We start from the raw sequence: 144179 nt of genomic DNA, 5'->3' as shown, positions 1-144179 counted from the left end.
TGGTATGGTATGGTATGGTTTTTTTCTCTCATTTTCACATTAGACCTTTTGATATGTTGGTCGAGAATTGGCTTATCGAACTGCTTACGGAATGAAGAACCCGAAAGATTATGATTTATTCAACTTTGTTTTGTCAAAAAATATGTTTAGGCTAAGAATTAGTAGTAATTAGTCATAAGTTTTATGTCTGTACGAAGTTTGTTTATGTCGAAGATAAATAAAATAAATTAAATTAGTATGAACTACTGCAAAAAATCCGAGGCGGTCATTTGAATAATATCTATTTAAATCTTAAATGTCATAAAATTTCGCGTAAAACAAAGCCATTGCACACAAAAATCGATGGCATTTGCTGTGTTTTATCTTATATTTATTTATTGTTAAGCTCTATGCTTAAGATAAAATTGAATTCGCGTGCTATTTTTGTGTTCGTTTTGTCTGCCTCCGTCAGCCATCTGGTAATTAGTACTGTAGTTAGTTTATTTGCTGAACAGCAAGTTAAAAATGAACACAGCATCATTGAGGACTTAGTAGGACAGGTCTGTATTGCTGGTAAATGTTTTGATTTTTCCCGACGGCATTCCGGAATAGTAATATCACCCAGGAGCATGACCAAAAGACCCGTTGAAGTTCTTTCGCTTTCAACATTGAATAAAATCCAGTGAATTTGATCAAACTTATCCCACAGTCACCGGAGCGGGCTTGGAATAAATGTTGAAATAGTAAGCAAAAATCATGTACAATGAGTAGAAAAACTACATCTTTTTCAACTGATTTGACAATTTGTTTTTCAATTGTTATTTAAATAAGTTGGCGTTAAATTTTATCCTCTAACTACCTATAGGTTCAAAATTTTCTTTTATTTTCCTGTTATTTTCCAAGATCTTCTAAATTCAAAGGGACTAGCAAAACGCGTTCATTAAAAACTTGCTTTTTCTTGTAAGTCCTGAGGTGCTGCTACCTTGCTGCTTTGCTTGCTTGCTTAACAATGACCGAACGGAACAAACAAACGTCGAAATGTGCACAGAACAGACCACGTGCTTTTTTTCGCGAGATTTTTACTTCACTCTCCCGCGTCATTTGTCGAACCGAACCGCGCGCGGTGGTATTGGTAGCTTGTCAGGAAGATTGTCAATATGAAATTTTTCCTCAGTTTATTATGTGGCGAGAGTTTGTCCCAGTGGGAAAGCGCAATTTCCCCATTTTTTCTTCGAGGAAAGTTTCTCTATATACACACACAAAAAAATCCGTTTTATACTTTAGCCGGGCAAATGTATTGGTTGGCGAGCTTCTTGAGAAAGCTCGTGTTTTCTTTTGAGCAGCTTCCGATAGGAAGAGATCTGATGGGTACCCTTTCGTTTCGTTCTTGTGGCTTTGCCTGCGTCACTCTCATGTCGGAATCTCTCTTGCAGCCGAACCGACAAAACTTTTGTCGTGGGTGCCACTGTGGGCCGTGGATTGTGTGTAACTGGTTGCTGGTGGTCGTGCGGTTGCTTGTGGTGAGCGAGAACGAATGGGCTATCCAACGATTGCCGGGGTCGATGGTTTGGGTAGGACAGGTTGTGGGGTCACATTAGGTAGCATTTTTCTTCGCCGCTTACTGGTTTTCCTTAGCGGTTCCCGTGGTGAAGCTTTTGGAGCACGGTGAAACGAGAGAGCTGGTGGCCGGCCGGAGGTTTGAGGTTTGGTCGGAAGGGTATAAGCTAGAGTGTGGTACACCAGAGAAGCAACCGCTGACGACGACGATGTGGCTGGAAAAATGTACTTCTTTAGTGGTTGTTGTTAAAGACTCCGCCCTTAAATTTTTTACGTTTATTTTTTCCTGAGGCTCTTTGTTGATGGCGCTGAAGATGTTGGCGCTATAACGGGGCGACGTTGGGATTTCTTGTCACCGAAACCGGCGGGAAAGGGTTGCTACCCGAGTTGTTTGCTGGTCGAAGGTGGTTTGGTGGCAGCGGGAACTAGCGATGCCGACGGAGATTGGTAAAAAATTCATTTCTCGCTCATACTGTCTGTATACATGCTTTGGCATACATGGTTAACGTTGTGGTTGTACGGGTGAAAGTGAGAAAGACTACCAAGAAGAGTGTGTATACGTCAGCTACAGGCAGGATGCATTTTTCTAGAACGCCCACACCGCAAAATTGTGCCACAAAACAGAAGTTTTGCTTGAGGCTTGCCTTTCGATGGAAGAGATAAGGTTTTATATACTTTTGCGGAATATTTGTGCGGTAGTATATGGCGGTCGATTAACGTACATCTTCGAGCATGAACGCAATGGTTTCACAATCACTGTCCTTCAACACTCAGCGCCAATTGCAATGAGATAATGAAACTTTTTCGCTATGTTGCCTATCTTTAAATTGCACCTTGAAATTGCAGTTTTTTTTCTGAACTTAGCAACGTTACTTGAGTACTTTAAAAATGATTATGTCTCCAAAAGATTAAAATTGGCTTTTCTTGAATAAGTAAAAATTCATATTAATCGTTAGCTGAAGTTTTGTAAATAAAAAGGACATATCGACTTATTGCTATCGTTGCTTTAAGTTGTGAATACTTTGTGATGATCTGTATCCAACTTTTCACGGGCCATAATGGCGGACAGGCCAAACCGTGTTTGGCCGTAATATTTAAACAGCATTTCTGACATTTGTGTATACATCGCACCAGGTTTAGCATGCACTTTTCGCTCCGATTTTGCTCTTCTGATTACAGCATATCAGCCAAACAAAATTTGAAAAAGTGATGTATGAGGCATTTGTAGAACAAGTGATTGTAGGCAATATTACTGAAGATAGTAATGTTTTATCTTGTCTATTTACGGTGCTATAGGGCTGCAATGCCGTTGGTAGCAAAAAGAGCATAAATACAAAAGACAAAACATTACTTTCTTCAACAATATGGCAGATAATAACTAATTCTACAAATGTTCCATACATCACATTTTCGAATTCTGCTTGGTTTAGGTGCAGTAATGAAAAGAGAAAAATCGAAGCGAAAAGAGCATGCCGAGCCTGCATCGCACATTTTCTTTTCCCACTTTCTCACGGCAAAATTAAAGAAACGTACGGATTCATAAGACCAAGTTACTTCAAATCATTTTTATGGCGCAGTCCATATATCAAATCTGTGTTTTACCCAGAGGTGTCTCCGTACCACTCGGTCTCGCTGCTCGAGCATTGTCGTCACATCGTACAATTGGCTGAGTTCATCGGGCATTTTTTCTACATGACCACTGCATTGTAGTGTCACATTCCATTCTCTAGTTTACCGTCAAGAATTGATTGCACGATTTTATGCCCAAAGATACCAAGAGCTTCGCGATCATCGAGTGCCAACCGGGAGAATCAGTGCATTGTAGGTAACAAGTTTTGTGCGAACCTGCAAATTGTGCGACTTCAGCTGGTTACGCAATCCGCAAAATGCCCTGTTTGTAGCTGTCATCCGCCTCCAGTAGGTTGTAGGTCGCAACCAGTATACCAAAGTAAATAAACTCGTCGATTACTTCTAAACTATTTCTAACTATCTAGGTGGCGATACCTAAAGGGCTGGTACACTCCCTGCCAGCCATCATATACTTCGTTGTAGCAGAGTTTGTGACAAACCCAATTCTCGCAGTTTCGCAGCATGAAATAGATTCACAGTAGTCCTCGGTCTCTTATTGAGCAACTCCTATCGTTACCTACTCGTGGTACCTGCTGGAATAAAACTAAACTTAGTGGAGATCGGGTAACTAACCCCGGTGGAAACTAAGGTCATTACAGAAAGGCAGTAGCGGCCTTTGATAGCTTGGTGCTTCCTGAAACTGACGATCGTCTGCACTCCAGGTTAGGAGCGGCTCACGACAGCGTTTGATCCGGAGCGCGTGGCTGAAGTAAGAGACGTGTTGTCTCAGTACTTCCCAGTTAGCCTCGTACAACAGCAGTCTAACAAGAAAGTCGTCGTATTTTTAAATCTCGGATGGAGAGGCTTCGGCGGTAGAGTAGGGCGGGCATAGTGCGATCAAACTTCGTGATTTTAGTCATGACCTTGAAATGCGGTCAGGCATATATTAATATTTTTTTTTGAAACGATGGTTCTACAATTGATGAAGGACCGGTAAGGGAAAGTAAGGAAGAAGGATTTTTTTTGAATGGAGGGGAAAGAGTGGAAAGGAAGGGGGGGGTAATAGGTAGCTACGCTGAACAAGTTCTCGTTGTGACTCTTACCTTTTGTTCAATGCTGGAAGGTGCATGGGTCGAACCAAGCTATAATCTGAGATTATAACCGGATTCGAACCCACAACCTCGCTGGTACCAGTGTACATATGAACCACAGAGGCGCTGGACAAAAGGAGTCTGCACAACCCCCCTTATTAATGTAGCGACATGGGTTGGGCTATTTTTAGCTAACATCAGCGATTCCGACGGTGCAACAAACGGAGAAGAGGTGCCAGCCCCAACGGTAGGCGAAATTAAAGAGGCCATCATGCAGCTAAAGAATAACAAGTCAGCTGGGAAAGATGGCATCGGAGCGGAGCTTATTAAAATGGGACCAAATTGGCCGTTTGTATACACCGGCCCATTGTTTGAATTTGGGATACGGAACAGCTACCAGAGGAGTGGAAAAATGGGGTTATCTGCCCGATCTATAAAAAGTGCGACAAGTTGGACTGTGAGAACTATCGAGCGATCACCGTTCTCAATGTCACCTATAAAGTGCTGTCCCAAATCATTTTCCGCCGACTATTACCAATTGCGAACAGATTTGTGGGAACTAATCAAGTCGGCTTCGTCAAAAGTCGGTCTACAACGAATCAAATATTTACACTGCGCCAGATCCTCCAAAAGGGCCGTGAATACAGAGTTTCCACGCATCATTTGTTCGTTGACTTCAAAGCCGCATATGATACCATCGACCAGAAAGAGCTATGGAAAATCACCGCACGTAGGTTCTCCTTATAACTCTTCAGAATATTATACACTTCTGATTGGCTGTTGGCACATTTAGCACTTTAACCCTTGAGTGGGCGACGATTTTTCCCTACGTAAAAGGGCGACGGAGTATTCGTGTACCCACGCTTATTATTATGCTTAATCAACTAGATAGAACCAAGCAATGTTCGGCAAAGTTGTACATTTTGGCAAAAGGTAAAGGATGTATGGATTTGTGAACCGTCCTTTGGTTTCCCGGAAACGGCTTCCGGAAGTTACAAGGGAAGTTACATTCAAGGTTGGTTGATTGTGAAAAAAAGCAACTAATCCGGGATCCACGAAACAGTTATAGATGATTTAATTCTCTCTCTTTCGCTCTCATTCTCTCTCTCTCCCTCTCTGTCTCAGCAGACTCTGGGTTGTTATTGGTGAACATTGTTCAATTCTATTGTGTCGTTTAAGCTATGTAAAAAGCATGGGTACACGGGTACCCCGTCGCCGTTCTACGGAGTATGAATTGTATTTGACCCATGGTTATTCTATCTCTTAATCAAATTTCTCAAAATTTGCGGTAAGTTGTTCATCTTGACCCCTTAGAAGATGTCAGAAAGTTTCGTAGTGATACACATTTCCTACATCTTCTTCTTCAGCAGCATAGAGCCGGAGTGACTCGTGCTGTTTCAAGCACTCGTCTCCATTCAACTCGGTCTTGGGCCACTCGTCGCCAATTTCCTAGTCGTCTCAGAAGTCGCAAATCGCTTTCGACCTGGTCGAGCCATCGTGCACGCTGGGCCCCCTGTTCCTGGTGCCGGTGGGGTTGTTGAAGAGGACTATTTTCGTCGCACAGTCGTCCGGCATCCTTACGACGTGTCCGGCCCACCGTAGCCTGCTAACTTTCGCTAGATGTACGATGGGAGTCTCCCCAAGCAGTGCCTGTAGCTCGTGATTCATACGCCTCCGCCACTCTCCGCTTTCAGTTTGTACTCCGCCAAATATCGTCCGCAGCACTTTCGCTCAAACACGGCAAGGGCGCGTATGTCCTCCGTAAGCAGCGTCACGGCTTCAAGTCCATAAAGAACTACCGGTCTAATAATGGTTTTGTACATTGTTAGCTTCGTGCGGCGGCGTATGCTTCCTGATCGTAGCGTTTTACGAAGGGCAAAGTAGGCCCGATTTCCCGCTTGGATGCGCCGCTGGATCTCCTTACTAGTGTTGTTGTCCGCGGTCACCAGCGATCCCAAATACACGAACTCCTCTACCACTTCTAGTGCGTCGCCGTCAACGGTTACCGTCCGTGGGAGGCGCGCATTTGTTTCCTTTGAACCTCTTCCTTTCATGTATTTGGTCTTCGCCGCATTTATTTTTAGCCCAATTCTCCTAGACTCCGCTTTCAGTCTGGCGTAGTTTGCCCGCCGCCGGAACGCAAAAGTTCCTGGCAATGATATCGAAGTCATCTGCAAAGCCTAGAAGTTGGCTACTCTTGGTAAAAATCGTGCCTCTCGTTTCGATGCCCGCTCGTCGGATCACATTTCCTACATGACTTTATTATTATTTGAATATCAAAATGGGTACACGAGTACCCCGTCGCCCACATTAGGGCCAACCAACTTAGTTGCAAACCGCTCTGGATTTTACAGGTGTTTGGGCACGATTTACGTCGTTCGAGTTCTATTCTGTACTGCTCCGCAATGTGGTGGAATATTTCGTCGAAACTTGCATCAACTCGCATTCTTTATAAACACGTAAACAATGTTATGTCAAATGGTTCCGCTTTCTTCCACAAGAGGCGGTGACGCACGAGGGCGTCCAGATTTGCATTTATTCAGATTTTGATCAGATCGGATCAAAATAAGTTGGCTGTGGTGATGGTTTGGTAAGGAATTTTACAGAATGTCAATCGTTATAGAAATAATTTGTTTCATCATCAGATCACAATTCCTTGGCTTGCTTTGCATGGGAATACATGTTCAGTGAATTTGGAATACCAAAAGGATCCTCTTTGGAATCCATGAAAAACATTGTAACTGCCAGCTGCAGCGTTTTTCATGGAAGACCATTGAATGATAATTAAAGAAAAAGGAGAAGAATTCGTTGGAAGTTTGCAATTTTTAATTATTAGGATGTAAACATTGTTAAAATAAAAGTTTGATGATTTTAGACCTCTTGTTTTCATCCTGTGAGAGTCTATTTCACTGACATGCAATCTTTATCACCTTGCAGAAGAATAAAGAATGAAATATCGTGCCCAGTGACAGCACTTACAATTGAGTGAAATTGTTACACAATCAACATATTTTAAAGCTCATGGACAAACGAACCATCCCAAGCAACACAGCTTGTTATAGAACAGTATAATATTACATATATCAGAACTTATCTATTACCTGAAAAGCGCAAAAAAATTAAGTCTAATGAAACAAGTATTGAAAGAAGTATGTATCAGGTTATTTCGTACCAATTTAAAACGTTATTATAGCATAAGCTACAACTTGTTCTTCCAGTAGTTTAAATTTAGTAATGGAGACATAATAAAAACTTCGTGTTGACATGTTGACAAAACAAACATTATATATCTGATATGAGCTGTCAAATAAATTCATGTTATCCCAAAACATCTCAAAACTTTAATAATAACGACATATGTTTTCACAGTACGTTTATAGTATTCTTAAGCGACTACTTTCCACGAATATTATTTTCTAACTTGTTTTGTGTGTTACTTGGGATTATACATCAAAACCCAAAGAGAGACAACACTATAGACCAAAAGTCATTAGACAAAGATGATTAAAACTAAATCCCTGAAGAAGATCTAAACCAAAGATCGAGACGTCGGCGTAAAAGACAACAAATCGTCTACTTCATTCAAAGACTGAACAGCCAACCCCCTAATATATTATCAGAAATCACTACAGTCGAAAAAACTCCCTTCGATCTTCATCATCCATCGATTATTTGATCATTCAAAACATAACTTGTGCAAAACGTAGGCATAGTTGAAAGATCCACAGAGACAGCACTGTTAATTTATTTTTTCAGACAAAATGTTCTGTCCTATCACCATCAGTGTGCTCCACATCGGAACAAACTGATCCCCGATGGCAGCGTGCAACAATAATTCTCTACCTATACACCGCCCGCCTCCTTCCCTCGTTCGTTGGTGGCAGAAATGAGATTATTGCTGGACCAATTTGTTGGTTTTTGTTTTTCCATAAAGCAGTGAAAAATTCCATTTGCATGCAGGCAGGCTTCAACCTAATCGAGAATTCGCGTCCAGCAGCTTTAATGCGAAACGTTTTTATCTCATCGTCAAACCAGACCAAGAAACGGTGGCGACGCCAGCGGCGGTGGTGGTGATGGAGAACGGAAAATTGCTTCGAGTATCATTTGCCACATTTGCCTGCCTTCGCAGTAAATGACGGTTCTTCTCGGATGGCAATACTTTTATGTATTATTCATTATTTTCATTATTATTTCTAATGTTGCTTTCTTCTGTTTAAGGACTTGCTTTCATTGAAGATAAGAGTTTTTTTTTACTTTTTTCGCTATGACGCTTCTGCTCTAGATTCGAGATTTTCAGCGTCGTCTTTACCTACACAGAGCAAAGATTGTCGATCCATACGGAAGGGAGTTACTCGAAGCTGTCAGAGCTTTTTTCTTCGTTTGCCTTCTCGAAAGCGGTGGGTGGTGGTGGATAATTTTCCTGTGTTGCTTCGAATGGGGTCGTTTACAGAGTGTGGCGGCATAAAAATGAGCGAAGAAAAAAGGGCATATTTTTATGTACAGCCAGTGTTGGTTAGACGAGTCGGAGCAAGAGAGTGAATTACCACCACTACCGCAGAATACGGGCGACTACTTGGTTGGTATGGTTGCGCCGCGTCGTATTCTGGCGCGGAAGGACATCGGGCGCGAGCGAGAGCGAGAGTGAGTAGCGTATAGCTTGTGGGAAAGATTTTTATTTTCTTCGACTTTTCTTCGGTCTCTCGGTGATTTTTATTCTTCTTGTGGCGTGATAACCCTCGCCTTCGTTCGGGCGTACTTTTCCGCACTCCGACCGGTCGGTTGGCGGTTGACGATAGTCGCAATCGCAATACCACAGCTCGTCGGTTTGAGCGAGTTCAGAGGACACAACAACCATGGTCACGGGATGCTGCAACGTTGGCGAAGCTTGTGGAACACGTGTGTGCGTTCGGGTGCCGTGGCCGTGGCGGTGGTGTGGCGTCGCGGGAGTGGGTTGGAGTTCGTCGGTTGTTTATTTTTTTTTCGCGTTCTCTCTCGCTCGTTGCGACTCCTTCCCGGACAGCATTTTTCATCCCATCCCCTGCTATGGTGCTGGAGAAGTTATACCACGATACAACCACACACCAGACCACCACATCTCGATATGTTCCACGAAAAACGGCGGCACTGGAATCGGTACTGGGGAGGCACCAGCATCGGCAAAAGGCCACAAGGCTTTGGTTGCGTGTTTCGGTATCTCACTCATCATCATCATCGTCGGCGCGCAGTTACCGCGATCGTACACCGCAACGGCAGCCAGTTAACCGAACAACCCGACCACCGACCCGTCGCCAGGTTGTGAACCATTGCTGGTCGGAATCCGTCCGGGCGAACAGTAACCGCGCGTGGTCCTTCGAGTGTTCTTAGCATTCTTCCGCATGCCGTCCATACGGTGGACGAGAAAGCGATTCGTCCGTTGACGCGTAGCTAACGGTTAACTTTCACGGCCAAGTCCAGTGTTTGTTTGTATCCAAAAATTTCCAGAAGTATTAGAAATATGGAATGTGAGTGTTTTAGGGGTAATAATTTGCAGTTTGAAATCCCGGTGAACGGATTAATAGTCAGCAAAATATGTGATATGCAGAGTGCAGGGAATTTCTCGGATTGTAAGGATAATTCAATGTGATGTTGGTGTGATGTGTGTTCAAAATATAGAGGCTTGAAATAGTTACGATGATTTGGAAGCAAACATTGAAATGGAGTCAAAATTTCGGGTTCAACAATGACTATTGTTGTCGAAAAATTAATAGGGGCCCAATATCTGATGAAACTTAATTGAAAATGTGCTTGTGTATCTAAGGATTAATTTATGAGAAATACCGTTTATACATATAAAAAGACAAACTATTTCGGAACAACTTTGTAGAATCTCAAATATGAGTTAAGAAGAAATCTTGAGAAAAGAGGATATTTCCCGACAATTTTACGCGTTTAACTACATATTTTCTGCCGCGGAACATTTGTAAAGTGAATATTTTGTGTGCTGTAGAACTAATTGGAAGAAACTATTGTACCTACTAATATTACTTACGCATAATTTTATACAAATTTGTGATGAATACGTGAAAGTTATATTATGAATGAATATAACGTTACCGGCTCCTTTTATTTGGGACAATTGCAAAGTTAGTGCTAATACTGTGTTTTGGCTCCTAAATAATATAGCAAAGCAAGGTGCTACATTTCTATTTTTGAAACCTGGCCTTCTGTTTTTATTCGACAGATTGTTACAGTCGCTAGCTGTTACATTACAGGACAGTTGTGCGGTTAGTGGCACGATGCTGTTGACTCTAACAGCTGAAATTCGTGCATGCGACAGCTGATAAATCCTAATAAATTTCTGATAAATCCTAATATTTTTCGGAAATCTGATCTGATTTACATTCAAAAGTTATTGGATTAGCGAGAAAAATTAGGAATGTGTCCACGTAGTATTTTATTGTAACGCGATTGTTTTTAAAAATTTGAAACTTTAACTTGACAAAAAATATTGAAATTGTGCATATAGTCGTTAATGATTTATTTTGCTTTTCATTAGAATCATCAGAATTGCTCAATGCTTTAAAAAAGTTAGATATTCTTTACTATTTTGAGACGTTGGAAGAGTGATAGAATAGACTGTTTTGATAGTTTGACGTGCTTCTTTTTGAGTTTCTAAGGCAATACAGTTTTTAACTATTTTTCAAACAATTTTTATGGGGGTCTACGATTCCTTTCGATCAGAAAAAAAATTAATACCTCATCATCCGACTCCCCAAGCAGCAATGTGAGTTTTATTTTACTCTTATAGCGGTTTTTTTGGGTTTAAATGCAATCGTAAGAGTGTAATAAAACCCAAATTGTTACTTGGGTCACTTTCTTCTATTCCGTTCCTACAAAATCTATACAAGTTTACTCTGTAAATCCTTTTCGGTTATTCGGATCGGTTTTGGTTTTGGCAACTGAAATCCGTTGAGATTCCAGCACAAATATCGGAAGTGAGTTCCGGAAGCACAACATTTAACGTATTCAGAGACGACTGGATTTTTCTAGAATCTCAAAGGAAGTCGGATGGCGTAGTTCTCAGTGGGAGAAATTTTTCTAAATTGCTTAGCAAGTCATATCGCAACTAGGTACCTCCCGAAACTAAAGTTCACATTTATGGAGACACCAATCAACGCGCTGCTGCCATCGATTATGAAAAAAATACGTCTGACACCCGATCGTTGGGGACACTGGTAAAATTACTCGTTTGGGACTGAACCAAATTGCACACTACAATATTTGGACTCTTTACTGACGCAAGTTTAAAACGCGACTGGAGTCTTTGAATACAAAACTATGAAAACAAACATTGTGGTGGTTTTGTTTTAGTTTCAACTGACACTTGGGAGTCATTACAGGATGTGCGACGAATTTTTGCAGTAGGTAAATGACATGTTTTAGAAAATTAACACCAGTTAGTCATATATGCGAGGAATGTTTTGTGGTTGTGTGGAATTATTTCATTCAAAAAAATCGCCTTTCTTTTCAATGACTGTTGACAGATGCTTCCGGATACTGCCGCATGCACGTTTTACTATGTTTCGCTCCATAGACGTCATCACCTCCATGATCTTAGCTTTGAGCGACTTAAGCATGATGAGAGGCGTTCTATTGGTAATCCGCTCGACGACGCCCCACGCTAAATAATCCAAAGGATCGGGACTGCTAGGGGCTGAATTTCCTTCTCCCAAAACTTCGAAATTAATTTAGCAAGCCATTTTTGTGTTTTGTTGGCATTATTAGCTACAGAGACTGTAGATTACAGAGGCGCCGAGACACTCAAAATCCGCTAAATTTTGAAACAAAACGGAGAGTACCGTTATAAATAGAGGTAACTCTCCGCTTTCGTTCAAAATTTAGCGGATTTTGAGTGTCTCGGCGCCTCTGTAATCTACAGTCTCTGTATTATGAGCAGGTGCTCCATCTTGTTGGAAGATAAAATGACGACCAGCAGTAACCTCCTTCATCCACGAAACAACATCATTCTTAAGAAACTTCAGGTATACATCGGCTGTTACCTTTAGTCCTTGGTCAAAGAAATACGGAGGCATTAAATCCCCCTCACTGAAGCCTACGCCTAGAACCATTGCATGGGTCGGAAACTATGTTGACATGATCATAGGAACCGGCTACGATGTGCTGCAAGCCACCTGTCATTCTCTCGATTCACCCTTTTGATCCTGATAAAAGTGTTTTTCTTCAGAGAAAAAGATGACAGAATCATTATAATGAGGATGCATTAACCGACTCAGAAGTTTTTTAGCTTTATCCAATCGCCGTGATTTGGTTGCAGCATTAATTGCGCATACGACTTATAATCAAGTTTTTGGCCAATACTCGCCGGTTTGAGAAGTCAGAACAGCCGATTTCCCAAGCCATGGACCTGATTGACCTCGCTGGATTCTTTTTAATCAATCTTTCCACTTTTAACGCTGTTCCGTTCTGTGGTAATGGAACGGCACTTGTATGGCTTCCGGGTAGATGTGTACCAAGCCATCCCAAGCCTTCTTTATATAGTACATTGTTCTTTCCGACACTTTTACCGACTGAACTATTTCGTTTACGCTTGCTGCGGTGCGCAATAAAACGACGATGGCTGACTGATTTCTTGTTCCAACATCTTTCAGTTTATTCAACATTGTTCGTTTACATCTAACACCCAGCAATATAAGCTATTCGGTATGTCTGAATATTGTTACGTAAGCATGAGAAATTGCTATTTACTGCAAAAATTCGTCACGCACCCTGTATAAGTAGATATCGATAGAAATTACAAGTTTTAAAAAAGATTGGAAATATTCTTGAGAACCTTCTTTAGAGTGGGCTTCCATAGTTTTATAAGGTTTTATAGCCATATTATCACAGTTTTGTAGAATTGCGGTTTTAAGGAGTAAATGTTGAAAACCTCTTCAAGTGCACCTTAAAACTAAATTTATTACTTTGGAAGTGATCGATAAAATATAAATTCCTCATTTTTAATTCCATTTTTCGAAATTTTGGCGGTCTTTAAGAATTAATATTATTACGATCGCCTTGTAAGTGACCCTCTCCCCTTTTTGTCAATCCCCCTGCGCTGATTCTTTTATGTCAAGGAACATGTGTTTCAAGGTTGCTGAAGAGCCGTCCAGGCGTTTCGGAGTTATCGCGAAATATACTTTCATATTCAAGTTCCTCCCATCCTCCGCTGCGATGGGCTCCCTCCCAGTCAGCTCCCCTTCTGTTGCGTAGGCTATTATGCATCTGTTTGCTCTCTGAAAAACACGATAACGGAAGAGAAATAATGCTTTTTTTACATGTCCCTTAACGGACCCCTCCCCCTAGCTTCCCTACAAAACCCCTTCACCATCTTGTCTCCCAGTCACTTGCGCGGACCATCCCTCTTGGTAGGGACCATCCTTTCTTTTGTCAGCCCTCTCTGCTTATTCCCATATGTCAAGGAACCTACGCCCCAAGTTCTGTAAGAACGGTCGAAGCGTTCTGGAGTTTTGGCGGAACATGCAATCACACGTTCACCTTTATTTATTTAGAAGACAGGGTGAGGAACCAATTTATGCAGTTCAAATGGATCACTGCGTTAGTTCTTTAAGCTGTTACCGCTGAAAGTCATTATTATTACGTTAAACTTTCTATATTTTACATCAAAAATTGAAGCGTTGCAATTACTTTTAATAAGGCGGTGCTTTCTTAAGCAGTCCTGAGTTTTACTGATTTATTGCAAATTTGTCCCAAATTATCACTGTTAAAACTAGAGACCATGATGCAAGTGCTCACATGTCTACGTTGCAATATTATATACAATAATTGAGTGCTTAACTAAGTATTAGCAACGCTGTAATAAGTGCTCAAAGTAGCGAGGTGACAATTCTCTTCAGCAGCTCCCAGTGTGTAAACGAAAGTTAGCACAGAAGTTGCCATGCATATTTTGCCAGCGCTGGACAGTGCACCGTCGTCACTTACAGAGCTGCACAATGCAACGAATATCAACATTGAGACAGTTTTCAATGATATGGCAAGTGCAGTTATGCCATCTAAATCCACGGACTATTCTTTGTAACTTACGACTAGCTCGGTCGGACTCTTGGCTACAGGGTCGGCTACCCATCAATGCACTGGAGGAGACTCACTTCCCAGAAACTTACCTCGGACTATCAGGCAGACAACCCCGTAAACCACAAATCGTATATCAATATATGAAAATAATCTGAAATGTCGCTAAACAAAATCGAAATCGTACACAAAGCTTATTAAATCGCACCCCAGTTTATGTTCAATCGTACAAAATGATGACGACTCATTTAGAGTAGGGCGGGGCATAAGTGCGATGTTTGCAGTTGTCATCAATTTTCGTGAGATATAAAGAAGGACAACAACAAAATATATTTTGTAGTGATGCAGTAACTCAATATCTTCACATTCAACTATAAATCATCTGGAATAATAGTGTTATGCAAAATAAATTCTTTATTCTTCTGATCAAGTGCCGATTCGCACTTTTACCCCACTAGCGGGGCAAAAGTACGAATACCGCGGGGCAAAAGTGCGAAGCTCGAATCCATGAAATTAGCACAGCAGTAGCTAACAAAACCATCTTATCATCAATCTGCGGTATGTTTCGGTAAGGAATATTCTTAATTTGCACCTTTCCTATTTTGCGCTGGTATATTGCAGCCTCCGTCAGAACGAAACTTTTCCAAGCGTTTGTTTTTTGTTTCATCAGCGGAAAAACATTGTTTTCCTTCGGCCAACATCTGTAAAGCATACAGTTTTCTGCAGATCTTCCATTTCTAGTATCTGTAATATAGTGCTTAAAGCTGTATATAATATGCTATATATTTTTGCCTCGTTTATGAATCGCACTTTTACCCCATCCGTGAATCGAACTTTTACCCCGCTAGGCGCTTGATGAGGTTTGATTAAATTCTGGAAAAGCGAAATATATTTTGTAAATTCTTTTCACCGTATTTTCAAAACAGATATGTGAGTAATGTAAAACACTGCTACAAATTTTCAACAAGTAATATCCTCCTGTTGATATCGTATTTGCCGTATAACGAAAAATTACATCAAAACCGCCCTAAAATAACATTTGCTCATAACTCAGCAACTATGCTTCGTAAGCAACTAAAGTCTACGTTAGATTCAAGCTATCAAAGTAGTCACCCATCCATGCTAATGTAGTCAATTTACTCGGAATCTCCACCGAAAAATCATTGAATCGTACTTTTCCCCCATCGCGCTTTTACCCCTCCTTACTCTACATACGATTTTCATCACAGAATTGTATAGCATTATGGAACTAATCGTGTTGAGTCGGATCTCATCGTGAATTGTTTACGAATAATCTGCAGTGCGTATATCGCCTCCAAAATAGTACGCATATGCTGGTTTCGTGCATCTACTGCGATTTTTCAAGATATATATCGGTACATATATCTCATTTTTCACTTCGATATACGTACGAGAATGTTTACTGGGAAAACACCAAATACACATGCAAGACAGGCAGGGCTCAGTCACGAAAAAGTTATACAAAGCAAATCATTTTAATATTTATATTTATATGCGATCATGCTTCATTTAAACGGTGCGGCCGACTGGAACTGTTGGGGCCCTGATGACAGAAACATGCAGACGTAGAGGGGAAGAGAGTGTGACGTACCTTGGCTGGAACGATGTGAATCGAGCTTTCCTGGATCTTAACGGTCGCTCTATTCACGGCGCTCGTGGACATAGGAGAAACTCATTGGTTCTGGCGTCGAAGAGCGGGGGCCAGGCTCGACCAGACCTCCTCGGGCCTTCCCCTCCGAAACGTTCGTCCCTCTCAATGAACACGTGTGACTCGACGATGGCGTTACTCGCCGGCCACCAGCACCTCTGCTGCCACCGGTGACACGTGAAATCGCTTCTTACTCTGCCGGAACGGGATTCGGGATCCGAAATGGTTGTATATATAAGACCCGCCGATTTGGGCCACGCTTCTGAGAACGCTGTGGGGTACTTCAGTAAACCGTAACTGGGATTCGGGCTCCTGGCCGACGATGATCTTCTTTCCGAAGGGCGTTAACGTGACAGGGTACTAGCTTTACCAGAGGTCAGATTATGGAGCAGCTTCGGTCGAATCCAATCAGGTCATAAAATGGCGAAGATTTCCCACGATTTCACCGTAACAGAATATCACAGGGAAATGCTAGACGGTCACATCGTTTCCTCGTTAACCCTTTCCACGGCGTGCCATAGTCAAATGTGGTCGTATTTTATTCTAGAGCACTCGCGCAATTCACTAAAATCGGCAACACATTCAAGTGGATTTACTTTCAATCGTGGTTTTCCAGCACCGACAAACGTTTTCCGATCCGAGTTGGAGAACAAGCAACAACGATCCTGCTCTCTTGACCGGTCTCACAACGAATGATCTTCCGCACATCTGTCATCACTCTCGATCCCCCAGTCACACTTTCCTTCTCTCTCGAACACCGGACACGGTGGTGTTGCGTCGAATTCGCCTTCATCTGAAACTCGCCGAAGAGATGTTAGTCGTGATTTAAGGGTTGAATATTTTAATGCGGTTCTTTGCCGTCTTTTTTCTGGTCTTGTATTTTTGAGGTCGACTCCGTGCGTAGTCTTACATAACTTATTTTGGGCTGGGTGACTAATTAGCAGGGTGGTGAGTTTAGGGTTAGTACTTAACCGTTATGTGTTCGACAAAAAAAACACCTTTAAGTTCTCGACAAGGGTACCCGGGTACCCACAAATTGAAACACTTGTAACTTTGGCAATTTTTGACCGATTCGGACACTTTTACCACCAAAAGATTCAGGAACTTATCCACTTCCAGTGTGTTTATAACAGAGCCGGAAGTGGTTCATCTGGTTCCCGGAAATCCGGCAGTCCGAGGATGTGTTCCGGAATTAAAGCACTTTTTATATTTTTGGATGTAATTATAGTAATATGGGTGTCCAAAGTTCTTCCAATTACTCCGAAAGGTCAGTCTTCATTGTTTTAAAACAATACAATGATATATCCTCGGAATGGCCATTCTGCGACAAGTTCCCGTGGGCCCTCCTGTGGCCATAAAACTGTTTGGTTTGCAACACTGGCAATATGGGTGTCTAAATTCATGAAATTACTCCAGAAGGTCATTTTTCATTATTTTGATTCTATCTGATGATTTTGCCACGGCATGGCCATGCCGGAACATATTCCCGTGGGGCTTCACAGTTGCCCAAAACCAAAAATATGTGCGCATTAGAGGTTTGAATGGGAAAACTTGATTTTAGGTTTATGGAAGCTTTGGGAGAGTTTCTTGAAATTAAAAGTTCTGTCGTATGGTGAAATTCAAACTTTGGATAATCCCCCTAAAAGTGAAATAAAAAATTTATTTTTCTTCAGCTTCAATATAACACATTGATGAGTTCTGCAAAGTTTTAGAGCATATTATTACAAGAAATTTTGCTGAAGACCGTAACCTTCTATTTCTTTAGCGAAGATAGAAAAATCCTATTTCTTAGATGTGAATCGTCAAAATCAGTTTTTATATTTTAGCTTTTTTTGTAATTGTTGTATGACTTTTTCATGTTTTATAAAGTTGTACAAATAGCAAAGATACACAACTTTGCCAGATGTAGTATATCTCTATCTTTGCTTGTACAGGAACTGTAAGACTTTTGATATAAAAAATACCTAAATTTTGACCCCAAATTACGCGACTATGCGCAAACGGATACAAATAAAACTTCTTGAATTTTTGTAGTTTTTTCATTTAGTTTCTGATTCATGTAATGTAATTTGTATCTGTTTGCGCATAGTTGAGTAATTCGGGGTCAGAATTAGGGTATTTATTATAACAAAAGTTTTACAGCTCCAAAACAAGCAAAGATAGAGGTATACTGCATTCGGCAAAGTTGTGTATCTTTGCTCTTTGTACAACTTTATGAAACATGAAAAAGTCATACAACAACTACAAAAAAAGCTAAAATATAAAAACTGATTTTGACGATTCACATCTAAGAAATAGGATTTTTCTATCTTCGCTGAAGAAATAGAAGGTTACGGTCTTCAGCAAAATTTCTTGTAATAATATGCTCTAAAACTTTGCAGAGCTCATCAATGTGTTATATTGAAGCTGAAGAAAAATAAATTTTTTATTTCACTTTTAGGGGGATTATTCAAAATTTGAATTTCACCATACGATAGAACTTTTAATTTCAAGAAACTCTCCCAAAGGTTCCATAAACCTAAAATCAAGTTTTTCCACTCAAACCTCTAATGCGCACATATTTTTGGTTTTGGGCAACTGTGAAGCCCCACGGGAATATGTTCCGGAATGGCCATGCCGTGGCAAAATCATCAGATAGAATCAAAATAATGAAAAATGACCTTCTGGAGTAATTTCATGAATTTAGACACCCATATTGCCAGTGTTGCAAACCAAACAGTTTTATGGCCACAGGAGGTCCCACGGGAACTTGTCGCAGAATGGCCATTCCGAGGATATATCATTGTATTGTTTTAAAACAATGAAGAATGACCTTTCGGAGTAATTGGAAGAACTTTGGACACCCATATTACTATAATTACATCCAAAAATATAAAAAGTGCTTTAATTCCGGAACACATCCTCGGACTGCCGGATTTCCGGGAACCAGATGAACCACTTCCGGCTCTGTTGTAACCACACTGGGAGTGGATAAGTTCCTGAATCTTTTGCTGGTAAAAGTGTCCGAATCGGTCAAAAATTGCCAAAGTTACAAGTGTTTCAATTTGTGGGTACCCGGGTACCCTTTTCGAGCACTTAAAGGGTAAAAAATTTCGAAGCCCCCCCATTCCACCCCCTTAAGTGCTACATGAAAACTTATTTTATGAAAAGTTGCAATTCAGCTAGTTCTTAGATGTCACAGAGTTTCAGTATCCTTGATCAACGAAAACTTTAGAATTTCGTACTTTGAAAGCTGAAAAGGTACCCGGGTACCCTATCGAACACATAACGGTTAACTTACTTAAATCTATTACAAATAGAATGGGCCACCAAAATTTGAACAAAAAGAAACAAAAATTTATAAACAAAGAACAAATTGGAATTTAAATTAACCAAAATAAACTAAATGCATGCCTTGAATGTCCATTCAATGCCTTGTTGCCGATATCGACGGTAACATCTTCCATGCTCGATGGATTCAATGTCTCAATGACGGATGAAACGTCGCCACCGTCGGAAGTCACCATCACACATTTAAACCAACTAGCTCAGTGGTCGTTGTTGGTACCAACGTGGATGCTCCAGAAGAAGGTGCACAACTGCAGCATATTATGCCGGTTAAATTTCTTTCTTCTGAAGAAACTGCGCCCGTTCCGCTTCAGCCATGGTCCTGTATTTACCCATCGATAGCCACTCCGCTGCAAATCTCTATTCTGCTTTCAGCGTCTGATACCACCCAAGTCTCGCAACAAGGTATGTAGCATAAGCCGCCACGTCGAACTAAAAAGGTAAATTACGACAGTGATTTGCGCTGCAATACATGCTAAAGGAGTTTCGGATGCAATGGAAGCCTTAAACAGCATGTAACTGCTTACCATGTCTCCTGAGCCAGCTGAAGCTCGTCAAAGGAATCATAATTCAAAGTTTATGCCATTCTCCTGCTCGCATTGTGCGAGCCTAAAATTGACTAGCGCTTCGCTCACCGCAGAGATCTTGACTGACACGAGGTCATGAAGCATGGAACGCCGCCATATACTTGTGACCAGTGCGGAAAACGTTTCGTTCGCGAGGATCACATGAAGGCACGCAAGCAAGCGCACAAAGAGCAGGGCATGATTGAGTTTCTCAAATCTCAAATATTGGGTTTATATTTGGCGTTCATATTGTTGGTTTGGTGGAATACCTAATTTTATTTTTATTTTTTAATTGACACATTACGCACCTAAAAGAACAAAGTTAATAACAATGATAATGTTTTCGTGTCTGAACAAATCAGCTTATGTGTCATATATTTCTGGCAAATTTTGCCGAATATGGCTGTCCTAAGACTGGTTGTAGACTGTCAAAGGATTTGAACAGTTACAGACAATCCATATTATAGTTGTCTTGGATCTTGGATGTAAAAATGGTGTCAAACATTGATTTTTGAGCTCTGACCATCTTTTCCTTTCCAAGGGGGTCTATGCTGTATAACGGGTGGCCACTAAAATTTAGGAATTTTTTCGAGGCCCCTCTACTCAATAAGCTTTGAGAGAAATAGGATGTGTTAACTCTCTCTCTTCTTTTGGTCAATATTTTTTGTTTTGTTTATGCTTACCCAGTTTTGCTTAAAATGTACACTTCTACGAACTGCCACAGAAATCTCGGCAAAACGTATACGGTACTACATTTAAAAAGCGAATATGTTGCGGCTTCGACTGTTTACCATATCCTAAGATGCCCAACAACTATTCGCAAGCAAGGTAGTGGAAGACCAGCCGAAATTATGGACGCAGAAGAACAACGTTCTCTTTTTCGTGCCTTCAACAGCAAGCCCTCCGGCTTGGCTATCAATTAAGATGTGCACCAGATGAATGTTTAAGAAAATTTTGATCCCGTTTCTACAAAAATATCATGCAGATGTACAATACGTATTTTGGCCGGATAGAGCATCATCGCATTACGCCAAAAAACACAATCGTTTCTAAATGCCCATTCAATCCCATTTGTACCCAAAAACCACAACCCGACAAATCTGCCTCAGTGTCGTCCAATAGAAGGTTTTTTCGGGATTTTGAGTTCCTTGGTGTATAAAAACAACTGAAGAGTCACGAATTGCAAACGGTTGATTGGTAGAACCAAGAGATGCATTCGCAAAAGTGACATGACGGTCGTTCAACGCTCCTGCTCCGACATCAAACGGAACCTTTACCGAACAGCTGATTACGGACCGTTTTCAAATGTACACTAAGTTTTTTTCAACAATAGATAATGTATCTTTAATTTCGGTAAATCAGATCTTCTTCATGCATCTTTGTTTTTTTTCTTGACAGCTTGAAAAAAAATCCAAGATTTTAGTAGCCACCCGTTAGGGGTCATTCTATGCAAAGTTCTAATGTGTGAATCCAAATTTTGTCAGATTGTTCGTTTTAGGTCAGAACATAAAAATCGCGAGTTTGGTGCCGGTGCCTCCTATTTTAAATAGACCACATCACTGGCACGAATGTCATTCTCATACATTTTTCTTGAAGCCGTTTGAGCCAGGCTTTCTGGCTCAATTTTATGTCAAATTTGACAGCAGCTATAAGAAATACGCAATCATACGGTTGTATACTCGACTAAATTAATAAATTAATAGTGAAAGACGTTTGTTTTTTCTGTTATCGTTGATTTCAGTTATCGGTAACGGAAGATAGGAAAAACTTTGACTTTCGATACTCTTATTTTTTACGATAAATGAAAGTTGGCAAACAATGCGCTACATTCGTCATACCGCACAGCATCAATTATGTACAAGCGGTGCCCATATATACTTCGCTTCAAAACTTGTTGTCGACCTCTATTACCACCTCTATCAGAGGTGGCTTCAGCTGACAGCCTGGCTTGGCGTACACTTTTCGCTTCGATTTTGCTCTTTTGATTACTGCATCTCAGTCAAGCGAAATTTGGAAAAGTGATGTATGGGGCGTTTGTAGAATTTGTTATTATCTACAATATTGCTGAAGTAAGCATTACTGTGCATTTTGTATTTATGGCGCTATAAGGCTGCTACCCCCTTGGTAGCAAAAAGAGCGCTCTTTTTGCTACCAACGGTGTTGCTGCGCTACAGCGCCGTAAATACTAAAGATAAAACTTCACTTTCTTCAGCAATATTATAGATAATTTCTAGCTCTACAAATGCCCCATACACTACTTTTTCAAATTCTGCTTGGTTGAGGGGCAGTAATCAAAAGAGAAAATACTAAGCGAGAAGTGTATGCCAAGCCTGCTGACAGCTGTAGTGACAGCTGTCGTGATCTGAAATAGACCCGTTCAAAACCCTTTGGTTCTTTGGGTATATCTCTGAAAATATTTATTTTTGTAAAAAACTATTTTCAAATTTTCAGTCCAAGAAAACTGAAAAAATATTATTTTTTGCAGTAGAGTTGCCAATTATTTTTCAATTCGATTTGAAAACTACATTCTTGAAATAACGCAAAATCGATCGTTTTGAGTTTCGTTGATATGAATTTTTCTAGCATTGATCACAAGTTTTTTGCAACACTGAAGTAAATATTTTGATAGTCCTTTGCAGGCTTATCCTATACCTTGAAAATAATCTCAGTTTTCAGCGATTTACTAGCAAAGCGCAAAAGATTTTTGGGGATTTTGTCAAGTTTTCACGTCCCACAATTAGGTAATAAAATCATGCACAACTGTGAAAATGATAGGAAGCAATCTGAAAAAGGTGCAAATATGGAGAAGTTGAATAGTTAATATCGTTAATACCGCTTTAGAAACATTGTGAGGCTGGCCAAGGTGAAAAATATCCATTCGGCCCAATACCAACCATTCGATATTAATGACCTGTACGGATCATTCCGCGTCTAAATCCGTGATCGGGCAGAGCGCCATCGCCGCCGGGCGAGCGCCATCAAAAAGCTAGCAATAATATCAAATGGGTTTCGGTTGGTAAGTGGTGAGCGGCTTGGGGCTTAGCGCAAATGTGCGGTGAAGGTTATTACAAAATTAATTTATTTAAAATGCATGCAACGTGCACCCAATTTTGCGCCTGCATTGTGCGGTTACACACTACATACGCAGCCTGAAAACCGGACGGTCCGGATGGTCCGGTCGGCCGGCCGGGGCCAATAGAGCAGCCCGCCCGATAACGTTGTTGTTTGAATGATGTTGCAGGCTCTCGGTTCGGTTCGATGATGTTAGCGATGGTGATGATGATGCTGGGGCCGGCTGATGATGAAAAATCGACGGTTTGACTTTGCTTCGGGCAAATAGCGCAAAAATGAGATTAGATGCAAAATCATGTTAAAACAATAGATTTTAGGTTACTGCGGAAGCCAACCGCGCTCGATGGATTAGTGGGCAGTGCGGCAGAGCCTTTGTTTGCGTTGCGTTGGCTGGCTGGCTGGCTGGCCGACTGCATAGCCAACAGTGCAGCAGCTTTTTTTCCAGCCTCGTTTGGTTCGGCATCTAGGCGTGATTTTGCCGCGGAAGTTCATTAATTTTGTTATGCTCAAATATTGATTCCGGAATGGAAGCCAAATATTTTCCATCGTTTAGATGGCGTAATTAAGTGGTGGAGGTTTTTTTTACCGAACAATTTTACATGTGATTTCATAAATGCATTGTTGATCAGCTCATGTCCCGACAGTGACACTAATAAGGATTTTATTTGGAAATAAACATTAGAAATTATTGTATGATCATTGTCAGATGAGTCACATTCCGAAGAAATCTGAGTTGTTCAGAGTTGCCAAACTATAGTTCTGTTCACTCAAAAATGAGTTTGCATAGAACGCTCTAGATGGCTTACAAGATTATTGAATAGCGATAGACGCTATGAGATAAAATCAATACGTAAATCAAAGCATAAATGGACATACATGAAACATAAATCCATTTTAATTTTTGAATCATTTCACAGTACAGAGAACAGCTGAGTTAAAAGATATCAGCAGAGGAAATTTTACATACTTTTCGAAAAATTAACTAAGACTTGATCTGGTATGATGATCACTGTATGATCTTTCCTTTTCTCGTGTCTTTGTGATACCTATTTGGTTGGTTCTGTCTTTATAGCCTTGCCTTCCCCGTAGTTGGTTGGAACTCTTTTGTGGTTCAATATTTTAAGTCGATTAAATACAAAAACATCCATTAAATAGTGTTATTGTTACAGAAAGGTAACAGTACAAATTGCTGCGAATAGAAAACTATCGTCTAGTAAAGGGTATTAGTGGTGAAAATTTGTGATCTCGGGCTTTAGTGAATGGACAGTCTTAGTTGTGTAAAGATGCATCTTGCTGCTTCGGAAGTAACCTCTACAACGAATCCCACTACTATGGATCTGCACTGTAGTAATGGTAGTGGTGGTGGTGGTGGCAGCAGTGGCGTTAGCTCTGACGGAGGAGTAAACAATTCAAGTGCAAGCCTACAGGAAAGTAACAATAAACACCAACAGCTGACGGCGGAAAGTTTAGCTGAACGTACCATCGAGGGATTGTTGGCAGATCATCCGGGGGAGCTCGTTCGGACCGGTTCACCGCATGTGGTAGGTAATCGAGGGTTTCTGACGTGATAACACAAAAAATCGGCACGACGAATTCACGTGAAAACATAAACAATTCTCATGCATCGTAATTTTCATGTATATTTTTGTGAAAACTCTAAAATTTTTCAAACAGCTAAATTTCGTTTTTTTTCTTCCTGTTGAATAGGTTTGCACGGTGCTGCCGCAGCACTGGCGGTCGAACAAAACCTTACCGATGGCCTTCAAGGTGGTGGCACTGGGGGACGTCGGCGATGGCACCATGGTGACGGTGATGGCCGGCAACGACGATAACTTCTGCGGCGAGCTGCGAAACAGTACTGCAATCATGAAAAACCAGGTGGCCAAATTCAACGATCTGCGTTTCGTCGGACGAAGTGGCAGGGGTAAGTGTAAGTGTACTTTCTCCATTTATTGCATTAAGTCGGTCGGTCGGTCGGTCGAAGAAAAGAGGGTGTCAAAGGGGAATTACATGCGGCTTCGAAGCAGGGTTGTCAGTTTTAATTCACGATAGATTTTCCGTTACAGAGTCGGGGGTAAAAAATAATCATAAAACCCAACGGTCTTCTAGATGCCGGAGCAGATTATCACTTTCATTATTCCTTCCATTAACATGTTCCACTTTAAAATCGCGCCCCTTTACTGTTTGTTTTTTCTTTAATTTTTTTGGCTATCAGCATCTCATTTAAATCCGCCTGACTTTCCCTTCAGCACTCAACAAGGGATTATAAATTGTAAACAGTAGCTTCGTTGTTTTTTTCCTGCTGAGTAGATCCTACGAATCTTAATTTTAATTTCCGGGAATTAAAACTTTTTTTTTCGGTCGCTTTACTGTAGTCCAAAAAGACGATGCGCGCTCCCTTTTTTCGGGGGATTTTTTCCCTTGCGTAAGAAAACTCAAGAAAATGAGCAACTTCTTCGCGGCAATTAGACAATGAGTAATAAGTAGCTGGTTGGGACGGTTTCCTTTTTCGTGCCCTCGGCCCTCGTCCCGATTTATGCAACAGTTCCGCTGACCTCACCTGACAAGGAGGAGGATGGACGAAGGGAGTTTCAATTTTAATTATATTCTTTCCCGTGACCGTCGGTGTTGGGGAGTTTTGAAAGCATCAAGGTGAATGTTGAGTATCTCCTGTGCAACTGGATGAAAAGCGGACACTGACTTTCGATGGCAGTTTTGAATAACTAAGTCCTTTTGCATAAGCCATTTGAAAGAATGAAGTACGACTCAAAATCAGGGCCCGGCATCGTCGAAACAAATAAATGAAACTGACTTTCTCTTACCTTCGCTTCATATGTGAAGTGACTTGCTTCATTTGGTGAACTGAACGTTTCAAGCAAGCTTCAGTTGAAGTTGGTGGCTGTTTCAATTGACGACGACAGAAAGTCAAGCACGATTTGTCGACATTGACAAGGTTACCTTTAATATGCGTTGCATTGTAGGAATTGTTACTCAAATTCAATTCATTTGCATTGCATTCATAGTTGCTGGCCTTCTTCTGAATATTTGATAGAAAAGTACAAATGAAAAGTTGAAACCGATAGTCATGACGAAGTGAAACCCGTTTTGCTGACGCTGACTGAAGCTAGTTTGAACTGAAGCGGTGCTGCTTCTGTAGAAATCGAAGCTTCACTGCTCCATTGTTGAGTCACGCTATGCAATTGAAGGTGACGTTGTAGGGCCCTGCTCAAAACGGTGAATCGACAGCAATCATGCTGAACTGAACTAATAAATAAATTTTCTAGTTAAATTGTATTTTAGTAAGACTGCAGTTGTATCATCTCATAAGTGAATGAAAGTGCACGAAAAGTTTTTGATCGATTAGGGAGATTATCCTACTGAACTAACAAATTGAAAAGCTTTACGATTACCATTACAGCCAATTTTTAACTTCGGAACCGACTTGAGAGATTTCCACAGATCCTTTAATTCCACTCTACATCATTTCCTTTGGAAAGTTTACAGTGCAACAGTGATGAATGCGAACAAATACCGAATCAATTTGTAACCTTCCCAGGCAACCAAAAACGCAAAGGCGTCATCGACCAACCCCTTTTGCACGGGGAAGAAGAATTTCATAATTTTTCACTAATGAGTAGTGGAGAGGTTCTTCGACAGGAGCAGCGGCAGTCTCTGTACAGAGGGGGGCGGTGAATTCTATGACCTTTCTTCTGCTACGGATGGAATTTTGTTTTCTGTCTCGTCGTAAAGGAGAGCACTACTACCGCTTGGGTGTCATCTTCGCCAGCATCTTTGCAAAGGGCAAACAGAGTTCTTCATGTTACATGGAATTATAAATTAACCTTAAATTTCCATCCCGCACTGCGTGTCCTGGCAAACAGTAAAGGAGTAAGAAGTGCAAACATGTAAATGCGACACCATCCATCCATCCATCCACCTCTTTTGGTTTCTTCCGTGCTAGGGTGCTGGTCCCAGCTAGTCAGCCAGCCAGCGTGATCGTTAAGCCGTTGTTGTTGTCTTCGTGAATGTCTGTGAATAAGGACACCTTGCTTGGTTGATAAATAGGCGTTCGCTTTCCAGGAAGCTGGATGGTAGGCTGTGGTGCGACCTGTTAAGATACGTACATTAGATTTTTCCTATCCAGGATGACAGCTGCTATTTTCTATTTATCAACGCTAACGAGTAATCTTATTTACGCTAGGTGAGTTGTAATCATCACTGAACCGCACATATTTCAGCACCTATTGTTTTGTTTACACGACAAATGAACGCCAAACGATGATTTTGTTTCATTTTGGACGTAGATATATTATCAATTTTAGTGTAATAGCTGTGCTAGTTACCATTAGTCTTTTATTTGTAGGGGTAAACAATCTGTTGTCACTGATTGCCTGATTGATTCCCTAACTTATATCATCAAAACGGAACAAATTATTATTTTTATGCTTGCTTGTGATGGGGTTTAGCTTTCTTTGAAAGCTCTACTTTACCTACTCATTCCTCACTGCCAGTACTACCTAATCTAATTATAGCCGATTTGAGACCGTCAAATGGCAACCGGTATGCGAGGTCGTTTACGAACGGGATAAAAATAAGCGGGCTCAGTACGCTGCCTTGAGAAACTTCTGAAGCGACGTCCTTGGCGGTGACTCATTGTGTTTCGCTGACCAGTATACTTAACTATAAGCGTGATTTTTGCACCAGCAAGAGACTTGATCGGGGTAATATAGATTTCAGTATGAAGGAAGAGTAATGGAGGGCTTGAGAATAAACCCTTGCTAAAATTACATTCGATGTACTGGACTGAACGATCTCAGTCAGAGCGCGTTGCGACAGGTAGAAACGACTTTATTGCTGATGGTACAGTAGGAATCGTATCCGGAAGAAATGGCTATGTTGACATGCAATCATGGTTTAAAAGAACTTGCAAAAATACTGTAGAAAAGACTAGCTCCATTTATCAATACACTCCGCAGATCGATAGGCAAGGAGTCCCGCGCGTGAATGGCCGAATAAAGGCAGCCAAACGTGGCAGCTATGGTGTCAAATTTCCTGTAATACTTCCTCAGAAACATCGCGTCACTAATTTGATACTCGAAGACATGCATCGAAGGTTCAAACACGGAAACAATGAGACGGTTGTGAACGAAGTTCAACAACAGTTTTGCATCCCACATTTGAGAAGAGTAGTGCGAAATATTGCCAGCCGTTGTCTGACCTGCAGAATACAAAAGGCGCGATCGGCCATACCACAAATGTTCCCACTTCCCGTAGCACGATTATCTCCATTCGTCAAACCTTGTACATATGTTGGCGTAGATTATTTGGCCCAACTCTAGTGAAAAGAAGTCGTAGTTAGGTTAAACGATGGGTAGCGCTCTTCACATGTTTGAGTATACGGGCAATACATCTCGAAGTTGTCTGCAGCCTTACAACGGAAGCATTCATCCTGAGCGATCGAAGATTTGTCGGACGCCGAGGAGCACCCATAGAACTGCATAGAGACAACGGCACGAACGTTCAGGGAGCAGAAAGAATCTTATTTGTCGGGCTATCCGCTACATTTACTAACGCTTCTACGATATGGCGATTTATTCCTCCTGTTGCACCACACATGGAAGGGTGCTGGGTGCGTATGGTAAGATCGGTCAAGAACGCATTGTCATCAGGATATCATTGGGAGCTAGTAGAGGCCGAATCGATAGTTAATAGTCGTCCACTTACGTATTTACCACTACAGTCTATCGACCTATAAGCTTTGACACCGAATCACTTTTTGCTCGATAGTACATTAGGACATTTTTTGCTCGTTAGTACATCAGGACACAGTACACTCCTTTCAATGTTCTGCGCAACTTATTTCCGAGTATCAAGCTGGATTCCGACAAGGACAAGGAGTTAAAACCGCATTGCTAGGGGATATGACGATATTGCTGTTGCGGTGGACAAGAAAGACAAGACGGTTCTTCTACTGATAGATTTTAGCAAGGCGTTTGACACTATCTCTCATCATCGTCTGTGCGATAAGCTTCGAGCTCGTTTTTTCTTTGAACCGTCAGCTGTTTGCCTCGGTACAGCAAATCAGTGAAGTTCACGAGCTCAAACGATCCTGGGAAACCCTGCAAAAACAATTGGACGGGTTCTGGAAGAGATGAGTAAAAGAATATTTGCCGACACTCACGAAGCGAACTAAGTGGTTTGGCAAAACAAAAAATATCCAACCCGGAGAGTTAGTATTATCTATTGACGATACGAAACGAAACAAATGAAGCAGAGGTCGAGTTTTGAAAGTTATTACTACAGCAGATGAAACTGTAAGACAAACTATTATACAAACTTCAGGAGGAATATTACGCCGCCCATCATCAAAACTAGCGATCTTGGAAGCAGCCGGAGACCATGAGACCTCGTCAACCGAAGGTTCCATCCGGGGAAGGATGTTGCCGCCGCAAAGTATTACTGGCAACTAGAGATGGTCGGGTAGCGGAAAATTTGCCCGAAACCCGCACCCGTACCCTTACCCGCCGGGTTCGGGTCGTGTTCGGGTATAGAAAAAAAAAAATTAGCGGGCTCGGGTCGGGTACGGGTTCTTAACCGTTATGTGTTCGGCTGGGTACCCGGGTACCTTTTGAAACTTTATTGCCTCGAAAAACAAGGTTTACGACAACTCAGCCAGCTAAAACTCGAAGAATGCTCCTAACTAGTGGGAATAAACCATTTGTCATCAACAGATTGCCTGTAGCAGCAGGGGGGGTCGAAGGGGGGGCCTTCGAATTTTTTTACCCCATAAGTGTTCGGATGGGTACCCGGGTACCCACCGAAATGAAATGCTTCTAACTTTATCAATTCTTGACCGATTTTGGATCTTGAACCGTCAAAAGATTGGAAAATTTGTCTACTTTTAGAGCATGAGCCTAACCAAGCCTGGGATCACGTCTGGTTCCCGTAAATCCAGATCTCCGGGACCATGTTCCGGATCCAAAACAAATGTGTACAATTGTCAATAAAACCACACAATATTGGTATCAAAATTCATGAAATCACTCCAGGAGTTGATGTCTATTCATTTTGAGTCCATTCAACTTATAGTCTTCGGAATGGCCACTCCGGAGCAAATTCCTGTGGGGCCTTACGGGACCGCTAACATATTAGGATAGAAACCCTAGCAATATGTATATCAAAATTCACGAAATCACTCCAGGAGTTGAGTTTTATCCATTTTAAGTTCATTTGATAAGCTGTCCCCGGAATGGCCACTCCGGAGCAGGTTCCTGTGGAGACCAGTAACATGTTTGGTTAGAAACCCCAGCAATATGTATGTCAAACTTCATGAAATCACTCCAGGAGTTGATTTTTATCCACTTTGAGTCCATTTGATGAGTTGTCTCCAGAATGGCCACTCCGGAGCAGATTCCCGTGGGGTCCTCTGAGGCCACTAGCATGTTTGGATAGAAACCCTAGTAATATGTATGTCAAAATTCATGAAATCACGCCAGCAGTTCATTTTTATCCATTTTGAGTCCATCTGACAAGTTGTCCCCTGAGTGGCCATTCCGAGGACAACTCATCAAATGGACTCAAAATGGATAAAAATCAATTTCTGGAGTGTTTTCATGAAGTTTGACATACATCTTGCCGAGTTTTCTTTTTATGTCAAACAAGCTAGTGGCCATATCGGGCCCATCGGTAAGTTACTCCGGAATGGTCATTCCTAGGATAACTCGTCAAATCGGCTTAAATGGACAAAAATCAACTCCTGGAGTGATTTCATGAAGTTTGACATACATATTGCTGGGGTTTCTAACCAAACATGTTACTGGTCTCATAGGGCTCCACAGGAACCTGTTGCGGAATGGCCATTCCGAGGACACGTCATCAACTGAACTCAAAAAGAATAAATTTTAATTCCTGGAGTAATTTCACGAATTTTTATATACATACTAGCTGACCCGACAAACTTCGTATTGCCACAAATTAACATGTGTTGTACATAAATCATGAATCTCGGATGATCTTTGTCACTTCTCGAGTTTTGCAAGCCCCCCAGTGGGCGGCGCTTCCGACGGCGGGTCACCGGCAACACTCGCGACCGGCTCGTCCTGAATGATCTAGTGTTACTATAGATAGTTTTTGTGGTCTTGTTATTGATTAATGTTTTATGGAAGAGTCTCGAATTTCTCGAGTTGGATTAGTTTTTGAGTTTCGCAAAAATTTCTGTTTTATTTGTATGAGAGTCCATATCCCCCTACCACAGGGGTGAGAGGACTCTAACTATCATAAAATAAATTCAAGACTCCAAAATCTCCTACATGCTAAATTTGGTTCCATTTGCTTGATTAGTACTCAAATTATAAGGAAATTTGTATTTCATTTGTATGGGAGCCCACCCTCTTAAAAGGGAAAGGGGTCGTAATACACCACAGAAAAAAAATTCTGCCATCTAAAACTCTCACATGCCAAATTTGGTTCCATTTGCTTGATTAGTTCTAAAGTTATGAGCAAATTTGTATTTCGTTTGAATGGGAGCCCCCCCCCTCCTAAAAAGGTCCTAATTCATCATGGGAAAAATGGTTGCCTCCAAAAACACCCACATGCCAAATATGGTTCCATTTGCTTGATTAGTTCTCGAATTATGAGGAAATTTGTATTTCATTTGTGTAGAAGCCCCCCCTCTTGAAGTGTGGAAGGATCCTAATTCACCGTAGAAAATATTTTTGCCTCCAAAAACCTCCACATGCCGAATTTGGTTCTATTTGCTTGATTAGTTCTCGAGTTATGGGGAAATTTGTATTTCATTTGTATTGGAGCCCCCCTCCTAATGTGGGAAGAGGTCCTAATTCATCACAGAAAAAATTCTTGCCTCCAAAAACACCTACACGCCAAATTTGGTTCCATTTGCTGGATTAGTTCTCGAGTTATGAGGAAATTTGTATTTCGTTTGTATAGGACCCCCCTTCCTAAAGTGGGGAGGGGTCCCAATTCATCATTGAAAAAAAAATTGTCTCCAAAAACACACACATGCCAAATTTGGTTCAATTCGCTTGATTAGTTCTCGAGTTATGAGGAAATTTGTATTTCATTTGTACAGGAGCCCCTCCTCTTAAAGTGGGGAGGGGTCCTAATTCACCATAGAAAATTTTCTTGCTCTCGAAAACCTTCACATGCCAAATTTGGTTGCATTTGCTTGATTAGTTCTCGAGTTATGAGGAAATTTGTATGGTAGTCCCCCCTCTTAAAGGGGAGAGGAGTTATAATTCCTCTTATAAAGAGGGGAGGGGTCTCAATTCACCATAGAATAAATTCTTGTCACCAAAAAAAAACACCCACATGCCAAATGTTGTTCTATTTGCTTGATTAGTTCTCGAGTTAGGAGGAAATTTGTATTTCATTTGTACAGGAGCCCCCCTCTTAGAGTGGGGAGGGGTCCTAATTCACCGTAGAAAATTTTCTTGGCCTCGAAAACCTTCACATGCCAAAGTTGGTTCCATTTGCTTGATTAGTTCTAGAGTTATGAGGAAATTTGTATGGAAGCCCCCCCTCTTAAAGGGGAGAGGAGTTACAATTCCCCTTATAAAGAGGGAGGGGTCTCAATTTACCATAGAATAAATTCTTGTCACCGAAAACACCCACATGCCAAATTTGGTTCTATTTGCTTGATTAGTTCTCGAGTTATGAGGAAATTTGTATTTCATTTGTATAGGAGCCCCCCCCTCCTAAAGTGGGGAGAGGTTCTTATTCATCATAGAAAACATTCTTGCCTCCAAAAACACCTACATGCCAAATTTGGTTCCATTTGCTGGATTAGCTCTCGAGTTATAAGGAAATTTGTATTTCGTTTGTATAGGAGCCCCCCCCTCTTAAAATGGGGAGGGGTCCCAATTCATCATAGAAAAAAATTTTGTCTTCAAAAACACACACATGCCAAATTTGGTTCCATTTGCTTGATTAGTTCTCGAGTTATGAGGAAATTTGTATGGAAACCCCCCCTCTTAAAGGGGAGAGGAGTTATAATTCCCCTTATAAAGAGGGGAGGGGTCTCAAATTACCCTAGAATAAATTCTTGTCACCGAAAACACCCACATGCCAAATTTGGTTCTATTTGCTTGATTAGTTCTCGAGTTATGCAGAAATTTGTGTTTCATTTGTATGGGAGCCCCCCCTCTTAGTGGGGGGAGGGGTCTCTAACCATCACTAAAACCTTTCCTGGCCCCAAAAACCTCTACATGTAAATTTTCACGCCGATTGGTTCAGTAGTTTTTGATTCTATAAGGAACACAGGACAGACAGACAGACAGACAGACAGACAGACAGACAGACAGACAGAAATCCTTCTTTATAGGTATAGATTGCTAGGGTTTTATCCAAACATGTTACTGGTCTCATAGAGCCCCACAGGAACCTGCTCCGGAATGGCCATTGCGAAGACAACTCGTTAAATGGACTCAAAATGGATAAACATCAACTCCTGGAGTGATTTCATGAATTTTGATACCAATGGTTTTATTGAAAATTGTTCACATTTGTTTTGGATCCGGAACATGGTCCCGGAGATCCGGATTTATGGGAACCAGACGTGGTTCCAGGCTTGGGAAGTCTCATGCCCTAAAAATAGACAAATTTTCCAATCTTTTGACGGTTCAAGATCCAAAATCGGTCTAGAATTGATAAAGCTAGAAGCATTTCATTTCGGTGGGTACCCGGGTACCCATCCGAACACTTATGGGTGTTAAATTTCCCGTACACATAACGGTTAATTTTTGTTTTTGAAACCGGGTACGGGTCGGGTCGGGTATCTTTATTGACCACACTTAACACTAAAGATGGTCGGGTACCCGGGCCCGTCGCGTACCCGACGGGTTGCGGTCGGGTTCGGGTATCAAAAATAATAAACTTGCGGGTTCGGGTCGGGTACGGGTTTTTAATTTTTTTCTTAATCGGGTACGGGTCGGGTTCGGGTATTTAGATTTCCATACCCGACCATCTCTACTGGCAACCTGAACAACGTAAATGACCCTGCACCATGATATTACCCGATGATGTCATTTGTGGATGCTAAGATCGGGCTGTCATCACCATAAAACTGCTTCATCATTAAGCAACCAAAGATAACCTGTTGTAATGATCTCGTCAGATGAATTGCCTAATTATCAGTTAAAACATTTAAGCTTTTGCACAGACTTTCCGGGCCTGCTTGAAAGGCTCCACGCCTTCCTTACAACGTCTATTCCAGGCTTTCCTGCATCGTTTCTTTAGTTCCCCGAGATGAGAGTTCCACCATGGTGTTCGTCTAGTCGTTTTAATAGTTTTTAGCAGGCAAGCTACTTTAAAAGCTTTCGCAACTAAAGATGGTGTGACAACTACAGCAACATCCAACTCGATCGATGACTCAATCGTCGGTTCGAATCCTTGGGTGTGTTTTGTTGAAAATTTTTGAAAAGCTGTTAACAATGCAAATTAACTCTTTTCTATGTTCTGCGCAACTTATTTCCGAGTATCAAGCTGGATTCCGACAAGGACAAGCAGTTAAAACCGCATTGCTAAGGGTATATGACGATATTACTGTTGCGGTGGACAAGAAAGACAAGGCGGTTCTTCTACTGATAGATTTTAGCAAGGCGTTTGACACAATCTCTCATCACCGTCTGTGCGATAAGCTTCGAGCTCGTTTTTTCTTTGAACCGTCAGCTGTTTGCCTAGTTCAATAGTATTTAACTGGTAGGAAGCAAGCTGTATACTGTAATGGAGCAATGTCTGGAGTCTGTAGTCGTTACTTCCGGCGTCCCTCAAGGATCCGTTCTTGGTCCTTAACTTTTTTCCCTGTATATTGACAATCTTCCGGGAGTGCTTAGACATGTTTGCTGATGATGTCCAATTGTACTGCATCCATCCCGATTCCTCCACAGCTGTTACTCAACTAAATGATGATCTACAACGCGTCTCTGGGTGGGCATCTAGAAACTCACTCAGTATAAATTATGTGAAGACAAAAGCCATGCTGTTTGGAACACGTCAGCATATAGACTCAATGGAAATGTCAGTTTTGCTCGAAGCACAACAAATCGAATTCACCGATCATGCGAAAAATTTAGGTATCATCTTCCAAAGCAATCTGCATTGGGATAAAGCAGTATCGTACCAGTGTGGGAAAATTTATGCTGGACTTCGTACTCTGAGAGCTACTACGTCTGATCTTCCACTGTGCATCAAACTCAGATTATTCAAAACGCTGTTACTACCCCACTTTATTTATGGGGATGTCATCCATCTTAGCAGGCGAGGTAGCTCTTAATGATTGCGCCCGCTATGTATACAACCTGAATCGTTACACGTTATTTCGTCATCTCCAGAAGAACCTACTCGGATGCACCTTTCGCAGATTTAATGAGCTGAGGGCGTGCCTCTATCTACATAGGATAGTCCAACGACAGGGTCCATCATACCAAACTTACAGCTCTACAAAGATCTCGAGCGCGGAATTTGATGGTTCCTACACACCAAACTACATTATATCACTTTCACTTCGTGAGAGGTGTGGTTTTTTGGAATGCGCAACCTACTGAATTAAAACGAATAGTCTCGGAAGCAATATATAAAAAAGCTGCAAAAAGTTATTTTGAGTTTGTAGATTGTTTGTGGATACATAAGAAATGACTAGTTGCTAGAACTATTAACACTAGATATACCAGACCAGTCATTTTGACTGGTCATGCAATTTCAATTTGAAATTTCTACAACATATAACATTTGCTTTCAGAAACGATGTTATGACTTTTGTAGCTATAAGTAGAGAATACATTTTATGAACTTAATGTTACTTAATATATATTAGTAACAAATATAATTTTTGCTTTTGCCATTTATACCAGCACCAGTCAAAATGACTGGTGCAAGATTCTATGTAGAAATGTAGCATTTCGAGAGAACGGTGAGTCCGAAGCATGAAATTATTGAGTGCAGAGCCATTCCTAATGGTTCTTGGTCATTTTTGTAGAGTTTTGTCAAGCGTCGGTCCTTTTCGGCGGTTCTATTCTTCAGCTGACCGATTTCTCGCCGGATCTCTTTGAGATCGGAAGCCGAAACGCCTATAGGCTCTCCTACGTTGACTTTTGCTCCATTTCCTTTTGCTATATCGCAATTGAGAACCCTATCAAAGAACTGCCTCCACTCACCAACCACCTCGCGCTCGTTTGTGGCAGGTTTCCCAGCTCGTTCCTACACATGTCAGGCCTCGGTGTGTATCCTTTACGAAATCGGTTCACCTTCTCATAGAACTTGTGCATCTCACTACCCTGAAATAGTGGTGCTAGCTCTCCTTCTGGCGTTTTGCAGCCTCACTGATTGCCGAACGTATCCTGCTCCATTTATCTTCGAGGATCGAAGCACCTGGCCACAGAGGAAAGCGCGTAGTACGCGCGTAGTTCTCAGCACCTTGCGGATTGTCTAATTACCGAATGTTTAACCGAGGAGGGTGGCTTACTCGCAAGGTATATACCGTTGATAATTTTGAGCGCACGTGTACTGCTACTAGGTAATGATTTGAGTCGATATCCATACCCCGTAGGAAGCGTACGTTGGTGATGTTCCAGAAAGCCCGGCCTTCGATGAGAATATGATCGATTAGTTTCAATGTCAGTTAGTCAGGTGATCTACTGGTGGTTTTGTTGATCTATGCAGGGAAAGAACGTGTTTCTGATCCTCAGGCCTCGGAAAGCTGCAAAGTTGATGCATTGCTGACCGTTATCACCATACATTGCTTCCCTGTCGATCTGAGCGTTCATGTCCCCAATGACGATGATATCCCTTGGCGAGCAGCTATAGTATGTTGCCTCCAGCTGGACATCGTACACTTTTTTCTCGTCGTCGGGTCTACCTTCGTGTGGCCAGTGCACGTTTATGATGGTGTGGTTGAAGAAACGGCTTATTATCCTCAACACACACACATCCTCTCGCGGTCCTGCATTCTGCCCATCACTACGAAGCCCGTTCCCAGTTCGTTGGTTGCTACACCGTTCTGGCAAAATTGGGCCTTGCCGCCACGGATCCCTCACACCTTCCCGCCTTTGCGACAGATCTCCTGTAGTGCCACAATGCCAAACTTTTCGGTTCTAACTGAACCATCTACGAAATTTAGTGATTTACAGTTCCAAGTAAGAAGCATCCATTCCAAATCCTTGTTTCATCGCTTTTGTCCATGCTAAATGTTCCGAGTTGAATTTTCTTGATGTTTCGTAATATTTTAGATATAAAAAGGTTGCCTTACTAGGGCTATGCTACCGAGTCACATGATGGGGCTGCCATCGTATAGTGCGGAGACAAGACAGTGCTTCCTTGCCTGTCGGTATACGGCCTTAGTTTCCACCAGGGTTGGTTACCACATCTCCGCTAAGGTTGCTCGTATTCCGGCTGGTAGGGTAATCAACCTATTTTGGACCCCATCTGTAGCTGTAGACAATTTGGACACTTACAGCCAAATCAAATGGAAGTGTCCAAATTATGTACAGCTGCAGATGGGGGCCAAAACAGGTTGGTTACCCTACCACGAGAAGGTGGAGATAGAAGCTGCTGGATAAGAGGCTAAGGACCACTATACGGTCTGTGTTGCCATTATTCAGTCGTTCACCAACCATTTCTTATCCACCAGTCATTTTGACTGGTTTTGGTATAAATAGGTATATTCAAAATGCTGGTATATCTAGTGTTAAAATTCTTATAATTATAAAATAGTTTTATCTGCTAATGACACAAAAAAAGACTTGTCTTACGTCATGTATTAAATAAACAAACAAACAAATTTCGTCGCCAGTTCCTCTTCAAAGAATTCCCAGACGGAAAATCTCGGATTGTGAATTGTTGCAGCGTTCAAGGAGACGATGGATGATGGACGATGGACACGACCGAGGATGGACACTATGAACGATTGACGATGGACACAATGGGAGATGGACACTATGAATAATGGAAACGATGGATAGTGGACACGATGGGCGATGGATACGATGGATGAGGGACACGATGGACATGATAGACACAGTGCACTGATAATAAAACTTGGTTTATAGTACGAAAACGAACGTATGCTTTACGAATTCTTTCGTTGTTTTCTACCACGAAGTAGATTCACAAAATCAGTGCTGAATGTTTCGTACATATGAACAAAGCAATATTCGTACGAATTATTGCATTTTACAAAGTGATTCGTAGATTTTACGAATGCATGAAAAAGCTCACGGTAAAAATAATACTAGATTTCACTATTTTCCGATAGGTGTCAGTATTCTACATTACCGATACCTATCGAAAAATAGCGAAATCTCTTTTATCTCCGAAAAAAAGCTGATTTCATCGGGAATCGAACTGAGCTCGTTTGTCATACTTCTTTACGAACAGCCGGTGACGCCGCAAACCACAGAACTACAGCTACTGCACACCAAGCAGGCCATAATTGCAAAAGTCTACTTTCTCTTCATACAATATTCGCAACCCGTTTTCGTCGATAACAATGGCGGACAGGAACCACCCAAGGAACATTGAAGGTTTTATTACACTCTTATGATGGTTTTGCTGATCAAAATTAGTCATATCATTATAAGAGGATAATGAAAGGTAAATTGTGACTTGGGCGTGCATCAAATGCAAGACAGCTTCGAATGTGCTCTCGTAGAAAATACGAACCATTCGCAATAACAACATTTGCGGTAGACAATAAGCCTACGAATTTGTTTTAAATGGTATGAAATTATTTTTATCAGCTACGAAAATAGTTTTACGAATGTTTTTTCAAAAATATACGAAATTATATTCTCAGTGTGGGAGATAGACTCTACACTGATAATAAAACTTGGTTTATAGTACGAAAACGAGCGTTTGCTGTACGAATTCTTTCGTTGTTTTCTACCACGAACTAGATTCGCAAAATCAATCCTGAATGTTTTGTACATAGTAACAAAGCTATATTCGTACGAATCATTGCAATTTACAAAATGGTTTGTAGATTTTACGAATGCACGAAAAGGCTGTCGATAAAAATAATACTAGATTTCACTATTTTCCGATAGGTGTCAGAATGCTACATTACCGACACCTATCGAAAAATAGCGAAATCTTTATTATCTCTGAAAAAAGCTGATTTTATCGGGAATCGAACTTAGCTCGTTTTGTCATACTTCTTTACAAACAGCCGACGACGCCGCAAACCACAGAGCCACAGCTACTGCGTACCAAGAAGGACATAATTGCACAAGTCTATTTTCTCTTCATACAATCTTCGCATCCCGTTTTCGTCGATAATGATGCCAGACAACAACCGTGCATCAAATGGGTCTTGATGCAAGACAGCTACGAATGTGCTCTCGTAAAAAATACGCGGTAAACAATAAGCCTACGAAAGTTTTTAAATGGTATGAAATTATTTGTACTAGCTACGAATATAGTTTTACGAATGAAAAGCTTTGACTTTTATTTACATGGTATGTGTCTTTAGCAAGTATTTTCAATTATGTTTCATGAAAAAATATTAAAATGCCTAAATTATTTACCGAAAGTTACAAAAAATGCATCAAAGTATGATGTATCGGTGCACCTAATTCCGATCATCAAATTTAAGGGGTGATTCTAATTCCGATCACGTCATGATAAGCTGTTAAAGTATGAAACTATCAACTTGTACCAAATGGATCGGAAATGTTTTGAGTTTTTATTTTCTGAAGACAATCCCCCTACCAGTCCTCTTTTGCTTGCGTTAATGATCGTTATTATCATTAGATTAATATTCATAAAATTTGTGTACCCGAGCGCTCGACAAGAGGATTATGAAACTTTTCCCTATTTTATCTTCGTTCAACTGTTACAATTACAATAAAATTAGGTCACTTTCAACGTTTTCATAAAGTTTTGATCAAAACTAATAGTGACATGACCGCGTAGTTGGCGTAGAACTACGTTAGGCTGGTTTTCGCGAAGAAACCTCGAATATTAAAGAAAACTTTTTACACCACATTGGTATATATGCAGCATAAAATAGCGTAAATTGAGAAAAAACAAACAGCATAATAATAATAATAATATTTTGCTTAATAAATTGTATCGTATTTTTGGTGGGTGAGCTATTTTATGATATCAAAAACGAATATTTTTACCAGTTCCAAAATCGGAGTATTTCAGTATAGAAATCTACCTCACGCATCCAGCTATTAACAAAGTTCGAGGACAAAACTTAAGTCCTCAAAATAATATATTATTGTTACAATAAGCCATTAATAAAATAGTCCATAACTGCACTGTCGCTGTCGCTTGTTTGTAGCGTTAGAAAAGCAAAAAATCTGAGCCTCGCAGGCCTCGTGGTACGGCACTAGTCCAATAAGCCAGACGTCACGTGTTTCAATCTCGACTGAAAGAGGCTGAAGAGTCAAAGGATTTGTAGCACTAGTCCTACAATTGTCCCGTACTCTTACAGCCGGCTGCGAAGACTGTGCTATGCTTTGACAGTGAGCAAAAAAACCCCTTAAGTTTATATTGCTCCTTTGTCTTCAAACAGGTGCAGCCACAAGCTTGGTGTGTGTAATGGTCGTCCGTGCATGGGAAGAAAGACTATCATACGGAAAATGTATGGAAAAAATTTAGCTTGAAAGTTTTCGATAATTTTCACTATTTGGCGATTGGCAAACAATCTTTTCAAGAAAATTACACAATTGGTGTATCATTTATGATCTATATCCATTTTAAATTGGAAGAGCTATTAGCGTTCAAAACCTTTCATTCTTTCCGCAATTCCGCAAATTCAGCCTATTTTCAACCAAGTTTGATATAGAACGGTTATATATGCTTGTATCTACATGTTATCATAGAATACTGAAGAAGGTAATATGTTTCCACACTGCTATGATCTTAGCGAATTTTATCGTGCGCTTAGCACTTCGGCTAAGAAAATACATTTTGATGACATTTTTTGCTACTGTCTGCCGAATTTAATTTATTGTGAAGTGCATGGTGCCCCAAAGGCAGTCATTTTTCAAGAACTGACACATAAATACATAACACAATAACTGAGCATGCTCATTTACTACATACTTTGGCTCAATTTTCTAAAAATTAACTATTTAGGTTGAGTGATCGGAATTAGGAGCTGATCGCAATTATGTGTGGTCACGGTAGTTTCAGAGAAAAAAATCCTACGTTGTTTTATTTAAATTTTACAAAACTCTATGCCACACGGGCCTCTATGCCATTACACCGCCTAAGTATTGAGGAGCAGTTCAAGTGCAAAAACTTGGAGGATAAACTTGTGTTACGAACTTGTTCGCGAACTAATTTTCAAGTAATTGCCCCAGCAAAAGCTGCCAAACATGATTTGATAAACAAGTTTGGAAATTAATTTACAGCGCGTGAAAAGGATTACCACTTTTCTCCATCACGACACTGTTCGATAGCGAAATTAGGGCTGGCCTGGCTGTACTACCGCTGTTGGCCTAGAAAATTTTAATTAATTTCTTTATCAAGCCCAACTAGATTGCTCATCGTGAACAGCGAAGCCGCCTTCCGACTGTGAGTGAGTGTGAATAAATGATTCGATTAATCGACTTTGATAATTTTGCCTGTTATCGGGGAAGTGGCATTTCCACTCAACATCAACGCCGTCTCTGTGTGCTGGAAGATGGAGGTTAATAGAAGCAAGCTGTCAACCAGAGCAGCTTCGCTGCTGTATCGTCACCAGAACAAACGACGTAAATCAAGCATATTGTGTACCGAGACATACCGATGACGACGACATCACAATGCGCAATCCTATACCCAACCCTGCAGATGGGGATAAATTAAAAGGAATCGCAACGGAAACACTTGATTCAAACGGTATCAGATTTCCGTCAGATGAAGGCAATCAGAAGAAAATTGGAATTAGAAATGTTCCATGATTAGTACCTAGTGTTTCGCCTGCTTTGAATCCGATTCGCACTGTTCACATAATGCATTAGCGTAAGTAAATTGGAAATCGGAGGTCGTTTTCCCGATATCTTCGTTTGATGTGACTGATATTGAGATTGATTCAATCTGTAGGGTTAGAAAAAAATCCCTTTTCGTTACTTACAAATCCACTACTTTTCAATTGAAAAAATATGTTAAACTTTATCTTGCATCCTTGAAAGGGTAATTTTTTCACCCCTTGGAAGGGAATCAGTTGAGCATCCAGCGCGGTTGCAACGGTTGATTTGATTTTCTTTCTCTTAAATGGTTTGGTTGGACCATAAATATTCTCCCACCATCATCATCATTCGTCGCGGACCCACGAACGTGAAAGAATTTTTGGGGACACATTTTTTTCTGTATCCATTCGTTCTGGACTCAAAACCCATAATAGCGCTTTTCGGTGAATCCTTTCTTCGCGTTCAGACACCATGTTTTTTTCACTGATGTACATTTTTGCGCGGAATGAACAAAAATGTAATTAAGGCTTCCGGTTGTCAGTGTACAGAAGAAGGCTGCGGATAGAAAATTTAAATCCCCTGACCGAGACCAATCTGTTTCGCTTGGAAGGATTTTCTTTTTTTTTCTGTGTACAACGCCAAATCTTTCACTCATTCGGGTGCCTAATGGGCTGTGGAGAGGAAGTGGAAGCCGTCTGTTTCGAAATGGGTCGGGGACGGATGTTTCTTACCCGGATGCTGCAGCGTACATTCACCGAAGCGATACCGTACGCGTGGTGGATGGTGGTATCCTGCAAGCAGCACTGTAGCTAAATAATTAATTAAAGGAAAACATGCCGGAATCCATCACAGTCGAAGGAAAATCCCGACGAGAAGAATGTCTTGGATCTTTCTTGAATCTTTTCGTTCCCGGACAGCTTGATAAAGGATCACATGTGCGAGTCTGAAACGTCATTATCGCATCATATTAATTTTTAATCGTATCAAATTAATCTCGCCTTTCTTCTGTTGGCGTGGGTGTTTGTGACACGTAGGTATGTCAAGCTTTTCCAGTTTTTCGAGCAGACAAGCGAAAAAGGATTACGTTACTTACAAGTGAGCGATGGTAGCTGTTTGTTCAGGATAGTCGGTGGGTTTTTCGAAGATTGCGATTCATTGTATATATGATTGTATTCAAGCAATATGGCGAAATTAAATGTTTAATAGGAATATAGAGAAATTTAACTCAAACAAAAATATTTCCATTACTTGCTCTAGTCAATTGCAATTTGTAGTTATTTCTTTCATCATAAAATTTGCGTGGAAGAAAAGTTGTCTGTTCCTTTTCATAAAATACAAATTGGAAAAACTCATTCAACTCATCTCAAAAAGCTGACAAATGTGAATTCCGGTCTAATGTAAAGCACCGGTTGATGTGTGCCTAATACCGAGCAAACAACTCGGGATTAGTTTACCTTTCCATTCGGTTTCAGCATCGAAACCTTTTCCCCTATTGGTGAAAAGAACGGAAGTAGGTGCTCTTTCGAGGGTTGATTTTAATATACGTAATTTGTGTAACTTCCGTGAACAGAAGAATGCTCTTTTTGTAGAACCTTGAAAGGGTTGTAGAACCGAGTGTGAATACTTCAAAGAAATGAAAGATGTGTCATCCTTCTCGTAATGTAAACGTAAAAGTTAAGTTCGGCATTCATCGTATTCATACATAGGTTTCTTGTCAGTTTCAACTTGAAAACTAGAAGTGAAAAACTTACTCTCACGATCGGCTAACCTTGAATGTGCTCAATTCAAATTACCCATCAGTATTTATTCACCTCAGGTACGAGCAAACTTTGAAGAAGCCTAACAATTTACGAGGGGTTATTAATTATCCCTATTTGTGGAAGAAACCTCGTTCTTACAGCTAGCCGACCTACGACGGATTCCGAGCAGCTAAATTAAGAGGCAGCTAAATAAACCCGCACTGTTTCGCACCGTTCGGGACTGACTGGGATATTAATCCAAGCTTATGAAAAGGTAAAAAAGATACACACACTTCCGGGGACTTTGCCTGCCGTTTGAGTGGCATGGAGGATAAACTTCCTCTCTCCTGGTGCCGCACTAAAAGGCCTAGACAGCACCCACCGGCGGATGATGGTGCGGAACTGCAAAGTCGCTCGTACTGCGGTACTGGGCTACACTTTGCTGGCTGTTTACTGGAAGAAGATAAATTAGAGTATGTTTTATGAATTTTAATGAATATAACGTTTTTGCTCTAGCCATTCAACCGTACATACACGAAGCATCCGAAATCCATCCCATTTCGGAAGAACCACTTCCATCTCAAACGATTTCATCTTACTAATTATCTTGTGCATTACCTGTGTGATGCCGATTTGTAATATTTGAGGTTATCGGTGGGAAGTTAGTATCTGAGTACTGGAAAAATGAACATATTGTAAATTTTGTCGAATGTCTGTCTAATAAACTTAGAATAGAATGCTCAAGAAATCGATTTCTTTTACGATTTCCTAAGCAGCACGCACCTCATAAGAAATATTATTTCACGTCCAGATGGCGAAGTTTAACACACAAGTGAATTAAAACGTCACTTTTCCGAACGGAATAATATTCGGCGCAATAATTACCACAAGAAAAAATGACAGGTGGTTGCTTGTATTGGAGTTGTCAAAATTTCTTCGGTAAATAGCAAGATATTTTTTTTGAGCTGTTTTCTTTCCAGTAGAGTACCCCGCTTTAGCCAGAAAGCGGATAGCAATACTCGCCGTGATTGTACAACATTTCACCGAATACCATTTCACGAAAAACCTAAAGCGGAATGTACCATTTCACGGAAAACTCTTTCGTGGAAAGTATCATTTCGCAGGGGTGATCCTCTTCTTCCTCGCTGTATTCAGAAGCTGACTTGCCGCCCAGGGTAAAAGTTCATTTATGCTAGAAGATCTTTACGCACGTCACTTGTTGACAGGATATTCAAAAGGTAACAAGAATGGAAAAGTGATGACTGTGCCCAAGTAACCAAAAGTTCGAATAATGGTGTCTAACAAGGGTTAAACAGCTTTATGTATATCAATCTATAACTTGCTAAGCAGCGTCACTTTTAAGTAATTAACCGAACTTTCAAGCTGTCTTGGGTCCACTGCATAGAACGCTAAGCAGCTTCGAAATAAACTGTCAAAAACTAAGAAAAAACAAATTTAGCAGCACTTCTATGTTCTATTTTTATATTTCTACCTAACTTCTATATTCGTTGCATTTGCCTGCTGTTGGGTTTGAACCCGGGTGTTCCGCGTTGCAAACCTATACCGATCCACTGCGTCACCTTTGCCGTATACAAGCGATGTGAATTTTGCCAATGAGTTGTTAAGTAAAAGTTCGTTTTAGAACTTGCAGCAGCTTTATGCAGCGCGAGTTAATTATAGAACATAAAGTTTGGAACCAGGCAATTAACTATAGTAGTGAGATACCGACAGCATATGCTACACAACACAATACAATAATGAAGAGCATGTCATTCTAATTTATATTTGTAATTAGAAATGTGCGAGGATTAAATTTATTCAAGTGAAATAAAAATAATTAATCTCCAATAGTTTCAGGTTCTGCTGGTTTGATCACCAGAAATATAAACAAAAAAGCAGCACGCAGAACTTGTTAGCAACTAAAGTTACTTCAGAACTTCATGTAGCATCCTAATAGCTTTGAAGTATCTACGAAGTACTCGCAGCACTTCTTAAAGCATTTAGTTCCACGTATACTTGATATACACTACTAATCAGCAAGAAAGTTCCACGGAACTGAATCTGAACTAATTATGAACTTTCGAGTTCGCGTGTCAAGTAATAATCGAACTTTTGGTTGCTTGGGATGGTCTTCCACTCACCTGTCGGAGTTGAATCCACCCTTAATATCACTCTCGCCAACATTGCGGAAGCTTGCCCTAAAAATTAGGTTTGCTATGCCCTCCGCAACACATTTCGGTCCAGGAGCATTTCCCATCGTACCACAATGGACGGAAAATTGCGATTTTTGGCCAAAATTATTTTTTAGTTTCTAATTAATTCTAGATTATGTTTGTTACAAAAGAAATGATTTAAACTTATAATAACTCATATTTAGGGTGATTAGGGGAAAAATTATCAAATGTTCCTGATATAAATATTTGCTTGACAAAAACAAATTTTCTTTCTCGCGGGGATGCTCCCATTTTCTCATTAAAACTCTCTTCAGGTACTAAATAAATTTAGTAACAAAGTTAATCAAATTTGTTGAAAGAGTACTTAAAATTTTAAAGACTTGCTAAAATATGACAATTTTAAATTTATTTCTTTTCGGAAAACGTTAAATTAAAGCAAACTTCTAATTCATGTTTTGATTCAACATACTTCAAGCTTTCAGACGCACTGTAAAAAACTGCGGCGACGAGAGGCAACAAGAGTTGTTTTTATTGATTAAAGTTTATGAGAATTTCATTTTTATTATAAGTAGCCTATGGCGCACCTCATTGAGTATAAATTTGTTTTCATTTCATTGTTAATAGGCTAAGATATCAGTTTTAAAATGATGTATAACAATAATATTTACATCCGCGCTAACTATTTAATTTTTTGATTTTTTTAAAATAACTTATTTTTCAAAATTTGGAATGGGCAATTTGACGGCTTATTTCTACATGATATTATTTTTCTATCAAAATTTTATTCGCGAATCATAAAAATATAGACAATCTATACCTATAAAAATGGATTTCTGTCCGTCTGCCGGTATGTTCCTTATAGAATCGAAAACTACTGAACCGATCGGCGCGAAAATTTTCGTATAGGGGTTTTTAGGGCCAGGGAAGGTTCTTATGATGGTTAGAGACCCCTCCCCCCACTAAGATGGGGGGCGCCCATACAAATGAAACACAAATTTCTGCATAACTCGAGAACTAATCAAGCAAATGAAACAAAATTTGACATATGGGTGTTTTTGGAGACAAGATTTTTTTCTATGGTGAATTGAGACCCTTCCCCACTTTAGGAGGGGGGCTCCCATACAAATGAAATACAAATTTCCTCATAACTCGAGAACTAATCAAGCAAATGGAACCAAATTTGGCATGTGGGTGGTTTTGGAGGCAGGAATTTTTTGAATGATGGTTTGAGATCCCTCACCCCTGTGGTAGGGGTATAAGGACTCTAATACAAATCAAACAGAAATTTTTGCATAACTCAAAAACTAATCGAACTCGAGAACTTTTAGATTCTCATAAAACATTAGTCAATAGGAAGATCACCAAAATCTATCAATAGTAACATTAGATAATTCAGGGCGAGACGGCCCGAGCCGCGAGTGTTGCCGGCGTCCTGCCGTCGGAAACGCCGGCTACTGCGGCGGACAGCCCCCCGTAGAGATCACCTCTATCTAGGGTTATTTATTTTCCTAGATCTACTGACCTCTATTACTTTCCTTCAGTTGGATCACCCCTGCGAAACGGTACTTTCTACGAAAAGATTTTCCGTGAAATGGTACATCCCGCGTAAGGTTTTTCGCGAAATGGTATTCTGCGAAACTCTATATTCCGCGTAATGGTCAACCGAGAATTCGTGTTCCGCAAAATGGTATTCGGCGAAATGGTTTGTAATGATGGCGAATATTTAAATGCTATCCGCTTTATTTTATCATGCTAAGCAATGGGGGGAGTTGTTTTCTACTTTGCTGTGAGGAAAATTTGTATATTAAACATCCATGAACTCCCCAGAAACTTGCAAAACTCAAGATTGTGACAAAGGTCATCCGAGATTCACGATTTATGTACAACCCAGTTTAATTTGGGGCAATACAAAGTTTGTCGGGTCAGCTAGTTTACTATAAAACCGCGTTTAAGCATGTGGTAAAATGTGAAATTTTACATTCGGCAATTTTGGCCGCTACTTTATATGGAGCCCTTCTTATGTGCGTGCGTATGAAGAAAATCGAGTGTCTACAGTGGACTGGCCGCGTCGCAAGGATGCCAGACAACAAGGCGGTGAAATCTGCTCTCTTCAAGCACCCCACTGGTATTAGAAGTAAAGAAGTCTAATGTGCTAGTGCTACACTAGATCAAAGATGATTTCTCAAGCAGCAACTTAAGTTTTATTACGTTCCTCTAGTGCTTTTCATGACCGATTTCATAAAACCACTAATAAAACTATGAGCTCTATTAGAATCTTCTGATATTTAACCACTATAAAACTGCCTTCCGACCAAGTGATTCACTCTTCAGAAAGTTTTTATTACCTCCTTAAGAATCAGGCCATAAGGTCAAGTAGTCTTATAACGCTCTACTGAAAGCAGCAATAAAATCGATTACGCTTTTCGCTAGTTGGCAGTTTCCGCCATAATTTAGTGAAGCTTTTCGTTTTGTTTGACAAAACTATTAAGCAAAAAGCTTGTTGCTTGGCAAAGAAGCTAAATTAGTCAATCAGCTTTGTTAAGTTGAAAATATATTACTGTGAGAAGAAAAGTTTTACTGTCAGATCATCCTGATCGATTTAGGTTAAAAGTGACCCTAATAAAATATCCGATAGAATAAATAATAAATTTTCGGTAGTTTCCGTTGTTGTGCTGCATATGCGCATTAAATTTTATCGTACAAATTGATATGATAGGTGAGTAAAAACAACGCGCCATCGAAATTTTGCAATTTTCGAAAAATAAATTATTAATACTCGATTAGTCTATCGCAATTTCTAGTACAATCATTCTAGGGGCTTCCTGTGACATGAAAACCGATTGATAATAACTTTTTTTCTGCAACTTATGCTGCTTTCATAGTGTTTTGTTTGTGAATTAAAAAATACTAGAATATGGCCTTGCTTGAAAAATGCTTTCGGTATATAACTCAAATGTTCTTCCAAATAGCAGCAATATATCTGTTTGGTCAGGGTATTACCATATTAATAGCACTATAATACTAATAATTTTCTTGCGGTTTGACAAGTAACTGCAATAAAATCTATTTTGTATTGCTACGCCCCACTTATAGGAAGTTCCTCCTCTTCTTTTGGGTACTCTTACCACTGCGTCCACTATTGAACTATTGTGGTATGCTCCGTTTTATAATTTTTACTGTACGCTTCAAGCTAACCTATCACTTATTGAGGAAGTGACAGACTGGTAACTGGAGCGAGACATGTACCAATCAGGGATGACTAGATTTATGAACCTAGTTACCCTAATCGGCGACGCCAACCAGATCTCAACTTTTCGAGATACTGCAGTCTACGTACTATTTGTGCTCCACAATTGCGGAGCAAGTGTTCCGAAGTTAAATATCATCTTGTACGAAACCGAGATTCCGAAGATGATATTTACTCGGACAATGTCCTGTCGCAAGACCGGTAAGCATGCTGGGATCTCTCTTATTGAGACTTAACGACTTTTGAGTAACCCTCATACTCGACTCGTTCGAAAACAGACACTGAGGAAGCCTGCAAGTCGTAGGCGAAATACGTATCTGTCGTGAATAAAATACACATAGTAGAATTAAATTGGATAAGTTTTCTTATTTTTTATTTTTAGGTTTCGTATTCTACTAAGACGCTCCAAAAACTTCAGTCGCTCATACTCGACGTTAAATATTTTTGGACTATTTGAGTGATTGTACAGCCATCCTACTGGCAATGACTGTTTGGCTCTCCTTTTGTTTTAGCCCACCCTCCAGCACACAGTCAGAGATCAGGCAAAATGAATCTCGACCCGTGAGTAGAGAGCTGGAGCCACATTTTCGTTTGTCGACTCACAACGAGTCGGCGTGTTGAGGATAGCCGAGGATCAGGACTGAACCTCTGCTAGCGCATCGTTCAAATTCTGTTCAAGTCCGCTTCCTCCCCTATTCTCCACTCCACCTCCTTCGTTTCTTTGTTTTTCGGCAGAGAGAGCATGCACGGTAAGAAATCGTCTACTGCATCAGTGACCGGCTTGATGCAGCAAGGGAAAATTACTGTGGAGGGCGCCCTGGTACTCCACAGGCTCCGTTGCGGCGAGAGAATTTGTAGAACCCCCTCCACCATTCATCCCTCGGCACGGGTCGCGTCACACCTTGGATTAGGGGTTTATCCATTCAAGTCTTTACATAATAGCCTGAATAACAGCTATTAAAACCATTCTCCTTGCTTGGAGCTTTGGACCCTCTGCTTTGGTTCTTAGTAGTCATACCTTCTACAAGAACCGTCTTGCAGGCGGAGAGTTTACACTCAGCATTCGCATGAGTGCCTCCTTCTTTGTCCGCATACGACCCTAGTTTCCACCGGTTGTCCGATTTCCGCTAAGGAACGTATCCCGGATGGTACCACGAGGAGGTAGAGATAGGAGGTGCTGAATAAGAGGCTATAGACCTTCGTGGTGGTTCTGGAGCGCATTATTCAACCATTTACAATGGGAAGTTTATTAGAGGTGTGTCGTGCACCTCAGTCAACCACAATCAGTTTGCTTTATTAACAGTTTTGTTATGGTTTTATAGTTTTCTTTAAGTGTGTTTTGACTTGTATCACCTTGGTATTGCGTACCTAATACCATAATGAAACCAAAGGGTAATAATTAATACCGCAATCAATCCTTTATAAAATCGAAGTAAAACCCAGTGACTTTAGAATTGGTAAGGGTAAGCGGGGCAAGACCGCCCGCTTAAGCAAAACCACCTGTAGGGTAACTGGTGGTAAAATGCCCAGTCGGGGCAAAATGCGCCGCTGTAATATTTCACGAAGTATTCACTTTTAAACTGTAATTAAGGTGCCAATCGCTTCTATTTTACATTTCAAACTTGTGTTGAGCATATAAGCTTTCTAAATTACATAAATCCTATGAAAAAACGAAAAAATTATTTGCAGGCTTATTTCTTACAATTTTCGCAACTTTTTTCGTAAGACATTACGCCACCAATAAACAATATTACGTATCTGTAAATGGCTCTTGTTTTGAACAATGGTCTCGGTATCCAGCAGGCAATGTAAAATTGCTTAATTGAATTATTATTTATGTGATTTAAACGATTTTTTTCAAACAAGTTCTAGCGGGGCAAAATGCGCCGTGAGAAGCATGAATTCACTTGCAGTGCAACCACACGTTAATCGATCTAGTAGCCCATACACTTTTAGGCAAACGTCAAAACGTTCGTAAAAGGCAAAGTGTTGTTTTAATTCTGATTCGCTCCGAAAAACCCGGTTAAGATGTCGCGAAGCTACATAAGAAAAACCCACCGTCGGTCTTGGCCGGAGTCTGCCACTTGCGGCGGTAGTGAAAACCAGTGAAAAACAGTGAAAGACGCGTTGCCGGCAAGGTGCCAAGAAAAACCCTTGTGTGATATGTTAGCATCGACCGCTGCAGCGAAGATGGACCTGGCGATTGTAAAAGCGCGATCCGGAATAACAGATTTAACAAGTAGGTAGGTTCTCACACTGTTCTGAGTCGTGCCGGGTTTGCATTAAAATAAAACAGACAGCGCATTTTGCCAATTTGTTGTGGTGCATTTTGACCCTTTGTTGTGGTTCGTTTTGTACACACCTATGCGCATTTTACCCCTAACGAATCTGAAAACAAATTTCAAATGCCTTATATAATTTCATGATTTAAACGTGTTTTATTGATTTTTATGCTTCGGGACGAGAATGTTAGGTAAAAAACTGTTCTACTTTAGGGTTTATAGTCTAGTTTCTGGAAATGCATTCCGCATTGATGAATAATATGATATTCTTCTTAACGTGGGCATTATACCCCCAGTCCCCCTATAAAAAAAAGTTGTAGCTCAATTTCTAATTTATCTGCTTTAAATGAACAATTGATCTATTACCTACATACAAAAAATAAAAACATAAATATCTGTAATGATTTTCTATTTTCTATTGCGATTTGGAAACACGTCCAAAAAATAGAGTATTTTTTCCATGCGGGGTGAAACACGCCCACTAACGGGGTAAAACCGCCATAGCGTATAACTTTAACAATATTCAACCGATTTTAATGAAACTGGTGGCATTGGATTCATGAATTTATCTAATTTAAACAAATTGAATCAGTTTGCTATCAAACAATACATAGTTCCCCGAGATTCGCAAGTTCGAAAGAGTGTCCGGCAACCACTCGTATTGGAAGAATATCAGTAATATAGGTACCAACAGTCTTGAAATTGATACCGTGTAGTTTCCTTAGACAACAAGATGGATCGGGTTAGGCATCCTGGAGTCAATCTTTAAGGAATAGAGAGGATCTAAGATAAAATATAACACTATGAGTATTAAAGTTCCTGCAATTGATCCGGTAGGTCATTTTTTGACATTTCAAATTGTTCTGATTGATAGAGCAGATACATATTACTTTTCCTTTGCTAAGATAATTTGCTTTATTTTCATAAAAAATATGTTTATTCCATGTTATTTGTTCCAAGAGGGAGGAATTATTAAAAAAGCTATATCCGAGAAAACAAGAAAATGTCCATAGCGCCCGCAGGGAAAATTTGCGATTTAGATTTTTCCAAACAGTCCACCAGCTATAAACTAAGCACATTTATATTGTTTTATGTAAATCTGAGATTCTTTGGTCCAAACTATGCAATTATTTTAAAAATCTCCTTATCGCACTAGCATTATACACGACGGTCTTGCGCCGTTCATTGTGGGCGGTTTTACCCCCAAATGACCGATATACACATTTCACTATTTATTTCAACAAAATTGCATGAACAGTTACCTAATTTAGGTACTGTCGGATGAAGACAGGATCAGAGAAGCGATGTGGGTTGGATTTACTGAAAGTTTTAACGTTTTGAATAAAATAAACCCTAAGTTCTGCGGGAACAAAGTTATAAAAAACGAAACGATTATAACGAAAAATCTATTTTTATTTATTTCTCCGATAGTTTATACGATATTGCTGTACAAGGTATTGTAAAATATTGCGTACGCATTCAGTAATATGACTGTCATCAACATTTAACACCAATTTGAGCAAGGCCCTGTAAAACCATGGTGGGCGGTTTTACCCCGGCGGGCGTTGTTACCCCGTTTACCCTTACTTGGGATTACATCCGTCAAGAAACCGAATTCCATTTTCCAACATTTTGTGGTGTCGCAGCTGCTGTCGAGATATTAGTTTCTTAGATGTTTTCGAGGTACGACACTGCTATAACAAACCAGCCGTTGTATGTACGAATCTCGACTGTAAGAGACTGTTAGCCCCCAGACTGTTCAAAAATCGAAAAGTCGATAAATAAGAAAATCGAAAAATCGAAAAACCATAAAGTTCGGGGAACGTTTGTCGACAACTACAAAGTCTGGATCGCAGCTCGCAGGAAGTCGAAAGACGGAAACCACAATGATGACAAACTGTGATGCCAACACTTCCAGGCAGAACCCAAACCTTTGTATCCGAGAGGTGGCAAACAAGTTGGAAATATCATCTACAACTGTGCATCGTGCTAAAAAACGAGCCGCACTGTCAACTTTTAAGAAGGCAGTGACTTCAAATCGCGACGATAAACAAAACACGATCTCGGAACCTGTACACGAAATTTACGTTAAGGCAGACTTCAAGCAGGGTTCTGGACAATTATTTTGTAAGACATTTTGTTTGGCGAGGTAGAATACATTCTAACGGGTGACAACTAAAATTTGGAATTTTTTTCTCAAGCTGTCAAAAAAAGACAAATATACATGAAGATCTGATTTACCGAAATTAAAGATACATTATCCATTGTTGAAAAAAAATTAGTGTACATTTGAAAACGGTCCGTAATCGGCTGTTCGGCGAAGCTTCCGTTTGATGTCCGAACAGGAGCGTTGTACGGCCGTCGTGTCAACTTTGCGAATGCATCTCTTGATTCTACCAATCAACTCTTTGCAATTCGTGACTCTCCAGTTATTTTTGTACACCAAGGAACTCAAAATCCCGGAAAAATCTTCGATTGGGCGCACTGAGACAGATTTGTCGGGTTGTGGTTCTTGGGTACAAATCGCATCGAGTAGGTATTCAGGAACGATTGTGTTTTTTTGGCGTAATGCGATGATGCTCTATCCAGCCAAAACACGTATTGTCCATCTGCATGATGCTTTTGTAGAAACGGGATCAAAATTTTCTTCAAACATTCGACTGGTGAATCTTAATTGATAGCCAAACCAGAGGGTTTGTTGTTGAAGAAACGAGAAAGAGAACGATGTCCTTCTGCGCCCATAATTTTTGCTGGTCTTCCACTACCTGGCTTGTGAATAGTTGTTAGGCATCTTAGGATATGGTAAACAGTCGATGCCGCAACATATTCGCTTTTAAAATGTAGTACCGTACACTTTTTGCCGAGATTTCTGTCGTAGAAGTGTACAACGCGCTCCAGAAACGCTTCTTGTTTCGATGCCGTTTTTAGCTAAACTGGGCAAGCATAAACAAAACAAAAAATATTAACAAAACGAGGACGGAGAGAGAGAGCTAACACTTACATACTCTCATTTTTCTCTGAGCTCGTTTGTTGTTGAGCATAGGGGCCTCGAAAAAATTCCAAAATTTTAATTATCACCCGTTATTGGTGAGCTGCAAAGGAGGTTTACAACAAGAGTGGTATTGATATGAAGAGTTTTTATGAGGAAAGACTGAACAGCTAAAAATATATTCTTCACTTGTACAGATTAACAGTCCAGTCTTACAGTGCGTAATAAATATTGATAGGATATATGGATTGCCTTTAAATATCGTGGAAGAAATTCTATTTGATAGCAATCAAACAAAAGTTTGCAACGTTACCGTTCATATTTACCTATCAAAAGGCTGTACAAACAGAAGGAAACAATTTGATCTTCGGATGTCAACTAGTCACCCTTTGAGAGACGTGACTTCTCTGCATTAACCGAGTCAAAGAAGCCGGTATCGTCCGTCCATCTTCTGCTACCTGACCGTCCTGTCGACCCTATAGGGACAAATTCTCTTCGCACCTTTACCCGAAGTTTATCGAATATACCTTCTGGAACAGATGGCGCGTAGTTGCTGCTTTGTAATGACTTCCCCGCTACCCCAATTTCCGCCTTTAAAATCGAAGCACAACCCGGGTTTAGCCTAGACAAGCAGACACTTGCCTGTGCAAACAATAAGTACAACAGTCAAACCAACAACGCCGTAAGCCTTTCTGAACCAGAACCGGGCGCCTACCTTACTGTAGGGATTCACACCTTGCCTTACATTCGGCTGCCGGCTTTCCAAGCTTGACGGAGCACACAAAAAGCGCCCTCAATCTTATTAGGTTCACCTGCCACACGCAGGCGACGCCAACAAATCGTTCTCGAGTTTGCCACTTTGGAAGACGACGACGGCAGCAGCAATAAATAATGTAGCAAATATTTATTCTATTAAAATCAATCATTTGCTGATATTTATTTAAGATAAATATTTGATCTCGTGTACAACAGGAATTGTACGGACACGCAGTGCAATCAGCGGACTCCGAAGCTGGGTGGTAAGCAGGGATTCTCATTTTCTGCACGAACAAACAATCGAAGACCGACACGATTTGAAACGAGCTGATATTATCCAATATATCCATACACACCGGTTGTTGGACGAAAAGGGGGATTTGTTAGACTAATCCCACCTTTAGGCGATAAGTAGCTAAACAATGCAGTATGTCGGTATGTGTCTGGATGGGCTTGAATGTTCTTCCGCCAATGCAGTATCCTTATGGCACGGGGCAGTTACCGATGCGTATAATCGCCGATTGCCAGGAGAAAGATGCCGGATGTACTGGCGGAAATCTTCTCACTGCATTGAATGTCACCTTACGGAAGGTGGGAATATTGAGTAAGATCGACGACGTGATTGATTAGCATGGTGACCAAAGCTGGTTCGTATTTTGCACTGTTCGATTATGGTTGTGCTCAGTAGGTAGGTTGTTGATTTCCAAATAGAACAAACCGGGGGACACAAGCCACGGACGGTTCTCTACTCCGACAACCAGAGGGGGGAAATGTCAAATTGTGACTACCTGTCGATGCGGGGAGCTTGTACTTCCCGACATACTCGATTGGCGTCGCTGGTGGCAGAATCTGATGCTCTTTTGACACGTAATTACAATAGCTGGGGTGACATTTGTTTGTTCACATCGGTGCTTTGACAGACGCACATGTGTTGCTGTCATGTCTTACGGGTACTTTCGTACTTTCCACTCTGCTACTTCCGCTGCGTTTGGTGTCTATTTTCTGCGGCTTGAGCCGATTGCTGCAGAGAATCGCAATATTTGTACTGATAATATTTTTTTTCAAATCAAACTTTCGCTCCTGGAAATGACGAAAAACAGCTCAAGTTTTCAATTCTAATATTTTATCCAGGTAGATGTTTATAAAAAGCCGAAACAGTTAATATACTTTGGTTAAATTGTCGGTTTTTCCTACTTATGAGGTATCTATAATATGCAAAACCCTTAGAATATAACGTGATCTCTGTAATAGCTCCATAATGTAAGTACAGCTAGACCTGATCAAAATACTTTCTGATCAAAATATGCAATAGAGTTGTTTCAACTGACTCCCGAATCAGTCATAAAGAATTTATACTGAACCGGCGACAATAAAAGACAACCGTAGAAGCTACTTAAATAGAATCCCTACCAAATCGCCTAGCTTGGTCGTAGAACTGAATATATTCACTAACCTTCGCGCTGTCGCCCAACCATTGCATTGTCAGGAGCGTCGTCATCCGCTGCCAACGTATCCGTGCTAATCTCAAGTACTTTTTGCCGTTCTGTGTTTGCCTGTTTGTCTCCAGCAAACAAGCAAACAAAGCTCACGCGGAAAACGGAAATCAAGGTACCGACAGCTTCCACTTGTTCGGGCACACCGAACAGTACGGAAGACATTGCTTTTGAGACAAAGACGACAACGACGACGACGACGACGACGCCGACGAAACCAATTCCAGGCCGGCCGGGAATGTATGCAGCCGGTTTCCGACTTCAACTTCATCCGGCTGAGCAGAGGAACCGACAGATATTAACGCCTCGAGCTACAATTTAGAGAAGGACAACCGACCATACAAGTCGGCAAACACCGAAGCACACTGTGCCAGCAGCCTCCCGGTCGGTATAACCGGCATTTGGAAATCCGCAGCGATTTGTAGCACATCGCAGCAGCATGCAACAAAGGGTGAAAAACGGGGCAAATATTAAACACTTGCTTCCTCCGATGCCAGTGCCTTCCGGCAGTCGGCTTCCTTCGTTACGGAGCCGTTCCACGTTTGCCGAGATTCTTTAATATTGAATAGTCATAAAGTTATGAAATATGTAGACCGATTTTTTTACATTCTTTCATTCCTTTTCACCACCCATCGCCTGACGGTTTTTGTGAGTGGAAGAAATACACGCTTTCCTAACAATGAAATCGTGTGCGAGAGTTCCTACTGGCAACGACGACGACGGTGCCGATGCTGCGGCGGAAGTCGGAATGGAATTCCGGCCGCTTCGAATCGATAAACTACCGGGCCCGTGTGCCTTGTTGATGAACTGACAAATCCCCCAAGAAACTGCGTTCGGAATAGGTACTACCAACATACCAACCTGGGATGAAAATTGCAAGCGTCTTAATTACGCATTCTACCAGAGCTACGTGTAAACATATCCGATAATGAAAAACAGGAAGACTGGTTTTTGTTCTGGCGAGCCTCCTGCTGATTTGAAATGGATAAAGATTTCGAAGAAGGAATCACTGGGTGGTGGGGTGGTGGTCCAGGAAGGTGGGTCATCATGTAAAACAACATGTTATTTGCATCACTTTGGACCGCTTGTGGTAATTGCATGGAGAAGTACAGTGGAGGGAGTGTTGCTTTACTGCAAGTTAATAAAACAATACAACGTTACGATCGTTAACGCAGACGGAATGTTATTGGGGAGAATTGGAGGATGCAGTAGAGCGAATACGGTAAAAGGAGGGACATGCTTTACGTGGTTAGGAAACCATGCTCATTGTACCTTTGCTTAGGAATGCATGAATTTATTTTAGAATATCTTTAGATTTGTTAGGATAAAAATAAATACGATTTATGTTAAACTACAGCCTTTTCAAGCACTTTAGTTCCGTTTTACTACATAAGAAATTTAACTCACATTGATGAAGTAAACAATAACAATTTTGCCAATTGTTGAGGTAAATAATAATGGGGCTAACTGGGAGGCAAAAGAGCGAATCTCTACTCTCTACTAATAAAAAAAAATATTTTTCAGTTTTTTATCGAGTTCAAGATAGAATTAAAACACCGCACGAAAACATTTTTTCTGGTGCCATATTTTCCCGATGCTTGAGATTTAGCATTCAAGTTTAGATTACTGATTTTCGACTTCAACTATTCGATATTTGATTTTCAACTGTCACTATTCGAACTTAGCCTTTTGACTTCCGTCATTAAAATTGCCTCCTTTGACTTTCGACTCTCAACTTTCGAATTCCAAAAAAACTCCCATCTGTCGACTCTCGGTTTTTAGCATTCAAAGATTTGACTGTAGACTGTTGGACTTTTAGACATTTTCGTTATTTGACATTTTTTTCAATTTCTCGGTTTTCGATTTTACGACTTTTGGATTTTTGAACTTTTCCACGTTTCGACGCTTTGACTTTACGATTTTTCGGCTTTTTTACTATTCGAACCTTCGACTTTTCGACTTTCGACTTTTCGGTTTTTCGGTTTGCCGAATTTTGGATATTTGGACTTTTCGTCCTTTCAACTTTCCATCTTTTCAACCCTTTGACTTTTCGACTTTTTAACTTTTCCACTGTTTTACCTTACGGCTTTTCGCTTTGTCTTTTCGATTTTTCAACTTTTTGTCTTTTCGCCTTTTTGTTTTTTCAACTTTTTAACTTTTTCTCTGGTCTACAATTCGAATCTTCGACTTTTGGAATTTACGAGGCTTTGACTTTATGATTTTGCACTTTTTCGACTTTTCGCACCTTCGACTTTTCGTTTTAACGACTTTTAGATTTTTAGGGATTCTTTTCAACTCTTCGAATTTTGACTTTTCGATGTTTTAACATTTCCACTGTTTTACTTTTCGACTTTTGCACATTTCGATGCTTCGACTTTTCGCTTTTTCGACTTTTCGGCTTTTCGATTTTTCGACTTTTTGTCTTTTCAACTTTTTAACTTTTTCTGTATTCTACCTTTCGACTTTTGAAATTTTCGACGCTTTGATTTTACGATTTTTCACGCTTTCGGTTTTTCGACTATTCGAACCTTCGACATTTCGATCTTTTAGCTTTTCGGTTTTTCGATTTTACGACTTTTGTATTTTTGTACTTTGTGTTTTTCAACTTTTTAACTTCAGGACTTGTCGATTTTTTGACTTTTCGATGTTTTAACTTGTCCACTGTTTTACCTTTCGACTTTTGGACTTTTCGACGCTTCGACTTTTCGCTTTTTCGACTTTCGACTTTTCGATATTTAGTCTTTTCGACTTTTCGGCTTTACGATATTTCGACTTATTGACTTTTCGACTGATTTTTCGACGTTTTGTCTTTTCAACTTTTTAACTTTTCCTCTGTTCTGCCATTCGACTTTTCGACTTTTGGAATTTACGAGGCTTTGACTTCACGATTTTTCAGTTTTTTGACTTTTCGACTATTCGATCCTTCGACTTTTCGTTTTTACGACTTTTAGGCTTTTCGTCTTTTCAATTTTTTAACCCTTCGACTTTTGACTTGTCGGCTTTTCAATTTTTCGACTTTTCGATGTTTTAACATTTCCACTGTTTTACTTTTCGACTTTTGGACTTTTCGATGCTTCGACTTTCCGCTTTTTCGACTTTTCGACCCTTCGAGTTCTCGAGTTCTCGACTTTTCAATATTTTGTCGTTTCGACTTTTCGACTTTTTGTCTTTTCAACTTTTTAACTTTTCCTGTGTTCTACCTTTCGACTCTTCGACTTTTGGAATTTTCGACGCTTTGACTTTACGATTTTTCACGTTTTCGGCTTTTCGACTATTCGAACCTTCGACTTTTCGGTTTTTCGATTTTACGACTTTTCGATTTTTGGACTTTTCGCCTCTTCAACTTTTCAACTCTTCGACTTTTCAGCTTCTGGACTTGTAGACTTTTGATTTTTCGACTTTTCGATGTTTTAACTTTTCCACTGTTTTACCTTTTGACTTTTGGATTTTTCGACGCTTCGACTTTTCGCTTTTACGAGTTTTCGACTTTCCACTTTTCGATATTTTGTCTTTTCGGCTTTTCGATTTTTCGACTTTCGATTGACTTTTCGACTGATTTTTCAACTTTTCGTCTTTTCAACTTTTTAACTTTTCCTCTGTTCTACCTTTCGACTTTTCGACTTTTGGAGTTTTCGAGGCTTTGACTTTACGATTTTTCGCTTTTTCGACTTTTCGGATCCTTCGATTTTTCGATCCTTTGATTTTTCGACTTTCCGTCTTTTCGACTCTTAGATCTTTGGGCTTTTCGTTTTTCCAACTTTTCAACCCTTCGGCTTATCGACTACTTGACTTGTCGACTTTTCGACTTTTTGAATTTTTGCCTTTTTAACTTTTTCGCTGTTTTACCTTTCGTTTTTTGGACTATTAGATGCTTCGACTTTTGGATTTTTTGACCTTACGACCCTTCTACTTTACGGCTTGCGACCTTTCGATATTTTGTCTTTTCGGGCCTTCCCTATACAACGTGGACAGTTTAGAGAGGGGTGGGGGATATGAAAATGTCCACGCTAATTCATAGAAGGGAGCAGGTAGTATGGAAAAGGTCCACGTGGACATGTTTTTTTTCATACAAAGTATGATTTTGATAAACATAAATCAGCGAACAAACTAATCGATTGTGACTTGCTTTTGCTTATGTGTGGCATATTTGTATATGTTTGATAGATGAGGGCGAAAACTGCTTCACGCAGTAAGTTCGGTTAAGTATATACAGATTCGACCCGGGCGAATTTTGGAACTCATATGATTTACAATACCCAGTTTTCGCCCAGTGCATTTATGTTCTATTTTCAGCAGAATTGCGATAAAATATTAAAATAAGAGCACAATTATGAAATTTGAATCAGATATAACCAAATTGATGTGAAAAAAGTGCAAGAAGATACAATTTCCATTACTTTTCCTCAATTTTATTTTTCGTGCTCATTCTTGAGAATGGAAAAATCGCGTCTTAAATACAATATCTATTTTTCAAACCACATTAAATCATTAAAATATATAAAACAACGCAACGAATTCTATTCAAATAACTGAAAACTGAGTTAAATTGAATTTAAATTGAACTAACAACTTATAATTCAACTATCTATAGAGTTAATTCACGGGAATACCAATGGGAGGACGAATTCTGTGGTGGGGGCGAATTGTGGGGTTCTTACCCTATAGAAAATAGAAAGATTAAATATTGAATAAATTTTTTAATTTTTAATAAATTAGGCCATTGCAAATCATATTTGAAGTTTTTGTCACCCCCCCCCCCCCCCTTGGAAATTGGCTTGAAAATCTGGGGGCAAAAAAATAATTTGTCGGATATGAGTCAAATTTCTTTTTATAAAATCAATTGTCTGTGGGCTCTACAGTCTGAAAAACTCGAAAAATGAGTCTCCGAGTTGAATTAACGCTTTTAGCATGAAACAGAAATGGAACTTCGAACAATGGAATTTCCGAAAATCGTCCAAAAAATTTTTCCTTCGTTTTTGTCTTTTTTCGTATATTTTTTGCATAGAAAATAATAACGTATATATTATAAGCAAGAGTAGATTCGGTTTTCACTTTTAAACCTTAAATAAAAATTCTTAAAATCAATGTTTTTTTTGCTCGATTAAAAAATTCACTTTGTTTTTTTTCGCCCCCCCTTCAGTGGCCGAACACCGGAAGGACAAAAACTTTATAAAATATTTGTAATGGCCTTATTATCCAGTTTAAAGTAAACCGTTCACCACAACAATAGTATATTCTGATTATCATATACTGTATTATCATATAAAATCATATACTGTATTATCACAGACAAACAGACGAGACACTCGCGTTAATTCCATCGTCCAATCAAAAACCACTCATTTTTCAAAAAAGCATGTTTCGCAACAGGGCCATACCGCGGCGCGCAAGTGTTGCTTCGAGGTTTCAGTATAAAACCATACAAATGTAAAAACCCTACTGCATAAAACCCTGCAAATGCAAGCTACTCCGCGACATGCATAACAGATGGTGCTAGTGTGCAAGCAAAATGTGTAGGACGATGGTTTTTAAAGGATTTTCTTCTATGTGTCATGTCAGTTCGTCAGTGGTATTATCATGTAAAGTATAAAGTTTGAATCAGCGCGAGCTTTAGGCTACTAACGTTGACTATGATATATTATGTCATCCACGTTTATCGTACGCAACTACCGACCAATAAGTTTAATCTTACTTTTTTAATTTTAATTTTTTAATTTGATTTTTTAACGGGACAACGTAATTATATCAGTAAATATCAATAGCAGTAAAACCTTACTAATACTTAGTGATATTATTGCTTACTGATAACTATCAGTAGTTAATGATAGTTTTCCCATCACTAATTGGCAGCTACGCTTAATAAGTTGTCGTTATGACTCCTACCTTTGGTCCAATGCTGGAAGGTGCATGAGTCGAACCAAGCTATAATCTGAGATTATAACCGTTTGGACTTTTGATTTTGGACTACATTTTGACTTTTCGAGTTTTCTACTTTTCGATTTTTCTGCTTTTTGGTTTGTCGACATTTGGACATTTAGATATTTTACCCTTTCAACTGTTTGGTCTTTCGGCTTTTCGATTTTTGAAATTATCGATTATTTGCTTTTTCGGCTGTGGTAAACTTCGGATATTTGTGTTTTTTTTCAAAAATCATGTGGTTCTGCTCTACGCGTCTAGTTTCACGCATAGTTTTGGATTGCATTAGGTTATTTTAGGTGAATTATGAGATTTACGCAGTCTTTTATGTGATTTCCAGATGTTACGTGGTTTTGAGTTACATGAAACGTGTCCAAGGCATTAAAAGCGATATGAGCATATATGACCTTTTGATCGGTGCTCGAAAAGATTGACAGCCCTGTATGAAGTCGAATATACAACGCATTCAGTTTCATCCCTGTTAGTACTATTTTATCTGTCAGCCCATGGACATGACTATTGAGCTGCGGACAGTGTTTGTCTATCCCAGTTTTCTACCCTTCGAAACAATTCATTCATGAATTGCAGTGTTAAATAATTGCTCGACTACCATGTCAGTCAATTTTTTTGCTCTTGACTGATATTTTACCTGTCAAAACCTGGCTGAAATAAATTATTAAAAACTTTTGATGTTTACGTTTGTTGTAATTTCGTTTGCCGTTGTCGGCGTTTCAAAATGAATGAGTGATTCACATGCGATTTCATTCACTATTGTCGAGAATGAATGAATGTAGAAAATAACATGAACATTTTTTGATTTTTGACTTTCGACCTTTGTCTTTTCGTCTTTATACTGACGACATTTGCCGTCCGTAATTTAACCTTAAACCGCAGACAAATAGACGAGATGTTTGCAATAATTACACGGGGATTGCTATCAGTGTTGAGTTTAACAACATATATTAATTACTACGCAATAAGCAACAGAGGGTGCTTCTGGCGTGTATAGGAAATGTGTAGGATGCTGTTTTTTAAAGGATTTTTTTCTATGAGTCATGCCAATTCGTCAATGCTTAAATATTCGGCATCCAGGTTAGGACTTTCGACACGCGACTTTCGACGTTCGATCTTGGATTTTCTACTTTCAGCTTTCGATTTCCAAATTCTAATATGCGATGTTCGAATTCGGCTTCCGTCTTTCGACTTTTGATAGTCCTGCTAGTCCTCTGCACCTAACAGGCTGCGAAGTCTGTTGAATAAAAAAGTCCGAAGGCATACATTGCTATTTTTTTTTTCATTTCTTATTTACAAAAAGAACATCGTGTCGTTCGAAAAGTCTAGTACTCAAAATTTTTAGAAATTAAGACAAACATTTTGTAGGTCAATAAAAAGGAGTAGTCCCAAATGAGAGCCATGAGGGACACCAGAAATGAATTGAATTAAATTTGAGCCCTTTCCATTAAATTTATTTGAATTATTACTCACCATGTTTAAAAATAATCCAGTTTTGCATTGTGATTTAAACGTTTAAGGAAAGACTTTTTTGGCACCAAACTAATGCATTGAGACAGTATAATCAATATATATAGAATGCCAGTGTCGCTGGTGTTTCATTTATATTTTGGTGCAAACATGTTGCTGGTTCGTGTCTTGGATACGGGAACAACATTGTCAAATTGCCCAATAAAAAATTTTCCTGCCGACGAAATACCCCCAAACGACCAAATCGAGTGATTTATCCTACGTGATTTACGGAAAAGCAAAAGGATTTTTTATTGGGTTGCCTTTTTAGTTTGACAATCAGATTTCCGTTTCGAATCGTGCACTCACACATATGCGCTTACAATGTAAATACATAATTTTCAAATGTGTGATGTTTACCACGAGCACTGCAGCGACACTGGCATTCTATTTATATTGATTCTACTATTGAGACCCGTCAAACATCAAACTTCTGTTCGTTGGTAATCAACGACACGATAATAAGGCGTAACCAGAGTAAGTGGATGTTAAAATATGTTGTTTTAATGTTTTAATAAATTACTGCTACCTTTGAAAAAGGCCACAACCGAAGGGTGAAACGTCAAACAGTACCAAATAGCCATTTTCGTTAAATAACTAACCGATTGTACAGCCACCTAGTCCACAATAAAATTTAAGTTAATTATTTGTTGGCGATTATTTAAGACCTCCTAATAAACATTGATATGAGTTATTGAAATGTTAAGCACAAATTAAATATTTAACAGAAATGACAGTTTACCTACTAATATACTTATCACAAAACTGTCAGTAAAATTTCAAAAATCATCCTTTACCGCCAAAGAGCAACCAATCGTAATGATATAACAAATCAATAATCCAATGACTCGCCAGAAAATTCAGGACACCTTTTGCTGACGTTAAACTCGGTCTGCCACGTAAACACGCTGCCCATCTCAACGCAGCACGGATTTCCTTTCCACCTGACAACTGCCGAGCAGGAAGACAGGAAGAAAAAATCATTTTTCACTTGAACACCACCTCATTCCCCGTTCCAGCCGAAAACCATCCAAGGAGCGACGCAATTGATAAGATTTCGTAATTGCCAGGCAACGAAGGTCCCCCTTCGTTAACCTCACGGAAAAGCAACAAAAAAGCCATGAACAAGAAAATTTTTCATTTCGGCAGACTCCTGGCCAGCCAGCCAGCCAGTCAGTCAGTCAGCCCGGACGACCAAGGTGGCTCTGGCTGCCACCGCCACCCGACTCGGTTTGTAATCATGTCCCTCTCATTTTGCCTGGCAATTTTCTGCATGCTCCGATACCGACAGTGTCAGTGACGACACGCAGCCAGGCAGTTGATTGACTGGCGTCTCGTGATTTTCCCCCGCGTATCTTCCTGTTCCACCACCCACCGGCTGTGTGTCAAGGATCAGATGCTTCCTGATTTTCTTTTTGTTGAATTTTCCATTTAAAAGGCGGTAAATTTTTTCCCTCGCTGCAGTCGAACACAAATGACAAAATTATTTAGCAAGATTTCGAACTTCCTCCACATCTTGTTTTTCGTTTCGTTGTTTGCAGGCTTGTTTCAGTGTGAATAGTCTGGGATGACGAGACATTTTCCGCTCTGTGATGGGGAAGTAAGGCACTGCGTAATTGGAAGTAGAACGGTGCTTATTGTTACTCATTTAAAGTCCGGAAAATGTCAACAGCTGGGGAAATGCTGAGAATTGCGATAATGAGAACAAAAGACGGGAACAGAAACGACATTCCTCCATTTCCATTGGTTCATAATCTGGTGCCAAACAGTTTTCACGGGTTCCATTAACCGGACGGTCAGCGAGCTGCAATGTCATTTCCCGTTCTACCATGCATCAGAAATCAATTAGGCCTCCGTATATGTGCCCACTGTAGCGTGGCCAACAAGAATCTCATTAGCACCAGTCTATCGGGAGATGCAAGTACAGTGTTAACGACAGTGCATCTCGAATCGTCTAAGCCCGACGGACAATGCGGACGAGATTGATAATCCTTTCGAAACTTTATGCACGAGCCCCTTTTCAATTTACGAGGCTTCTGCTGCTGCTTCTGGGATTCCAGGAATTAATTACACATTAATCAAAATCAATCTAATTTAATTACATGGTAAAATACTCGCATTAAACTGATATCTCAATCATGATTTTCTCGGCTATTATGCTAGGTGAACCGTTGCAATAGATCCTTCAGTCCCCTCTTGAAACTCGAACCGGTGTGTCTCTTCATTACGCTGGCAGTCAGTGCACTGAAACAGGAGCCGGAGAATAACCGGTCTTCGGCAACCGGCAAAGCCCAAATCCACTGAACAAATTTACTGGTGAGACTGGTCGATCCTATTCGAATGCCAAAGCCCACTGCACGTTTCAAATGCGCCCTCTGCTCTCCGGTTCTCTCCACCTGTCTATGAAGTGTGCACAAGTTATTTGTGGCCGACTGTTTTCTGGCTAGCCTGCAAATCGGAGTCAAATCAAATGCACAAAATGCACGCTTCAAGAGCTGCACACATCATGGTCAGTAATCGCTGTTTCTGGCTGGGCTACGGGAGATTAGGGGCTGAATGGTATAATGCCTATCCTGTGTACGTAACGTACTCACTTTGTCGGTTCGAGGAAGAATCTGTATCCTGTACCAGTACCTACGGTGTACTGTCCCGACTGGCTGGCTGGCTGGCTGACTGACTGACTGCCTGACTGACTGGTGGTGACGGGTAGTGTGGCTGGCAGTGGTCCATGCATGGCAAGTTACGAACCGGCCGACCAACATTTATTGAGTGAGATATCTTCATTTTGTTTCCCACATCGGATGGCTTCGTTTCCTGACGAAGGAATTTCAATCCGTACGCGTGATGTTGGTTGATGAACATATTTCTTGTGTTCATACTTTGCCAAACGTGAAAGGAATTCCCGTTGCGTGTGGTATGTCGCACTCCTTATCATGCAGTCCTACGGCTACGGAGGCCAACGCAGCTTCCGCTAGGGGGTTTTCGATACAGTACGTGAATATGTGCGGGGGGGGGGGGGGGATTGATGGGCGACAAAATGTTTACACCATGTCTGTCAACCACCGAGATCGGCTGATTGCGTTCGGGAAACCACATTCTTTCCCCTAAAGGTCAACCGTATGAGGTTTTAGACTCTCTGAAGCCCGGGGTTGGTTTTAGATGATTTTTACTAAAAAGTCAATATCTCTTCACAGAAATTGTTTATTTTAAATTTTTCTAGATGACACGAATTGAAAATACTGCACTAAAAAGTTTCAAATTTGTACCATAATTAATATTGCATGAATTAAAGGTCTATTTTCTAATGCAACAAAGAATCAAATTTCCAAAAATATTTTTAAAGTTGTGAGAATTTACAGCGACTTGAAGGCTTTATTGTACTAATTACTTTTATCTACTTTTTTGCCAAAATATTTCTTCCATTCAGGTGTTAATGTTCCTGGGCATGTCTAAGGTGTATGGATAGACAAAGAATAATACTCTTTTCATCCAATGGATCGCCGGTTTTGATCGAAATGATTCTGAAACACAGAGTGTAATTCTTAACCATGATTTATTTCATACTAAACAGTTAAATAAAACAGGTCTACAGAAACGTCGTGAGAACAACGAGCCCACGTATCACATCTTTATTGATTTCAAAGCAGCATACGATACAGTCGGTCGAGACAAGCTATAGCAGATAATGCACGAACACGATTTTCCGAATTGACGCGATTGATCAAAGTTACATTGGATCGAGTGATGTGTTTTGTACACTCTCGGTGTTCCTTCGAGACGCGGCGAGTGTTGAGACACGGTGACGGCTTATCCTACCTAGCGACACGATTGTTACTTTCGAAAACCGGGTTTTCGGTATTGATAAATGATAAAACCGGTAAGAAACCGGTAAAAGTTAATACTTTTACAAAATTTACAAATTATATTGATTTGAAGAAAATCTCTCTATAATCAATGGTACTCAATTTCTTTTGGCATAACTAACTGATTAGTTCATTAAAAAAAAAATATTTAAGAACGCGAAGAGAATTTACAGCGTCATCTTGAATTTTAAAGAAAAAACTTCCGGAGGTAGAGAATTCGGTGTCCACAGAAAAAGGAAGTGCGTAAATTTGACATGTGACGTAGGAAAACCCTTGTTCAAGAACTTTCAATAAGCGGCTTTGATACTGACACTTATGATGGATTTCAAGCCATCGTGAAACTTGCATGTTCAAAGTATTTTTCGATATAAATCATGGTTGTTTATGTAGTACCTTTACATTATATTATATATTTATAAAAAAGGTGTTATTATTGACTACAAGAAAACTATTGAATATCCTGGTTAGTTTCAAATAAATGATTTTTACATAATGAGCATCGTTTTGTATAGCAATTAGGATCGTTTGTTGCATTATTCCACACCGAAATTGCGCGTAGTTTTCGAATTACATTTAAATTAAATTGGATCTTTATCTAACTCCCCCTTCTACTAACAACAATTCCTTACCCGAAATGCTTGTGAAAATGCAAAGGATTCTCTGGTCTATAACAGCAACATATATTGGACTAACACTCCTTTCCATCCCACCAGGACCCACCTGGACTACGGAGCAGTCCAGTGACAACAAGGTATCCACTAAACGTGCAAGGCAGTCCCCAGGGGAAGAAACCCCCACGGGCCCGAAGAAGCGCTTGATCGCTGAGGGTCGTAAGCACACCGAGGAACCCACTGAGGGTAATAAGACGCAGTTAGCGCCCGACAATCAGTGGGAAACAATAAAAAAGAAGAAGGCCAGGAAGAAAGAGGAGGATCGAACTCCACCGAAAGTTATTACTTGCCGGTGGAAGACCAGCTAGTCTAAGCCCTCGATCGCTGGTCAGACACCATCGGCGATCTGAGGGTGTGCATTCATCAGCCTCTTTTCCGAAACGACTAGCTCGACCGTGAGCAACACGCCTGCTCTCAGGATCGGCTCAAACACTTTTACGCTGATCAAGGATTTCGGATGAGTGTGCAGGCCTAAAGTGGAAAAGACCTTTGTGATTTGCTCAACCCAGTAGCTTTCCCAGGTACCTCTCTAATTCAGCAAAATTTCCTCTCTTATCGACCGAATTAATCATTTAATCGGGCAACTCAGATTGATCCTCTTCAGTGGCAGGGTTGTATACCATGCGATATCATTTTAATCTTCTAAAGTCGACTTCTGACTGGAGTGCATTTTTGTATTTCCCTCAGCTAATATCGAATTTTCCCTACTTAGAATAACATATATTTATTTAGATTACAATTTATACACTTATACAATTATTTTATAAACAAGATGACAATACATATTTACAAATTCAATATGGACATATGAGCGGTGTGCCTGAATGGTAACAAAGTGGTCAGGAAAAAGAGGAGCAAAGGCGATGCCCTTATCTTAAAAACTGAGGGGCTAAAATATGCAGAAGTTTCGAAGGCCATTAGAGGGGACGAGCAGCTGAAGGGTCTTGGCACGGATGTGCGGAGTATCCGCCGCTCCCGCACCGGCGACATGATCCTTGAGCTCAAAAAGGATGCCACTGAGAAGGGTTCTGCTGAAAAGGTCGTTGGTGATGGCATACAGATCCGTGCACTAACGCTTGAGATGACTCTCCAGCTTAAAAACCTGGACGAGATCACAGAAGCGGTCAAACTGACACGAGCTCTCAAGGAGCAATGTAACGTGGTGGTGACTAGCGAAGCAGTTCGTCTGCGCAAGGGACCGGCGGGAACCCAGGTAGCTACAATAAGACTTCCACTGGCAGACGGAAATACAGCCCTGAAGGCGGCCAAGCTGAAAGTGGGATGGTCAGTATGCCCACTGAGCGTGTTCAAGCAGCTGGAGGCTTGCTTCCGGTGCTTTGAGCTGTAAGGGTCCTGACAGCAGCCACCTGTGTAGAAGATGTGGCGGTGCGGGCCTTATAGCGAGGGACTGTTCTGCGCCGCCCAAGTGCCTGATATGTACAGGCCAACGGGACGCTAAGCATGCAACAGGAGGCCCAAAGTGCCCGGCAGTGTCGGCCCAAAGTGGCCCAAAGGAGGCCCAAAGTGCCATCATCTCGGACCCATACCGCATCCCTGCCGGAAACGGTAACTGGGTCTCGGATAGGTCCGGGTTGGCGGCTATATGGACGACAAGAAGGTTCCCGGTTCAAGAGGTTCTGTCAACTGCATACGAGGGATTTGCGGTTGCCAAAATGGGTAGAATGTTCTACTGCAGCTGTTATGCTCCGCCGAGTTGGTCGATCGAGCAGTTTACGCGGATGGTAGACCGAGTATCACTTGTGCTGACTGATCTAAGGCCGGTGGTTGTGGCTTTAACTCTTGGGCGGTCGAGTGGGGAAGTCGTCGCACGAACCATAGGGGTCGGATTCTGCTTGAGGTTCTGGCAAAGCTCAACGTAGACCTGGCCAACGTCGGCACCACAAGTACCTTCAGTAGGAATGGTATAGAGTCTATCATCGATGTGACATTCGGCAGTCCTGGTCTGATAGGAGACTGGAGGGTAGACGATGGCTACACTCACAGTGACCATCAGGCGGTCCGCTATGGTGTTGGTCAGATAACGAGGTGGCAGCCAATGGTGAAGAACCAATACTCCAACCACCCGTGGATGGAAGACATCATACTTCGATCCCGAAGTATTTGTGGAAGCGATCCGAAGAGAGTGCGGTGATCGCGATATGCCTGACCCGAACGCTGATCATTTGGTTGAGGTGCTGTCGCGAGCGTGTGACGCCACCATGCCTAGGAAAAGCCAACCTAGGTATGTTAGGTCACCGGTTTATTGGTGGACAGAAGAAATTGCAGAACTCCGCGGAACCTGCTTTCGTGCAAGGAGAATTATGCAAAGAGCTCGTTCGGACGAGGGCAGAGCAGAATGTCGAGTAGCACTAGTTGCTGCACGCGCAGCGCTTAAGAGTGGGGTAATAGCTACCAAGCGAGCCTGCTTTGAAAGGTTATGTGCCAGTGCCAGTGCGAACTCGTGGGGTGATGCCTACAGGGTCGTAATGGCCAAGACCAAGGGCGTGATCGCGCCCGCAGAGCGATCGCCAGAGATACTGGAGCGGATCTTCGAGGGCCTCTTTCCGCGCCACGAGCCAAGGCCCTGGCCTCAGGCCGCTGAGTCGTCCCACGGCCGACGTTCCAGTATCTCAGACCATAGCGTAGGATGGTCGGCCTCCATGCCGAACATCCAAAGTAACGTGGGCGACGGCGGTTTAGAGGTCGGGGAGGAAGTAACGGTTACGAACGAGGAACTCATTGAGATCGCTAAATCCCTAAAGGTGAGCAAGACACCGGGGCCAGACGGAATCCCGAATATGGCCATTAAAGCAGCTATTCTGGAGGCTCCCGAATTATACTGCCGGCAAGGTACTGGAAAGGGTTATCCCTAACAGACTCGTACAGCACACTGAGGGTACAAACGGTCTGCCAAGGAACCAATTCGGCTTCCGAAAAGGCAAATCTATGGTGGATGCCATCTTGTCTGTCACTAAGACAGCCGAGGTGGCAAACCAGCGTAAGGGGACAAGTATTCGCTATCCGCTATTGCGCAGTCGTCACATTCGACGTGAGAAATGCATTTAATAGCGCTGGAACTCCACAGCCAACTTGCTTCGGAACGTCCAAGTGCCCAAGTCCAAGTGTCGCTGTACAGGATTCTGGACAATTATTTCCAGAGAATTTGTGCTATGCCACAATACGAAGAAGGGTCAGAAGTGCCTTCCCATCACCGCAGGGGTTCTTCAAGGTTCCATACTGGGCCCGGTGTTGTGGAACGTCATATATCAACACGAGGTGTTGAAGCTAAAGTTCCCGGAAGGAGTGGTAACTGTCGGCTTTGCGGACGACATCATCTTGGAAGTATACGGTGAATCTATGAGAGAGGTTGAGTTGACGGTTGTCCACTCTATAAGCATTGTTGAAGATTGTATGCGCTCCAGGAAACTGGAGCTAGTGCATCATAAAATGGAGGTTATCGTGGTGAACAACCGCAAGTCGGTGCAGCAGCAAATATCATCGTCGGAGATTGCAATATTTCGTCAACGCGGTCCTTAAAACTCATGGTCGACGACAAGCTCAAGTTCGGGTGCTACGTCGACTATGCCTGCAAGAAAACTTCCACAGCTATTTCGGCATAGTCTCGTATGATGTGTGATAGCTCTGCGGTATATGGCAGCAAGTGAAGGCTAGGCAACGTGGTCCACTCCATACTCAGGTATGGCGGGTCGGTGGGGTCATCGGCGTTAGGTACCAAAAGCTATCTAGCTAAGCTGAAAAACACATACCGTCTGATGTGCTTGAGAATGGCGAGTGTGTATCGCACAGTTTCACATGATGCAATCTGCGTCTTAGCGGGTATGATGCCTATTGGCATCATCATCAGCGAGGACGTAGAGTGCTTCAACCAACGTAGATCTAGAGATATACGGAGTACCACAAGATCGGCCTCGATGACCACATGGCAGCGGGCATGGTCTGATTCCACAAAAGGCCGGTGGACACATCGACTTATCCCGGAACTACCAGGGTGGGTCAACAGGCGCCACGGAAAAGTCAACTTCCACCTGGCACAGATTCTGTCAGGGCATGGTTGTTTTAGACAGTACCTGCACAAGTTTGGGCATGCGGAGTCCCCCGCATGTCCCGAATGCACGGATGTTGAGGAAACTGCAGAACATTCTTTCTTCATATGCCCTCGTTTCGCGGGCGCGAGAAGCAACATGATGTCAGTGAGCGTATAGGACACTACTCCGGATAACTTAGTCCAAATGATGTGTTCCAGCTCGGACGTCTGGGGAACGGTCAATGCGGCTGCTACCCATATTTTGCTTGTCCAGTAGTTATCTAAGAGAGTGCGTTAAGCACAATAGCCCCTCCCTGAAGTAATACCGATAAGGTGGTACCAAGGGGATTGAGGCTGGAGACTCGAGTAGGGTTTTAGTGGGTCCGGATCCTCACGCCTCATTAGGGGGGTCGGGATACCAAGCCCCAGTCCCTGAGTTGTCTTCTCAGGTGTCTGATAGTACCGTATCTTCTAAGGTGCTCAGCAGATTTCCTTACTCGTAAAAAAACGCCCTCTGATGAAGAGAAGCAGGCTGATTAACTTCCGCGCCACTGACCGACGTCCGCCAGTCACCGAGTCTAAACACTCTGCCAAGGACGACAAAACTCAAACATAGCGGGCAGCCATCGCTGCGTGCAAGCGAACCAATGCTACCAAGGGCGCTTCCAGTGTCATTGGTCGTAGGTTCGTAAACTCCATGCTAACAAATGGTTTCATTTATGAATCTTGGGTTCACGGTACGAGAATTCTCGGCCTTGTTAATTAGTAGCTTGGTAGCTAAGTTAGTCTACGTATAAACACGTGGTTTGTATTATACTTGCCTAAAAGTAAAATAATGCGAAGGAAGTACCTACCCCCCTAATGAAGAATGTTGCAGGTAAATAAATAAGAATATTTGGTATGTCGCCAGCAGGACAGTTCTTCGGATGACAGTTTTCGACGAAATACTCAGTACTGATAGAAAGAATTGTGAGGTGGAAGCGCCAGCTGGCTCCGGCTGGCGTTGCCACCACTATAATGGGCAATAAATCCTGCTCGGATGGCTGCATTGAATGACGGTCATGCTGGTCGCCAGATTTGGATCAGTGCATATCTCGACAGATAGCAAAAACAAAAACATATGCTTTAAGTAGTATCCTTCCCTGAGAGGGCCAATATCCGACAGTACATTTCTATCATATTTAATAGTACCAACTCATTTAGGACTATCTCTGGTCATTGATAAGTTGCAGTAACTAAAAGAGCTGGAGGTTTAGTATATTAGAGGCTCACTTTATGTGAGTCTATTGCAAGAAACACCGAAGCAAACACAATACAAATAGTACCTATAAGAATCAAATCAAACGCTTTTTTAAACCATTCAAAGACAACCTTGTAATCTTTACATCTTCAATTACAATTTACAGAAAAGCGTTTATTATATGCTTTTCTCTTTTCTACCGACTCTTCAAGGTGCTTCTCCCACTACTGTACTGGTAATGATTTTCATTAGCTGAATTTGAGCGCGATTGCAATTATGAATCATAATTAACTGCGAACAGAAGCGACGACCCTCCATCGATTTTCGGCCCACTCTAACCTAACCGAGGTCTAGTGAAGCGGAAGATATTTTTTTCTCCTCTTCCCAGACTCCGACTGCCGTCGAAGATACACCGGAGAGTCCTTTTAATATAATTAGTCTGAACGAACGAAGCTCGTTGGCAGCCAAAGGGATCGGTTTCCTTGGGAAACCGACCGCTTGTTAGGCGGCGGAAAAGTCGCTTCGCTTCGGTTCGCCGGTATCGTAAAAGTGGAAAAATTCCAACTATTCCGGGGCAAAGTGTCTGTCTGCTTGCGCCCGGTGAGAAGGGGTGCGCTCCGGCGGTGACGTAGAATTTCTGAAGATGCTAACCCTTAATTAATTCACTAAATCAAATGATATATATGGCTCCTGGTGGCGCCGGATCCCGGAGCAAGCAGTAGTAGCAGTAAGAGCAGCAAGAGATTCGCTTGTGGACCGAACAAAACCGACGAGTTGTCCCGTAAATCATTCGTTGATTGAAGCGGAAATTATTGCTTACGATGAGGTTCTAAATCTTGCATGTTGCTAGGCGGATGGATGGCAAAGGGAATCGGTTGGGCACTATGGGAATGTAGCCTGTTGTGAACTTTTCTGGCTGTAAACGAGGGATATTTTTTGAAGAAGATCAGATTAATTTAATTAAGAATCGAAACGTAGAGCTCGATCAGCAAAGGTTGGGGTTTCCGACAGTTGCAGCACATTTTTCAGTACTTTTGGACTTTTTACCTCTGACAATGTCTTTCTGATTACAGTTGCAGAATTTTGTAGTATAGTTTTCGTTCGCAGTATAATTCTTGTTTACATTGAATTCAGTATTTTTTAAATATTCTCTATTATTTCACACTTGTATTTACAATTCAATAAAACTGAATCGTTTTCTTCCATTTTATAAAACCGAAGGAAATGAATAACTATTATTTACTTAGAAACATTTGCAAAAACAACACAAACATTGTCAGCAAATTATAACCATTGACATGACCGCAAATACAATTAAACATAGGCTTAGGTTATACTACAGAGGACAACTGCTTTAGTGATTGTATTTTTATTTATATTTAACTTGTTCCTATATGTAGAATTTGTCCAATAATTGTTCGTAAATTAGTCTTAAGAAAGGATAACGGGCTCATAGCCTATATTCAAATACAAATACAAATACAAATACAAATACAAATTGTCGCCAAAATCATAGTCATTCTGGTTCCTGACTGTTTTCGTGACTGATGACAATTTGTTCACGGATTTTTATGCTCGCTTTGTCGTATACTGTTTGATAGTCTGCTATATCGTAAATTTATAGCTTCGCTGTAAATAAATAGTCATCTCGCTCTAATATTCTCTATGTAAGTGTTTCTACTTCCTCGCATAAAAATAACCGAAAATGTAACCCATTTTATTCTTTAACCTGATATGTACTTCCCTGATATGTTGTTAACAGAAAATTATTTTAAATCCCATTGAACATCAAAAAGCATCCGAATGATTTGGGTAAAACGTTGTAGCTCGTTCAATACGCGTTTTATAATTGCATCATTATCCTTCTTCCTTCTATCGACCAATTTTCCACACTCATCACCGTTGTTTTCCAATTGTTTTTCTTACCACCACCCCATTTGCCGTCCTGCCAACAACCCTCTGATCCGATGGTTTCCACCAGCGAAAACAAATTGGCATCCACACTGGATTTAAGGCGACGACGACGACACAAAATTTAACAGATTGAGTATTATGGCATATTTATTCCGGAATTGAGCTTCCGAATCAGCTCGACTCCGGAGTCGGGATGCAGCAACGTATGAGGAGGCTTGCTGGCGTGTGTATAAATCAATACATTCTAACTTCACCCCGAACCCTCCGGGAGAAAAACGACGACTCTCAACCGATACGCCTATGTCGTTTTCAAGCTCAAAAAGGGCAACGGAGCAAATCTCGGCGTTACTTTTCACTTAATACACCGAACCTTCCCCTCATCGTTTGTTGTTTTTTTTTATTTTTTATGATTTTTCTTGTTGCTATTGCCTGCGGACGGGGAGACGAGACATGATCCGTCTTTTGGTTTCTTTTTTAAATTTTGATACACTTTCCAGCTGCTACCAAGCAAGAAGAATGGTTATGCCTGGACTGTCGATGAACTAAAGAGGGTTCCGTACTTTATCCATTGCCGGTCGTATCTGATCTTTCGGATGGGGTTGTCATGACAGGAAATATGATAAATTCGTGCGTGTCAAAAAATGATATCTTTGTCGGGGACTTCTTCCTACGGCGGGAAAATCTGGTGCATTGACTGGATGACTGACTGACTGAATGATTCCGATGCCGCTACAGGCTCACTAGAGGATTATGTGGGATGAAATATTCGGTCGTTTAACAATCTTGGAAAGTCGTGTCTTAGGTTGATTTGTCGCGAGGGTAGGATTTATTGAGTTGTGTAGTTTTTTCTTTGTGGAAACTGACCTAACATACGTTTTTCCAATTCCTCAATTGCGATTGGTTTGAGAAATCGATTCCATTTGTTCCAATTTTCTTATGGTTGTTGTTGTGGAATATCTATTCTTCATTCTATGGGTAACAAATCGTACGTGGACAGAACTAGCTTTCTAAAGGTCAATGAGAAAGAAACGAAAAACGTCACGGTTTATAAATTGATAAACAAGAATTAGAACAGCTGGTTAATAATACGGGAAAGTCGTTAAATATTAACTCACGCTGGAAGTACCGATGAGTGTTGTTAGTCAGAATACACGTCGAAGAAGAGTCAAAACTTTCACTTAGCAAGTTTTCTGTGGAAAACTTCAGGTTACACTTTACGAGAATTAAGTATTTTAATGATTTTGTATTGTGGGGAGAAACTAATAACACAAAAACAAGTCGCAAACCAAGACAGGAGATTAAACCCTACCTAGCGGCGCTTCGCAGATCTATGTCAATCGAGAGCGAATAATAGGCATACCTGGAAATGCTTCATAACAAACTGAAACAGCTAAGATAGGAGATGCGAACTGGAGCGTCTGTTCCCCAGGTAATGGGCGGCTCAAATTGCGTCTGTCTTGGAGCGAACGATTAAATATTAAACGCTGTTTCCCGTAAGCTATACCTAAGATGGCAGACCCACCAGCGGGATGTAGGTGTCGCGCCCCATATAAGGTAGTATATTCTCAACAAACATGGAAATAAGGAATGGATCAATCGGTATAGGACATGGCTTTTACAACATACTCGAGAGGACCTATGGCACCAAAAATATGACGTGAAAATTATGATCGAGAATGCAAATCTTCATCTGTCGACCAATGGTAACGGTCGCTGCCAGAGGTAATTTTGCCGCTACCAGAGGAATGAATGAATGAATATTCGGAAACACGCCTAGAGACACCCAGATGGAAACTCTAGCTCTCAGATGGATTTAAATGCTAAATGCAACAATCCACTGGATCATTGTCAAGATCTGGGCGGAAGAACAAATGTCGGAGGAGTTGTTGGCTGACCTCATTTACCCTATCTTTAAAAACAGGACATCGACCAGAGAGTAAAAAATACCAAGGCCTAACCTTTCTCAATTCTGCCTGTAGGGTGCTCTTCTGTATTCTGTTAGACTGATAGCGTTAGCGGGTTCTTCATCGACGAGAACCAAGCTAGTTTTTGTAAGCAGGGCTTTGAAAGGGATCGCAAGTTGACTTTGACTGCGTGAATGTGTACGCTTGCTGCATTCAACTTACGCTCCAAAAACGATCATTTGACTGTTTTTTAATGCAATCAATCTTCCGCTTGCAACAACTGCAGCCTATACTACAATCCATTTGGCATCTCAAGAGAAGCCAACAGTCGTCCTCCCGTTTTGCGTTTATATTAAAGAGTGTAAACTGCAAATTGACTGGAAGCATAAGGTGACGTATTTTTTCTTTTGTTTATTTTGTCTCCAAATTGGCTACCCACAGTAAAAGTTTTCCAGCTAGCACCAACTCGTATATCAATGTACGAAAACTATCGTAAATATCTCCTAACAAACTCAAAATCGTAACTAAAGCTGGATAAAATGGGATCAAGTTGATTTTCTGTCGTATATAATGATAACGACTGACATACATACGATTTTCAGCACAAAATCGTAGAGTAGTACGGAGCGACTCGCGCTTAATCGGATATTATCGTATATAAATACTTATATAGTCGTAACGCTCAAAATTATTCGTAATCACGTATATCGCTTCCAAAATAGTACGGATATGCCAATTTTGCACATGAAATACGATTTATTTAGCATGTATATCAGTACGTATTGCTGATTTTTCCCTTTTTACCTTTGTTATACTATAACAAAGGTTTAAAAATTGGTCGAAAAACACGAAGTTGATCCGAGACCCGGAGGGCCGAGTCACATATACCAATCGATAAGGTTCTACGTATTGAGCAAGGTCTGTGTGTGTGTGTGTGTGTGTGTGTGTGTGTGTGTGTGTGTGTGTGTGTGTATGTGTGTGTGTATGTGTGTGTGTGTGTATGTGTGTGTGTGTGTGTGTGTGTGTGTGTGTGTGTGTGTGTGTGTGTGTGTGTGTGTGTGTGTGTGTGTGTGTGTGTGTGTGTGTGTGTGTGTGTGTGTGTGTGTGTGTGTGTGTGTGTGTGTGTGTGTGTGTGTGTGTGTGTGTGTGTGTGTGTGTGTGTGTGTGTGTGTGTGTGTGTGTGTGTGTGTGTGTGTGTGTGTGTGTGTGTGTGTGTGTGTGTGTGTGTGTATGTGACGCTTGACTTTAGTCGTCTATTTCTCAGAGATGGCTGATCCGATTCGCTTGATATTACGCTTATTTGAAAGGTAGATCACTATTGAATTGTTTTGCGGCCGACATGTTGTTTAAAAGTTATAAGCAAAAATGTAAAAATTACGTGACATGATTTTCTTCGGAACCGCTCAACCGATTTCAACAATTTTAGTATCAAATGAAAGCTCTTGCTACCGCGAATATTTTGGGAGAGTTTTATCGAAAACAATCAAGAGGTTCAAAAGTTATGCTTAAAAATGTATTTTTTCAAGGTGTCAATTAGTCGAACGTTTCTCAGAGATGGCCAAACCGATTTATGCGCAATTAGTCTCAGTTAGTAGATAATATAGCCTCATAGATCGCTACTGATTTGTTTTTTGATTGGATGTTTAATTTGAAAGTTATAGGCAGTCGTGAACAGCATAGTAAAATTTACAATTATTTATAACGATTTTAACCAGATAATTAAGCAGATTTCAATTATCTTAGTATCAAACGAGAGGCCTTAACGCTGTGAACATATTTGCTAAATTTTATTGGAATCGGTCTGACCAGTCAAAAGTTATTTGAAAAACATTGATGAAATTATTCAAGCAAACTTTACTGATATGAACCAAATAGAAAAAAACGCGATCATATGCTCTAGCGCAAAAATGCTTAATTTTTCAGGTGGTGTGTCTTTGGAAAAGTTTATTTAAAAAATATGGCGCAACTTTTTGCATTCTTAGAGTGACCGTAAATCTACCTATTAGGGTGATACAAATTTTTGTTTTTTTAAATGCATCCAAAAAAGTGCAGTGTGTCCACAAAAGTTATAGAACACGGTAAAATAAGCAACTTTGCTGTACATAGTAACTATCTACCTCTTACTGGTTGCGAAATGTAACGATTTTTTTAAATGCAGCGAAAATTGAAAAATTGAGATATCGAAAAATGGCTACGTCACAATTTAGATAATTAATTTTTACACGTCAAAAAAAATTCAGCCAAATCGGTCCTCTAGATACTGAGATACACGCACCATCGCTGAAAACATATGGTTTCAAGGAACTGGTTTCACTTTCCTTCAAGTGATCAAGTGATTCAAGTTTTACTGTAAATTCTCAACGAGACCACGCACCGAAAAATACTTTGGACACAACATTTCTGAAGATAAAAGCCTTCTGAAACAAGTTTTTCAACTTTTCAGTGAGGGTCCCCCTCTAATATCAATTCTACCCAAGAACTTTGCACACGATTTTTTGATTGATTTCAAATATTCTACAAATTTATCAGTATATTACATGCACACGCATATGTGTTGATGATAACTACCATTACTGCCCATAAACGCATAACAGTCCCATGTGATTTTTCACCACTTTTAGTCTCAGTCTGAGTCTCAATAGTCTCAGTAGTGAAATTATAACAATAAAAATCGGCTTTTCGGTAATACCTGGACCGATTTGACTGCAATAACTAACAAACGGAAAGTTTTCTGGCCTAGAAGAATTCTATTGAACAGAATTTGGATCGGATGTACGGTTCCGAAGATATGTCCGGAACAAGGAGCGGAATATATGAAACTTGAACATAAAAGCACCTTGAATCATAATAAACCCGTCATGCGACACCTCCAAGTACTCCAAATTGCATAACTAGACCATTGTTAGTCGTAAAAAATGTTCAAGACATCAAGGGCTACATCTAAACACTTCCGGCAATGTTCCGGATCGAGGATCAAATTCTGAACTGAACTGAAATACAACGTCATATAAAGTGTCCAGGATTACATTGGCCACAGTCGGACACGTCCAGGGAACGTTCCGAATACATCCAGGAAAACGGCCAGTTTCTAACTTAAACCAAAGCCCAGAATGCGACCCCGCTATTTACTCAAAATAAACTTACTTACTACTAATTAAACTTACAAATAAAAGGAAGACATTTTTTGATTGCTTTGAAATGTTATACAAATTTGTCAGTATATTACATAGACATGCATATGTATTGATGATAACTGCCATAGTGTTATCAAAAAGCTGAATTATGTTCCGAAGGCGTGTCGAATTCTAACTCAAATGACAAATGGGATGGTGTAACAAAGGTTCCTTTCACCAATAGGTGGATTAAATCGGATTTTATACATATGAAAATGCTAGCTGGGTTTGTCGCTCGGCGTCGGTACGACGCAGGTAAAATGTTTGTTTGTGTCGGACGCGGTCCGACTGACTTTTTACAGTGGTTGTTTTTTGTGGTGTTCAATTATACGAGAGAGCAGTTGCTTTTCGTTAGTGCGGTGACCGTTTAGTTGTCATTCGTTGCTCTTAACGGTAAAGGAAGCTTCATCGAAACGTAAAATGTGAAAAAAGATCAAAACGCTATCGCTCAATATGTACTTACAAACGAGAAATTTTGAAAAGATACTGCTTGGCAAAAAACTATGTCTGCAGCTGTGTTCTGTATGAAATCGCTTAGGAGAGGATGCTTTAAAAGTGTTTGTATAGCATTTAGATTAACGATAACAATAACTCGGCTAAAGGTCATTTTTAAGATTGATACTTACTAACCCTTTTTGCGGTTGATGCCTTGCTCCTTTTGTTTGCCATTTCTTCGATCCCGTGTTAAAACGTCTTTAACGAAGTTTTCATTATTTGGCGTGTTCAATCTCTTGCTCCTTCGCATTTTCATTGATCGACTGCTTCTCGGTGAAATAGTTCTCCACTCTTCACCTTGTTGTTGAAATGGCCTTGGGGGGGGGGGGATATTTCTATCAGCTCTCCGCTCACCGTTACGCTAGCGGAGCAACCAGACGGTTCTTCCAACAGTTGGACTCCAACTGTTGTACCTCAGGAACTTCCTCTTGTTGCTCCAAAGGTTCACTCGTACTCGTAGGAACATGCTTCAAGCCTTTTGTGACAGCTGCTAATGACGCTGGTTCATGATCTCCATCACTGATTATGGCTGAATTAACAATTCTAGGTTGCACTGAAGGGCGCGATGGACACTGTGCCTTCACATGGCCCTCCTCCTTACAAATGAAACATCGATTACGAAGACCTTAATAGAAGATTCGGCATTTAAAATGCCCGACATACAGTGCCGGAGGTATTTCCAACTTAACCTCCATGTGCACACCGCGTATACCATTGTATGCAACGAAACCAAGCCCAAGCAGCACAATTTTGACACTTTTAGTTGCATAAACTTATTTATAACCAGAATCAGTCATATTTCGGTTACGAAAGTTGCTCTGTAACAACTATGTTAGTAGGGAAGGTCCGAAGGAAGCTTTTCCCTGTCTAATTGACGCACTGTTCCGTATTTGGCCATGACCTTCGCAATGTCCGCATCAGTAACGTCAGGTGAGAGGTTAAACACTCTAACGTAGCGAAAAAATCCGTCTGCTGCTGCCTCGTGCACTTGAACTTTTCTACCGTCGGCAAATGTGAAGGTCTCCGTTGTTCGTAGCCGTTGAGTGGTTTCTTTCATCACTATCTCATCGATGAATTTAACGAAAAACGTGTTTTCTGCAGAATTCCGGCAAACCGAATGTACGTCCGAGTCCTTGATCTTCAGATCCCTAGCAATAAAGCTGATACCCTCTTTCATAGAGGTGACACATTTTTTTCCGAAATCGAATCCTATTATATTCTTTTTCTGAACACGATCCATTTATTGTTCCTTTGTTTTGTAACAAAATGCCGGTGACCTTGGTGCCGGGTTTGATGGCGAAACAAACGATCGACTGGACTGGATTTGATATGCGTCTGTACTCGACCGAATCTTATCCACTACTTATAGATTCACTGTTTCCTGCTGATAATTACCGCTTTATTCAATAAAACACTTGGTACTTTTTAACTATACTTTATTCTTCGACATCCGAAAGGTGAAAGAGGTCGAACCTTTCAACGCAATCTCTTTTATATAATATAAACCGGAAATACAATCGATACAACATAATTATATAAACTCAAGATACAAGAAACTTATCTAGATTATTTCAGGTACGAGGGGACTTATATATCTACTTAACACCTCCCTGCTTAAATTCATTTTTAAATAATTTCATTGTAAACCAGAGCCATACCTATCTGGTTTCTTCATTGCTCTCTTACTCCTGCGAATTTCCACTGATGGCGATTCGACACTTACACTTCGTTTAGGCTCATCAGGGGATTTTTGTCTTCTGGGTGAATCAGCACTAAAAGCTCGTGAGTGCCTAGGCTGAACACGTGTCCTCACTTGAACTTTTTCATTTACAATTTTTGGGTATATATAATCATCTCTCTTTACTATTCTAGGTTTTAACTGGTTTCTACTAGCTAATTTAACTGCCCCATTAATATCGATATAAAATGTATTAGGACTATTAATTCCTACCACTTTCGCTTCGAGCAATGATCTCGTAGATCTCACTTCACTTTTATACCATACCAGATCACCTTCTTTGTATCTGGCTTTATCTTTCATTTTATCATAGATTTTATCTTTACCATCCAACTCAAAAGTAACTCTTTTCTTTAATTTTTCTTCATGTGGCTTTAAATTTGAATCAAGCTCCGTTTTTGGAGTAAATGAAAAAACCTTACTAGCAGGAGTACAATTTATAGCCTGACTATAACTATTACGATAGCTGAATAAAAATATTTCAATGACCTCATACAATTTCATGTGGCTGATCAACTAATAATTTTCTAATACCACTCTTAGCAGTCTGCACTGCCCTCTCTGCAAGTCCGTTGCTTTCTGGAGAGTAAGCAGGACTTTTCAATAATTCGATTTTCATAACTTTCGCGTACTTAGAAAATGAGTTGCTAGAAAATGGAGGACCATTATCGCTCACTATAGTATCACAAATACCAAAAATTCTGAACACTGAGTTCAGCACGTTGATTAATGCCTCTGCGTCTGTCCTTTGCATCATGGTAATGTCCATCCACTTAGAATGAGCATCTATCAAAATCAAAAATGTCTTTCCGGCTAAGTAGAAAAAGTCCAAATGTATACGACCAAAGGGACGGAAAGCTTTAGGCCATTCTGAAAACTTTTTCTTGATGGATCTACCCATACTACTGCACACTTCACATTGCTGGACGAACTCCTCGATTTCTTTGTCCAACCCTTGCCAAAACACAAATCTTCGAGCTGCCTGTTTCATGCGAACAACACCTAAATGGCATCCATGCAACAACTCTAAGGTACGCCTTCGACAAGACTTTGGAACAACTACTCTCTCCGAATACATCACACAGTTCATGTACAGCGATAAACAGCTCTGATTCGAAAAATAGAATTTCAAATCTCCTGGAACTGCATTCTCCTTCCATCCGTCTCTTACACAACGAAAAAGCTCTCTCATTCTTGGATCCTCCTGAGTGGCCCGACCGATCATCTCTAGATCGACAACTTCCGCCTCGTCGCTCACCCATCGAAGGTCAGCGACATCCTCTATCCCTGTCTCGCCTTGAACCGGCAACCTACTCAAGGCATCTGCGTTCGAGACTTTCGAACCCGGTCGATACTCAATATCGAAATCAAAAATAGACAACATGTGCACATACTTCTGCAACCGCGTTACGGTTAGTGACGGAATGCCTTTTTTGAAGTTAAAAATGCTGGCTAACGGCTTGTTATCGGTAACGACTGTGAACTTCTTGCCGTAAACATATTTAAAAAACTTCGTTAGCCCAAATACCACCGCAAGTGCTTCTCGATGAAGGTTCGGATAATTTTTTTCCGATGCGGACAGTGTACTAGATACGTAAAAAACAGGCTTCTCTACCTCACCTATTCTGTGGCACAACACTGCTCCCACCCCGTTTGAACTAGCATCACATATAATCACAATAGGTAACTCAGGGTTATACAATTCGAGCAGGTTGTAGCTGAGCAAAAGCTTCTTACATTCACCGAACACTCGTTCACACTGTTCATTCCACTGAAAGCGTACGTTTTTCTTTAGCAGGGCATACAGTGGACGTAGTTTCACAGACAAGTTCGGAATAAACTTCGAATAATAGTTAATCATACCTAGAAACGATTTCAGCTGCGAAACATCTTGAGGACGTGGGGCCTCAACGATTGCTTTTGTTTTCTCGTCAGATGGACTGAGACCTTTTTCTGACACCTTATGCCCCAAATACCGAATTTATTGCACCAAAAACTCACTTTTGTGCATATTGACCTTTACTTTATGCTTTTGCAACTGATCAAGTACTTTATAAACGGCTGCAATTAACCCTTCAGTGGTCTTGCTCCCAATCAGAATGTCGTCAAGATAACACTCTACTCCCTCTATGCCTGCTAGGATTTCGTCCATAATTCGCTGGAAGGTAGATGCCGCGCTCGAAATTCCAAACGGCAATCTCGTATATGCGTACAAGCCTTTATGTGTGTTTACGACCAAATATTTCTGCGACTCATCCGTGACCTTTATCTGCATGTACGCGCCCTGGAGATCCAATTTAGCAAAATACTTATACCCACTTAATTTGGCGAATACATCGCTAATGTTAGGCAACGGATAATGCTCGTTGCAAATAACCTTGTTCACTGTCACCTTGCAATCCATACAGATCCTCACGCTACCGTCAGTCTTAGGAACCACTACGATTGGTGATGCCCAGTCACTATGGCGCACCGGTTTGAGAATATTTTCACTTACTAATCTATCCAACTCCCCTGAGACTTTGTCTCTGAGAGAAAACGGTACGTCATATGGCTTACAGAAAATGGGAGACGCATGGTCTCTTACGCGGATGCTAGCCTCAAATCCTTCTACCGGCTGCTGTAGACTATCTGTAAAAAGCTCCCGGTACTTGGTACCCAATACCGCGGTTAATTTGTTTTTTTCTCGCTCACACTTCTGGTCACTACCAGAAACACTCGTATTCGAGTAATCAGCTAACTCGTGTACAAAAAAGTTCCGCCATTCGGGATATAAAATAGCTAACCAATCCCGACCCATAAGCGGGCAAAATCTATCACCATCGACAATAATTAACGGTAGAATGAACGATCGCCTATTATCACAACTAACCTCAACTTGAATCGATCCAGCGATCTTCAAAATGCTTCCAGTAATCACTTTTAACTTAACCTCACTTCGTCGAAGTCGCAAATCGGAAAAAATGTCTAAATAATCACACTTGCTCATAACTGTGTACGTTGCTCCTGAGTCGATCTCGAAATTGAACCACTTTCCATTTAGTCATATCTTTCGAAACAAGGGATGATTGGCCACGTGGTGGACTTCACTGTCGCTCTCCACCAGACCGGCGTCGTCGTCGCTGCTCATCAGTCCGTTCATATTTCGTTTTCCCCAACAGTTCCTGGCGAAGTGCCCCTTCTTACCGCAAGCGTAGCAAGTGATTTCTTTCCTGCCGCGTCTGTTCGTGTTCTTTCTGGATTGGGACCGTCTCGCCGAGCTCCCATAATTGCGCTGACATTCTTCCTGGCCACGTGTTTTTGAACGACCTCGTCTTGTGTACTGTCCAGCGTTGATCCGATTGGTATACTCCTGTCTGGTCTTCATCTTCATCATGTCTGCTTCAATTTGCTCAAGGTTCTTTGCTACGGTTACTGCTTTTTCAAACGTGGTATCGTCCGTACTGTTTAATAGCTCGCCTTGGATTTTGGCGTTCCATAGGCCGGCTATAAACTTATCCCTCAGCGCGTTGTCGAGGAATTGACCCAATTCGCAGTGCTTTGAGAGTGCTTGCAGTTCAACTGCAAAATCTGCTACTTTTTCGAATTCGTTCTGATTTCGTTTGAAGAACTCCACCGATTGAGCTATACGGTTTTTCTTCGGACTGAAGTAGGTTTTTAATTTTTCGATCACCTTCTCATATGTAACCTCTTTGTGTGTTTGAGGATACAATAATTGCTGAAGCTTTTTCATCGCCGGCAACCCGATATAGTGCACGATCAGCTTCCGTTTGAACGTGTTATTCTTGATATCGTTCAATTCGAAAAAGTTTTCCGCTTTCTCCAAGTAGTCATTAAAGTCTGTACTTGGAACAAAGTTCTCCAGATTCCCGATTAGCTTCATGGTCTGCACTGCCGAAGCCTCTCCATGTTCAGCTTTAGTTGCCATAGCCGCAACGATGATTCGAACAATACTCACGAACACGTGCTCCGCTCACTCTTCTATATACGATAAGACGATTTCTTACACACCCGCTTTCCGCAACTTTTGTTGCACTTTTCTCGTCGCCAATGATAATTACCGCTTTATTCAATAAAACACTTGGTACTTTTTAACTATACTTTATTCTTCGACATCCGAAAGGTGAAAGAGGTCGAACCTTTCAACGCAATCTCTTTTATATAATATAAACCGGAAATACAATCGATACAACATAATTATATAAACTCAAGATACAAGAAACTTATCTAGATTAGTTCAGGTACGAGGGGACTTATATATCTACTTAACACCTGCAAACGATCGTTCAGTAGTATAGTAGCTATTAGCAATTGAAAACTTTTAGCCAAATGAAACCAACGTCAAACGGATCGTATAAAGCCCTGTTCGTGAGGGTCACTCTACGACGGATTAGATGTTTACCCTGCGTCAGTTACTGGACAAATTCCAAGAGTACAGCTCCCAAGTAATAACTTGGGTTTTATTATACTCTTATGATGGTATTTAAGACCAAAATTGGTCTTCAAGACTACCATAAGAGTACAATAAAACTCACTTTGTTACTTGGGCTTGCAGACTCATCATCTGTTTTTGGATTTTAAGGCGGCGTTCGATACAGTCTAAAGGAAATGACCTGGGGCAGATAATGCTCTAAGATCGTTTTCCGACGATTTTGGCTGGGTTATGTGTCAGAATAACGAGTAATTCAGCTGTTTGCGTGGCGTTGCACGGATTGCAACATGAGGGGATGCACTCTCTAATCTACTATTCAACATTGCCTTGCAGGGTGCAATACGAAGAGCAAACTTGGAAAGGAAGAGGATTATCATCATGAAATCTCTAATATTTCTTGGCATTGCGAATGACGTCAATACCATCGAAATCAACTGTAGTGCAGTAGAAGAGGACATTAAACCTTTTAATTTGCAAGCAACGAGATTGGGACGAACCATTGATACTTGACTCAAAATGAAGTACATGGTTGCTAACAGGGAAAAATGGAATCCAAAGGCGTTTGGTACCGAGGTGAAGCAGGATGGAGAATGATATGAACTAGGGAACGAATTCATTTACCTTGGGTCGTTCATGTGAGAAATATGTATGCCGCGAAGTGAAACGACGTTTTGTACCTGTGAATTGGGCTCTCTCCAGATTACGTAGTTAACTAAAGTCAAACAAAATTGGTAGTCAGCATCTGCAAATGTAGACGCAATCGATTACAGTCATCACGTATCCTTCTTGGTAGGTCGATACCACCTCTTAAATGGAGAATCTGTCTAAGACAGCAAACGCTGCCATCCGACCCTTGTGCGTCACCCAGTTACCGTTGCGCCAAAGGACTTCGTCTCTACTGCCGCTCTATAACCTGCAATATGCTTCTTTTGATCTCGTCCGTTAGGTCCGCCTGTGGCATGTTTAATGCGCGCTTCTACTGTGCATAGAATGTATCTGGGTGGTTTGCCTTCTGCACCACATCGGGTACACTGCTTGGACCAATCGAAGGCTTTGCATTTCCCGCCCGACGACCGATCCACGCGCTGCTTGACCGTGACACGCGGAACAACAAACCGTAATTTTACCAGACGCCAACATATTGCTGGCGATGGCCTCTGGCACATCGATGGTTACGATTTGCATATCACCGTATGCCTTTCGTAATCTAATGTCTGAGGCCGCTACCTTGACTTTGAGCTGGTCCCTCAGCATTAGTCTTGATCTTGGTTTTGGTCATCGTCTTGGTCTTGTTCTTGGTCTTGGTCTTCGTCTTGGTCTTCGTCTTGGTCTTGGTCTTGGTCTTGGTCTTGGTCTTGGTCTTGGTCTTGGTCTTGGTCTTGGTCTTGGTCTTGGTCTTGGTCTTGGTCTTGGTCTTGGTCTTGGTCTTGGTCTTGGTCTTGGTCTTGGTCTTGGTCTTGTTCTTGGTCTTAATCATGGTCTTGGTCTTGGTCTTGGTCTTGGTCTTGGTCTTGGTCTTGGTCTTGGTCTTGGTCTTGTTCTTGGTCTTGGTCTTGATCTTGGTCTTGGTCTTGGTCTTGGTCTTGGTTTTTGTCTTGGTTGTGATCTTGGTCTTGGCCATGGTCTTGATTTTGGTTTTGATCTTCGTCTTGGTCTTACACTGATAAAAATAAACACGGCGTTACCAAGGGAACTGACACATGATTTTAATGTACAAATACTGTTAATTTTGTTTCATATGCCAATCATTCGGGCATCAAAAGTTTTTCCCTTCGATTTAACGTAAAAGGAAATATTTCATAAGCAAAACACATTAAACGGTCATGTTTTTCCAGCAAACTTCAGTCAACTTGGTAATCAATGTTTTTGCACTGCAAACCTACGTGTTTTACCATTATTGCATATCCTATTGCAATCCACATAGAATTATAGTGTGAGTTTCTATAAATATTTCAATGGTTTTACACGTTAGATCAAAGGGTTTTACTTATAAAAAGTGTTTCACATGTCGTTTCACTTGAAATTAACGTGACTCTCACGAGAAGTTGATATGAACATCAGATCATCTCAAAGTGTTTTACCATTAAACCATGATTCATGTGTTATTCCTATGGAACGGTAGTGATTAGCACCAAGAGAAAATCTATGAGATTTCCACTTTGATCGAGCGTGTGCATTTTGTTCGGTGTAGTTTTGTTTTTGATTTTGGTCTTGGCTAATATATTTTCATAAGCAATATTTAATTCCTCTTAATTTAGTCAAATGTAATCATTTCTATTGCAGTATAGTGTATTTGGTTTAAAACTGTTTGAATCGAAAATCTATGTGCAATAAAGTCACACACCAATAATGTCCCTTTCGTCGTAGAAAAAAATATCTAATTTCCTGTTTTGAATGCTCGGTACTCCCATCTCTGATCGACGAAAGTTGTTGTGTCATCCTGTGAATCCCCGTAAACAAGGCCGACCGTTGTGTCGGGCATTTGGCTGTGTTGTCTAGTCGTCGTTAGAAACCGGCCTAGTTAAATGAAAAGCATAGCGAATCGTATCAAAATTGATGCCTGGCAGCGATGCGATGTTGCGAAAAAAATATCGCAGAGAGAGTACCGTGGGGTAAGTGAACGCTTCGTGGGAGAACCAGTCCATGCAAACTTTACCAAAGCCTACAGAATTTGTTTTTAATTCGAATGTGATGCATCAATCTATAACGAACAGTAAAAACAATTTAATGAAAATTGTTTCAACTAATTTACGACTCTAAACCTCCACACCCCATTGCCCTGCAAGGCCGCCGTTTGTTGCCGCTTCCGGTTGATTTTCACCGCCAACCATCGGTTTTCCCAACCAAACCTGGAGTAGCAGACGTGTTTTTTATCCTCTTCTTCCCAATCTAGTTGCTATTTTTTTTTCGGGCGCCTTCGTCTATTTATTTATTGCGTTTATTATTCCGTTCGGCGACGGCATCGTCAATAAGTTAAGCTTATACTAATTCAATTTGGTTTGTTTTTGTTCGCAGTTCGAGCTCGAGCTCCCTTCGCTGTCACGCGGGTCGCTTCGTATGATGTCCTCCGGCTCCCACGCACTGTTTCTTCCCGAATCGGGTGCGGTGTTGTTGATTTTCAATCACTCCTTCGTTTGTTGGTTGTGTTTTTTCGGCGTTGGACAATTTATCCAATGTTCGGCGACCGTTCTTTTGCCGCGAGGGACGATATTGGTTTAACAACGTCGAAAATCACTGGTTAAGCGGAAAGACTGTGCTCGACGGGACGGGACAGGAGACGCTGTCGGTCGGACGGGAGTGTAGTAATCTTGTTAGCGAAAATGTTCACTGCTTGTTGGAAAATTAAAAATAAGAGCGAACGGCAGAACAAAAGAGCATCATAAAAAGTGATAAAAGTTGCGCTTCGCGTGTGCACAACTACATAGGGACTTCGGTGGAATTTTAATCGATTGCAAGTGGGAAAAGTTAACGCTACCGAAGCCGTGGGGTCGACCGTAGGGAGTGGGTGGGATGCGGGTTGCTGACGGGGATGTTGACGCCGTTGTTTTTTATGGCTGCCACATTGTCTTCTAATGAGATTTTCCCTGTTTTGTTATCTTTACATTTTTCCTTCTGCACAGGCAAAAGTTTCACACTGACGATAGTGATATCCACGGTGCCGATCCAGATTGCGACGTACACAAAGGCGATCAAAGTGACGGTGGACGGACCCCGGGAACCACGGTCCAAAATTCGACACCAGGGCTTCCATCCGTTCGCCTTCGGGCCGCAGCGGTTCGGGCCGGATCCGCTGATGGGAACGCTGCCATTCAAGCTACCCGGTAAGTGTGCACACATAATAAACGCTCGTTGCATCACGTTAAGTGCTCTCAGCGTAAAAAGGGCATTGTTTAGTAGATACTAATTATGATCTTTATTGTCCGATGAAATAACGTTTTGTGTCAAGAACATTACCTTATCAAAATTTTGAAATGCTAGACAGTATAATTCATATTATTTTTATTTTTATTTGAAACCTAAACTTCGATTTGGTAAATTTGATATTTGCTAGAGGTTTTACGAACAAATTATAATTATTATTAATACACTCAAAACTCAACTGAGAGTGATTGCGATAATTTCCTTCGACGTGTTACTCTATGTGCTGTCACAACCTTACGCAAAAGTCAAAGCAACGCAGCAACGAGGCAAAGTCTGAGCCCCCACCACCGTACCACCGTTAGCTGCAGCATCCCTCTCTGTCTTTTTCTGAAAACAGTCTCTTCCTTCCGGCCCACGATGGACGGGAACCCGTCATTTGGCAGCCCTCGTTGCCAAAGTGCGCCAACGAACGCCTGAGCGAGCGACACAGGATGAAGTGTTTTAATTTTGCTCCTTAACGTCGGATCCCCTAAAATACCACCCACGACGACGACGACGACGACGAGGTGAAGACACTGGTTTTGTTTTTCACCCTTCAACTTAAGCGCGCGAAAATAATTATTATTCTGCGCTTTTATTCCTCCAGCTGTTGTGTTACCAGGCTGCCGCCGCCGATGACTGCTATACGCAAGCAGGCAACAAAGGAAGCATCCGCGAGTATAATCGATATCACCGCGTGTGCCATCCCCGGAGGGTACTTGTTTTGGAAGCGACTTTAAATGCCAGCCAGCCGCCTCCTGCCTGCTAGGCAGGAACTGAAACTCAACACTTTTGTTTTAAAGTCATTTACTCAGAAGAGTTTTCTTCGCCGCCCAACCGTGGTCCCCCCGGGGCGTTTGCTTCCAACTCTGGTTTGATAAGCCGAAACCAAGGATGCCGACTGTGTTGCCTGGCGACGGCTCGTTAGCACCACATTCCGTGAAAATCGCGTCCTCCTTTTTGGGTGCCAGTCAATGTGAAGCAGAGGGTTGCTCCCGAAAAATGCAACATTAATCACAATCCTTTAGGACAGTGAAAATTGAAATAAATGACGGTGTTTATTTCTTAGAATATGTTGGGAGTATTAACGCGGTAAGCTCCCGCTTTGTCCCCGGGGTGTGGGTGGGGGATTTACTCCCTGGTGAAACTGGTACAACCAGTTTTAAACTCGGTCTTTCGATTTGTTCAGCTTTTCCTCGTTGGCCGCGTTGTTGGTTGTGCCTCTCAAGGGGGAAAACTTTTTCGTTTAGCCGCTATTAGTATTGCCCTTGGTGAAGCTCGAGGTGCACCACGAGGACGAGGCAACAACGGCAACAACAGAGCTATAATCTTAGATAATCTTTCGCATTTGTTTGAACGTCTTTATTGTGTTCACTGAAATCTATGCTTTGCGGATGTGAGTTGTAATATTTATAGTGCAAAGCTTCCGCTGCCGTCTAAGTAGGAAACATGTTATGAATTATAAACTCAGTATAAAGAACATTAAAAAAACTCGCATATTGATTGAGTTGAAATGCTGAACTTACGGCATCTGCAAGAGGGTAGAAATTTTCGTCTCAATCAACTGATTTTTTCCAAAACGGACAACTAATTTTAGACAACTAACGGCAGTAAACCGGCCGACCTCAAATTACGTTGTGAAGCGCGGAAATTCATAAGCGATAAAAGTTGTGCAGAATCGATTTCACCATTCATGACTTTAGCCACAAACACGGTCTGGTGGGTTTTACGTCGGTACTTCAGAGATTCGAGGTTAAGTAGGCAGTAACGATCCATGTCCGGTGGAAGATCCATAGGATTACGCCACGGTAGATGTCGCAAAGCTATCCGGAAGAATGGTAGTGTGGATCCTTGAAGTCCCGTCCGATTTTTGAAATAATTTCGAGTTGAAAAGTTGCTTTAGAAATAATAAATTCACAACAATTCCGGTGCTGAGAACTGGATATATCTTTATATATCTTTATCACTCTACTCACGATTATCTCAAATAATTTTGACGAAGCCGAAAAGCTCGATAGTTCCTTACTTTTTAACGGTCGCCAGTTTTAAATTACTTAGGTGGCTTGCCGTCCTAAGACAAAGCCTGTTGAACAAAGTTTCTCCATGCAACTCGGTTGAGGGCTACCGCTCTCCAATTCCTCGGACACCGAGTACTCTCCGCCAGATCTCGCTCCACCTGGTCTAACCATCTTGCTCGCTGCGCTCCTGGTCGTCTTGTTCCTACCGGATTTGAGGCGAACACCATCTTTGCAGGGTAGTTGTCCGGCATTCTTGCAACATGCCCTGCCCATCGTATCCGTCCAGCTTTAGCTACCTTCTGGATACTGGGTTCGCCATAGAGCTGTGCGAGTTCATGGTTCATCCTCCGCCTCCATACTCCGTTCTCCTGTACGCCGCCGAAGATCGTTCTTAGCACTCGTCGTTCGAGCACTCGCAGGTCCTCCTCGAGCATTGTCCATGTTTCATGCCCGTAGAGAACAACCAGTCCAATAAGCGTCTTGTACTGGGTGCACTTTGTACGGAGACTTAGTCTGCTCGACCGCAATTGCTTGTGGAGCCCATAGTAAGCACGACTTCCGCTGATAATACACCTCCGAATCTTACGGCTGGTATCATTGTCCGCCGTTACCAGTGAGCCAAGGTAGACAAATTCATCGACTACCTCAAACTCATCGCCGTCGATCAATATACTACTGCCCAAGCGGTGTCGTTCGGCCTCGGTTCCGCTGGCCAGCATGTACTTTGTTTTAGACGTATTTACCTTTAACCCAATCTTTTCTGCTTCGCGCTTTAGTCTGGTGTACTGTTCAGCCACCGCCACAGATGTTCTGCCGATAATATCCATGTCATCGGCAAAGCAGACGAATTGACTAGATCGTGCCCCGCGTGTTGATATCCGCTCGGTTCATAACACCTTGTAGCGCTATGTTGAACAGCAGGCATGAAAGACCATTACCTTGACGAAGCCCTCTGTGCGATTCGGATGAACTTGACAATCCACCCGAAATCCGAATACATCACTGTGTACCATCCATCGTAGATTTAATCAGTTTGATGAGCATCCTGGGGAAGCTGTTCTCGTCCATGATTTTCCATAGCTCTTTCCGGTCGATGGTATCATATGCGGCTTTGAAGTCAACGAATAAATGATGCGTGGGAACTCTGTATTCACGGCCCTTTTGGAGGATTTGCCGCATTATAAATATTTGATCCGTTGTAGACCGACCTTCGAAGAAGCCGGCTTGATAAGTTCCCACAAATCTATTCGCAATTGGTGATAGACGGCGGAAAATGATTTGGGACAGCACTTTATAAACGGCATTGAGAACGGTGATCGCTCGATAGTTCTCACAGTCCAACTTGTCGCCCTTTTTGTAGATCGGGCAGATAACCCCATCTTTCCACTCCTCCGGTAGCTGTTCCGTATCCCAAATTCTAACAATTAGTCGGTGCAGGCAAACGGCCAGCTTTTCTGGTCCCATTTTAATAAGCTCCGCTCCGATGCCATCTTTTCCCGCTGACTTGTTGTTCTTTAACTGCATGATGGCCTCCTTAACTTCGCCTATCGTTGGGGCTGGCACCTCTTCCCCGTTTGCTGCTCCGTCGAAATCGCTTTCCCCGCCGCCATGGTTTTCCGCCTGGGCGCCATTCAGGTGTTCGTCGAAGTGCTGCTTCCACCTATCCGTCACCTCACGATCGTCCGTCAGAATACTGCCAGTCTTCTCCCGACACATTTCGGCTCGCGGCACAAAGCCTTTACGGGATCCGTTCAGTTTCTGGTAGAACTTCCGCGTTTCCTGAGAACGATGCAGCCGCTCCAACTCTGCATATTCCTGCTCTTCCAAGTTGCGCTTTTTCTCCCGAAAGATTTGGTTTCGCTGCATCTTCTTCTGTTTGTGTCTTTCCACGTTCTGACGTGTGGCACTGCGCATCTTGGCCGCCCGCGCAGCGTTCTTCTCATCCATCACCCTCCTACATTCATCGTCAAACCAATCGTTCCGCTGATTCCGGGCCACATGCCCGATGGAGCTCTCCGCTACACTGCTGATGGCTGTTTTGATAGTGTTCCAACAGTCCTCGAGAGGAGCTTCGTCTAGCTCGTCCTCTTCCGGCAGCGCAGCTTCGAGTGAATGCGCGTAGTTTGCGGCGACGTCTGGCTGCTTCAGCCGCGCGAGGTCTAACCGAGGCTGGCGTTGGCACCGAATGTTGTTCAGAACGGAGAGTCTTGGGCGCATCTTAACCATCACTAGGTAGTGGTCTGAGTCAACGTTAGCGCTTCGATAGGATCTGACGTCGATAATGTCTGAGAAGTGCCGACTGTCGATCAAAACGTGGCCGATCTGTGATTCTGTCTGATTTGGTGACCTCCAGGTGTACTTATGGTGGATTCTGTGCTGAAAAAAGGTACTACGTACGGCCATATTCTTGGAGGCGGCAAAGTCGATAAGTCTTAGGCCCATTTCATTGGTTCGCTGGTGTGCACTGAACCTTCCAATCACCGGTTTGTATTCCTCCTCCTGGCCGACCTGAGCATTGAAATCCCCGATGACGATCTTGATATCATGTTTTGGGCAGCGGTCGTATTCACACTCCAACTGAGCGTAGAATTCATCCTTGTCGTCATCGGTACTTCTGAGGTGAGGGCTGTTCACGTTGATGATGCTTATGTTGAAGAATCGGCCCTTGATTCTCAACCTGCACATTCGAGGATTGATTGGCCACCACCCAATCACCCGTTTCCGCATCTCGCCCATCACTATGAAAGCTGTACCCAGCTCGTGTGTGTTACCGCAGCTCTGGTAGATGGTATGTCCATCTCTGAACGTACGTACCGTTGAGCTCATCCAGCACACCTCCTGCAGCGCAACGACGTCGAACTTGCGGCTCTTCAATACGTCGGAGTTTTAAATACTGAGAATATAAATGATTGCTCTCAAATAGTCAGGAGTTTATTTATTTATTTACAGGTCTTCGAATTAATCGTACAGCCTGTTCCTACTACTTAATGTACGCTTAAAAATATTGTTTTACTAATGTTAAAGTCATAGCACTCAGATACATTTTCGAAATTTCTGCAACACGTATCAAATGGATTGTATCGGTCATATGTACCGTGAACGTACCATATTCTGCGCAGTTAAGACATTTTTATGATTCTTCCGCTATTCTAAGTATTCTATAATTAAATTAACAACCTGGATAGCAGCAACGTGTAGTACTACGGTCTATAATATCTGGTAAAAAATATGGGAATTATAAGTCGACCAACAATTGAGTATATTTTTCGTTTTGTAAACTTATCTACGGTGCCTAATTCGGCGCACTTTCTTGCCCATGTTCCTAATTCTGCGCATGTTTGCTCCTAATTCTGCGCAACCAAAAAGTGAAAATAAATACTCCTGCCATGCTGTTTATGTCTCTATACGCTGAAAGCACACCAAAAAATCCGGCATTAGCCATTACCATAATTAAATCCATGATCCGGCCTTCTTGTGCTGTCCAAGTGGCAAAGGAATGATGTTATCATTTCATAACTTGAAGGGCGAATTGATTCGGGTTTTCTGCATACTAAACATTACACTTTAGACTAATACTAAAAATTCTGTTTTCACATATAAACCATTTCCCCACTCTCTGACTCTGCCCCATGAGGTTGGACATTAAAAAAATAGAAGACACGGTTGCATGAATTGGCGCTCATAGGTTTGGACTCCGAGACACAGCACAGGATGCCAATCAATGCAAGTTAAAGATTCTACTTGAATTTTCATGCCTCTATACCTTAGTCATTTGGGTGAGGTTGCGTATTCTTTCGCGATTCATAGGATACATTACTGCGCAACATTTGGAACATGAATAAAGAATATGTGCCTAAATCTGCGCATTATTGCACCGCATTTTTTCTAAGAAAAGCAATGCATGCAATCACTCTTTTTATCTAAAACATGACTAAAACTAATTATTCTTTCTAATTATGCTGGGTAATTTGATCATTGCAAAGAGTTTCGATCATAAATTTGTTAATTTTCCAGAAGGACAATCCACAGACTAACAGACGTAACACTTCGAACAAATTTTCTAATAAAACATCGTTTCAATGACACCCCTAAAACTTGGGAAAAACACTAGCACCACCTGGTGGTGTCTTCGCGCCGCACAGAGTAGGTTGCTATAAATTTAGCAATGCTATAAATTTACTTGTATATTATCTGACAATAGTGCCAGCACAGGCGAGCGGCGTTCTCTCGCAGCGACTGTTGTTTGAGTCTTGGCTTAAGCGAAAATTTGAAATGATCGTTTTTATTGACGATGGAATGAGGCTTCAGTGTTACGTCTGTTAGTCTGTGGACAATCTTAGCTTTGGTGCTAACGACGATGCTTTCTTCCATATAAAATACTTTCAGCTTAACGTTAAATTATTTCGCTCTCAAATATTATGGTCCGTTTGTCAATAATGGCGTAATATTCAACAGACATTTATAAAAAAATAACGCAATGATCATAGTTATGCACAATGTTAAAAAATACTAATATAAATCAAAATGCGCAGAATTAGAAGTGGTCACGGTAGTACGGTACACTGGAAGCCTCAGGAAGTTAGTCCGCCGGGTAAACCTTGGGGGCACGTTGAAACTAACTCGGCTGAGCAACTCGGAGCAATCAATATTGTTATCGAGAAGATCAAATACGAAAAGCCGTTGTAGCTGTATCCTCCTACTTATTAGCGAGGGCAAGCGAAGAAGCATGCATCTGTTTTCTTAAGGAGGTAGACGGATTGGATCACGCCTGGGCAGCAATCGCAGGGCGTAACGAATAAAGATTCGTTCGATGCGATTGATTGACAGAGCCTGGTAGGGAGTCCACACTAATACACCATATTCGAGAGTTTACCTTGTTCGTTTGACTTATTAAAAATCATACGTAAATGAATTACCAACGGCTCGGCATAGCGATGCGAGACCATAGTTGGATCCCCGAACACATAATGGATTTCAGATTTGAATTCAATTTTGATTTAATTCTGTAATAGTGACATTGAATGACGAACTTTAATTTGAAGAAGGTATTACATCAATATACGATTGAAGTTTATTTCGAGTTTATTTCAGTTGAACAGTTAATATTCGGCAGGGCAGTCTTCGGAGAAATTTATCAAGACTGAAGTTTGATGTTTTCCCGACGTTTCGACACTTTGTTGGTGTCTTTTTCAAGGGGTACTGTGGTAAAATACATTTTTAATGTTATTTTTAAGTTGCTTACATAAATTTCACTTTGCTTACATATCATTTAGTCTTTTGTTCTGTTTTTTGGTTTGTACATATTACGGTCATGGAGGGTAGTAGTTGGTACATGAGCTGGAACTGGAGGGACATATTTATTTTAAAAGTGCACTGTATTTTAGATATTGCCCTGTTTTTCTTACTTGGAATATTTAAAAATTCAAATAATTTTTCTTGCTTTGACCTGTACTGCGGAGCACTAAACGCTTCTTTATAAAAGGTTTCTATTGTTTGAAATATTTCAGTTTAGCTGTTGGGCCTTACCGATCTATTACTGTGTTTATTCTTTAGTGTATGCAAGATTGCTGCGTAGGTGGTATTTTGACCTTCTACATCTACACGCTTGTTTACGGTGTTTGGTGTATTCGTGATGTGACACATTTCTAGAAATGGTACTGTGTGTGATCGGTAGCTGTGATCTACTATGGACGTTTGGCTTAGATTGAATCTGTGGTTGTGTGTGATGCAATGTTCTAATAGGGCTGTCTTTTCTCCTAGTGACCTGATTTCGGAACTGGTATTTGTGTGACTCATTAGTGTAGCTTCCAATTTGTTTACATTCGACTGATGGCCAGAAATTCTAGTTTTGAGCTTGTTTTTCGTCATCCCAATGTAGCAACTATCACAGTTGTTGCAGGGGATTTTGTAAACGACATTGGTTTTGTCTAATTTGTCTACCGGATCCTTCACGTTGCTGTGGAAGTGTTTTATTGTCCTGTATTGCCTGCTAGCTATTACTAGTGTAGGATGATCTTTCGTAAGGATTTTTGTTATTTGGTTAGTGAGCTTTGGCACGTATGGAATGGATCTGTAAATTTTTGTTGCGGTGGATGTTGCTTCTAGTGTGTCGTGATTTGTTTTCGGCATATTTGTCTGGTCGGCGCTAGTGGTTCCTTGTGGTGATCGATCTCTAGTTGGTAGTTTGTTTCCTTGCTCTGGTGTTTTTGGTGGATTATCCGATGCTGCTGGTTGACTTTCAGGTGGTGAATGGACTGATGGGACGGCTGGCAGTGATGGCTGGCTTTGATGGTTTCCAGTGGGTGGTTGGATTTCAAGAATTTGCGGTTCTGTGGACGGAGTTTGTGCATATGCTGATGGGTATAGGGTTGCGGTGTCAAGCGGTGTTTCTGGCGGTGACGGTTTATTCTGCATGGTGGCTGGCTGGGTTGGACTTGGATCCGTAGCTGATGCTGAATTCATGACTGGTTTGTTGTTGTAGGTGTTGATTAGTCTGTTTATCAGCGTTATTGGATAGCCATTCATTTTTAGTTGCTCTTGAATTGTCTTTTTAATCTCGCTTTGATTTCTAGACCGTGATAAACGACTGACTCGACATATGAAGTTGTTGGCTACATTTATTTTGTGTTTGAGCTGATGGCAGGAGTTATAGTGGAGCATTCTTCCGGAGGATATGGATTTTTGGTACCAGTCCGTACTTAGTGTTTGGTCGTTGTTGCGTATCACCATCATATCTGAATAAGGTAACCGGTTATTTTGTTCAACCTCCATGGTGAATTGCAACCTTTCTTCATGTTGGTTGAATTCATTCAGTACATTTTCTTTTTCATTTTCTGGTATGACGAGGAACAAATCGTCTACATATTTTCTAACAATTGGTATACTGAAGTGGAGGTTTTTCATAGCTTGATCCAGGATGTTTTCAAGAACTATGTCAGCTAGAATGGGTGACAGGGGGCTACCCATGGCGGTTCCGAAGGTTTGGAGGAAATACTGTTTGTTGTACTGGAAATAGCTGGCTTTCATGCATAGATCGACGATTTTTAAGAACATTTCTTGATCGATACGAGTGTTTATTTCTTCCCAACGTTCAGTTATGTTTTTTAGCACTAATTCGCGTGGGATATTAGTGAACAGAGAGACTACGTCTAGTGATATCATGATATAACCCTCAGGAATTGTCACTGAGTTTATTTCTTCGCAGAAGTCAAATGAGCTACGTACATTGTATTTACTGTTGAGGGATGTCTGCAAGATATTCGTTATGTATTTGGCTAAGTTATATGTTGGCGATGTTATGTTGGGAATCACTGGTCTTAGGGGAAGGTTGGGCTTGTGTGCTTTTGGTTGACCGTATATTCTTGGGCAGACGGCATTGTATACGGTTAATTTTCTCGCAGTTATTTGGTCTATTGACTTGTTCTCCTTCAGCGTCTTAACTAAGCCGTTGGTTTTCGTTTGGAAACCACTAGTTGGATCTCTACTGACACATTTGTACGTGTTACAATCCTCTACCAGCGCTTTCATTTTTTCCCCGTAGTCCGTTGCAGACATAATTACAGTTCTGTTTCCTTTGTCGCTGGACAGAATGCAAATCTCTGGATGTTCCTTTATGAATTTGGCTGTTATCTTTTCTGCTTTCATACAGAATTTTGATGCGGAGGACTGAATTTCTGCCTTTGGGTTAAACCGATTCATGTAGTTTTGTATCACGTTTACAGTCTGACATCGATTTCTGTCTTGTATTTCTTTGTCGTCAGTGGTACATTAAAAAACTCTGATACTCTGAGGTTCCTCATTTAACCAATTTGGGTTTAGATAACCAAATCATACAATTTTGTCTTATCTTCTACATATTTAACAACATGAAGCAAATTTAAATCATCCACATAAGACAGCTTCTAGTCTAGGTGGATTATAAATAAAATTGTATTGATGATAAAAAATAACAATCCTGAATTACTTCCCGGTGGAACACTGGATTTGTTACAAAAAGAGATACGATAGAACCCTTCTTACTGACTGGCTACAATTATGAATATTATGTTAAAGATGGGGTGGATGACACTTGATCTCTCGTTTGCTTGATCCAGCAAATTTCCTGAAATCATTGGTTTTCTCTGAAAAGATACTCAACAACCAAAGCTACGGAACTATGTCCATCACTCCTTAAAACCAGAATCGTTACTTACTTACGTATGTGTCCATTTGCGCTAATCCGGCAGAACAATGGCATAAAATCTCCGAAAAATCTCCGCTGCCGACGATTACCCTCCATAACTTCAACGATGCGAAGCCCACATTCGTGTGATTTTCTCACACACGCGTAACCCGTTCTAACGAACACGCCGACATAAGCATTCCTTTGGGACTCTCGCACTTATTTATGCATACTCTGCAACTAGTTTATGCGAGTGTGTATTTAGCTTACAGCTTCAGTCATCGCTCTCGCTCGTCATTGTAGCACGTGCTACAGATACCGATCACTCGCGAGGGCTCGCCCTGCCGCCCGTGAATAGAATCGAGGGTGATGAAGAATCGATGAAGGAGAAAAAGTAATGCAAAATCTGTTTCTCAGTGAGCCACTAGCCCTCTCCCCAAGCAGCACAAATTTGGCACTTTTAGTTGTAGCAACTCGTTTATGACTAAAAGTCGTCACATATCGGTTGCCACAACTGGTTTGTAACAGCTGTGCCACTAGCGTGGGGTTCCTGGATGCTCACGATTTGTTTCTTTCGCGAGTAGGCTATGCATAAAGACAGTACGTGGCTATGCATTCGCGTGTGTGTAGGTATCTGCACACAGCAATGGCAGATATTTGTTTTACGCTTGCTTGAGTGGCGTAAGCATTAAAAGCTATGCTTCTCATACTCACTCGCATGAGAGTGGACATCGTTGCCTTACCTGTCGCCATGCCAGGTTCTCGTGTACAGTCCAGATGTCATTGGCTAAGTTGCGTCGCCATGATCCTCTGGGTCTGCCTCTTCTACGCTGTTCTTGCGGATTCCAGTCGAGTGCTTCTCTGCAGATCTTGTTCGCTCCTTTCCTCACACTCTTAAATGATTTTACCCGTAAATAGGTCGGATTTAGCTAAAGCTAGGTTGAAACTACTCAAAATGAAAATGCCCTTAAAGTGCACAAACTCAAATTTTGGCCAAAAAATTCACCCAAATTTGGCAAATTGTTACCGATAATTGGATTCTGTGACAAATAACGCACTTTCAAGTTTCTACTACCCATTTTTTGGTTGAAAAACTACTCAAAATCTGAGTTTTTACACTTTAAGTGCATTTTGAGTAGTTTCAACCTAGCTTTAGCCAAATCCGACCTATTTACGGGTAGAATCATTTAAGAGTGCAGGGTGTGACCGATCCACTTCCAGCTACGTTCTCGATTTTCTGTTGCTATCGGCCGTTGATAATATCGACGGTAAAGTTCCATCGTTGGATATACAGTTGCCAAACCACCAGGCACGTATGATGGCAACGTATGGCAACGATTGATAAATATCTGCAGTTTTTGCGCTGTCTCCGCTAAGACGCACTTCTTTTTACAGGCATATAGCAGTACGCATTTAATGTTTGAGTTAAAAATTCGGGTTTTCGTATGTAGTTTTCATAAATCAGATCACTGGTATGATCGCCCAATGTTTTGCAGACCTGCGAAGGCACCTCTGGCCTTCCTGATCCGTGTGGCTATATCAGTCTCGGTTCCATCATCGGGTGTTATCCGGCTACCAAGATATTGAAAGGGTTCCATCTGTTCAACCTGTTGTGGTGATAAAAATGCCACCCTGTCTCACGCCAGAAGTAACCCTTATTGGGTGGAAAGAGACGCCGCGCCGTGGGATGAAACCCAAATCTAGGTGGACAAAAGTAATTACGCTAAAACCGTTAGTTCTAGGTATATAGTATCTTCGGAGTAAATTTGTTATTTTACCTTCCGCATTTGTTGATGTATATGACATTAGGGTGACTATCATAGTAAGCTAGTGCAAAACATTAACATTTTTATGGCTTAAGTTAGCTGAATAAAATGTTCAGCAAAGTTAAAGTACATTAAATTTTAAATAACTTTGCTAAAGAAATGAAAGTTTTATCTCTTATGGTTGATTGGCTGGAGCTAATTAAAGTTTTTTGGTCGGGTGGACCTAAAGAATCCGTTTTTTCTTTATATCTCCTTTCGTGTTTATTTCTCACGAAACATGCCTTCTGAGCACTTTCACACGCATGAAAAACACACATTTTGTTTGAAGGAATTAAGTCGGTTCTGAAACTACAGGCATTTGTTCTAAAAAATCGGCTTTATTCAAATGTCAATAACGTAAAAACTGCTCAAAAGCAGCAAATCAAATTTTGTATAGATATTTAGTAATATATTGGCCTCCGAAATTAATAGAGATAACATTGGTCCAGGTCGGCCCTTTTTTTGCTAGACCGTATTGAATATTGAAGTAAAAATTACCGTTATACTTACCAAAATCACAACGTTAATAGAATGGATCCAAAAAGCGAAGTTCGCTTCGAAGTTTAATCATCAAATACGAACTTGAAAGTACGATTAATTACTTAAAAAGTAAGTTGAACAGAGTTCTATTCATGAACAAGATGATGGTTGATTAAGCCAAAAAATTCTCTTTTATCGGAACTTTTGGTTACTTGGGAGGTGACGGTCGGATACAATATCGACGTAACACTGCAACACTGTGATTTTTATGACCAATTTTGGTTACAAAAGCCACCATAAGAGTGCAATAAAAAATAAATTGATGATGGCTTGATGGTTGCTCGCTTCTCGGTTTATGCCACAAAAAGGCAGAAATAGAAGATACTGTCGATGGATACAATGAGTAACCGAGCTTGATATTTTATTTTGTTGCTTGCATATCTAGTGCCCATATTAAGTTGTTCATTAAAATTTTATTAATCGATGGAAGAGTCAAACCTGATGTTAGAGTTCATGCCTCTTACGCAGAGGACCCTGGTTCAAATCTCAACCCTGCAAAAGTCAAGATTGACCCAAGGTGTTAGACTATAATCAAATTTAGAGAGAATTACAAGGTATACAACCCTCAGGGTTCGATGAAAGGGTGACGTAAGACTATATCAGATCATCAGATCAAAGAGTAAAGTAAACTGCGTTTCTGGCATATGTATGTTTATAAGAATCTATGAGTGCCATTGTTTAAGTGAATGTTTTAAAGAGAAGAGCGAAATATTCAGATTCAATTCTTCTTTTAATGCAATGGTGGCTTTGAAAATACGTGGACGGAGGTTCATAAGTACAACGCCTGCAACCTTTGAGACATAGAGATTTCTTTTAAAAATCACTTGTGTGCATCATAAAGGTTGAAATGGTATTGAATGACCAATTTCTGTTTTATTTGTATGAGAGTCCTTATCCTCCTACCACAGGGGTGAGGGGTCTCAAACCATCATAATTAAATAAATTCAAAATTAATTCATGCCTCCAAAAACCCTAACATGCCAAATTTAGTTCCATTTGCTTGATTAGTTCTCGAGTTATGAAGAAATTTGTATTTCATTTGTATGGGATCTCCCCTTCTTAAAGAAAGCAAAGGTGCTAAGTCACCATAGAAAAGCCCCCCCTGACCATTGTTCCATTTGCTTGAGTTCTAGAGTTATGAGGAAATTTGTGTTTCATTTGTATAGAAGCCCCCTCTTACACCCTCCTTAAAATTACTCTCTTACCCCCTTGTAACCATCGGTTACAATATGTGAATTAGCTTCGCCAATTTAATTTGCCTGTTCGATCAGCTCAAAATTCCCAACCCAAATTCCCTAAGTCCGCCCCTGAGTCAGCTGTATACTGAGTGTGTGATAGCCCTCCACGTCTGTCGTCCTGCGTCTGGACGGAGGGATACCACAAGCGGGAAAGCTTTCTCTATCATATCCTCACTGATCTGAGCTAGCATTCTACTGAGTGTGTGATAGCCCTCCAAGTCTGTCGCTTTGCGGCTAGGCGGAGGGATCATATACACAGGGGCAAGCTCTCTCTGGCATAGCAAAACGGACCTGAGCAAGCTGTCTACTCAGTGAGTGATAGCCCTCCAAGTCTGTCGCATTCCGACTGGGACGGAGGGGCCCCTCACGGGGAAGGCCTTCTCTAACACAAACACGGTGATCTCAGATGCATCGGTGGTATTCCTCCACGTCTGACGCCTAGCGTCTGGGACGGAGGAGCCACAGATACATGATCGCCCACAGATACCCTGAAAGATGCGATCAAGGAATTCAATGCCACCGGGTGTCGACCAGAATAATTGTCGCCAGGACAAAAGTTCGGTAAAAATCGGAAAACTGGAAGGGACTCCGATTTTTAACAGAGCAAGGTTTTAAAAGGGTTCAGACCCGGTAATCAAACTCACTTTGTTGTGAAAACGCAACGGAATAGATGTGCGCGTTAATTTAATTTATTTAAAAAGTTTTTAATTTCTATGATGTAAAATAAGCGTATTGTCGTTTGATTGTGAGGAAAAGTATTAGGTAATTGTTAATTGATAAAAGTGTATTGTGTAAGTTAAAATAAGCCTATTATTAGAAACCCGTGAACTGGCAGCCGTTTCTTATTTGGTAATTATCCCTGCTATTGATCCATTTCCTGTGGTTCCTGTCTCCGATCGAGATATGGTTTGTGTATAGACCTAGCCGTGACGCATACCCGGTTTACAGCATATATTTTCCCTCCCCACCCACTGAGCAGCTTGAGGCTAATACCCTATAAAATTGCTGGTCATTTTATCTATCCAACGACATTTAAATTGTTCAGTTTCATTCTATAGATTAGTAGTTATTAGCATTTGAAATCTTTCTTTCAAACGTTACAATTCTATTTTCGTTTTCACAAAGTGCTACCCAGTCCCAGTATAGTAAACAAAGACGTAGTCCTACATCAAAATCTATGGAAGCTTCATCATGGAACAGTTAGTCTTTACAAAATTTGCCAATAACCGGATCCCCTCCGTTTAATATTTGTACCCGAAGAGCGCACGGTGAAAGCTGTCCATACTGCCACTCACTAGTAGAAACCCTTGGGCACAAGTTCACGGAGTGCATCCGAGTAACAACATCGTGGGAGATGCTGCAGCACGAGGTGGCACTTTTCTGACGTGGCTACAGATGCCTGGATTTCTGAGAAGCTTTAAGACCAGGACTGAGAGGAACAAACCGAATAAACAAATTAGCAATACTAAAAATAATTGCAATTTATGTAAAGTTTTTTGATGAGTGTACTGTACAATTGTCAAAGAAAAGGAAAAACCAGTTGCGAAGTGCACCATAAAAGTTTAAATATGTAATATGCTGAAGCCCAAGAGTGAATTCGCTCTTTTCACTTGAAAAGCAATTATCTTTGAGCCTTCAAAACTTCGCTTTTGATACTGTCAACCGTCATACCTTATGAGCCATAACCGGTTCAGAAATTCATTAAAACAGTAACTCATGGTAACTACCAACATACATCTTGATTTACACTTCAATTTAGATTTCTAATTTTCCTCCCACGATTCAGCCTCATACGTAGAATCTAATTCCCAGCGCACGAGAGCAACAATAGCAAACAACTCCCAATTGGAAGCTAATGATATTCAAATTGTAAATTATCGCATTTCTACACCTTCAAACCGTGTCAATACCGTATTCCGGTCGGTATCAACTCGGCACGAAACCTGCTGAAACCGTTGATCCGGAAACTCACGTACACGCACACCGGAGGAAGGCGGATGCCAAATTAACCTTTCGCTTCCTGTGCCGGCATGCGTTACGTTGTTCGTGGGAGAAAGTGTGGCTCCCACCTCGCCCCGGTTTCGTCAGCCCGGGGTCGGATGTTTCAAACCCCGTTTAAGGGGATGACAACGCAACGTTGCGTCGGTCGGTGTCTGGTAGTTCGACATTCTTTTTTGTGTACCAATTTCATATTCATAATAGATGGTAAATTGATTTGCAATATGTGATCAAAGTTGTTCGCTGTCATGCCTTCTCCGTCATGTCGGGTGCGTTGAATGCCGGAAAAGGGAGAAGAATCCTTCCCCGCAGTGGAAGATGCTGAACACGTCGGCGGAGCGGTAGGGTGGGAGTGTAAACTGGCATTCCCCTTTTACGCCTGTTCTGGTCGATTGTGCCGATCTTGTGTCAACGCTGAACTGCTTGCAGCCACAGTGACATAGGGGGAGAAATTTCAAAATTTTTGATTAAGTGCTCGTATTGACACGATATTTCGCAACTGGATTGAATTTAAATTGTTCTCTTGCTGAGTTGAGCTCCTGTGGGAATTGCACTGCAAAATGGATGAGTTGAATTGGTAACGGTGACATAGTAGGACAGAGAATCATGTTCGTTTACCAACTCGTAACGTCAAGTCCCTTATGACTATTAGCAGATGAGTTTTACAACAATGCTTTTTCTATCACAATGTCATTTTGTGTGGTTATATTTTTAGAAGGTTTCACTACCAAAAATGTTTTCCAAAAAAGTTTTTAATTTTAAAGCAAAACCTCTAAGTCTGGAACCTCAAAATGACACGCGCGATCCCGTATAATTATCTCTCTTTCGCAGCATTCTTCACCGCTCGTCAGTACTTGTCACATATGAGTAATTATAATTGAATAAATTATACATCTTACGTTGAAGGGGCAAATGAACCAAGTGGCTGACGGCAACACTCGGAATAACGGTGGCGCGAACTCGATTTGAATCTTCAAGCAAGAAGGCATAGTGTCTCTAATAAGCAAAAGGGTTGCTCTCTTGGCGAAAGGCGAAACATACGGGGCGCAATTACCGTCGAGTTTTCACGCCTGTGTGACGCGCAGCGACGGGAAAACGACAAAACACTTCCTTAGACCGCCATCCCAAAAGATGAATGATAATGAGCGATAATGTATTTCAAAGTATAGGAAATGAGCAATTTATTCACGCGTCAGCAACGCATTAAGCAGAAGCTTCCGATTGTTGCTCTGCATCCCTCGTGCAGGCTCTCGTGCTGGGGCAGGCACTTTGATGACATATTTATCAACCATCAAGGCTTGCTGATGTTCGGTGTGAGAAAGAGAGATGGGTAATAACCGCTCTCTGTCTGCATCCTAGAAGTAAGAAGTGAAATTTTGTTCCGAAATATCGCAAGACTAAATTATTCAAGTGAAGCACATTAAGGAAGACATTAAATAGCTTCGCCGATGACAGTAGCCACAATCAAGCAGTTGGAATTACGAGTAAAAAGTGTACTGTACATATTAGCATTCAGCCTAGCGGCAAATAGTTAAGGTTGTCTAACCCTGGACTACCGTAAAGAGGCATCTTAAAAAAATCAAAGAAAAATGTTTTCAACTGTAAATAAAGAGAGTATATTGTGTCGAATAGAACTCTTTTTCACAATATCGAAATCAAAGAAAAAGTTGCGGAAAAAAAACATAAATCAGAACCGTTACCTAAGGACATTTTAATTTATTAGTGTAGTTTTGAACACACCAAGCCCAAGCCCAAGACCAAGACCAAGACCAAGACCAAGACCAAGACCAAGACCAAGACCAAGACCAAGACCAAGACCAAGACCAAGACCAAGACCAAGACCAAGACCAAGACCAAGACCAAGACCAAGACCAAGACCAAGACCAAGACCAAGACCAAGACCAAGACCAAGACCAAGACCAAGACCAAGACCAAGACCAAGACCAAGACCAAGACCAAGACCAAGACCAAGACCAAGACCAAGACCAAGACCAAGACCAAGACCAAGACCAAGACCAAGACCAAGACCAAGACCAAGACCAAGACCAAGACCAAGACCAAGACCAAGACCAAGACCAAGACCAAGACCAAGACCAAGACCAAGACCAAGACCAAGACCAAGACCAAGACCAAGACCAAGACCAAGACCAAGACCAAGACCAAGACCAAGACCAAGACCAAGACCAAGACCAAGACCAAGACCAAGACCAAGACCAAGACCAAGACCAAGACCAAGACCAAGACCAAGACCAAGACCAAGACCAAGACCAAGACCAAGACCAAGACCAAGACCAAGACCAAGACCAAGACCAAGACCAAGACCAAGACCAAGACCAAGACCAAGACCAAGACCAAGACCAAGACCAAGACCAAGACCAAGACCAAGACCAAGACCAAGACCAAGACCAAGACCAAGACCAAGACCAAGACCAAGACCAAGACCAAGACCAAGACCAAGACCAAGACCAAGACCAAGACCAAGACCAAGACCAAGACCAAGACCAAGACCAAGACCAAGACCAAGACCAAGACCAAGACCAAGACCAAGACCAAGACCAAGACCAAGACCAAGACCAAGACCAACACCACTATGTAATTGTTGCACCCCGTCATATCCATGAATATTCCGTCAAACTCTTTTTCATATAAGACATCAGTTTTGAATAAATTCTTGCAGTATGTGGATGAAATCGGGTGAAAGATAGGGTTGGTCGCTCACTTTTTTTGACTGTTTACTTACAGGACATCAAATTGGACTAGTTTTACCGCAGTCCTAAGAACTCTTGTCGAAATGCGGAGACTTATCTCTTGTTCTGGCGCACTTCGCTAACACAGACATCAAAGTAGTATTAGTCTGAAAGTCGTAAAAATTCTTCGATTTGTTGGGACGAGGGGCTTTTGTTGCTTTTTCTCTAAAAGTAAAATAGTTTAAATCACAGTAAACAGAAGGTATATTTAAATGTCGCCCCAGGCTGTGAAGCAAGAAAATTTATGTAGGTATATTTGACCTTGAAACTTTTCGTTAATTTTCACTCATTCGTGGTTGAAAAAGAAAATTAAAATAAAAACCGTATAGGGTACGGGAGGGTATTTTCAGCAGGTTTCCAAATTCAGCCTATTTGACTTTTCTTTCGCCAATAAATATACTTTGCCGACATACAATTTTAATATGTTATAACTATTTTCTCAATACTGTAAGTAATCTACTATTTTTTATTTCAAGAACGTCAAAACCACCTGTTCTTCCACTAGAACTAGGCCATAGGCCGAAAAAATAGATGCCATCGCTTAATGGGCTGAAAATACCCTTCAGTGCCCTAGTTACTACATCTATTATGAGTCGATCGGTATGTCATCCTTGGAAATCCAATCACAATCAGCAGAGTTATTAGCGTTTAAAATCTTTCATATTTTCGTGACACCCGTATTTTTTTATTTTTTGGAATAATACCCTAACTCAACCTTGCCGTAAGACGTAGCCCTAGGTCAAAATCTAAAAAGGTTATTTTTAGTCGACGGTCGTGGAAAACTTCAAAAAATCTTGAAAACGATAAGCCGTAAGTACTTTTGGACGAAAATGACACTCAATCGACACAAAAATTTGAATCAAATCGATCGAATGTGACTCAAGAAGCCATCTCCATACAATTGAAGTCCATGGGAAACACCCAGAGGACTGAAAAATGAATTCCACATAAGCTGAATGAAAGACAGCAGGAAAACCGAAGACTCCCATGTGAAATGCCGATCTCCAGGTACCAGGATAATACTCCATCACATGCTGCAAAACCGACCAGCGGAACGATTAAGTTATTTGGTTGGAAAACTCTTTCACATTCGGCTTGGTCACCAGACTTGGCTACTTCCGGCTATCAGCTATTTGCATCGCTGGGACACGCACTTGCTGAGCTGCGTTTAAATTCGTTCAAAACTGTTGGAGGCTTGATGAATGATTTGCCTCTAAAGAGGAGCAAATCTTTTGACGTGGCATCCACAAATTGCCAAAGAAATGAAACATTACTTTTAATTTTACATTTTAATGCAATAAACGTGTGTCTTTTTAAAAAATTCTTTACACTTATATATCCGGCATAGCTAATTTGCTTTTTCTGGTGAAAAATGGTCACAAAATGTCGTAGTAAACATTTGTCTTATTTCGACTTTATAATGAGAGAAAGTCTAATATTTATTAGATAGCCTTAATAATTAATTGTGGAAAAATGATTAAGAATTGTAAAGTTTTGAAATCATTGAAGATTATTTTTGTACTAAATCTAACTTAAAGCGCTTATAAAATATCTGAGAAATCAATGCATTTAAAGTATGTTGATCGCATTGATTTTTGTGGATGTGCAGTAAATAAATTTTTAGTTCATGTATGTTCAATTTCGGCTGGGAGAGGCTTTTAGAGTCAATAGGATCATAGCAACTGGCCCTGCAATTGTCCTGTACTCTAACAGCTGGCTGCGAAGTCTGTCGTATAAAAATAGAAGGTCAAGTTTCGATAACGGAATGTAGCACCTAGGCTTTGCTTTGCTTATCTAGTATTTATTAACACTGGATCTAGCAAGCACTATATTTTACTTTTAAATTAAGAATATTTTTCCCTTTATTAACTAGCTTATTAGGGAAAACTACAAATGACAAAGTTCTAATCGAAAATGCCATTAAAGAATTGAAAATCTGCTCAATCACTAGACATAATAAAATTGTGAGTATTTAATTTAAATCGTAAATTCTACATTTTGCAAAAACACAATCTCGTTGACGACGAAAAGTTATATTTTAGCAGCTCAATTTGATAATTGCAGCATTTAGTTTGCTACGTTTGCTTTATGGAAAACAGATCCCATGTATTTTCTTTTCATCTTATCACAGAAATCAGCATTTAGAAAATATCAACTAAAAAGCACCAATATTTTTCCACAAACTGGAATAAAAGATAATATCTTTCGATTTTAAAAATACCGACGGCCAAAATTTTCCCTATTAGCGCAGAGGTATATCGCATTCAAACTAGTCATATTAAAGGTTGGGAAAAATTTTTTCGCAAAATTCTATCCATTGCATGTCACAAAATTTAGTGGAAAAACCTTTGGAAGGAAATATATTTAAACTGTTATCCTCACGGCCGTACTCAATCACCAGCAGTTCACCGAAAGAAAATCAATTCCGCTACCGTTTCAACGAGATCCGGGTGTGGAAATTTCTTAGCAGATGCAAACCTCGCCAGCTGAAGCAGCTGGCGTAAATTAAAGAAATTTTCATCTCACTCGCAGAAAAGGACAACAACTGCCGTTGTACGTAGTCGTTCTATAGAACGCGGATTGTGTAGCGAAAGAGAGCACTGAGCTACTGCACTGCTGAGCTGCTGTGGCTGATTTTCCTCCAACAGCGACTAGTTTTTTTATTCATTGTACCTACAACGTTGAGTTTTCTCTTGCAGACATCGCTCTGAGAAAGCGCACTTCTAGGTGGTGTTAGTCTATTTCCGCGCGCACACTCATATAAGCCTGCGAAGAGCCAGCGAAAAGCCTGAGATGAGAACGTAGAACATCTTTTGCCGGAAAGGAGCACCGTTGGTGCCATTCCGTTGCGTTGTCTCCGCTTCCAGTGATGGTCCAGTGTTGGCAAGGCTGTCACCAGCGGACGACGGACGACTGCATACGGTTCGCGATGATTATGATGGTAATGATGACGATGACGACGACGAGAAACGGTTTGCCGTACTACACACTATTACTACGGTGCTGCACAATTATTCCACAACCCTGCCGGAAATACAAGAGCCCACTGGAAAAGTGTGTTTCGTAAACATAACTGCACCGATGTGGGTCATGACTTAAAGAAGTAACGATTACAAAAACGGTTTAATCTTTAAATGTCAGTTGTTAATGCGAATATCTCAAAGTTCAAATGTAGCGTGTAATTTAGTGGATTCGCGTTCAATGGATGCGCAAAATTGTGTTTTCTGTCCACTGGATTCCATTGTAATTAGTAACATTTGGCAGGGAATATATTTATCAAGACAAAGGTTTGAAAGGTTTGATGAATTTCACCACACTACTCCTGGAAAAAGACACCTACAAAGTGTCGAAACGTTGGGAATAAATTTAATCGGGCGAGAGAAGGCTACTGAATAAGCTTATATTAACAAAGTCACGTTTACCAGTCTACTTGCCTAAGCCTGATTAGGATCCTTTCAATTTTCTTAGCGGATGAACCAATCTCCATCTATTTGTTGGTGTAAATTATTAGTTGGAGGTTCATTACTGATTTGAACTGTTACAAGTTACATGTTCCAAATTGCATTAAGCGAGCATTATCCTTGGAAGGAAAAAATTATGGTGCTAAATTTTTCTTTTCTTATCAAAATCTCACATTTATTTTTACAAATATGCGTATTTTTATTTAAACTGACCAATTCTACACACTGTATAAAAATTACAGACCCGCAAAGAGTTAAACAAAACGTAGCTTAGAGGAGAAAATGATATTCAAACAGGCGGCTGCAAATTGAGAGAGCTTTGATAGAAATCGGTGAATTCGGAAGGAGAAAGCATTTCGTGAAAAGAATTACAGTAAAACGGGAGCTGAAACAGCGCTTATAGCGCTGAAGAAAGCATTAGTTGAAAAGAAAGCGCCTCAAGGTATACACAGGCAGCTGTTTGGAGAGTTCACAAAGAAGAGGAAGTTGGACCTTCCGCAAGTAGTAGCCCCGACTAAGCAAAGAGCAGTGGAAAATTATGTGAAATATATCCATGCGCAAGCAGCTGAAGAGTAATGGAGCCATCGGAAAAGACTGACTCCCGGCAGTACTCTACAAAAACGACCAGAAACCACAAGAAATAGTACTTCATTGGATATTATCAAGTATTTGGGAGAAGGTGAAACTATTGGAGGAGTAGATAGAAGATGTGCTTTGTCCCATCTACAAAAAGCGCAATCGGTTCGATTGCTGTGATTATCGCGGCGTATTTAGCATACGGGGCCTGTGCTACTACGGGTCAAATTTTCACTTTCCGACAAATCCTCCAGAAATATCGAGAGTACAACGTATCCACGCATCATATTTTCGTAGATTTCAGGGCAGCATGCGATACAGTAGAGTGCAAACAGCTACAGCAGATAATGCACGAGGACGGGTTTCCGTATAAACTGACGCGACTGATCAAAGCTACCCTGGAGCGAGGGATTTGCTACGTGCGTGTTTCGGGAGCGCTCTCGAGTCTTTTTCAATCACTCAAAGGGTTGTGGCAAGTGGGTGGACTGCCCTGTAAGCTATTTAACAACGCTATTGAAGGTGTGATCCGGCGAGCGAGCATTGAAACGACAGGAACGATCTACGGCAAAAGGAGTCAACTCCTAGGTTTCGTAGACGACCTTGACATCGTTACTAAAAACCTTGAGATGACAAAGGCAATCTGCGCCAGACTATAAACGGAGGCTAGGTGATTTAGGTTACAAATCAATGCGTTGAAAACCAAATATATATATGATAGCAAGTCTTCGCTTCCCACGGCCAGTGCCTATTGACTATTGGGTGATTTTTAGGATTTCTAGACAGGAGATTCGACGACGTATTCAACTTGGAAGTCAGGCCTACTTTCCCCTGCGCAACACGTTTCGATGAAGAAGTATGTACCACTGCACAATACCGGGCGATGTACAAAATACTAATCAGATCAGTCCTTTACGAACTTGAGACTGTAACTTTAGCTTACGGAGTTGCGAATTATTTTTGACGGAGTATAGACGGAAAACAAAGAGTAGTGCAGGCGTAGGAACCACGAGCTGCGGACACTACTTGAAGAGATCTCAATCGTATTTCCAGCGAAAGTCAGGAGGCAACTGTGGGCCGACCAACGGAAATACAAGGCGCTGGTAGGATTTCAGCAATATTCACCCTAATAAATTTATCGGAATGGTGTGGAATCCCAAAAAATGAACGTTGCGGATTAGCTAATAAAATGCACAAAGCTCCCGGAAGCAGTTTTAACAGTAGTTAATTTCCATGGCCGGAATTATCACGTTTACCGGAAACAGATTGGCTGCAGCAGAAGCTAACACTTTCTGATACACAAGAAAAGTCGAAGGTGCATTCGTGATCTTTCTCCTTCTGTAATCGATGTTAATTGGATATCTAGGTGGACTGTCCAGGTGAACGCCATTGTGTTGAGTATTTTGGTTTAACGGGTGGCAACTAATATTTAGGAATTTATTTCAAAAAGACATAGATATTTGAAGAAGATTTGAGTTACTGAAATTAAAGATACATTGTCCATTGTTGAAAAAAGTGAGCATTTGGAAACGATCCGCAATCGGTCGTCAAAGATTCCGTTTGATGTCGCAACAGGAGCGTAGTCCGTCCCCCATGTCAACTTTACGAATGCATCTCTTGATTCTACCAATCAACTGTTTGCAATTCGTGGCTCTTCAGTTATTTTTGTACTCCAAGGAGCTCAAAATACTGTAAGTTAGGGTTTAACTTATCTAGAATGAGCATGTATGACTTACCATCACCTCAGGGGCGGCGTACACTTCCGATCTCTCGAGAGTAGATTATCCAATTCATTAAATTATCCCCTCCCTCGTACCGAACTATATATATTAGGTTAGATCCACTGACTTTACGGCGAGCCCCCGATCACTTCTCGCACTCCGTAGGGTATTTCTGCGGCAGGATTTTACCCCGTTTTCTACCACGTCGCGGTGTGTCCTGGGGTTGATCCATAAATCGGTGTCAATCCAATTTCGTGGACACGTGGTTCCAGTTTCGCATACTTTTGCACTAATCTTTGCTATCAACTTCAAGATGATGGTCCGGGAATGCCGACACGCCTACACAGATATAGCGAAACGGCTTTCGGATAATTCCGCGATCGAACTCCTCTCAAGCAATCAAATATACATTTTTTAAATATTTTTTAATTAATTTTAATTTGAAATAACTTTATGCTACAATAGCGAACAAATATTCGATTGGGCGACACTAAGGCAGATTTGTCGGACTGTGGTTTTGGGGTACAAATGAGATTGAATGGATATTCAGGAACGATTGTGTTTTTTGACGTAATGCGATGAAGTTTTATCCGGCCAAAAGACGTATTGTTCATCTGTAGGATCTTTTTGTAGTAAACGAGATCAAAATTTTCTTCAAACATACGTTCTGGTGTATTTTGATTGATAGCCAAACCAAAGGGCTTAAACCATGACTTAGAAATATCTCTCTCAGAAATGGCAATGTACGGCATTACTTTCTCTTTCAACTATTGTTTAAGCTTGTATTTTATGTTCGGAACTATCCACGAAATAGTATCGATCATTTCCGGAATTGAGCGTCTCTGAAAGAGGAAAGTAACTTTCATCGTCCAAAACAAAACATTTTCCGAAATATTTTATTATTGACAATGGGATTTTGGCGTCAAAACCGGTTCCTCAGTGTATTCCGGAGTTCTTGTCTTTTTTCGGCACTTTATTCCGATTTTTTTCAACGTTTTGCAAATATACTAGTGGGAACAGTTGAATTTTTTTTGCGGTATCCCCTTGGCTCATGGAATCTTTGTTCTTGAAGGCACGAGAAAGAAAACAAAGTAGTTTTGCGTCCATAATTTGGCTGATCTTTCACAACCTTGCTTGAGAGTAGTTATTGGGGATCTTAGTATATGGTAAATAGTCGAAGCCATAATATTTTCGGTTTTAAAATGTTGTGCCGTATACTATTGGCCGAGTATACTTTTGGCAAGCATAAACAAAAGAAAAAAAACTGGTAGACAGCGGAGAAAGAGAGAGAGAGAGAGAGAGAGAGAGAGAGAGAGAGAGAGAGAGAGAACACGTACACGTACACATTCTCATTTCTCTCTGAGCTCGTTTGTTGCTGTGCATACGGGTCTCGAAAAATTCCAAAATTTTAGTTGCCACCCGTTATAACGAATTCCGGTAAAAAGTTGAAGCACTGACGAACTGACGTGACACATAGAAGGAAATCCTTTAAAAGCCATCGTCCCATACATTTTGCTTGCGCACTAGCACCCTCTGTTACGCAAGAAGCAGAGCAGCTTGTAGTTGTGGGGTTTTTTACCGTAAGATTTTTACATTTGTATGGTTATATACTAAAAACTCGAAGCAATTCACGAACACCGCTAAGAAACACACGAACGGCCATGTCGTAAAACACGCTTTTTAGAAAAATGAGTGGTTTTTTAATAAACGATGGAATTAACGCGAGTATCTCGTCTGTTTGTCTGTGGTTGAAGGTTCTACCAGCAGAGACTCTGAAGCTCATGGAATGGCAATCCTCCATCCAATCAGTATTCCAATGTCTTGTATGGTTCGGCCATGTGTATCGAGCAACTGTGAAGAAAAAGTCTCTGCAATATCTCAATATCTCTGATTACATAGAACATGTTGCCTTAGCGAAAAAAATGGGTTCACATGATTGATAGTCCGACCCGTTTTCTTCCAAATAGTTTCACTAAACACGCAGTCCTGTTTAACGGCCGTTATTCGTAACGTTTCCTGCCGAAGTCCGGCGTTAGATGTACTTACTTACTTGCTTATGTGTCCCAGAGTCACAATGGCGACAATGGCGATAATGTCAAAATTGGAATGGCAATTTTCTGTCAGTGTCATTCCAATCGAGCAGATGACCTATCCAACGCGTATGCAGGAAAGAAAAAGAAAATTCGCGTTGCATACATTTGGGATGACATGTCGCCACTCTGTATATAGTCACTCTAATATGTCCATGTCCGCCGGTCCGGCAGAACAAAGGGATGAAATCAGAGATCTCCACTGCTGACGTGTACCCGCCATGGCTTTTATCTGTCGCCAGGACAGGTTCTCGTCTACAGCCCGGATGTCGTTGGCTAAGCTGCGTCGCCATGAGCCTCTTAGTCTACCTCTTCTATGCTGTCCTGTTGGATTCCAGTCGAGTGCTTCTCTGCACACCTCGTTCACTCCTTTTCTCAAGATGTGTCCGATCCACTTCCACCTACGTTCACGAATTTTTATTCAAATGTTTCAAATTTTTCGAGTTAGATGCATTTTCCAAAAGTGGAACGAATTTCAAGGAAGCCAGTAAAGATTTGGTGAACCCAACTCGCACTATCATTGCATAGAAGAAATGACATCGATTTCTAGAAGGTGGAAATTCAATGTTCCGGCTTTACTCCACATAAGGGGAGTTTTGAAAATACTTGACCGTTTTATGAAGTATACAGTAGAAAATTAATTATGGAAAGTGACTGACGGATGAACTCTTCGTAACCCTGGACACCGAAGATATAAGCAATATCCATCGACATACGCGTTTCGAAAAAGAGCCGGATAATTTAGAAGCTTTAAACACTGACAAACTGAAATGACACGTAGAAGAAACTCACTTCCGAGCACAATGCAATATATCGGCACCAACTTTTCGAAAGGGCCTATTTGCAAAATGTAAACAAACCGAGTGAGGGTTCCTTTCCCTATGGTAGTCCAGCAGAAAATAACTCTCACTCGGTTTGTTTACATTTTGCAGATTGGCCCTTTTGAAAAGTTGGTGCCGACATTCAGTTTTGTTTATCTCCTCTACTGACGTTTGAATACGATCCCGACGCACGCCGGCGGCACGTAATGCTCGTCATACACGTCATACGAACATACGAACTTGCTCATACGAACTAATAAGAATCCTTAAATCGGTTATCAACGAGTTTCAGTGATTGATATTGATTAAACATTGAAGTAACGAATTTTGAACTACACGTATCCAGCTTTTTACGAGCCATAATGGCGGGCGGGTTCGTAACATTTGAACAGCATTTTTGGCATTTCCATAATACATCGCACGTTTTCTTTCCGTACATTCTTTTGGTTTTACCGTGAACGCGCGGAAAGAAAACGTGCGATGTATTGGGGAAATGTCAAAAATGCTGTTCAAAAATTACGAACACGTCCGCCATTATGGCTCGTAAAAAGCTAGATAGTTCGGAAAGCACCGAACCGGAGTGACAAACAGAACACGGTGGCTAAAACTCGCGCACTGAATCTGTACAGAAAGCAGCTCACGAATCTACATCAAGTATTACGCTACCAATTCTGGAACATAAATTTCCGCCTATTATGGGCCTTTGTGTGATATCTAGAAGGTCAAAAATCGCTTTCGATGCATTCGTTCTTGCAAATTCAGTCGTTGGCAATCCCTGACGGCTGAATCACTTTGCCACGTCCACAGATCACTTGCTAGACAATGAATCTTTTAGCGAATCTCGACAGCTTCTTCTTCTTCCGTACACTCTCGGAAAGTGCAAATTTCGAGGAGGCAATATAGTATGTCCCCATATTTGTATGGTACCGGCCTTGATGTCGGTTTCATCATGATTTTGTCAGCCACTTCCCGCACAGCTTCTTTGCGCGAGTTTTGGCCACCCACCGTTTATCTGTTTGTCATTCCGGTTCGGTGCCTTCCAAACTTTCTACACCTTTAGTCCAGAACGTTTTTTGCACAAAACCAATAGGAGCTTTCGCCTTTTTTTACTACACCTTGAATCGAAATGTTAGGTTGACGTTTGAGCTGGTATGCTACACATGGTAGTCTGATGCTTCTTGAACAGTCTGATCACTCACGATACGGTTGAATGTGCGATTTAGAACCCTTTACCGATCCATCGATGAGAAGCACTTTGTTTTTTGCAATACCCACAAAATTCTTCTTGTTCCAAATATATCACTGTAATCACTCTATCGATTTTGATGAAACTCCGCCGATGTAAACAATACACTCTAATTCACTTTCAGTAAAAATTTTAGTGATTTTTACTCACGCGGTAAAAAGTTTCAATCAAATGAGTCCATTTTTTTCAATACGGTCCTAATTTATTTGTAACTCAAAAGCGGATGATTTAATTAATAAGGTGTATTCGGATAAACTGTAGTAAATATAACGTGGTTACTATAAAAGGTAAGGTGCAGTAAAACAATTAACATATTAAAAAGGGGTTTTGCATAATAAAATAATTCAAAATTTTCCTTTCAATATTTCGAAAATTTCGAAACGGCTGCATCCGGTCAATGAGATCAATTCAATTATATTCCAATACGCTGTGATCCAGCATGGCCATACTGTTTCAATAATATAGAAAATGTAAAAATGAACTAAATGAACAAAAAAGGTAATAATGGAGCCACCCAGTGGCCGGTACAGTACGACGATGGATACGCCAGGTGAAGACAGTGCAGCAAACTCACCCTTGCTTGCAATTCGTATTATTTTTCGTCAATGTTTAAACCACGTTGTTAGATGCCATGCAATTATTTTCAACATGTTCAACTGTTTTTTCTTTTCTTTCGTTGCTGTGCTTTCAACCTGCCAGACCAGCCAATGGCAACGGCTGGCAATCCTTTATGTATGAATAGCAGCTCCGCTTTGCTGCTCTATGTACACTTTCCGTTAAGCGCAGCAAGATGGGATCTATTTTTTTCATCTTTGCAATTTATGTCTTTTCGACATTACTTGGTGGTGAAAGCCTCGGTAAGGGCGGCTGGTGAGGAGACCCGCGACATTGCTTGAAGCTGGGTCCCTACCATTAAGAGAAGGTTAGATTGTGTGTGCAAAGGCAGACCAGCAAAGGCACGCGAACGTCTCCAAGGCTGGTGCTTTTGTGGCGCACCAATGAGACCTGGTTACTCCCCACCACACTGCTCTCCGGCGGCTGGTTGGTGAACTTTCAAGTTGCTGGGCTGCTAGCGGGGCTTAGCGGGCGTTTGTTGCTTGCTTGGCTAGCTTTGCGGAGAGATAGATGATGATGGAGATATTTTCCATGTGCTGCTGCTGATGATGGTGGTGTACATGTGTGCTTTTCTCGAGATGAAGGCAACTCAAGTAGTATGCATGTGTGCTGGTGTAAGTGGCTGCCTGTTAGTGTGCGTCGGTATGTACAAGGGTACCCCACAGAAAGGAGCTACGGTAAGAAAAGGACGAAAGTTCAAACGGTCTCACCTTTCGGCGGTGATTGCTAGCGGAGGTTTGAGGGAAAAAAATATTCGTCTAACAGTGGCTAACCCTTTATCGCACAACGGTTTTCCTTAACAGCACCACATACTTGGCTTTTTATGGTGTGGAGACGGCGTTTCTGGTTTGATTTTTGCTCCGAAGCATGAACCCGTAGAATGGAACCTCTCGTACCCGTTTGCTGGCTAAAGTATTATATGTACTGCATGCAACCGAATATTGCAAACTTGCAGAGATAGTCAAGTCACCATGATGGTAGCTTTTGACTGAAGTAGAATGCTTCCAGCGAATACATAAGCATCCAGCACCACAAGGAGGCCAGCTTTGCATCGTCCCGCAGTCTGTCGAGTGCTCGATGTGCCAATGCAAAAGATGCTGCTATTAGTGAAAAATTCATCTAGCTTTTTATGTGCCAGCTAACGGCAGAGAAAAAGAAAAAGGGTTCTGGGCTCTTGCTTTGTATGTTTTCCTCCTGTTTTTCTTTTTCTTTTTTTGCTTTTATATTTTATTCTCGACGATGGCAAACAAAAAGGATAACATCAGCCATGTGCTTACCGCTGCCGACCGATGCATTACAGTAATGGAAAACGTCATTTTGGGATGTTGCATGCATAATGGAGGACTTTTCCAGAAAATTGAAACTGGATCAGACTTTGTTTCCATTTGCGGGAAAATGGTGGATTGCTTCGTGGAAATTTCCTGACAAACCCTAAGTGGATGCTGGCGAATGAGTGCTGGCTGAGTATTGGCGAAAATTGCAGCTGGTACTGGTTGCGAGAAACTTGTTTTATAAAGTTTTAATAAATTCTAGATGATATGTTAACCTGTTTGGCTTGCTGGATCGCTATAAAAAATGTAATGAGCAAGATGATTGGTAATAATCCATGCAAAGTGGTAAAGAATCGTACGTTGTATTATCCGTCGGGTCGACGGGTAATTTCTACTGAACTTCGATTTGTTCTAAGATTTATCAAAATCTGTAATAAATGTACGAAAACTGATGATGATTCTCAAAATCTTTTCTCGAATATATTTTTTTCTTTTTCTCTCTCTCCCTGGACTGAACCCCGAACGCGATGTAGGATTTCCCCATCAATTAGGCGGTATGGCAGGCCATTTACATATGGCCAACGATTGGCGGCAGCTCAACGGTCGGACTGCGGCTGGATTTCCAGGTTCGCATTTTTTCCACCACCACGCTGCGGCGGCGGCGGCGGCTTCCAATCCGGCCCATTTCGCACCGCACATGTTGGCCGCCATCGATCGGATGGAGCAGCAGCACCAGCAACATCGACAGCACCCGACGGCAGCGACTACGATGGGCATGCTCTCGGCAGTGGCAGCGGCGGCCTCGTCCACGGCAGCGAATACCGTCGGCATCTTCGGCAAGGGCAGCATACCGGGCGGCAGCGCTGGCGGTGGAGGCGACGGTAATAACAATGGCGGCAGCTCTGCGATAAACTCACCCCGGATCAGCGATTCCAACGGTGAGTTTTATTTTGCCTTTTTTATGGGACTAAACCCAACCATCCCAAGTTCATTTTCGGTAAACCAGCAAAGTGGGCGAGGGAGGTCTGAACGGAGAGTTTCCTTCCCAGAAAAACAGCCACCAATGGGAGGTTGGTTTGCTGTTGTTGCCGTTGTTTTGGCTTATGATTTCAATTTCAGCGTCGGGGGTTGGTTGTAAAATTTTTATGTGTTTTTATGAATCGGTTGCCAGGCTTCGGTTTCGGATAGCGGAGTAATCCCAGCTTGTTGAAATTATGATCCGAGCTACTGTTTTTTACCGTATGTGAGGAGCGTAAAACTGGGTCATTGATTTTTCTGGACTGGCTTTAAGCATCCGACCAATAACGACGTATATGAAAATTTGAACAAAAAATGTTATACATTCAGCTGAAATTGTGCTGAAAATCTCACAAACAGTGACTGCTTTCGGTAAATAAAACATAATAGTCATCTTAAAAACATAACAACTGAAGTTGTACCTACTTCGAATTTGTCGTGACCATCAAACGTAATGATTTATGACTTAAATAGTTTTGATTAACAACAATACTGTCATGAATAATAAAAGTTACAAATCATTTTCGATGCCTAGGTGGTGCTGCCGAGTATCTTATCGCATTAGATTAAAAATTACTAACTGTTCGTGCCGCGAAGTGGTTCCAAGTGTTCATTTGGCAGCGTAGAGATTTTGAAAAGATCAGGACCACTGCGAGCGTAGGGATTCAACTGTTTCAGAATTGTTGGATGTGGCAGATTGCTTGCCCGATCGAGTAGATGAATTTTATGTAGGTTTTATTGCGGTATTTATCATTACCTCCGATTTTATTATGGTATTAAGCAACACCAGAAAGATACGAGTCGAAACATCCTTATAGCTAGCAATAAAACCATAAAAAAACTGTCAATAAAGCAAATTTATTGTGGTTGCCTATATCGCCACGATAGTTGGCTGCACCAATTTTCTTAAAAGCTACCCATACGTGGACGTAGCAATTTATCTTATTTCAGTAACTTATCAAACCGCAATAAATCTGCTAATTTTAAAGTACTATTGATATGGTAACACCTTGATCAAACAGATTTATTGTTGTTATTAAGAAGAATATTAGAGTTCAACAGTAAAAACGTGTTTTTATGCGAGGCCACATTGCCATATTCCAGTATTTTTTTAGCCCGCAAACAAATAATACTCTTCAAAGCAAAGTGTGAGTTGCAGAAAGAAAGTTATTTTCAATCGATGCTCATTTTACAGTAAGCAACTATGATGATTTCGCTAAAATTGAGAAAGACTAATTGAATATATTCATTTTAATATACAACTAGTTTTCAAAAGTTGCAACATTTCGATGGCGCGTTGATTTTATCCAGCTATCATTCCAATATGCACGATAAAATTTAATGCGCACACGCTGCAGAACTGCGGATATCGCAGAGAATTTATTGTTTATTCTATCGGATATTTTTATTACTTACTTTATTACTTAAGTGGTTTGTCATCCTAAGACAAAGCCTATTAAAGAAGATTTCTCCAGTTAACTAGGTTGTGGGCTACCGCTCTGCAATTGCTCGGACACCGAGTATTCTCCGCCACCAGTTCTCGCTGCACCTGGTCTAACTATCTTGCTCGCTGCGCTCCTGGTCGTCTTGTTCCTACCAGATTTTCATTTATTTAGTGTTCACAGTGTTTACTTCAGTACAGAATAGTATAACTATCAACTTAAATTAACTATTGCGTGTGTTTCTAAAACTACTTTTACTAATATTGAAGTCAAATACATGGTTTACTTCGACCATAAAATGTTCGGTGCGTTGGAGTCCATAGCAACGCAAATCTCAAATTCCGACGAGGGGCATGAACTACTAGAGTATGGTGACCAAACCGGTCCTGCATACTCCAGAATATTGCGAATAAGAGAGCAATAGAGTATTTTCAAGGCATAAGTATCATCGAAGCAGTGCACAGTGGGGATTTTTTAGAAAAAAATCCCTTTATCTCTATATCTCAAAATGCCGCTGGACTAGAATCAATCTTTTGATGTCAGAAGAAAGACATTTGTATAAGGATACCAATGATGTGATGCTTGTTCACGGCACGCATCTGTTTTCAGCAGTTTTTGCCAAAAGAAAGGCATTTTACCCTACTTTTCTCGATATGAAGAGATGTAAAAGTCCATATCTCCGGATTCCGCTGAGATAAAATTGATCTTTTTTCGACATAAACAAGCTGTCATCAAAAGGAATCCAACGACAGGTATTTGTTTACGACAAATGGTTGTGTCTTGATGTTTTGGTCAAATAAACGGAATTTTACCCTAGTTTGTTAATGATTACCAATAAAAGTGAATATCGCTGGATTCCGCTGGGATAAATTAAATCTTTTTTCACCTAAAGAAAGTAAATTTATATGCTTTCGAACAGCTTGGTGTTTGTTCACAGCACCTGTTTGTATTTTGTAAGTTTGGTTAAATAAAGGTCATGCTACATTATTTTGGCAACGTTAAATGAGAAAACTAGGGTAAAATAACTAATTTTGCCGCGAACAAATACCCTGCCATCGGAAATTACATAAGGTTAGCTTTCTTGTGGCAAAAAAAAGATCGGTTTTATCGCAGCGGATCCCAGAAATATTGATCAATACATCTCTGTACTCGAAGAAAAGTAGGGTAGAATCCCCTTCATTTGGCCAAAACTACTAGAAACAGGCGCGTGCCGTAAACAAGAACCACGCCATTGGAAACCCCATAAAAATACATTTCTTTTGATATCAAAGATTGACCCTAGCCCAGCGGCATTTGGAGATATAGAAATGAAGGACTTTTTTTCTAAAAAATCCCCATTGTGCAGTGTTGCGAAGCCCGCACTCGTGTGGTCTAATTTTCTCATACACGCGTACTCATTCTAACGAACAACCCGGCATATGCATTCCTTTAAATCTCCCGCACTTATTTCTTCATGCACTGCAATGAATTTTTTCGCGTATGTGTTTAGCTAACAGCTACAGTTGTTGCTCGTCGTTCGTCGTTGCAGCCCGATCCACTGATGCCGATTACACGCGAGGGCTCGCGCTCCCGCCCGTGAGTAGAATCGAGGGCGAAGATGAAGAAGAAAATAGTAATGCAAAATTTGTATCACAGTGCGCTACCAGCCTCACGGGCATTTGGTTTCCCACGAGTTTTTTGTCTCGGGAATAACCTATGCAGTAAGACGATGTGAGGATGAGTGTGCGCGAGTGTGTGCGTAGCAAAATATCTCACACAGCACCAGCGGCTGTTTCTTTTACGCCTGCGTGTGCGACGTAAGTTTTGGGGTATGAGTAGGCATGGTTGACTTCTCGCTCGATTCGCAACATTGCATCGAAGTCAGCGGTATTCCTACTTATAAAACCAAGAATGGCGAAAGCTTTGGATATAACGGGTGGCAACTAAAATTTTGGAATTTTTTTCTCAAGCTGTCAAAAAAGACAAAGATATATAAAGAAGATCTGATTTACCGAAATTAATAATACATTATTGATTGTTGAAAAAAAATTAGTGTACATTTGAAAATGGTCCGTAATCGGCTGTTCGGCGAAGCTTTCATTTAACGTCGAAACAGGAGCATTGTACGGCCGTCATGTCAACTTTGCGAATGCATCACTTGATTCTACCAATCAACTGTTTGCAATTCGTGGCTATCCAGTTATTTATATACACCAAAGAACTCAAAATCCTGAAAAATTCTTCGTTTGGGCGCACTGAGACAGATTTTTCGGGTCGTGCTTTTGGATAAAAATGGGATCGAATGGGTATTCAGGAACGATTGTGTTTTTTGGCGTAATGCGATGATGCTCTATCCGGCCAAAACACGTATTGTCCATCTGCATGATGTTTATGTAGAAACAGGATCATAATTTTCTTCAAACATTCGTCTGATGCATCTTAATTGAGAGCCAAATCAGAGGGCTTGCTGTTGAAGAAACGAGAAAGAGAACGATGTCCTTCTACGTCCATAATTTTGGCTGGTCTTCCACTATCTTGCTTGCGAATAGTTGTTGGGCATCTGAGGATATGGTAAACAGTCGAAGCCGCAACATATTTGCTTTTTAAATGTAGTACCGTATACTTTTTGCTGAGATTTCTGTTGCAGTTCGTAGAAATGTACAACGCGCTCCCGAAATGCTTCTTGTTTTGACGCCATTTTTAACAAAACTGGGCAAGCATAAACAAAATAAAAAATATTAACAAAAAGAGGAGAGCGAGAGCTAACACATACATACTCTCATTTCTCTCGTTTGTTGTTGAGCATAAGGGCCGCGAAAAAATTCCAAAATGTTAGTTGCTCCCCGTTAATCGTACTGATGTGCTCGACAAACCTTATCTTACTGTCGATCGTAACACAAAGATCCTTGATAGAGCTGCAGCGTTTTATGTCGTTTTCATGCATCTTTTATGTGAACTGTTGCGGGTTACGAAGGCAGTAGAAGGAAATATTGCTGCATTTCGATATAGGGTTCCGGCACCAGTTCTCACCAGGGCACCGGTTTCAAAACCAAGATTCAAAAGTGATTTATTTATATTTGGAATGCCATAATTAGCATAACATATTCAATAATTTAAATATAATATGACTCCAAATACTCACTGGTTATATAACTCAAATTGGAATTATTTTTAGTTCATGTCGTCATATTGAAATGGTTTAAACATGATCCACTTTTCGCCATTGGCGAATTTTAATGGACCGTTCCTATGCACATGGCGGGAACCAGTGATGCGGTCGTTTCTCAACGAAAATCCATTCTGTTGTCACTATTCAACTGAAAATTAATTCCAGTTTTCGGAAAAAATATAACTATTACAGAATTTTTAGACTAGAATACGATACAAACGATGCTTCTGGGGGTGGCGAAAACTGGAGCACAGAAATGGCGAAAACTGGGTCTTGGGGTCAAAAACTGGTGCCTCAACATGCATCACAAATTTTACATTTACAACGACTTTTTCAAGTATTTGAACTTAAGTTTTATGCTGAAAACGTAGCAAAAAGGTTTCTGTTTAATTCGCAGAGCGCACGAAGATTAATGGTCCTACAATACTACCTTGGGGTACTCCAGAAGGAATAGGAAAGCAATAGAATTTAATTCCTTGAATATTCACGGAAGCAGTCCGGCCAGTCAAGTAAGAGTGCATCCAGTTACATCTTACAGATCCAATCCGGTAGACCTATGCGCTTCATTTTCTCATCGGCTAGTACGTGTGGCACCTTATCGAAAGTTTTAGCGAAGTCGATATAGATTTCATCTAGCTGTTGACGTGTCTCTATGCGCTTTATCACGTTAGTTACGAAGCACATAAGGTTAGAAACGGTGGAGCGATTCTTAACAAACCCATGTTGGTAGTCAGTGATTACGTGGCGAACCACTGCATAAAGCGAGTGATCTATTTTCTCAAAGACCTTTGCTATAATGTTTAGAACCGAGATACATCTATAGTTTTCGACGTTGCTCGAGTTGCTAGATTTATAAATAGGAGTAATTGAGGCATGCTTCCAAGCAGAGATGGCATAAACCGCAGCGCAGACCAAAAGACACACATTCCTAAACAACACAACACTCGCCATGCGGTGTGTGTTCGCCCAAAAATTCCCTTCAGTGTCTCTTTTGCTAAACACGCTCTTTCGTGTTTTACGCGCACTAAGAAAAGGCAGTCGCAAACGCAGTGTGATAAATTTGCTGCGTGCTTTACCACACCAAGAGCCGCACTCTGCGCGGATGGGTTGTACACCCTGCGCTGGGTCAGTTGAAGCGATGTGATTGAAAAAAAAAACATTTTTACTGTTGCGTCGCCTGATCCGTACTAACTTCATAGAACATATTAGTTGTTCAGTGCAGCGTGTATTTTTTCTTTTTAAAAGGCAGAAAATTTGTAATTACAAAACAATTTTTTTGCGTTAATTCCGCACGGAGTGTGGCAAACGGCAGCACCAAGTGCTGTTTGGATGATCACTCACTGGGCGATTTTTACCGAGTGCTGTCGTTCGCTCCCACTCCGGTTTCGCTCATACGCTGTGTGCATATTAGCTGTAGAGGTGTGTTGCCGAATCGCTCTGTGCGACAAGGCATAATATTGGAACATTGGGCGCATAGTGTGAGCGAATGACAGCCCTGCTTCCAAGTACAGGGGAAGACACTAGTGGTAAGAGAGCTGTTTAGAATCATTCCAAGTAGGATTGGGCGATACCGTATCGATACCCGCGATATCGATACTCAAGGGCTGATATTTCGATATATTTCATCGATACTTACGACGCCGATATTATGCTAAATCGATACTTTCATCCCGATACCGTTTTGATAAAGCTGAAAGAAAATGGGTTTGAGAGTAGGCCAAAAAATGTCCAAGAAAGCAAAAATTTTAGGGATTTTTTCTCGCGACATAATATGTGCTTTTAAAACTTGAACATTAATTTTGACATCTCTGTTTACGTCAATCTATTGCCACGAAGAAGAATTTGGTCAAGTTTCGACGAGCGCGAAATGAGTTGACTACGATCCTGAAGAGGAAAAAGTGGCAGAAGGAGTACAAAAATCGTTAAGAGAACTCTACAGAAATGACCAAGAACTGCTAGTAACGACACTTTACTGGATAATTTCGAGGATTTGGGAGTAGAAGAAACTACCGGAGGAGTGGATGGAAGGTGTGGTTTACCTATCTACAAAAAGGGCGATCGGCTAGGTTGATGTAATTATTGCAGCATAACGCTGCTCAAAGCCACCAACAAAGTGCTCTCACAGATTTTTTTAGCAAGCAAGCATAGCATACCAAGAGAATTCGTAGGGTAGTACCAAGTGGGCTTTATGGAGGCCCGTGCTACTCAAATTCTCAAATTTTTACTCTCTGACAAATCATCTAGAAATCTCGGCAGTATAACATGCCACTCAAGTAACAATTTCAGGCTGTTGATATTTTTAATTTCGAATAACTTTATAATTGAGCTAGCTAATTAAAAATGCATGTCTTTTTTCCGGGAATTGAACCCGCCATCTTTTGATCCACAAGCACTCACCATATGATCCGCCCCATTTGCATCTGCAGAATAGACAGTGAGAATATCTTTACACCTGAAGCCTAGCCCGCCTAGCGTGAAGCAGTCAATAATGTCGATAACTGACAAACTTTTGCTATCAGCCGAATTGCGAAATTCTATGCTCTGACAGTATGTGTGCTGTGAGCCGAAAGAAAACTTGGTAGAAGTTTGTAAAGCCACTTTAACACCTTTAAGCAGCCTTAAAGTAGTTTGAAAGCTGTGAGCCTAATGAAAGCTTCCACTCTACACTTTAACACCTTTAAGCAGCCGTAAAACGGTTTGATGTTTAGAAGCAGATTGTTTAGCAGAAAAATCCTCTATTAAGCTTGTTTATCAGCTTTTGGGAGAGACCTGGTTTGAAAAACTTAAAGTAGCTTAAACTTCGCTTATTTAAACACCATTTAAGTGCTTACTTTATGCAGCTTTGATCACCATAAACCAACCCGTAAACAGCCATTGCTCTTGCAATTCAGCTACCGTTGTTATTTGGGCACCCATCAGACACATTTTTGTGGATTCCAGTGCAGCATACGACTCAGTCGAGCGCAAACAGCTATGGCAGATAATGCACGAGTACGATTAACCGAACAAAGTAACGTGCGTGGCTAAAATAAAGCTGCATTGGAGCGAGCGATGTGTTACGTGCTAGGTTACGTGTGTGTTTTGGAGGAACTCATTTTGCTCAACATGAATCCCAGAATGCCGCCTTAAATAGTATCGATAAAGCTAATATCGATGCATCAAGAACGATATATCGAGGGTATCGATAAAGCGGCGGATTTGATATCGATATTCAATTATCGATACTTTTGGAAATTTTGCCCAATCCTAATTCCAAGAGAAAAAGCAAGTGTTGCAGCGCAATGTTTAAAAAAAGCGGTAGTACCTAGTCCATCAGGACCAGGTTCTTTAGTAGTGGAGCCGGCAATACATTGCATTTGTATGCTTTGGATTGTTTCATCTTGGTTAGTCGGAGGATCGTTGTAATACACCGTTTGAAAGAAATCCGCAAGATTTGCGGAGTCTTCTGCGTTACTCGTTTTCGTGTCTCTATAAGAAACGTTATTTGTAGTCCGCCGAACTTTCTACGGCTTCCGGTGGAATTCCAGAAAGACGACGGATCACACTTCACATTAGATTCATTTATATGAATATATTCACGGTAAGCTGTATTACATTGTGCTGCTGATTTGAGGCAAACACCATCTTTGGAGGGTTTTTTTCCTGTTGGGTACATTTCCCATTGCGACCAGTTATTTGATCTATTGTGGCGATCTTTGCAGGATAGTTTTCCGGCATTGTTGCAACATGCCCTGCCCATCGAATCCGCCCAGCTTTAGCCACCTTTGTAATATTGGGTTCGCCATAGAGCTGTGCGAGTTCATAGTTCATCCTGCACCTCCATACTCCGTTCTCTGTATGCCGTCGAACATCGTTCTTAACACTAGTCTTTCGAAAACTCCTAACACTCGCAGGTCCTCCTCGAGCATTATCCATGTTTCATGCCCGTAGAAAACAACTGGTCCAATAAGCATCTTGTACAAGGTATATTTTGTATGAAGGCTTAGTCTACTTGACCGCCATTGCTTGTGAAGTCCAAAGTAACCACAACTTCCACTGATAATATGCCTCCAAATCTCCCGGCTGGTATCATTATCCGCCGTTACCAGTGAGCCAAGGTAGACAAATTGGTCGGCTACCTCAAACTCATCGCCGTCGATCATTATACTACTGCCCAAGCGGCGACAGCCGGCCTCGGTTCCGCTGGCTAGCATGACTGATTTCCCGTTTGTTGCACCGTCGAAATCGCTTTCCCCGCCGCCACGGTTCTTCGCCTGGGCGACATTCAGGAGTTCCTCGAAATGCTGCTTCCACCCATCGATCACCCCACTATCGCCCTTTAAAATACTGCCTTTCTTATCCCGGCACAATTCGGCTCGCGGCATGAAGTCTTTGCGGGATTCGTTCAGTTTCTGGTAGAACTTTCGCGTTCTACGCGCAACTTCTTCGACTCTGCATATTTCTGCTCTTTTCCGTGCTGGGGGCCTTCCGCCACGACCATTATTCTGATTTATTCCTGCTCTTACGGGTAGCGCTTCTTCTCCCGGAAGATTTAGTTTCACTGCGTCTTCTTCTGTTTGTGTCTTTGCACCTTCTGACGTGTTGGACCTTGGTCGCAGGCGCACCTTGGTCGCCCGCGCAGCGTTCTCCTCATCCATCACCCTTCCACAATCATCGTCAAACCAATAGTTCTCCTGATTCCGTGCCACATTCCCGATGGAGTTCTTCACTACACAGATGATGGTTGCTTTGATGGTGCTCCAACAGTCCGCGAGAGGGGCTTTGTCCTCTTCCGGTAGCACAGTTTCGAGTGAGTGCGCGTAGTTTGCGGCGATATCTGGCTGCTCCAACTGCGCGAGATCGAACCGATGCTAGCGTCGGTTCCAAATGCTGTTCGCTAGTATATTATTCGTAACTCTTTTGTGGCATTGGTGATCAACTGCTTCTTTATTTCGGCCACAAAATTTTCTGTTGGCCGTAGTGTGGTGACGTTGGAAGAGTTGGTGATCGTCAGTAAAACCTTTATCTTCAGCCGATTCATCTTCTCTAGTGATCTCTTGGCATAATGGATCAAACCAGGGCTGACTAAACGACCACATGCTTTGCGCGATACTTCTTTCTTCTTACTTCGTGCTATATCTTTCTATCTCCTCGTTCACCGTAAACCCAGAACGAAAGAGCAGTGGCTGGAACATTCTCTTCTCGCTGATCGTCAGCCACAGAGGGATATTTTTCGGCAACTTAACACAAAAGATGTCTTCGCTTACCTTCTTGGTTGGGGACGTGAAGTACTCGGTCCTCCACCAGTCGTTTTTCACCAGCATCTTCAGCCGTTTTCGGGGCGATTGCCTGCTACTCAGACACAGCCAGCCGCGACTGACGCTTCCACATAAAAATGTCCACTTTGCCCAAAAATTTCTTCACCGTTTAGCTGGTTGATCCGATCTTCCGGCTCAAGGCGAGAAACGATGAGAACCCCCTTGTTCTCGGTCTTTATGTTCAGCTTTTACTGTACGTTACGGTCACGCAGAACTATTGGGTGGCCGGAACCAGGCTTCCGTTCAACGCTTTCACCTTTTTCGCGAGAGATGATGTTGTAAATGCTAGATTGGCTCTATTCAGTAGATAGGAAGTGCTTCACCATTTCCAACTTCTTTGCTACGGGGTGGAGCTGGCAGTACGAACAAAGCATCGAGCGTAGTAGTTTTTTGACTGTTTTTGTCATGGCTGTTACATACAAATTAATTGATAACGACTCCTTCGGGGGGGCCGAGCTGACCTACCTCACATTACGGCGCTGGGTTGCTTATATGACCACGATACAACTAGTTGGCTGCGCGGCATCGCTTATGAACTGGCTAAAAATGAGGCGGAACAATATAATATGGCGTATTAATACAAAATTTATCTTATTGCGTTTACTTGTCAAATTGCATGAAGTCTGCTAGTTTTACAGCGCTGTTAATATGGCAACACCTTGACCAAACAGAGTTATTGCTGCTATTGTGAAGAATATTAGAGTTCAACTCTGAAAACATTTTTTTTTTATGCCAGGCCTTTTGTCATATTCCAGTATTATTTTAGCCTGCAAACAAAATAATATCAAAGTGTGAGCGTGAGAAGTTATTATCAATCGGTTTTCATGTTACAGAAAGCAACTAAAATCAATTTTGAAAACAACTAGTTTTCAAAAACTGCAAAATTTCGATGGCGCGTTGATTTTACTTATCTATTATATCAATATGTACGATAAAATTTTCTGCGCATATGCTCCACAACTACGGAAATCGCAGAAAATCTATTATCTATTCTAACGATTAATTTGTTATGGTCGCTATAATCGATCACGATGATCTGACAGTAAAACTAATTTTTTTATTCACGGATATATATTTACAAGTTTACAAAACTGGCTGACTAAATTAGCTTTTAACCAGAGCAATCTTTACGCTTTATAGCTTAGTAAAACAATGCAAAAAAATTCATTAAATTATGACGGTGGCTGTCAAGCGGCGTAATAAGACACTTAAAAATTTTCAGAAAAATACCTTTTAGTCAATACCTATCTTATCTTTTAACGTTTAGAGTTTCAAAACGAGCCCTCTTTTTCGTTCCTGAATAAATTCAGCAAGACAACGATCGGTTATGCATCGTTTTAATATTAATACATATTCTTTTTTTCGAAAATCCCATTCGGAATGGAGACTAGCTCAGCTGCCTTCGGAGTAATAGGTTCTAGCATATTATTGCTTCAACTTAAGTCAGACTTATTCTTGCAAAAAACCAGACTTCTGTGGTACTTTAGGTTCGAAAGGATTTTAAATCTTGCAAATTTCTTTGGACGAAATTTACACTTAGTTTTTTTTTGACAAAATATTAACGTAAGGGTCACTCGCGGTGTAGTGGTTAGTATTCACGCCTCTCACGGCGAGGACCCGGGTTCAATTCACAACCCTGCAGAAGTTATGAATGACGCACGCTGTTAAAATAACTATAATCAAATGAAAACAAAGGTAAAAATGTTGGCAGAATCGTAAATTCTAATTTGCAACCTGTGCTGTTTTATTCCCAACCTCTAGAATAAAGGTAGATGATAAAAAGAAGAAAACAGGGAGACAAAAAACTCCCCCAACCACTCTAAAATAAAAAAAAACTCCCCCCATAAAAAAATACAATAGATGTTATAAGCGATCTTTTGTTCATTCTCAATATTTGGATCGGATTGATCAGTTACAAGGAGGAACCCTGTCTAAGCAGTTTCTTTCAAAACTGATTTCACTTCACTGAATCGTACGTCGCTTTCAAATCCATAAAACATTTTCTTCGTTGCACCCTACTGTATTACATGCATTTCAATGCTCAAAAAACTAACCGTCGCTTCATTTTTCTCCCCAGATCACCACGCATCGCACGTCAATTGCAATCCACACAGTACAACCAGCCCGAAAAGTTCACCGAATCCAACAAACGACATCCATCACACAATTTCCTCCAACACGGATGACGCGAAACCGTCGGCAGATGGAGACTACGATCGCGACGAGCTCGATGATGACAACGATCAAATCAGCGTTACGGGTAGCGACCTTGGCAGTGGCAGTCAGAACGAGCAGGACCGCCGAAGTCCACTGATAGGAGGAGCCTTCACGTCACTGATACAGAAGAACCATGCTAAGTTAAAGACGGGCTTGGAACTGTTTCAAAATGGCGCCTTCTCAGCGGCTCCCTACCCTGCCCAGATACAGCAGCCTCATCCGCTGAACCACGCACTGGCTGCGCAGCTGTTCTTCCAGAATCCACTAATACCTCAACCGAACCACTGGCTGTACAATCAGCTGTATGGAAACTACCAGGAACTGCCTTGGTTCCGGCAATCACTTTTCGCGAATAAAACGGAAACACCGAACAACGACAGCAAGGACGGTCTGGACTCACCGAAAGGAAGCGACGCCATCAGCAATAAGCGGTCCATTAAGGTCGTTTGTAGCACGGGCGACGAGGGTGAGGAAAGTCCACCGCACAAAACGATCGCCATAGCTGATGACGACGATGAAGATCGTCGAAAGAATTCCCCTTCGGTGACATCAACGAAACGGTCACCTAGCCCAGCGGAGGCGATGTCTCCTCTGCTTTGTGAAGACACCGTTTCCGGTCTCACAGTTTTAGAGCGAAGCACAAAGTTGAAACGATGCATTTCAGGCTCGGACAGGGCCAGCCTGCAGCAACAGGTGAAGCAAAGCGATGTTTGGCGTCCATACTAAACTGACTAGCGGATGATTATTGCTTGAAGGAAGTGATGTATAAATAAAATAGTGAACTACATATCTCTTGTCATGTATCTGAAAATGATATTTGTACAGTATTTGATTTAAAATAAAAAGACATATGTGTAAAATCATGTTACTGGATAGCGCTCCTGTCTGAACCAATATAGTAAGATTGTAAAATGCTAGTGGAACACCGAGGTAGATGACAAAAAGAATAAAATCAAACTTCATTAATTCCTAGTTTCATTGCTATCGGGTAAATGTGTGGCATTTGCTATGCATGATCGGTTCATTGCACACGCCTTTCGCTAACATAGACCCACACCTTTTCGGGGAAATGGCCAACCTCCTAAAATGCATCTGCCTCCAATTTGGCCATCAGCGAAATGTTCACCCCTTTTCCTTTTGTTGCTCGCTACCGCTGTCCACACTTGACAACAACGCAACCTGCACAATTCCACAATATGCAATAATAAATCAGTTTACCCACTATAACATTTTAATGAGCTTTTATGTGTGCAGCCAGCCAGCATTTTACGCGGAAACGCGCTCGCAGCTTCCCGTCAAAGAGTGGTCCGGCATCATCACCCACCGGGTCGTCTTCCGCTCTGCCACGGTCCACACGCACAGCAGTAGCAGCAGCAGCAGCAGCAGCAGTACTGCATCAACCGGTTGCCATACTCCGGCCCAAAGTGCACACCGTGGCACACGCTTAGTCAAACGTATCAAAACTGCCCTCGTCAACACTCCGAACCGGCCGCATAGCGATAGGCCAACCAGAGCCCATAAACATATCCACGTACACATCCTATATCAAACCACACCAACTAAAATCCAAACTTACCGAAATGTTTGCACACTCGAATGTCCGCCCCAGCGTCAGCGGTCCGCTGCCCTCGCTATCCGGTCATTGTTCGATTCTATACTCCTGAATGCACTTAGCTAGATTTTGGAAAAATTAAACACTGGAAATATTTCACGTTTAGAAAGATTTGTAAACCATTTCAGTAATCTTCAGAAATTTCAACTTATTCAGTAGTTAGTTATTCTGTAGTTTTCATGATGATTCTTAGGATGACTTAGGGAATTGTGGAATGAATAGTATTTTTTCTACATTTTCTCAGAAATTTCTTTCAGTGCACAAAGTAGCCAACCGTTAGCCACGGTCCGCCGCCAGCCCGAAGCGTTCTAATTTTTAGCGAGTGATGTATGCAATTTCGATACACCATGAGGTCCAACCCCATTAGGATGGTAACGGAGAGGATCCGTCCGGCGGAGGAGGGCGCGCGGCGGCAGTGCTCGGGAACGTGGAAAAAAAAAGAATGCGGAGAGCACAGTTTAAATGAGCCGATGCTGTTCGCCGAATGCAGAACTTAACCGCTGAACCGGACCACGCCAAAGAGCCTGGCCGCAGGCAACTATCGAAATGCGTTATTGATGGCCAGCCTGGCCAGTCAGGCTGCCTAGCGTGTCCCGCACGATAGGGGCGGGTCCAACTGAGGGCGCTCCGCGATCTTGTCTGCTAATTTGAATGTAGCCATTCTTTGTGGGAGCCCATTTGCTTTGATGCGATTAGACAATTGCAACTCACACAGTCGGATTAAAATTACTTCTTTTTTGCAAATAATCGTATAAGTTTTACATTGGAGAACGCGCTATTTTTTATCAGTTGAGTTATTACATGCCACACAAAAAATCTCTGTGGAGGATAACGATTGAGAGAACCCTCAAGCAGAGGCACTTACACGCATTCCCCGTTACGAAATTTTCTTAATAAATTATGTCAAAACTCTCCAAACTACGAGTACGAGTACGATATTCATTTATTTAAACCTGATCACTTTTTTGAAGACTTACTTTTTATTTCTAACAGCATACAGTCGGAGTGGCTCTTGCCGTATCAAGAATTACTGTCCATTGTAATCGACCCTGGGCAAAAAAGCAAAGCTAAGCCTGGGTGCTACATTCCGTTATCAAAACTTGACCTTCTGATTTTATACGACAGACTTCTCAGCCAGCTGTTAGAATACAGAACAATTGCAGGGCCAGTTGTTACGATCCTATTGATTCCAACAGCCTCTCCCAGCCGAGATTCGAACATACGACGACTGGCTTATTGGGCCAGCATACCTCGTGACCAACTGGACTATTCGTCGCCAATTCCTTGAGCGTCTCGACACACGCAAGTCGGCTTCAACCTGGTCGAGCCATCTAGTACGTTGGGCCCCTCTATCTCTGGTGCCGGTGTGGATCTTGAAGAGAATGGATTTCACTATACAGTCGTTGGGCATCCTTGTGAACTGACCGGCCTACCGTAATCTCCCAACTTCCTCCAAGTGTACGATGGGAATCTCTCCAAGTAGTACTTGCAACTCGTGGTTCATACGCACACGCCACTCTCTGATATTCGTTTGTCCGCCAAAAATAGTTCGCAACACGTCTCCAGTTCGTAGAGGACTACCGGTACGAATACCGTTTTGTACATCAACTTTGTGCCAATTTTGTGCTGCGGTGTATGCTCTTCGATCGAAATGTCTTGCGGAACGATAAGTAGGTTCGACTTTCAGCTTGAATGCGTCGTTGAATTTCCTTACTCGCATTATAGCCGGCGGTGATCAGAGATTACAAATACATGAACTCATTAACCTCTTCCAATTCATTGCAGTCAATAGTCACTATCCGTGGGAGGCGAATGTTGTTTTCTCTGGAGCCTCTTCTTATCATATATTTAGTTTACGACGGATCGATTTGTAACCCAATCCTCCTAGTCATCTATTTTTTATTCTGGCACAGATTGCCCCCGCCGTCTCAAGGTTTCTCGTGTCGAATATAAGTCTTAGTATTGTGTGAAATATGTCGAAAAATCGAAGAAATAGCGGATGACTAAGGTGACTAAGGTGGCCAAAGGTAAAAGAAAGGACCACTCAATTAAAATTAGGCAAACTACAAAGGCTAGCGTGTAATTTATTTACCGATGCAGTCAAAAGCTCACCATCAAAAGCCTTAGACGCAATCTTGCACCTCTTACCCCTCCATCAGGTAATACAGTTGGAGGCGGAGAAACATGCACTAAAAATAACACGTCACAAACTAGTCAGTGATGGAGATATAAGTGGCCAGCTGTCAATCCTCAAAAACTTTCAGCTGAGCAAGCTTATAATCAACAACGAAGATTGGATGGAAACAAAGACAAACTTCGTAAAGCCTTTCAAAATAATAGAAACCGGACGGGATACTTGGGAACAAGGAGGCCCGAGTATCCGCCAGGGCTCTGTCGTTTTCTATACAGATGGGTCAAAAATGAATAGCTCTACTGGAGCTGGCATCACAGGCCCAGGTATAAATATTTCAATACCAATGGGACACTGGCCCTCAGTATTCCAGGCTGAAATATATGCAATCTACGAATGTACACGTGTCTGCCTGGTTAGAAACTATAGATATGCTAACATATGTATTTTTTCTGACAGCCAAGCAGCGCTTAAAGCACTTAAAGCTTGTACTTGTAATTCAAAGCTAGTATGGGAGTGTATCCTCTCACTGATGCAACTGACGGAAAAGAATCAAGTAAACCTTTACTGGGTTCCTGGCCATTGCGGAGTGGAAGGAAATGAAAAAGCCGATACTTAAGCGAGGCAGAGTTCATCTACGAACTTTATCGGCCCAGAACCGTTCTGTGGTGTGTCTCCAAGCGCGCTTAAATCCGAACTTCGGGCATGGGAACAAAAAACAATAGAGAAAAATTGGAAATCATCTACAGGACTAAGACAGTCTAAGCGCTTTATACAGCTAGACCGTAAAAAAAGCCTATCATTGCTTAATTTGAAGAAACCCGAACTAAGCATAATAATAGGACTATTTACCGGTCACTGTCCGAGCAAACACCATCTCAAAACGATTGGTAGGCTGGACAATGATACTTGCCAACTCTGCGAATTCGAAAACGAAACCGCAGAACATCTGCTCTGCCAGTGCAGTGCACTAACTCTTCGCAGACTAAGAATCTTCGGTAAAGGAACAATGGAGCCTTTCGAAGTCTGGTCTGCAAATCCCAATCAGGTAATAAACTTCATAAGAAGTTCAATGCCGGACTGGGAGAAGAGGTATGAATTGACAATGACAAACACTTCCATCAATAGTGTTATGTCGGCAACTAATACCTAGACAAAAGAAGAAGTATACCACAATAGATCAAAATAATGGTCGCAGTGGTCAAATCTTCCGACAAAAAAAAGGTGACGAAACCAGAGAAAGAGACAAAAACGAAACCAAAGGAAACGTACCATCGTCATTGAAGAATCATGTACCGGCAGAAGAACAATGCACAAGATCCCAGATGGCGGTTTGAGCGACTTCGACAGCGTTGAAGAAATCCTCCAGGGATCACCTGAAACTTCAACTACGGAAACTCGAAACGGTTCAGACCTGCTTAAAGAAAAGAAAAAACTAATCGAGAAGCAGTTCAGTGTTCTTGAGGAGCTGGCAGATCTAGGTGACGAAAATGAGATAACTTCAAAGTAAAGGAGTGGTTGAGCGATGAACGTGAACAGGGTGAAGCGAAAACTGGAAGTGTAGGAAGCGATGAGGATATTTACGATGATTCTACGGAAGATGATGTGACTTCTTTCCCAAAAGTCGATCCACGCCGAGAACGATACACGCTAGTCCGCAACGAGGAACGAGCAGCAATCCGTTAAACTGCAGCCTGACGCGAAATCAACAAAGGATTTACCCATATTTACAGGTTAGCTAGAAGAGTGGCTAACGTTTTTTGTTACTGATATATGAACGACGACAACATGCTTTATTTGAGAAACTGCCTGAAAAGAGACGCGCTTGCTACAGTGCAAAGTTTTCTGCTACACCTGTCAACAGTGCGTAGGGTAATAGATGCATTCAAGCTGCAGTTTGGACAGCCGCAGTTGATTGTACAGTCATTGAAGAACAAAGTCTTGGCCATACCATCACACAAAGCCGATTCGATGAATAAGTTGATCGGTTCTGCGCTGGTATTGCAAAATCTTGCTATTACAACCGGAGCGTACGGGCGGAGATGATTCATTGCCAGGCGATGTAGTTGCGAAGCTTTTTGATTCGATGAAGCTAGAATATGCGAGATCAGGGAATCACAATATCATTGTTCATACCCAGAAATAAACGACGAAGACGAAGAGCGATAAGGGCGACTTTGACCCGAAGTCTGGCGTACAATGCTTACCACTGGTAAGTTACTAGCGTTACCCTGGTAGATGCCATACACTGCCGCTGCCGACACAGTGTGACATGATTAGGTTTACTTTTGTTGCGTACAATACGTATTGCATACAACAGTATGTATCTTTCGCAAGTAACAGCCTGATTGTTGTGCAACACCTGTATCCATGGTATCCATGATAAACAGCTACGATATCTTGTTGTTGTTCTAACTTTTGTAACGATTTCAAGAGATGGGAATCGACTGAACTATTACTAGCCTAGTAGCCACCCCGATCGGTGTAGCCTAAAATCCGAGTCACTGGATGTGGAGACAAGGCAAGAGTGAACAGAGTCGGAGACGACAATCCAAAACCACCGATCCCAATCCCATCTTATCCCATATCAAACCTACCACCCATCAATCAACCCCCATTTCTTTCAACCAACAACTACTGGTTTAATGCTCTCTGTGAGTTTTCACACCACAGCATAAGCACATACGTCAGGTGACGATTTAAAAAATATTCCCGCCATTTTAAGGAGACCCGTAGGATGCTATCGCCGAGATCTTGAATTCTGAAGCGGACTGTGAGCAAGTCAAGACGTGCACTAAAGTACGGAAACAAGTCTGTCTGTTCTTTTCATAAAGGTTCCGCGAGTGCCAACGTGCAGAAGGGACGCTCGACTGGTCGTCGTTGATCGCATCCGTTGTTCCAGCCACCCAGAAGAACCTGTGCGGGAAAGGCCACAGATAACCGCCAAAGAGCTGCGTTACTCAGGAACCGGAGCAGTGTCCATCGCGAGGTGTCCTGAGCCAACGGGATTAGTGGAGAAGGTGAATCTGACCCGATCTGCGATGCAAGTGTCTGCCTTTGCGGAATGTGTGAAAGGTGGCCGAATACACCCATTGGGTGAACATAGCTTCATTGATCTCTCTTTTGTTTCTTTGCAGACCCGCCCTAACCGCATAGCTCTGCCGACGCCATCGACTGCTTAACAAAAGAAGGGTCTATTCACAATAAATACCTACACTAAATAAAACAACGCTGCTGGTCTTAAACATTGTTTTATTCCCGTGTGCGGGCCAATTCACATATTTTCGTGTAATAGTGAAAAACTTTCGTCATGTAGGGGAGACCAGGTAGACTTGATCCCTTGGGACACTTGATCCATTAATTGTTTCTCAGTAAATACAATGTTTTTTTTGCAGAAAAAAGTAAAGTTGTACATTTCATTCAACTAACAAAATTGCAAAACAAAAATGTAATAAATTTTTACATTGCAACGAAAATATAATGTAATAAGATTTGCAACGGAATAATTCTCTATACTTCTTTTTTTAGTCAACTCTAACTTTTTGGCTACGCAGAAGTGTCTTGAAATTTTTGAATTGCTTTTAAAACAAAAAATTAGCTAAACTTGTTTATGCATTGATGATGTATACATTTTACAATAAAACTTGTATATATTTTTTTCAAAAATAATTTTCAGTAAAACTTACTACGACAGGTACACTTGATCCACATAATTTCAGGGGCACTTGATCCGTTTGCTAGGAAATGAAGAGCTTGGAGGCCGTTATGTCGTAAATAATAAAATGAACAATTCTCAAAATCGTAAACATTCGTTATGTAAAAATTACGAATAGTCCGGAGATCCGGTCAGAACGACCGCAAAAATGTTCAATTTGAAAGTAATGACACTTAAGCGATATGTGAGAAAACGAAAAAATGCTCCTGAAAAGATTATTTACCAACCGGACTACGGAGGAGCAACCCGTGGATTTTCCAAGGAAGAAGAAAGACTGCTCGGACAAAGAATTCATCTGAACAAAACAACTCATCTTCTTTGAAGAATTCTATTAAACAGGTACCAACATCCATGATTCCGAACAATACAATTATCAAAACACCTGTAGATATAAAACCATTTCCAAAGGCATCACCACGTAAAAATATGCGAAGAGTAAGAAAACGAGGAGATGCACATCCTTACAGATGCACCAACGAAATTGAAGCTAGAGGCTGCTCTGATTATTAAACAGGAAAAATATAATGCTTCAAAAATTAAAACCCAACGAAAAAGTTCTCGTCGCAAATTATAAAAGATGTCCAAAGCTATACTTTTACAGATCGATGCACTTAACGATTTCTAAATACTTTTTATACTTTTGAATTGAACTGTTGTACACTAAATAATGATATTACATGAACTAGGTCTATTTTGATAAAACTTCCAAATGAAAGTTGAGCTTTAAAAATATATATTTGCAAATGGATCAATTGTGCCTAAGCTGGGAATCAAGTCTCCCGCATATTTTGAATATATACAATTTTCTGTACTTTCCAAAATATCCCATATCTTTTGTTTAGCGCTACGTATCACTAACTGATAAATTGTAGGTAGTAAGCTGTATTGTAAACTGCCGAAAAATTGAAAACCCAGGTTTTTTTTCTAGTGGACTTTTGAGAAATATACAGAAAACAAAATGGGGATCAAGTCTCCCTAGTTTCCCCTATTGTCCCAACATTTTGAAGTAGCAACAATAGGGTAAATTAACCATTAGTGGACCAGTTAGTACTTGTGTAGTGAACACGCAATCGATAGTACTTTATGCCCCCCCCCCCAATACCACACGAGTAGCTTTCGATTAAGCCTAAAAAATTTCAATTTCTGTTGCAAATCTCTATATTTTACACATTTTTTAAAACAGATTGGAATGTCCGTTTTCCTTTTATGGACCTTGTTGTTTACAATAGGATAACGACCGGGTCCATTATAGGAATTCTAGAGTATTTTGCATGCAGAGGGTCCATTAATGGCGACATTTCGCATTGTCAACCATAAAATGAATCCTAACGTGTTGAAAATGTCAATTTTAAGGCATAAATCATTAAATTCAGCTAAAATTTTATAAACTGAACTGTGTAGTATGTTTAATACTTTCTGTTTCATGTCATATATCCTCGAAAATAAGAAGCACAAGCTAATAAACGCCGAAATTGTTCCCGAGGTCCATTATAGGTAAAGGGTCCACTGTAGGTCAGCTTACCCTATCATTGTCTGTTGTGTGTTCGGGATTTTTGATTCCTTTTGCGAAATACGAAATGTGATATGTCAACCTTGCGGTCTTTGGTGAGTGGATCTATGCCATTGCAGAAGATACCAGCTTTTTTGCCCAGGAGCCCCGCAAGAAGTCTAAGGCTTGTGTAAACACATATAGGGTACAGAAGGGTATTCCCAGCCCATTAAGCGGTAGCCTGAACAGTATTCAGGAATTACGTTGAAACTATATTTATTCGAGACAAGATTTTTATACCAGTTGATAGAATATTATTTACTGAATATCGGCGTGTATTTTGGTCTTAATGAAACGCTACTGAATTTGAGTTATAGTCGCGAAAAATGAAATCGCTGCGGCCTAATTGGACCCATTTTCTATAGTGGTGTCTGTGTTTTTAAATCTGACCGGCCGAAATAGCCTGCACAGGGATTAGATGCTATTCAAAAACAGATCA

The 144179-nt window shown here is 41.2% G+C and overlaps 1 protein-coding gene across 1 annotated transcript; it reads left to right on the top strand.

The window, feature by feature from the left end:
- Positions 1-24181: 24181 nt before the first annotated feature.
- LOC128746191 (uncharacterized) lies at positions 24182-136411 on the top strand. Its single transcript, XM_053843235.1, has 6 exons — positions 24182-24439; positions 24606-24822; positions 91028-91228; positions 122146-122550; positions 134594-135441; positions 135992-136411. Exons 1-6 carry the CDS (start codon positions 24182-24184, stop codon positions 136409-136411), a joined length of 2349 nt encoding a protein of 782 aa, XP_053699210.1.
- The last annotated feature ends 7768 nt before the right edge of the window (positions 136412-144179 follow it).

Source organism: Sabethes cyaneus, chromosome 1, assembly GCF_943734655.1.
Source record: "Sabethes cyaneus chromosome 1, idSabCyanKW18_F2, whole genome shotgun sequence".
Lineage (NCBI taxonomy): Eukaryota > Metazoa > Arthropoda > Insecta > Diptera > Culicidae > Sabethes > Sabethes cyaneus.
The sequence above is the reverse complement of the archived record's forward strand: the minus strand, read 5'-3'. Positions and strand labels throughout refer to the sequence as shown.

Coding starts and splice junctions, on each gene's coding strand:
- LOC128746191 (XM_053843235.1), top strand. CDS start 24,182: ATGCATCTTGCTGCTTCGGAAGTAACCTCTACAACGAATCCCACTACT. Junction 24,440..24,605: donor GGACCGGTTCACCGCATGTG/GTAGGTAATCGA, acceptor CCTGTTGAATAG/GTTTGCACGGTGCTGCCGCA. Junction 135,442..135,991: donor AACAGGTGAAGCAAAGCGAT/GTTTGGCGTCCA, acceptor GTGTGCAGCCAG/CCAGCATTTTACGCGGAAAC.